At 56.1% G+C, this 140,706-nt stretch overlaps 2 protein-coding genes across 11 annotated transcripts; both read right to left on the bottom strand.

Annotated features, from left to right (window-relative positions):
• Nucleotides 1–32,191: 32,191 nt before the first annotated feature.
• ADORA2A (adenosine A2a receptor) lies at nt 32,192–47,821 on the bottom strand. 5 transcript variants are annotated; one of them, XM_070385757.1, is made up of 4 exons: nt 47,710–47,821; nt 46,341–46,509; nt 39,723–40,290; nt 32,192–33,766 (listed from the first exon to the last, which is right to left on the bottom strand). In XM_070385757.1, exons 3-4 carry the CDS (start codon nt 40,046–40,048, stop codon nt 32,887–32,889), a joined length of 1,206 nt encoding a protein of 401 aa, XP_070241858.1. In that variant the 5' UTR covers nt 40,049–40,290; nt 46,341–46,509; nt 47,710–47,821; the 3' UTR covers nt 32,192–32,886. The 5 variants fall into 5 exon arrangements, with proteins under 5 accessions (XP_070241858.1, XP_070241861.1, XP_070241860.1 ...); XM_070385760.1 differs by having other exon boundaries at nt 46,341–46,400; nt 47,710–47,752; XM_070385759.1 differs by lacking the exon at nt 47,710–47,821 and adding an exon at nt 47,170–47,283.
• A 3,797-nt stretch (nt 47,822–51,618) lies between these two features.
• Nucleotides 51,619–137,366, bottom strand: SPECC1L (sperm antigen with calponin homology and coiled-coil domains 1 like). Of its 6 annotated transcripts, XM_070385753.1 has the most exons (17): nt 137,209–137,366; nt 114,136–114,325; nt 110,221–110,374; nt 106,791–106,826; nt 105,190–106,709; nt 104,024–104,231; nt 93,186–93,259; nt 91,874–92,049; nt 89,119–89,282; nt 87,818–87,909; nt 86,285–86,375; nt 80,094–80,177; nt 77,850–78,006; nt 75,477–75,579; nt 56,235–56,351; nt 54,285–54,344; nt 51,619–53,236 (listed from the first exon to the last, which is right to left on the bottom strand). In XM_070385753.1, the coding sequence occupies exons 2-17, from the start codon at nt 114,286–114,288 to the stop codon at nt 53,147–53,149; spliced, it is 3,279 nt and encodes a 1,092-aa protein (XP_070241854.1). In that variant the 5' UTR covers nt 114,289–114,325; nt 137,209–137,366; the 3' UTR covers nt 51,619–53,146. The 6 variants fall into 6 exon arrangements, with proteins under 6 accessions (XP_070241854.1, XP_070241851.1, XP_070241852.1 ...); XM_070385750.1 differs by having other exon boundaries at nt 105,190–106,826; XM_070385751.1 differs by lacking the exon at nt 137,209–137,366 and adding an exon at nt 136,159–136,392 and having other exon boundaries at nt 105,190–106,826.
• Between the last annotated feature and the right edge of the window lie 3,340 nt (nt 137,367–140,706).

The raw sequence follows: 140,706 nt of genomic DNA, 5'->3' as shown, positions 1-140,706 counted from the left end.
GAGGAGAAGGGGAGGACAGAGGATGAGATGGCTGGATGGCATCACTGACTCGATGGACGTGAGTCTGAGTGAACTCCAGGAGTTGGTGATGGACAGGGAGGCCTGGCGTGCTGCCATTCATGGGGTCGCAAAGAGTCGGACACGAATGAGCGACTAAACTGAACTGAACTGGGGGTGTCAAGCAGGGTGATGTGTAAGTGAAAGTGTATGCGTGCACACGTTGCGTTCACCCAGCCAGTCTGTGTCTTTTCGTTGGTGTGTTTAACCCGTTTGTGTTTAAGGTGATTATGGATATATGTGATCTCATTACTGTTTCATAATTGTTTTGGGTTTATTTTCTGTAGGTTGTTTCCTGGCTAGAGAAGTTCCTTTAGTATTTGTTGTAAGCTGGTTTGGTCGTGCTGAATTCTCTTAGCTTTTGCTCGTCTGGAAAGCTTTTGACGTCTCCATCAAATCTGAAGGAGAGTCCTGCTGGATAGAGTATTCTTGGTTGTAGGTTCTTCCCTTTCATCACTTTAAATATGTTGTGCCATTCGCTTTTGACTTGCAGAGCTTCTGCTGAGAAACCCGCGGATGGCCTGATGGGAGTTCCCTTGTATGTCATCTGCCATTTTCCCTTTGTTTCTTTTAAAACTTTTTATCCCCATCTTTAATCTTCGTCGGTTTGATTACTGACTGTCTCAGTGTGTTCCTCCTTGGGCTCACCCTGCCTGGGCCTCTCTGTGCTTCCTGGGCTTGGTTGACCATTTCCTTTCCCGTGTTAGGAAAGTTTTTCCGCTGTTATCTCTTCAGATATTTTTCAGGGCCTTTCTGTTCTCCTTCTGGGATCCCCGTAGTGCGAATGTTGGCGCGTTTAGTGCTGTCCCAGAGGTCTCTTAGGCTGTCTTCGTTTGTTTTCATTCTTTTCTGTATTCTGCTCTGTGGTGGTAACGTCCACCATTCTGTCTTCCTGGTCACTTATCCCTTTTCTGCCTGTTATTCTGCTGTTGATTCCTTCTAGAGTATTGTTCATCTGTGTTTGTTCTTTAGCTCTTCTCGGTCTTTGGTAAACGTTTCCTGCATCTTCTCCATTGTTTTCCCGAGATCCTGGATCATCTTCACAATCATTATTCTGAATTCTTTTCTGGAAGGTTGCATATCTCCATTTCATTTAGTTGTTTTTCTGGAGTTTTATCTTGTTCCTTCATCTGGGACATAACTTTCTGCTTTTTCATCCTGATTAATTTTCTATACTGGGGTTTTTGTTTTAGCCACTGTGGGACTGTGGTTTTTCTTGCTTCTTCTGTCTGCCCTCTGATGGAGGAGGCTAAGAGGCTTCTGTAAGCTTCCTGATGGGAGGGACTGGCAATGGGAAAAACTGGGTCTTGCTCTGGTGGGCAGGGCCTTGCTCGGTAAAGCTTTAATCCAATTATCTGCTAATGTGCTCCCTCCCTGGTCATTGTTTGGCCTGAGAGACCCAGCCCTGGGGTCTGCAGGGCTCTATGGTAAGGTTAATGGCGACTCCAAGAGGGCTTATGCCAAGAGGGGACCTTCCCAGGCTGCTGCGGCCAGCGCCCTGTCCGCCGGGTGAGCTCCTGTTGGCCTGCGCCTGCACAGGAGGCCCTCCAACGCCAGCAGGTCATTTGGCTCAGCCTCCAGTGAGGTCGCCGCTCCTTTCTGCTGGGGCTCTGTGTGGGCAAGATTTGTCTGTGCCCTCCAAGACTGGAGTCTGTTTCCCCCCGTCCTGTGGACGTCCTGCAGTCAAATCCCGCTGGCCTTCAGGGTCGGATTCCCTGGGGGTCCCCAGTCCCCTTGTTGGATCCCCGGGCTGGGAAGCCTGCTGTGGGGTTCAGAGCTGTCACAGCAGTGGGAGAACTTCTTTGGAATTATTGTTTTCCAGTCTGTGGTCGCCCACTCAGTGGGTGTGGGGTGTGATTTTTATCATGACTGTCCCCTCCCACCATCTCACCACAGCTTCTTCTTTGGACGTGGGGTCTCTTTTTTGGGGGGTTCCAGCATCCTCCTGTCGATGGTTTTGACAGCTAGTTCAGCAACTCTTGCAGGAGGAGATGAGCACACGTCTTTCTCCTCTACCATCTTCCACATGATAACCTTTCTTGATGCATATTTTTGGGTGCATATTACTAATGTACTTTAGAAAGTATATGTATTTGCAGCAAGATACGGTAATTGAAAATGAGGTGCCTTCATTCTAATAGGGAGCTAGGAATATAAATATTCAGGATGTCCCTTGGTCACTGCTATGGAAGTTTTAAGAAAAGATGATTAATATGCTCAGATCTATTAATTAGATAAACCATGGATCTGTGCAGAGGGTGAGCAAGGTGAATAACTAGAAGTAAAGGCTTCCAGTCTGCAGCATAAGCTGAGACATGGCCAGACCCTGATCTAAGGAGGTGGGGAGGTTAAATTCAGAAGATACTGTGGAAATAAAAATCAAAGAGATTTGTGTTCACTCAAATGGCGTATGGAAGATAGGGACATTCGAGATGAGTAGGCTTCTTTCTTGAGCCTTGGCTTAATGATGACACCATTTAGGAAGCAGGAGCCATGAGTGAAAAAGCAAATTTGGAAATTTAGATGCTCATGGGTCTTCCAAAGACAGATCCCTGTGAACAGTTGGAAACTTGGGTCTGGGGCCTACCCTTTAGAACTGGGACTAGAGAGAGTGAGAGTCGGAGGTCTAATAAGCATGTAGTGATTGCTGAATCCATGGGCATAGAAGAGACCACCCAGAGACAGGGCGCAGGGAGATGAGAGGTGGAGAGCGGTGAGAGAAAGTTCAGGGGAACTGGAGGAGATGCAGAAAGGAGCAGGTCATCCGAGGTCAGAGTGCCGGGCGGCGGTTAATGGTGCAGTGGCGTCAGCTCTCAAGCGTGTATCGAACTGGGGAAAGTATTAAAATGGGCTGAGCTGGTCCCTGGTAGGAGTTCAGTGCATAGTGGCCAAAGTGAATTGAGTAGGGGAACAGAAGGGCCCAAAGTGAGGATAAAGTGTGAATCTGCTTGGAGCGACAGGAAGGAGAGAGAACAGGTTATTGTTTGAGGGTGAGACACGGCTTTTTTTTAATGAAGGTGTTTTGAACATCTTTTGTGAAGGGAGGAAAGGGACCTGGGAGAGAGGGGACAGTGGCAGCTGTGTGCGGCTGCTAGGTTGCTTCAGTCATGTCCGACTCTTTTGCAACCCCCCGGACTAGCCTGCCGGGCTCCTCTGTCCATGCGGTTCCAGCAAGAATACTGGATTGGGTTGCCTTTCCTTCTCTAAAAGCTCTTCCCCACCCCGGGGTTGAACCCACGGTTCTTAGGTCTCCTGCGTTGACGGGGTTCTTGACCACGAGCGCCACCTGGCAGGCCCATCCGTTGTGTGCTGGGGGGCCCTTTACACACTCCTTCCACCCATTCTCATGTCACCTTGAAGTGGGGCCCCCATCCACATGATGTGTGAGGCTCGGCTCAGTCAACGAACTTGACCAGAGGGGTGAAGGTTTGTCTGACTGCAAAGACCAGACTCCACCAGCACGTGTTGCTCCTTCCACACGCTCACTCCCCTCGGTATAATCTGTTGGTCTGGGCGAAGAAGAGAGTGGGAAGGAATGGGGCCACGGTCATTGTGTCGCGATGACCTGTGAGCAGTGGGGACACTGTCTCCATGACAGGAGGCAGGGCGAGGCCTGAGCACGACCTGCAGAAGCTGAGCGACACGGCGAGCCTTGGTGGTCTCCTCTTGAGAGGGAGGGGCAGGGAAGGACACTGAGGTCAGAAACACTTGCTGGACGATTGACAATTAGAAATTATAAATGGCAACCCACTCCAGTATTCTTGCCTGGAAAATCCCATGGACAGAGGAGCCTCTTAGGCTGTAATCCATGGGGTTGCAAAGAGTTGGACAAGACTGAGTGACTTCACTTTCACTTTCAGCTGTGTTTAAGGTACTTTGGTTAAAAAAAAGGTAAACTTAGTTAAAAGATATCAAAGATTCTTACAAAAACACCTGTCGGAAGTTGCTTTCACTTTCTTGGGATTTCAAGGAGAAGGCAGAAGAGAGGCAAGTTAATACTAGAAAAAAGAAGTCCCTTTAAAAGGGCGGGAAGAATTGAGAGGCCAGTGTATTATGAAGAAAGCCTAGGAAAGTATTTTTATGTTTATATAAAGCTCCAATCCCTAAAGAATACAGAGTAAGATGTGAACGAGCTCCAGACCCTTAAGATGAATCAGAGAACCCACGGCCTCTGATACAGCAGAGAGAGGGCATTGGACCTTGGAGTGGAGAGCCCTGCCTCAGCGCCCGGCTCTGTTACCAGGCATGCCCCATCCCCTCATCAGGCCTGTTTTCTCAGCTGCAAAAGCTGCGGGTCGGTCTGCGATCTCTAAAGTGCCTTTGAGCTCGGAGAGTCTGTACTGGCGCTGGACACAGTCCGGCACGGTGGAGAGGAGCACAGGCTCGGCACAGTGCTTACGTTAAAATCTCCCTGCCTCACGCCCAGGCTGTGGGACTGGAGGCGAGGTATCAGCCGCCCTGGGCCTCGGTTTTCTCATTTGTAAATGAGGAATATTCCTAGTAACACCCCCACTGGGTCGTTGTGAAGATTCAGTGATAAACAGTCTATACACAGAGCCTGACAGCAGGAAGTACTAGATAAACATAAGTTGGTGCAACCGCAGATGCTGTTACCCTGGTACCCTTTTGCCAGCAGAGAGCACACACCACTTTGCACCTACATCTTGAGGAGAAGAAGGCAAACGGAATTAACCAATCGGAGTTTGCCAGATTCCCCTTTGGGAAAGGAATGAAAGGAATCTTCAAAGATTTGAGTTGTCAGGACCTCTGGGTTATGATCCAGCCACAGTCGGCTGTCAGAATTTTCCCACAGCTCAGTGGAAAGTCACTGAAGGCTTCCTGAAAGCCGTGCCGCGGCCTCCTGTTTCTCTGCTAGGAGGCACCGCTGACCGTGGAGTCTGAGTCTGCTGGTATCCAGTAGGGGCAAGATCTGAGCAGCCTGCTGGGCTCGGCGTCCACAGCCCTGAGTGTCCGCCGCGCTGCAGACTGCAGCCTGTGAGTTTGTTGTCAACCCAGAGGTAGGGCGTATAGAAGAGAAGTCAGGGCCCAGATTATTTTTCTAGGCAGGAGCAGTGACGTAGTAACTCAGGTTACTTTGGAATTCAGAATCTCGCCTCTCCGTTGTGCACGCTCTTCTCTGCCCCTCTCTGTGCGTAGACTTGAGATTATGGATGTGACCTCAGAAGATGGCGTACATTACTGACAGTCACGAAGATTTTCATGTTTTCTCAAATTACCCCAGCAGAGCCTTCACCTGTTTGTGACTGGCCGTAGTTTAAACAGAAATGGAAACATCTATACATTTGCTTTTAGTCCTGACATCTTTTGAAATCTTTCTAGATCACTTTCCCAAATTTGAATTCAGTGTCTCTCTAACGGACTGAGTGTTTCTCAAGCTTCCTGTTCTTAGCCTTGCAGAGGAAACTAGTTTCTTGATCACCATGATGTTAAAGTAAAAGCTGCTGATCTGGGCCAGTGCTCACTTTCTTTCTCATGGTTCCCTTTCCAAGAGCAGCCAGCGTAGGTCCAGATCTGGCCTGGATATTCCCGCGCATTGAAGCTTACTTTGTATACGAATAAAATTTGAAACTGAGGCCTCTTGTCTAGGTATGAACTCCCTTTATGGCTAACCCCAGACTTGATACTGGATGCCATTCACACGCTGACATTGGTTGTCATCACACCTCTTGACAGGATTTAGCGGTTCTGGTGCCTCCAAGCTGAAAAATTCTGCCTTTGGCCTCATTACCTGTCTGTGTATTCTTTTGCTTTAAGTAGATCACTGGGGTCCCTCCCTGCCCTTTGCAGAATAATTAACTTCGTGGTACTTGAAATGCCATATAATATACAGCATTTTTACATAAAGAAAATGAGGCCCAGAGGCTTCCCTAGTGGCTCAGTGGTAAGGAATCCGCCTGCCAACGCAGGAGACATGGGTTTGATCCGTGATCCGGAAAGATCCCGCATACCGCGGAGCAGCTAAGCCCGTGGGCCACAACCACTGAGCCTGTCCACAGAGCCCAGACCCGCAACCACTGAGCCTGGGCCCCACATCGCGAGAGTAGCCCCCGCTCTCTGCAACTAGAGAAAAGCCCACACAGGAGCAGAGACCCAGCACAACCAATAAATAAATAAGCAAAATTACTTTTTAAAAATGGAGGCCCAGAAAAGGTAATGACTTGTCCAGGTTCATATAAGCACTTCTCCACAGGGGTCAAGCCCAGAATGCTGACTTTTCTAGATCCTGCACCATACTGATGGTGTTAACTAGCAAGCATCTTCTTTTAAAGGAGTGGTTAAGCTGAGTGGAGGGAAGGAGACCTTCGTGAAGAAAGGACAGGGCTGAAGGAGGTTGGAACCCAGGCAGGGGTCGGGCACTGTGTAGGCAGAAGGCCCGGGGAAGCAGTGAGTGCCTGACTGCGGGTGGAGCAGGGGGCCCCCGGGCGAGCACGCACGCAGAGTGAGCTGGGAGACCACCACAGCGCACTTGGCCGGCTTGGGAACGCTCACCCGGCCAAACAGATACAGCTGCCCATCCGGATCTTATTATTTCCACAGCTGTGATTTAACTGCTGCTTATCTCTCCTCTAGGAGATTCCTTGGAATGAAACCAATGGGAGATGAGGGTTTGGAGGAGTCTCATCAGAGCAGATGGGCCAGCAGCAGCCAGAAAGCTTGTTGCCTTTGGCCGAGAGCACCGTCCTGGATCTGAACGTCTTGTGAGTAAACCCCAGCAGGCTCAGCCTCGAGCCCCAGTGAAGCTGTCCTGCTTCTCCTTGAAGAAGGACCTCATGTGCTCTCACATCTTCCCTCCCTTCACGCTGATGCAGAAAATCACGTTCTCAGAGAACTCTTCTGTTTGAACTGTGGTGCCGGGAGCAGCCCCAGCTGGATTGCTTCTTAGTTCTGTTGGCCCTTGGGTATATTTAGAAGTTGGCTGCAGGGAAGGTCAGGAGACTGGGTTCTGGTTCTGACTGAGCCACCCATTTTCCTTGGGACCTTAGGCAAATTGCTCCTCCTTAGGCGACGGTTTTCTCACCTGAAACGTTGTTTATAGTAACATTATCTCTGTTTGTGAAATGGTCACTGTTATCTACCAGACTTAATCTCATAAGTACTGTTATTGTCCCTGTTACAGATAGGAAACTGAGGCTTGGAATTCTCCTACCCTGACCATCTTATTTCAATTGCCAACCCCTACCCTGGCCAAGATATTCCCTGTAGCTCAGATAGTAAAGAATCTGCCTGCAATGAAGGATACCTGGGTTCGATCCCTGGGTCAGGAAGATCCTCTGGAGAAGGGACTGACAGTCCACTCCAGTATTCTTGCCTGGGGAATCCCACGGATAGAGGAGCCTGACTGGCTACAGTTCATGGGGTCATAAAGAGTTGGACACGACTAAGCGACTAATCCACACCCACACACCCTGGCCGAAAAATCGATGCTTTTGAACTGTGGTGTTGGAGAAAACTCTTGAGAGTCCCTTGGACTACAAGGAGATCCAGTCAATCCTAAAGGAAATCGCTTCTGAATATTCATTGGAAGGACTGATGCTGAAGCTGAAACTCCTATACTTTGGCCTTCTGATGTGAAGAGCTGACTCATTTGAAAAGACCCTGATGCTGGGAAAGATGGAAAGCAGGAGAAGCGGGTGACAGAGGATGAGATGGCCGGATGGCATCCCAACTCAATGGACATGTGTTTGGGTGGACTCCGGGAGTGGGTGATGGACAGGGAGGCCTGGCGGGCCGCAGGCCACGGGGTCACAGAGAGTCGGACACGACTGAGCAACTGGACTGGGCTGAGCCCTGACCAGTGCTCCTTTCTCTGCCTTACTTTAGCCACAGCATTTCCTACCACCTGAAATACGATATATTTTACTTTTTGGTTTCCCCCTGCCTCTGCAAGCTCTCTTAGGGAATGGATTTTGTTTTGTTATTGTTGTCACGCATTGCTATGTTCCCAGAGCCTAAAAAAATGCCTGGCACACAGTAGCCACTCAAATACTGGTTGAATGGAAAAAAATGAATGAATGAATTCTTGGTAGCAGTATAAATTGGTAGACTCCATAGAAAAATCGATTTCGCAATGTTAATATTTAACATGCATTAACCTTTTGAACCTGTAATACCAGAGCTAGGAATTTATCCTGTTGATGACATATTCATGCCTGTGTCTAAAGCTGTAAGTGCAAGGATGCTTCCTGCAACTGTTTGCCATAGGAAAAGGCTAGAAACCGTCAAACTGTGAACATGGAGGGAACTCGTTAAACAAATCGTGATAATCCTCTGCAGTGGGAGTTCTATGCAGAAGTGGAAGAGAATGAAGTAGATCTGTGTGTGCTGATACGCAGCAATCTGAGATATGTCAGTAAGTGAAAGAAAGCAGAGTCCTGAACAGAGTGTCACTTTCTTTTAATCTGCATTAAAAAGAAAAAGACATGATTTAAAAATATACTTGTTTATGTCTGGACTGTTTCTAGAAGGAGAAACACAAAATAGCTGCCCCTGGGGAGAAATAGTTGCCCCAATCAGTTGGATTGAATACTTTTCTCTTTTAAGATCTATTTGTTTCTCGGCTGCGGTGAGTCTCCGTTGCTGTCAGCAGGCTTTCTCTAGCCGTGCCTAGCGGTGGCAGGTGGGGGCTGCTCCTCGTTGCGGTGTGCGGGCTTCTCCTGCGGTGGCTTCTCTTGTCGAGGAGCACTGGCTCGAAGGGCACGACGGCATCAGCAGCAGGGGCGCGCGGGTGCAGTGGCTCCGTGGCATGGGGGATCTTCCCCGACCAGGGATTGTCCCTTGTGTTGCAAGGCAGATTCCTTAACCACTGGGCCACCAGGGAAGCCATTAGAATTCACATTCTTAGAGTATACTCCTTTTTAAAGTTTTTAAGCAGTTTCATTGAAATACAATTCACTTATCATAGATCCATCCATTTAAAGTGTATAATTCGGTGAGTTTTGCAGTATGACATTCGTAATTTTTAATAATTGTGGTAAACATATATGACATAAAAGTTGCCATCTTAACCATCTTAAGCTATCCAGTTGAGTGGCACTGAGTACATTCCCAGCGCTGTGCAGCGTCCCCGCTGTCTCTTTCTGAAGCTCTGTTAGCCTCAAACAGAAACTCTGTAAGGGTCCTGGTACAGTCGTTTGTAGTATTTGACTTTTTAAATTGCAGTGTGGTTGATTTATAACGTTAGTTTTGGAGAAGGCAGTGGCACCCCACTCCAGTGCTCTTGCCTGGAAAATCCCACGGGCAGAGGAGCCTGGTAGGCTGCAGTCCATGGGGTTGAGAAGAGTCGGACACGACTGAGCGACTTCACTTTCAGGTATACGACATGGTGATTCAGTATTCTTGTACATCACACTCCGTTTACAGTTATTACAAGATAACGAATGTGTTTCTTGGTGCTGTATGGCACGCCTTTGTTCCTCACGTTGTATGCGTAGCGTAGTATTCTGCGTCTCTTAGTTCGAGACCCTGTCTCCCCCGCTCCCCTTCCCTCCTCCCGTTGGTAGCCACAGCTTGTTCTCCACACCTGGGAGTCTGCTTCTGGTTCATTATATACATTTCTTTGTTTTTTAGACTTTACCTGTAAGTGACAACATAGCCTAGTTGTTTTTTTTCTGCCTGAGCCATTTCACTAAGCATATATTGAGTGCATATTGTATATTGCATATTGAGTGCATATTGCACTTTCCACAGCATCATCTTTCAGGATCTGGAATAGCTCAACTAGAATTCTATCACTGCTGGAGCCAGTGAGAACTCCACCCATGACAAAGGTCATGAGGAAGGAGGCTTGGCATACGCAAAGGCGGGATCAAGCCTCAGGAGTCTCCTGAAATTCTCGAGCAATCTACCCCAAAACCAGAGTCTGCCTACTTTCTGCTTTGTGCTTTCACCTACACCTCTGACTTTACGGGGGCTGTCCCCACTACCTCTCTGAAAATAATTCTTGGGTGTGACAGTGTTTCAACCTACAAACTCCTTTGGAAATCCTCTAGCCTGCCTGAATAGGTTTTTCTGTGACTGTTCAGAGCCTCCCAACTGTGAGAGGCAGGAGATGTTCTAAACTGTCTAAATACAGATTCCTTTGAGCAGTCAAAAGATTGATTAGAAATTGTGTTGGTGAAGGGTTTTTCATTTGTTGAGCCAATGTTTGTTGCTACGTCTCCACATCCCCTGCCCTTACACACATTAATGAATATATAGAAGGAATAAGTATTAACCTTTGATATTAATCACGTTAGACCTTAGGCTAAGTAAATTCTTTCCTTAACTAAAACCCACTACACCCTCACCCTGTAGGAATGTAACTTTATTTGGGTGGCGTCTGTTTTAAGAATAACCACCCCAGGAGAAATAAGTGTCCTGGTTGACTGACTGCTGTCACAAGGAGAGGGTCATAAATTGTCAGCAGGCCCCCTGGCCAGAAGATGATGTAACACCCCTAAGACCTCTGTATACATTTGTATGAAGCACCTGACTTTGATAAAAGTCAGGACTGCTGACCCCGTGTGACTTTTGCATAACATCTCAGTGTATAAAAGTAGACCATGGAAAATAAAGAATGGGGATCAGTTTCTCGAAATACTGGTCTCCCCATGTCGCTCTCTCTTTCACTCTGGCTGAGTCTCCATCTGGAGCACGGAACCCACCATGCTTACTAATTATGCCTGGGCTTCTAAGATCTGACCGGGGAGGCCTCAGTGTCTCCTCTCCTTCCGGAGAACGGAAGGACGCCTGTGGCCTACGTAAGTGGTGCAAACTTCTTGTCTTGAAGTTTTATTGGTCTCCCGCGTAAACCAAGCCACTCAGCCTCTTTTCTCCACTGAATTTCCTCACTGAGCTATCCTCATCCTATTACTCTTTATATCCTTAATTAACATTTAATTAAGCAGTTGTTTCCTGATCTTCGCCTACGCCGTCTCTCCTTCGAATACCCTGGATCAGCCAGGGCTGGTCCCTGGCAGTCAGCGGTGCTGAGCATCTTTTCCCGTTGACCATCTGTATGGCCTCTTTGGAACAGTGTCTGTTCAGGTCTTCTGCCCATTTCTTAATAGTGTTGTTTGTTTTTTAAAAGCAATATTTATTTATTTGGTTGCATTGGGTCTTAACTGTGCATGTGGGCTCTAGTTCCCTGACAAACGGTCAAACCTGAGTCCCCTGTATTGGGAGCAGGGAGTCTAAGCAGTTGGACCCACAGGGAAGTCCCTGGTGTTTGTTTTGATTTGTTTTTAATACTGTATGAAGTGTTCGTGTGTTTCGGCTATTAACCGCACTTGGTCATATAATTATAACTTGCAAACATTCTCTCACGTTTAGTAAGCCCTCTTTTCATTTGTTAGAGCTCTCCTGTGTTGTGTAAAAGTTCTTAAGTTTAACTAGGTGTCATTTATTTATTTTCAATTTTATTTCTTTTGCCTTAGGGGGCAGGTCCAAAGGAATGTTGCTATGATTTATGTCAGAGTGCTCTGCCTGTGCTCCTTTAGGAGTTTTATGGTTCAGATCTTACATTTAGGTCTTTAATCCATTTTGAGTTTATATTTGTAAATGATCTAAGGAAATGTTCCAACCTCATTTTGTTACATGTAGCTGTCCCGTCTTCCAAGCAGCACTTACTAAGAGACTGTCTTTTCCTTGTTGTATGTTTCTGCCCCCTCTGCTGCAGGCTGATTGGCTGTAGCTGTGTGGGTTTGTCTCTGGGCTCGCGATTCTGCTCTGTTGATCTGCGTGTCTGCTTTGATGACTGTAGCTTGGTAGTATAATCTGAAGTCGGGGCTGTGATACCTCCAGTTTGTTCTTTTTTTCTCTCACTAGCAGTGAAATTTACTTTGTTATTAAAAAACAAAAAAAATCCTAGCAAACAAAAGTGCAGGACTGTATGGCTTTACCAGGGGAATTCTACCAAACATGTAAAGAAGAGTTAATATCTATTCTTCTCAAACTGTTCCAAAAAATTGGAGAGGCTAGAATACTGCCAAATTCATTCTACAAGCTCTCCATTACTAAAACCAGAGAAAGACAATACAAAAAAGGAAAACCACAGGCCAAAATCTCTGATGAACATAGATGCAAAACCCTCAATAAAACATCAACACAGTGAATTTAATCGTATACACAAGAATCAAATTTTAGCCATCTTTCTGGGTAAGGGATGTTGGATGCCGTCTAACCCCTTCATTTTACGGATGAGAGAACAGACTCACAGAGCTAAGGCGGTGGCCCCAAGTCAGGAGGCTCCTCGGTAGCAGTCCTCCCAGTCCAAGGGACAGTGTTCAGGGAAGGTCACACAAGAGGACTCTTGCTCCCTGACAAGAAGTGGGGCTTGTGTCTCTCCTGGCCCAAAGGGGTTTAGGAGTCTCCCACGGGAGTCTCTCTTGTGTGCCCCAGGTAGCCGTCTGTCTAGTGTGGGGAACGGGGCCTCTGCACCCTGGTACCGTGTGTCTGTTTATCTCAAACTGTGCAGCAAGCCTTCAGTTCGGTTCAGTCGCTCAGTCGTGTCTGACTCTTTGCGACCCCATGAATAGCAGCACGCCAGGCCTCCCTGTCCATCACCAACTCCCGGAGCTCTTCAGGGCCCATCCAAATCCCCACTTGATTCTTAACTCTTGGAAACATTGTCACTTAAAGCATATAATTAGCGGTCAGAGAATGGTGAGGAACATGCAGTAGCTGCGGCAGTTTCTGAGTTCTTTCTGCCCCCGAGCACAAGCTCCAGGGAGGCGGGAGCTGGTGGGTGGCTCACTGTAGAATGTGCCCAATCGGTGGGTCATGGCTGATTGGGTTAATTGAGCTGTGCTGTTCTGGGGGGGAAAAAAGCTATGGTGTGAGATGTGAGTTCCTCACAGAGCTTCTCTGTGCTGCCCAGCAGAGACGCCTGTTGGGTCTCAGGACACTGGACGCGACAGAGGTTGTGACCGCCCCCCGTCACCAAGAACCACGAATGACTCCTGCTCTGCGGTGCGCACCTGGTGTCAGTGACACCCTCGTTCACGTGGCTGCTTACAGTTCATCTTCTCTCTCCTCTCTCTGCTGCCTCACCACCTGTCAGCACCAAGCCTGGTGAACAGCCGGTGCTCAGAAAGCACTTGCTGAAGGAGTGGATGAAGGAATAGATCAACTTGTTTTATAGACGAAGAAGCAGAGGCCCAGGGAGGTCGGGCTTCTCGGTGACAAAGCTGGGACCAGCAGCCAGGCCTCCTGGGTCTCAGGCGGGTCTGCGACCGCTCCGCCCTCCTTTGCGTTCGGTCAGTGTTGGGGTCTAGTCCAGCCTGCTTGTTTCCAGAAGGGAAACTGAGGCCCAGAGAGGGGAAGGACTCGCCCACAGTCACGGAAGACCACGACAGAGCCAGGCCTAGAGCCGAAAGCTCTTGACTCCCAAGCCAGTGCTCTTTCCTTGTAAAGGCGCAGAGAAAACAAAGCTGGATCGGGCTGATTGCCAAGCCCCTGTGGGAGGTCACATAGCCGAGCGGCTCTCAGAGCTCCTCGTCTATTCTTAGCCTGAACTTTCAGTGACTTTGGTCTGCAGCGGCTTTCCCCCCCTTTTCCTCTGCACTTGTTTTTTTGTGTATATGTGGAGCGGGTTTTATAAGGGGTGCTACGTGGAGGAAGTGGGCTTTGGCACCGTCCTGCCACAGGGGCCCTGAAAAGAATAAATCTGAGAGGGGCCCTGAGAAAACAATTAGCTTCGCTCCTCTGAAGTGACCCCAGAGCTGCCCTCCCTGCTGCCTCTCACAATGGTCAACGCAAGGCTGAACTCCTCACACAATGAGGAGGAAATGGCCAGAAAGCATTTACAGAGAGGGTTGACTGTTAGCATTGGCTGCTGCTGCCTCGCTTTGATGAAGACTGAACACGAGCTCTTGCGAAGCCAGAGCCCCTTCTGTAACTTCCACGTCGGCTTCCCGCTGCCGCGTCATTTATGTCAGCCATCAGGTGTGAACTGAGAGCCCCTCTCTGCACAAGTTCTCAAAACCCCCTTCTCTACTTTGCCAAATGCTTGCTCTGGACAGGGAGACACAAGAAATTCAAGCAGCTACTGACTTTGGGTTACTTGGAAAGGACCAGAAACCCAGAGGATAGAAGGCGATCAGTGCTGAAGTTCAGAGGAGGCAGAAGCCGCTCTGCGCTGGCCTAGGTGAGAGAAGTCGCGGGCGGGCAGTTTGAACCAGGGCTGGCGTGTTGGCTGTCTGTCGCTGTGTAACAAATGACCTCAAAACTTAGGAGCTAAGAGCACAAGTATTTATTATCTCACAGCTTCTGTGGGTGAAGAATCGGATCCAGCTTAGCAGGATGACCCTGGCTCAAGGTGTTCTGGGAGGCTGCGGTCAAGCTCCTGGCCTAAAGGCTCGCCGGGACGTAGAGGGGAACCCAGTCTCAGGCTCACCGAACTGGTCGTTGGCAGGCCCATCCCCTGTGACACAGGCTTCTCTACACGACGGCTTCCGCCTTGGAGCTGGCTCCCCCCGGGTGGACAGCAAGAGTGACCTGAGAGGCGCACCACGCCCTTGGTAACCTGATCTTAGACGCGCTCCCCGTCACTTCCGCTGACGCTTCACTGGAAGCAGCACGAGGCTCGGCCCACCGAGAGGCAGAGGCCGTGGGCGCCGTTCGGGGGCTGCCCCCCCAACCTTGCCGGATGGGCAGGATTTAACGAAGGCGCAGACAGCGTTTCAGGTGGAAATGAGAGCGAAAGCACAGAGGCCTCAGAGGTTTGAGTGCAGCGACTTGGTTGGAGCAAAGCACTTAAGCAGGAGTGTGGGCAGTAACTGGAGAAGTTGTCTGGGCCCAGATTGAACTGGGTTTAAACAACATAACGCGCTGCAGAGTTTTACTTCTGCCCTTAGGCTCTTGTCTCCGCCGCCCCACTCCGCGGCGAGCTCTAAGTCTGGGAACCACTTCTGCTTCACGCTCAGTACGTCTCTGCGATCTACAGCAGAGGTGATCAGGGAGACGTAAGGAATAACCCTGTGAAGTCAGGTGTCAGGAGAACGCGCAGTGCCAGACGCCTTCCTCCTTTAAGGATTCAACGGAATTACTTGTGGAGCTCCTGATCAAGATTTAAACAGTGTCCCTTATTTCTGAGGCACCGCTACGGAAATTCATAGCACACAACCCAGAGGGGGGTTGGGCTTTGGACCACAGTCCGTGCGGTTGCAAAGAGTCGGACACAGCTCAGCGACCAGTCAGCAAAAGCTCTTTCATCATCTCATCATTCTGTTGAGCCTCAGAATCTTGGTGCCTTGGCAAGAGAGGACCAGCTTGGTGTCTAAGGCAGACAGAGCTGGTATCCCTCAGCAGCGCAGGAGCTAGACCGGACCAGCGCAGCCGGGCTGGGCAGGCTCCTCACTCGGGTGCTGACCGCTTGCCGCGCCGCCTGCTCCCGTGGCCGGCCGGAGCGCCTCTCCGAGCTGCTGTCTTCATTGCCCTTTGGTGTGAAGGGAGGGAGAGCCTGTTCTGGGGAAGGAGTAGAGGAATAAAACTGTCAGGTGGCGGGTGTGTCTGGGGCCGCCCGCCCCCGGTCTGGGAACTTAACCGGTAGCAACTCCTTTCTGCCAGTTCTGGCGGCTTCAAGTCCAGGGTCGCGTGTCGGCAGGCGGGTCTCTCCTGAGGCCCTCCTCCGTGCCTCATGATGGTGTCCTCCCGTCTGGAGGCCTTTCTTCTCTGCCCACACCCCTGTGTCTTTTCCTCATCTTACGAGGTCACCAGTCCTGCTGGATCAGGGCCCCACAGTCATAACCTCCTTTAACCGTAAGGGCCTTGTTAAAGGCTTGTCTGCACACCCAGTCACGCCGGGGTTAGGGCTTCCTCATGCGAGGGAGAGGGGCCCAGTTCGCTCCATAACGGGGACCAAGGTTTATTGCACACGCACCTTACGTCCTGTCATCTGGGTTCTTCTAAGGGAATGATAACCTCCCGTTGGCAGAGATGGTGATCGATTATCCTTCTTGTTTTCCAAGGCTTTCCTTTTATTTATTTTTAAATGTGTGTCTTTGGCTGTGCTGGGTCTGTGTCGTCGTGCACGGGCTTTCTCTAAGCGTGGTGGGCGAGGGCCACCCCCTGGTTTGTGGCGTGCCGGCTTCTCTCTGTGCTGGCTCCGCTTGCTGCTGAACACAGGCTCTCGGGCGCGGGCCCCAGTGGTGCGCTGAGTGGGCTCGGTATTGCGACTCGCAGGCTCTAGAGCACAGGCTCGAGGTTGTGACCCACGGGCTCAGTTGCTCTGTGGCATCGGGATCTTCCTGGATCAGGAATCGAACCTGGGTCCCCTGCCTTGGCAGGCGGATTCTTATCCATTGTACCACCAGGGAAGTCCTGATCCGTGGCTGTTAGAGACGCTTCACAGCCACCATCCCCCATGACGTTACAGGAATCTCCCGGTTAGCAGAGATGATGTTATCTCTCGTCTACAGAAGGGGAAGCCAAACCGGGAGGGTTCCCGGGTTCCCGCCCAGTTACAAAGTGTCTGGACTCTGGTTTCCGGATCCTGGGCCTCTCTCTATCCCCCGCCTTGGTGTAATCTGCCCTTGACCACTCGGGACCAGCCCCTTAGCACCCTGACCTGGATTCTGACTGCCCGCTTCTTCCTCCCGCCCACTCCGTCGGAACATACGCACCCCTTCAAATCCTTCCATTTGATTATCAAAGCGACAAGTAGCTGGCTGAAGAAAACTGTCATTAATAATCCATGTTGACTCGTTGGTGCAAGATTCCCCAGGGGGGATCCTAGCCACGGGTAACAACCTGCGATACTTTATAGCTTGTGAAACACTTTCTTCATATCCGTGTCTAACTTGCTTTCACGCCCACAAGGGTTCTCTGCAGTGGATGCTACTATTATCCACGCTGCTTAGACTCAGAGATGGGAAGTTAGCCCCGAATCAGTCAGGTGAGGTGCAGAGGTTGGCCTTGAACCAAACACTGGTGCTCTCTTTACTCCGTCCTCCTGCACCTCCGAAGTCCACTAGACAGCTCAGAACAGTGTTCTGGGCACGGATGCTCTCCTCTAAACATCCCAGCCTGTGGCCCGCACGCCTCCCTGTGCATTCCTTCCTGACCGCCCTGTCGAGCTCCCACAGCGCTGGGACTTGAGACTCTGCTCCGGCCCTGCTTAGCTGAGGTGACCGCAAACACGTGTTCCCTCCTCACTAGGCCTTTGTTTCTTCATCTGGGATTAATTTCATCGACGAGGGTCCTTTTCCAGCTTTAAGAGTCTTAACAAACCGATTGTCTCTATCCTCTGTTTCGTCCATCCTGTAAACAGTTATTGAGTATCTGCTATGCGTCAGGCCCTGTGCTATGCACTTTCCCCCCCTTTTCTCATTTCTTTTTAAAGTAAACTTGGACCTTTGACTTTCTTACCAACAGAAAACAATAGCAACAGAAGAGAAAACCCAAGAATGAAAAAGAAGAAAAGCTTCCTCTGCAGGTTCTCGCACTGGCGCCCCACCACAGGAATGCATAGGCCTGGACAGTAGGTCAAGCCCTGCAGGGACCCTGCCCTCTCTTACCTGCCAGGATTGCCCCTGGAAAGCATCTGGTTGGGTGCTTTTAGAGAAAAGCTCAGACATGCAGATGAATGACTGAGGAAGCAAAGAAAGGGCCTGGAGTAAGACGTGGCAAAGAGGGGGCCTGGGAAGCTGGGTCTTTCCTTCCGGAGTTTGGGGTGCTTTTCTCCCTCACTGTGCCTGGCATTGTGAGCTCTCCCTTCTCGCCTGCTGCTGAGCCTGCGGCCTTTCTGCTGGGTGTTCCTGCCGAGATCTGGCCTGTGCTGCTGTGACAGGCCTCATGGGTCACCGTGTCAACATGCAGATGTCCAGTCGCCACTGAAACTTAAGACACAAGAGTGTAAGGAACAAAGCCTGATGCCCGGGGGTGAGCCCGCTCACAAGCAGGGCTTCCTTCTGGCCCTTTCCATGCTGCTGGGGCCAGAGTCAGCCCTCTCTAGGAAACGGCACGCTTTTCTGTCCCCCTCACTACACTTCTGCCCCCTGCTGCTGCTGCTGCTAAGTCGCTTCAGTCGTGTCCGACTCTGTGCGACCCCATAGATGGCAGCCCACCAGGCCCCACCGTCCCTGGGATTCTCCAGGCAAGAACACTGGAGTGGGTTGCCATTTCCTCTGCTGTCTGCTTTTCTCCAAATTAGGACCGGAGGTAGTGGCCTGTAGATATAGGCTCTGCTCACTCTGCATCCCACAGTCATTTGCTGAAAAAACCTTCCCCACTGCTTGTGTCTGGTCTCTCGAGGAGACATTCCGAGATTTAGGCCACCGAGGAGACAGTCAGCCGCGGCGTGGGATGAGCCCCGTGCTCCTTTCCGTGTGGGAGCACCCTCATCCGTGCGTCTTCATAGAAACAGCAGCCTGGTGCCTATGTGTACACAAACAGCTGTTTGCACTGTCGGCCCTCAATTAGGTGAACGTCACCACGCTCATTTTAAAAATTGTATTTGATCAAAAGCAAACCGGCATGTGATTTAAAAAGGCAACTTCTACAGCCCTACAAGGTTTGTTAAGACCGAGAGTGCTCCTTGGCCTCCCTGCACGCACCCCATCCCCACTTTGCCTTCCCTAGAGGGACCATTTTCAACTTCTGGCTCGTTCTTTTACTAACACCTGTCTATACGTGTTAGCAGCAGGTTTGTACTGCTGCTTCCTGGCTATTCAGTTCAGGGGTTATCTGTTGACGCCCCGCCAGGATGTGAGGACTCGGCCCCCTTTTCTCCCCTACATGCGTGTGCGCTCCCCACGCTCCCTTGTTCCCACTACAGGCAGAGTGTAGTTTCGGGTAGACCGATAGCTGTGCTCTTGTCCTTATGTCAGAGCTAAGCCGTGGGGTCAGCTAGGATGGCTTTTCCTTTCCAGCGTCTCTCTCTGGTTTGATTCTTGTTTTTTTCGTACATTTAGGTTTCTAAGATGTAGCACTAATTACCTCTCAACCCTGCCAAGTGTCCAGATCTCTCAGCGTGCCCTTGGAGGCTTCCTTCCCTCCCGCTCTGGGGGCAGTGGTGCGTGGCTGCCGTCTCAGGAACCCCCACCCCTTACCGTCAGCCTGAAATTCCCTTGCCTCTTTCTTGTCTTGGATCACCTGTTTCTGGATCTCATGTCTTCTCATTTTTTGCTTCCTTCCCTCTTTTTGATGACTTATATTTTTGGAGACTTCTGAGAGTGCATGAAAGGGAAATTTTTTTGAACCATGCATGTCTGAAACGTCCAACTCCTGCTTGATTAAGTGTGGGATCCTAGATAAGAAGTCATTTTTGCCTCAAAACTTCGACAGCATGGCTCCATTGTCTTCTAGCTTTCAGGGCCACGCCTTCTTTGCCTGTGGCCTGGTAGGAATTCTTTGTCTTCAGCATCAAGAATGTCACCAGGTCACACCTATCGTGTTGGCCACTTGGTGGCCCTTTCAGTGTGAAAGCTCACGTTCTGTGATTCTGGAGTATTCTCTTGAGCTATTTTACACCCTTCATTGCCGCTCTAGAACTCCTGTGACCCAGCTGCTGGGATGAAAGCTCACGTTCTGTGATTCTGGAGTACTCTCTTGAGCTATTTTACACCCTTCATTGCCGCTCTAGAACTCCTGTGGCCCAGCTGCTGGGATGAAAGCTCACGTTCTGTGATTCTGGAGTACTCTCTTGAGCTATTTTACACCCTTCATTGCCGCTCTAGAACTCCTGTGGCCCAGCTGCTGGGATGAAAGCTCACGTTCTGTGATTCTGGAGTACTCTCTTGAGCTATTTTACACCCTTCATTGCCGCTCTAGAACTCCTGTGGCCCAGCTGCTGGGATGAAAGCTCACGTTCTGTGATTCTGGAGTACTCTCTTGAGCTATTTTACACCCTTCATTGCCGCTCTAGAACTCCTGTGGCCCAGCTGCTGGGATGAAAGCTCACGTTCTGTGATTCTGGAGTACTCTCTTGAGCTATTTTACACCCTTCATTGCCTCTAGAACTCCTGTGGCCCAGCTGCTGGGATGAACTCTCACGTTCTGTGATTCTGTCTCTTGAGCTATTTTACACCCTTCATTGCTGCTGGGAACTCCTGTGGCCTCAGCTGCTGGGATGATTCACGTTCTGTGATTCTGGAGTACTCTGAGCTATTTTACACCCTTCATTGCCGCTCTAGAACTCCTGTGGCCCAGCTGCTGGGATGAAAGCTCACGTTCTGTGATTCTGGAGTACTCTCTTGAGCTATTTTACACCCTTCGTTGCCGCTGGAGAACTCCTGTGGCCCAGCTGAAAGCTATTCTGTGATTCTGGGAGTACTCTCCCTTCATTTACACCCTTCATTGCCGCCTAGAACTCCTGTGACCCAGCTGCTGGGATGAAAGCTCACGTTCTGTGATTCTGGAGTACTCTCTTGAGCTATTTTACACCCTTCATTGCCGCTCTAGAACTCCTGTGACCCAGCTGCTGGGATGAAAGCTCACGTTCTGTGATTCTGGAGTACTCTCTTGAGCTATTTTACACCCTTCATTGCCGCTCTAGAACTCCTGTGACCCAGCTGCTGGGATGAGCTTCTCATCTGTTCTCCCCTTGTTTCCTTGTCTTTTTCATCCTACTCTCTGGGAAATTTCCTCAATTTATCTTCTAATGCTTCTATTACATTTTTAAATTTCTGATGTCTTTTTTTTTTCCTTTCCAAGAGCTTAGAGACTTTTCCCTAAAAAAAAAACCAAAAAACTGTTTTCAGTGGAGTTTTCGATATAGTGAGATTCGATGCATGTGGTTAGCCCTCTATTTTTACCCAGTGTCTCTAAACGCATTGGTTCTCCAACAATTCCTACCTTCTGTTTGTATCGAGTCCATTAGGCATTTACAATGGTGTCCCACTAGTTAATGTATTTGCCCTCAAGCCTGGAATGTGGTGTCTGTACAGAACCTTGGGGTCGTCAGGTTCCTCCCCATCCCTGATAGAGAGAACACCCAGGTCTCCGAGACAGGAAGGGTCCTCTTGGAAAACACTTGTTTCCGCCAGAACTCACCAGGGCGGGTGAGAGGAATGATTTCACTATACTCCGTACCTCGTTTGTTTGGGCTTCCCAGGAGGCTCTAGTGGTAAAGAAGCCACCTACCAATGCAGGGGACACAAGAGATGTGAGTTTGATTCCTGGGTCGGGAAGATCCCCTGGAGGCGGGCATGGCAACCCACTCCAGTACTTTTGCCTGGAGAATCCCATGGACGGAGGAGCCTGGCGGGCTGCAGTCCACGGGGTCGCAAAGAGTAGGACACTAAATGTTTACTCTTTCCCGAAAAGTGTTACTGATTTGTAATTGACATATAATAAATAAACTGCACATATTTAAAGTGTGTGCTTTGATCAATTTGACCCACACACATATGGCCCACACACATATATGCGCACATACTTAGGAAACCATCATCACAGTCGAAATACCGATCACCCCCCAGAGCCCCCATCCCCGCTGTCACCCCCGCCTCCGCCTCCCGCGGCCTGCCCAGGCAGCCGGGGGCCTGCTTTCTGTCACTGTGGGTTAGTCTGCATTTGCTCAGTATAAATGGAATCACAGAGTGCGGTCTGTCTTTCTGTCCGGCTTTTTCTGCACTGGTTTTGCTGGGTCCTTTGGCGGCCACGCCTGGCTGTCCAGGTGAGACGGCTTCCCCAGCTCCACCCCTTCCACAGCCTTCCTCTTGCACACGCCCCTCATCTCGCGTCCCACAGGGGCTCCCACTGCAGTGTCCCGGCCTTCCCTTCTGCACCCAAGCCTGTAGGCAGGAAAGGACAGAATTAACACCCACAGTGAGGTGACTGATACGATTCTATATGTATGATTTGGGTGATTGTACAGAAGACAAAACCTCACGTGTGGCTTGTGCCCAAGCAGTAAAGCTCTACTGATGGACTTCTGAGCATGAGCACGTAAGTTCGGGAGAGATTTTTGGACAAAGGCCTCCCCTGAACCTCTGGACTTGCACCCTGGTAGCAGAATCCCCGCGAATTGAAATCCTTTCTGGTTCCATTCAGAATTTTGGTTTCCTGAAACGTCAGCCATTGAGAAGCTAAAAAAAGGACTAATGTCTTGCTGGCCTTCCTTCCTTTCGGTCTGTTTGGCAGAGAAAGAAACCCTGTGGCGATAAGAGGTCACTTGTGAAGGCAGGTTCCGTGTTTTGTCCCCGTGTCTCTGGTCTGGCCACCGAAAGTGGTCCCGGGCCGCCAGACCAAAGTCTGAAGCCGGCAGACCAGCCTGGCTCTGGAGGTGCCCCGGTTCTGCCCTTCCTTCTTTGCACGTTTAATCTTTAATTCTTCATCAGTTAATACACATTTCATTCTTGACAGTGCTGTGAAGGAGGAGAATTGGAAATATTTCTACATGTTAAACACGAGAAAAGAGGGGTAGCACAATCTTAACTTCAACGCACTGCTCAGCGGTGGCCCCGTCCGAGGGGAACCCCAGGCCGCTGCCCTCGCCGGGGACACGCTGGTAGGAAATCGTGGGCGGAAGCGGGGGAGCCAGGCTTACTTTGACATGCGGCCTATGCACTTACGGTTTGTAACAATTGCCAACGCAGCGATATTTATCACGTTACATGGTTGTATTTGTTAAGGCAAACTATCTCTGTGTTCTTCAGGCCGTGTGTTAGAACTCCACGACTTATTCACTAAAGACGAGTTTGTCCTCTTCAACACCAGCAGCGTTGCCACAGACACACGCCCCCCATCTCCTAGCACCGTCATCTATTCTGCTTTTCACAGTTTAACTTTTCTAGGTTCCACCTGCGAGGGGTCTGTAGTGCTCCTCTTGCTCTGTGTGACCTGCCTCAAGGTCCGCGATGGGGGTCCTTCACTCAAGGCCCCGTGCTCGAGCGGCAGGGTGCCCTCACGTTCCGGGGTTTGTTTGTGCTGCGTCTTTTGTGCCCATTCATCCATCGATGGGCATTTGAGTTGTTTCCATCTCTTGGCTGTTGTGACTAGCGCTGAGATGAGCGTGGGAGTGCAGATGTCTTGCTGAAATCCTGTTTTCGTTTCCTTTGACTGTGTGCCCAAGAATGGGTTGCTGGGCCACAGGGTGAATCTGTGTTTTTGAGGACCCTCCATAATGTTTTCCATAGAGGTTGGGCCAGTTTACATTCGGAATCACCAATAATGTACAAAGGGATGGAATGTGTTTTCACATGCTTATCGATCAGCTGGACTTCCTCGTCTAAGCTGTCTGGTTGTAACCCCGCCCACTTAGCTAACAGGTGATTTTCACAGGAGCTGCGTCCTATGGACCCTCAGCCTTTACGGATTGTTGGCTACCTGCACTGTGTTACTTTCTCCAAGTCTGTGGCTTTCCTTCGTACTTTTTGAATGTTTCTTGTGGAAAAAAAAGTTGAAAATTTTAAATAAGTAGATTTCGCAGTATTTTCTCTTACAGCTTTTGTGTTTTAAGAAATCCGTCTTTCCCCAGAGATCATAAAGTTATCTTTGTTTTTTTGTTTGTTTCGTGTTTGTTCAGAGTTAAAGCTTTTTTAGCCACCTTTATTTGGTTTGCAGTCTTACTTTTCCATTAAGAAGCTCTGTTGTCTCCGAGCCATTGAATGAGCACCTGTCCTCTTTCTGTGATCTGTAATGTCACGGCTGCCCATGCAGGACACCTCTGTCTCTGACCTTCAGATCCCACCCACTTTGTCTGTCTGCCTGTCTGCCTATTGTACTGTCTGCCTTGAGCTTTATACTTTATATATCTGCTAAGGAACATTTTCACCTTCAAAAGGAGGGAAGTTTTTTTGGCTCTTTTTGGTCCTTTTTTTTTCCTCACATGATTTTTTGTTTTAATCCATATTGTCAAATGTCATGAAAACCCTCTTGGGCTTTTTTAGAGGTTTGTATTTCATTTCAAATTAATTTGGGAATGATTGCCAGTTTTATAATATCGACTCTTCCCGCTCTCGAGCACGGCACGTCTCTGCCTCGGTTAGAGTCTTCTCTTCCTGTGCATATTTGTTAGATTTATTCTTAGGTACCCTCTAGTTTTTGTTGCTATTGTAAATGATGTATTTGTAAATCGTTTCTTAGAATGGCTTTTAATTTTATCGTTATTTTGAATTTATTTCTTTTATTATCATTTTCGGCTGCACCTCATCTTCGTTGCTGCGCGAGGGCCTTCTCTGGTTCGGCAAGTGGAAGCTGCTCTCCAGTTGCCGTGCGCGGGCTCCTCGTTGCGCGGCTTCTCTCGAGGCGTGCGGGCTCACGGGCTGTGGTTGCGGCTCGCTGGCTCTGGGGCCCGTGGGTTTCGGTAGCTGCAGCACAGCTGCGCGTTAGCTGTGGCTTGCTGGCTTAGTTGCTCTGTGGCACATGGAATCTTTCTGGGCCAGGGATCGAACCCGTTTCCCTGCATTGGCGGGCAGATTCTTATCCACCGCGCCACCAGGGAAGTCCTTTTATAGTAGTTTTTGATGGTATATAGGAAGGCTGTATTTTTTAAATATTGGCCATCTATCCAGCAGCCTTGATGCACTCTTGTTAGTACAGTCATCTCCAAAGAAACTTTTTGAATTTTTCAATATAGAAAGTTAATGCAACTAGTATCACTTTATTTCCTTTTGCAGTCTTGCATCAGTTTCGTGCTTACTGTGATCTCTCAGACCTTTATTACAATATTGAATAGTCTTCACTAGAAAGAGAAGGCTTCTAATATTTCAGCACTGAATATGGTGTTTGCCGTAGGGTTTCACAAACTACTGTTTATTGGGCTAAGAAATGCTTTCATATTTCTGGTTTACAAAGAGTTTTCACTACGAATAGATGTTGAATTTTTAACATCATAATAATTTGCTGTGTCTATTGAGATATGTCTCTTTAATTTACTAATGTGAATAATATTGATTGATTGTCTAATGTTAAGCCAGCCTTGCATTCCTGGGATAAACTCTAATGGGTCATGATTTATTTTTGTACATTGCTAATACTGAATATTTTGTGTCTAAATTTGTGGATAATATTGGTCTCAAGTTTTCCTTTTCCATACTTATAGTGTTTAGAGGTGTAAACTATTTTTAAAAGGATTAGAGCCATTAGAATTGGAAGGGAATTTAAAGAGCATCCCATTTGATCATATCACTATAGAAGGAAAAACTGGAACCCAGAGAAAGGAAATGCCTTTCCAAAATTATATAGAGTTACAAACAGAGTTGGGACTAAAGTACTTGGCAGAGCACTTACAAACTTCCAGTTCTCTCCCATTCATGGTCTCTTTCTGCCTTTATAGCAGCCTCGCAGGAAGAGTGTTGGTTATTGCCCCTCGGTCAGAAAAGTACCCGCCTGCAATGCAGGAGACCTGGGTTCAATCCCTGGGTCACGAAGATCCCCTGGAGGAGGGCACGGTGACCCACTCTGGTATTCTTGCCTGGGAAATCCTGTGGACAGAGGAGCCTGGCGGGCTACAGTCCATGGGGTCACAAGGTCAGACACGACTGAGCGACTGAACCACTGCATTTAAGGTCGGGCTGAGGACCAGGGAAGTCCCATCGTGAATCGTGTAACTGGAAGCCAGGCATCTGACTCCTAGACCTGAGCCCCCTCCAAGTCGCTTTTGTTCTCTGCCCAAGCCCCTGACAGACCCACTGCAATGAGGGGAACCCTGAGACCCACATCCAGGAGGATTGCTGTTCAGGAGTCCCGCAGTGTCTTCACAGGCTCGTCAGACAAGCGGCCCGTCCGCCTGAGCGTCTGTCTGAGCGGCCACTCCAGCGGGCAGGGGTGAGGGCTTCGTGGTCCCCAAGGGTTGTCGGGTGAAGGGACACCCTCAAGGCCAGAGTAAGTCCGGGGTCTCAGGCTATGCCTCATGGGGTCTCTGTTATAGAGTCAGCGCACGGGTCCCTGAGGGCCTGTCCTCGCTAACCCCCAGGACCTCTCTGCAGGTTCCCTCCCAGCCCCCCAGCCACGCCGCCCCTCCCCCAGGACCTCTCCGCACCAGCTTCCTGCACCGGTGCCTGGTTTCGCTCGTGCTATTTGTGTCTGCTGCTAACAGCTGGCCCAGCCCGGCAGCCCCTTGCTCGGAGGATTATCCAATTATCCCATTAGCCCAGCGTGTCCTTCCTTCCTCCAGAGCCATTAGCTCCCGTCCCTCCCGCTCCCTCGCTCCCTCCGAGGGCCGGTCTGCAGCCTCTGTCGCTCCTTCCCAGCCAGGCTGAGGGCCGGGTCAGCCCCCAGTCACACAGACTCGGGGAGCCCCAGAACTGGAAGGGGCACTCTGCATGGCGGAAGGAAGCTGGCCGCCGAATTTCAAGTCACGTGAACCCATTGGGCCCCACGCAGGCCTCAGGCGCCACGTTCACGGCTGTGCTCGTCCCTACGGCACCCGGGCACCATGCTGTATCAGGCGCTCACCGTGCTCGACCCTGGGCTGGAGGGGAAACTATTCCCACTACATTGTCTGGAAATCTGTGGTTGGGATGAGAAGTTACGGTCTGAGAGAGCACGCGCCGGGGGAAACCAGCACATTTCCCAGGAGCTAAGTCACCTTAGCAGAAGAGATGTCAGCGGGAGTAGATGTCCCGTGCACGCTGGGGAGGGCGAAGAGGCTCCCAGCAGGGGTCAGGAAGGCCTCCTGGAGGAGGTCGTGGTGGAGCATGGGCTGTGTTGAAAGTAGGGGGATTCAGAAGGTCCGCGTTCGTTCCGGCAGAGGCCTCCCTGAAAGGGAGAGACGGGGAGTGGGTTAGGATGGGGAGAGCGGTTCAGCTGGCTCATTCGGGGCGGCTGGGGGACAAGTATGCCGGCAAAAACAGAGGTCCGTCTGGAGCTCATCTGTGTGGGTGAGAGGATGAGGGAGGCCTTGCTAACGCCATGACTGTGGGGGGATCCCTGGAGGTAGGATGGATGGAACAGATTCAGAAGACGTCTGGAAAGAGGAATTGGCACAATACCATAGACTGGGTCTGGGGAGACAAGGATCCCAGCAGTGGGAAGAACTGGGCAGAGAGGAGGTGGGGTGGGTGAGGACCCTCCCCTCTGCACCCTCGGGCACACGTTAGGTGGAGTATGTCATAAACTGGCAAAGTCTGCTTAACCTGCGCTGCGTGATGCCTTCCCTACCCCACATCCGAGCTCCTCGGGCTTCTCCAGACGTCCACGTGCTGACCTCAGCAGACGGCAGTGCATTTCAGAGAAGCCTTCACTCCCCCGGCCCCAGCCTTTAACTGTGCGGGACAGGATGGGGCTGGAGACAATAGAGGATCCTTGTCTGTGTCCCTTGCAGGCCAGCAAGGCAGGGGTGTCCTCGAAGTGCCCGCCCACCCCGGAGGTCTTGAGCACCTTCCTGCGGTCACTCGTTGATTGCGCCGGGTGTCGCTGAGACTCCCTTCTCCAGGCGGGCGCGTGCTCACTGGGGACTTGAGTTTGCTGACGGTCGGCTGTGATGTTGAGACTGGACCACCCTCCTGCCTTGAGCTGGGACCCAGACCCCGTGGGGCTCCTTCTCCTCCCTGGGGCTCCCGTCAGCCGAAACGTGAGGCCGCTGGAGGCTGCAGCCGTTTCCTTGTGGGGCACCCTGCACAGAGTTCGCCACTGCTGACCTTAGCGGTGGCGACGTCCATCGTCACGGCGGGCACTGACGCTGCTGGCTGGGCTCCGTCTTCCCACTCGCCCTTGCACGCTTGCCTTTTCGGACTGGCTACAGGACTGTCCTTCGTTTCCACTGATCTTTGCTCAGTTTTTCTGCCTGGCCCCTGAGGTCGTTTTGAACCCCAATTTGGCAGCCCAGACACGTATAGCATCCCTTCTGTGCTCCCTCTGTGATAAGCTGTGGCTCCCCTGGACTTGAGACGTTTGCTGGATGGGACGGGAGGGGGCCCAGGCCCAGATGACCGCTGTTCGTGCTCCTCGCCGAGGCGGTCAGCCGGTGTCTGCTCCCAGCCCCACAGGAACCAGAGGCTTCCGGGCGCCCGGGTTAAAGCCATGCTTGCCGCCTCCCTGAGTTGTGTTTGCGGCGGGTCTCTGTTCGTGCACACAGGCTTGTGTCTAGTCGTGAGAGCGGGGGCTCTTCCTTACTGCGTGGCACAGGCTTCTCGCTGCAGTGACTTCTCTTGTTTAGAGCACAGGCTCTGGGCGCACGGGCTTCCAGCCGCAGCACGTGGACTCGGTGGTTCTGACTCACGAGCTGGGGGGCACGGGCTTAGCTGCTGTGCGGCACGTGGGATCTTCTGGACCAGGGATCACACCTGTGTCTCCTGCATCAGCGGGCGGATTCCTGCCCACTGCACCACCAGAGAAGTTTGCCACGTTTCTTTATCTCACAGTTGGGCATTTGTGGAGCATCCCTTCCAAAGCACTTTCACAGCTATTATGTTTTATCTAAATGCAGGCATGGCAGGTCAAAGGGGGACTCGCCCGCAGTCAAAGAAGTCAGCGGCAAGGCTGTTTGAACCTGGTACTGACCCCCACGCAGAGCTGCGTGAGGCAGGGTGGTGGTTCCAGGAGTGAACCGGGGGGTTTTTTGGCATCTCTGGATGAGGCAGAAAAGACAGTCAAGCTGAAACCCCAACGGGTAGGCTAGGGATGACCACAGAAGGCCTGGCCTGGTCTCTCCAGTCCCCTAAAGATTCTGCAGCTGCCAACAGTTGTAACGGGCTCTGGGCATGAGTTTTCCCAAGAGAAAACTACATAATTTTTATAATTTTATAAAACTTTATAATTTTTACCTGATATTTCAAAAAAAAAAAATCTCTGAATCTAAACCAGTTTCTGTCACCCTCATTCTCCCTTCCAACCCAACTAGAGAGCGTGGGTGGATTGAGAAAGAGCAGAAAAGAAAGATCAAAACTGTGACAAGCCTCTGACAACATTTTAACTTGAAAATTGCCTGCAAACGGGAGGCGTAATCCCACGTGGGCAGATGCAAGTCAGGCGTGTGTCTGCTCAGCCTCCTCCGCAGCTCTTGACAAACACCCGGAAGGCACGTCCCTGGACGCGACCAAGGGTCTTGGAAAGATGAACCCACGTCGGCTGGCCTGGTGCCCAGTGTCCCCAGCACACTCCCGGGGCCTGTGTCCTTCTGCTGCCCCGGTTGGCAGCACCTCTGCCTGCCCACCCCCGACTGCCCCTCCCCATCATCGCCAGCAGGTGCCCAGGAAGTGCTTGAGAGGAAGAGAGGCAGGAGATGGGGCTCCAGGCGAGCGTGCTCCTTCCCACCCCAGCAGGCTCTGCACACTTCCTGGCCATTAGACGCCGGTCCAGATGGCAAGTCTCTGTGTGGCTCTTAACACACACACACACTTCCCTGGGCAAGGCAGAGGTGCATGGATGGTTCTGCATCCAGCCTTTCCTACTGGCGGGGAAAAAAATCCTTCCCCCAGAGGAGACGGATACCTCATACCCGTCACCTGTCACCCCTGCCCCGAGCCTCTCTCCAAGCCCGACTCACAGGAGGGCACAGGCTTGTCGGGGAGCTCTGCCAACTTGCCCTTTCCCCTCTGGCAGAAGACGGGGTGTAGCCAGAGCCCCTCAGAAGGTGCCTGCACACCCAGGCTCCATGCTCTGCGTGTCCAGCCCTCTCCTCAGAGTCTGTAAGTCATCCGACGTTCTCCCGCCCCTCCCAGCCCTGCAGCCCGACGGGGGCTGTCCCAGCCGTGACAGCTGCTGCTCCTGATGAGTTTCGGTGCAGTGAGGGATGCCTTAGGCCGGGGGTGAGGTGGGTGAAGGGAGGAGGGGGCCGTGGTAATCCGACCTCCGGATTACCACGTTTTCCACTTTCCAGAGGACACGGGGCCCTGAGGGGGCGGCCTGCCTCACCGCAGATCTCAGGCCTCCCCAAGTTCCTGCTCCCCTAACACAGCCTCCGCCATGTGCACAGGTTGTCCCAGAGCTCAGGCAGCATGTGGGTCCGGCAGGGGGCTTGGGGAAAGCGCTCACCATGGCGACAGCCCACGGGACCAGCCACACTGGGGGCGTGCATGCAAGAAGGGCCAGGAGTCTGTTCTTGGCCCAGAGCGCCTTCCCTTAGGGACCGGCATTGAGGCAGGCCATGCTGGGCCGCTCCTCCTGCCCAAGCCACTGGCTTCCACGAGCCCCCCGAGTCCCTGTTTCTCCATCACAGTTGAGAAGAAGGCCCGCTTCCAGCTCTGGGGTCCCCAGCCCAGCCCAGTAGATCGCGGGCTGCACTTCCTCTCACTTCCCAGGCTGCCCTCATCCCTGAGCCCAGGGTCTGTCTCCGGAGCTTGCCCCGGTGGTATGTGCAGAACTGGGGCTGGCCCACTCGACCCCCCACAGCAGGCTCTGGGGAACCCAGCTGTTTTAGGTAAGAGGAAGGGGCCTTAATAAAATGGGTAGCGTTGCAGAGGTAGGTTTTCAAGGGGAAAGCGGGCCCGCCTCTCTTGGATCAAGTGATGAGCCAGGACCCAGCCTGAGCCGGGCCTCTGCTCACAGGCTTCCCGGGGAACCCTGGTGACACCACAGAGAGGGCTGGTCTCTGATAGAACCCCGTGCCTGGGACAGGCTTGCAGAAGTCTGCTGCCCACCCCCGGGCCCCGGGAAAGGCCAGGAGAGGCCAGAGTGGCCCCGGGCCGGAGTCTCAGGGCTTCAAGCAGCCCCGACGTGGCCCCCAGCCGCCGGTGCAGGGCCGGAACGCCTCTGCAGCCCCAGGGCTGGGCCGGCCTCACATCTCGCTGGGGCTGCTGTTGGGATGACTTTGCCCAGATGTGCGTTTGTGTGCACACACGTGTGTGTGTTCTTGTACGGCCAGGGCATGACACACACATCTGTTTGTGTCTGTGTACACGCACGCACAAGCCTGGCTCCCAGTGGGAGCCTGCACAGGCGCGTCGCGTGTGGTGAAAGGGCACGGGCCCTCTGGGGGCCCGGGGGAGAGTGGTCCCGTCGCCTGGGACTGACCCCGCGAAGGCCCGGGGCTCAGTGGTACCTGAAACGTCTCCTGAGGCCCAGCTCTGTTCCTCCCCAGCCCAAACCTCTGTTCCCCCGAGGCCTCAGCAAACGCTGGAGAGACAGGCTTTCTCTTTCCCGGCCTTTGTGGGTCTCTCGGTGGCCTCTCCTACCAGCTGGCCAGGAGGACTCAGAGCCTTTGCGCTCTTGGCTGCTTCAGGCCCCAAGCTGGCCACCGTTCCGCCCTCTGCCCGCAGCCAGCACATGCCAGGGTGTGCGGGGTGGACGGGCCAGCGTGGGTAGGGGTAGGGTGGGCCGTGCATTGGTCTCTGCGGTTCTGGTCCTGGCTGTCTGTGAGAGCCCCTGGGAACCGCCACTGCCTGCGTCCACCACATCTCTGCGGCAGGGGCTCGGGGGTCATCCTGTGTCTCCTCTGTGTAGCCAGCCAGGAGGACCTCTGATGGATGGGGCCATGGGGTCCTCACACATACATCTGTTTAGTAGGAGTAGGAAGGTGTGCAGTGCAACGCCGCGAAACCCGGGGAGCAGGGTGAAAACACGAGGAGCAGGCAGCTGTCTCTTGTGTCTTCAGCAGCGTGGTGGGAGCACGGCATGATTGCGTAGTTTTCGGTTTGGCTGAGACAGCTCGAGGCCTTGGACTTTCGGTCAGATAAGCCTGGGTTTTAGCTCCCTTCTGCTGTTTGCAAGCTGGGGACGGGGATGGGTGCTGAGCCTCCCTCTGCTGTTCAGCCTCCTGCACAGGGAGCTCTTGGGGCTGTGTGAGCACCGCCTGTGGCTTCTCCTGTTCCATCTCTGCCCCGAGTGTGCCTCTGCGACTCGACACCAGGCCTGGCTCTCTCTGGGGCACCCCCCACTTCAGACTTCTCCAGAAGGGGGGCACCTGCTCCTTGGTGGAGGGGGCAGGGCCCAGAGACAGTTGTCGGAGCAGGAAACCCCCCTGGTGGGAGCAGGGGTGGGGAATGACTCCAGGGGAAGGCAGTGTGGCCTCTATCTGCAACCCCCCATCGATTCCAGATTCCTCTGTGGCCTCGGGGAGGCGGGAGTCTGCTCCCCATGCTGAGGGGACCCGGGAGGGCGCCTCCTTCCTTTGGGACTGCACATGGACCTGTGGATTTCGCTGCAAGCAGACAGCCCGCTCCGGAGGAAGAGGGGCGCCCCAGAGCCCACCCACCCACCGCGGCCCCAGGCAGGCTGTCTATCCCACACCTGCAACACAGACCCACAGGTGTGTGGTAGGCCGGACTGTGGGCAGGGAAAGGAACTCAGACACCGTTCTCATGGGACGAGCTTGAAACACGACGTGGCTCATTTTTATTTTGTCTCAGAAAAAAACAACAAAATAATATTCCCTTCAGAAGGCAAGGCAGTTAGAGAGGGCCTCTGCCCGGGAAGCTCTGAGCCACCTAGACTCACCCCTGCTGGCCGGCCGTGGCCCCCTCGGCTCCAACCCCCGTCCTCGAAGGGGACGCGCGGCCGCTCAGGGCAGTGGGGGCGCCTGCGGCCAGGTTAGCAGCAGGACCGAAACGGAGCCAGCAGCCAGGGAGGGAAGGTAAAATAAAAAGGGTCTCCTCAGGCCTTCGTTTTCTACTGGAAAAACAAAACAGTCCAACGCCGCCAGCAAGCACAGCAGCTCTGAACCCTTGGAAAGCCCGAGGAGCGGGTGAGTGTGCAGGGGGCCCTGTGAGGCCATTCCCCAGCCTCGGGCCAGCCAGCCTGCTCTGCAGAGACGCGGCGGCACTTGGCGGTGCTTCAGCGGCTGGGGACCGGCCCTGGCCGGTGCAGGGCCGCCTCCGCGGACGCCAGACCCTCCCTGCCGGGCCTCACGCCGCTCCAGCCGGTGGGGGGCGCCCTCCTCGGTCCAAAGTGGGAACCGACCGCGAGAAAGGGGGTCTCCGCACATGCACTCTGCTCCCAGCACGACGGGTCCTCCCACGCGGGAGGAGAAAGTCCCTTCCCTTCCGAAGGGGCGCACTCGGCGGGCCCTCAGGACACTCCTGCTCTGCCCCGGGGACCCCCGAGGCCCGGGGACTCTGGGCGCCGGCCCTGGAGCTGCACGTCCGGGAGGCGCGCCTCCCGCTGGGACCCGCGGGCGCCGCCCGCGCTGGGCAGCGCCAGGGCGGGGCCGTCGGGCCGGGGGGCGCTGCCGTTGGCCCAGACGCCCCCGGGCGGGTGGCCGTTGAGGCGGAGGCCCACGCGCTCCGGGTCGTGAGCCGCCAGGGCGCGGGTGCCGGGGTCCCCCGCCTTGAAGGGCTCGCGCCGCCGCCGCCGCCGCAGCACGTGGCTGCGCACGATCCTGCGGAAGGTGTGGCGGAACTCGCGGATGCGGTAGGCGTAGATGAAGGGGTTCACCACCGAGTTGCCGTGCGAGAGGACGATGGTCAGGTACATGAGCCAGGGCGGGGCGTGGCCGCACGAGGGGCAGAAGAAGGTGAAGCAGTTGATGACGTGCAGCGGCAGCCAGCACAGGGCGAACAGCCCCACGATGATGGCCAGCGACTTGGCGGCGTGCACCTCCTTCTGCAGCGTGGACCGCGGGCGCTCCCCCGGGGGCGGCGGCTGGCTCTCCGTCTGCTTCAGCTGCCGCCGCGCCGCCAGGAAGATGCGCAGGTAGACGCCCAGCATGAGCAGCAGCGGCAGCAGCACGCAGGCGAAGAAGTTGTAGTAGACCATGTAGCCCATGGGCACCACGTCCTCGAAGAGACAGGCCACCTGGCCCTCCCCGCAGACCTGGGAGCTGTTCCGGCTCTCCTGCTGACTGCAGTTGTTCCAGCCCAGCATGGGGGTCAGGCCGATGGCGAAGGACAGCACCCAGCAGACGGCGATGATGCCCTTGGCACGCGTGCCCGTCACCAAGCCGTTGTACCTGGGGAGAGGGGACCCGCATCAGAGAGGAGCCTGGGCACCTGCCGCCCGACCCGTCCACTGGCCCCGAGGTCTTGGGCCAGGCGGTTCCTGCCGCCTGGCCTCAGTGTCCTCTGATGGCTGTACTGCTTGACTTGGTTTGGTTTGAAGGGGCTAATGTGACTTGGGAAGGGGGAGGGGAGAAGTTATAACCTCCATGCTGATCTTGGGCGCTGCGAGAATGCATTTGCTTGCAGTGCGGGAATGCCCGGGAGGGTGGTCACCGGCTGGAGCCAGCACCAGCCAGATCCAGCCTGTCAGGGCTCACACGTCCTGTGCTCCATGCTGTTCCTCTCCTACTTTACCTGGGGTCCCCAGAAGCCCCCCAGGGAGAGGCGGCACAGGAGGGAGGGGAAGCGTGGAGGTCCCAGGCCAGGTGAGATGCTCATCTCTTCCAAATCTGCCCAGAGCCCTCTGGAGAGGGGTCTGGATGTCTTAACGTTTGCACAGCAGCCTTCACATTCAAGAGGACGCATTGCCCAAGATCCTAAGGTCCAGAGAGAAGTAATCTGGCCCGAATGACTCCATACTCTGGAGGGCTCCACACTTGGGGAGAGGCTGGACCCGCCCGCCCAGAAGGTGACACCAACGAAAAGAGATGGCAGGGACTTCCCTAGTGGCCCCATGGGTAAGACACCAAGCTCCCAATGCAGGGGACCTGGGTTCTATCTCCGGTCAGGGAACTAGATCCCACGTGCCACAAGAGACCCGGAGCAGCCAAATAAATCAGTTTGAAAAAAAGACGGCAGAGATTTTAAAGAACAGGCAGAAAAAACTCATCTGCCAGACTGAGGAGGGCGGCCTCAGGGTTCCGAGGGATGAGCTGCGTTCCAGGGTTTTGGTTCCCCAACACCTCTACCAGTAAACCCGACCCATCCCTTTAAAGTTCAGGTCAGCTGTCTTCCCAGAGGAGTATCAAGTGCAACGAATCCCACCCAAGCTGGGCTCCCAAGGCTGGGGGCCCCGTGGATCCTGCGTGCATCTCTGCATCACCATCACTGAGAGAGCTGTAACAGGTGTCGAGGGGAAGCTCGCTTCCCTTAATTCCAGGATTGGAAGTATCTGCAGAAACTAGCTCAAGGTGGAGCAGACCCGGGGGCCTGCAGTGCAGGCCACACAGGCGCGAGGCCGGCGGGCTGCTGCGCGTCACCGAGTGCGCAGGAGGCTCCAGACACCGCTCCGCGCCCCCCCCCTCCCCCCGTGGCCTCACCACCACACACGCCTGCCCGGCGCTGCAGGATCTCAGGGGCCGGAGCCCACTGTTCTGGGTAAAATCGCCCACGGGTTAAATTTTGTCAGCTGATTCACATTAAGGGAAAAAGAAAAGCTGGTACCTCTGATCTCTCATCGAACCCCTCATTCTCCTCTCCTGAGACCCCAGGAGAGGCGTGGCCTTGCCGTGGACACGCCAGGAGCCCGGAGGCTACTCGGGCCAAGGTGAGTTTGTCAGTTCTGAGCCCACACAGTGCCCGAGCAGGACCCCACTCTCCCGAGCTCTGCGGCCCCAGTCAGCGCGGGCTTGGGTGCCTCTGGCAGGAAGAGGGTCACGGGCTTGCCCAGTTCGCCCACGCCACAGAAAGCCTACACTGCCCTATTTCCGGTTCTGGAGCTTCAAATGTGAGGCCAGAGGTTATTATTTTTTTTCCCCACTTAATTCTTAGGTAGCACTTGCTGTGTGCTAGGCACTGTTTCTAGTACTCCGCAAACAGTGATTTAAATAGTCTCACTGAATAGGAGGCTGTTTTAATGCTGACATTTTTCGGAAGCAAAGCATACCCCTCTCTGGGGCCTAGTGCTGGTGCGTTCTTGCTTAGCCATGTTCTGTTACTCTGAGCCCCAGTTTCCTCGTCTTAAAATGGGGCTAAGACCGCGGGGCCTGGAGCACTGTCCCATGAGGGCAGGACAGAGGGTCAGTGGGTGGACACCACAGGCAGGTGGGTTGTGGTTCAGGGTAAGGGAGCTGTTCACAGGAGACATGGGCTGCCTCGGGCAGGGGTGACCCTCCTGCCACTGGAGGCAATCAGCAGAAGTAAACCTCAGCTGCAGTCCCAGCGCGCAGCTGCTGAGGGAGAGGAGGCTGACTGGTATTCCCTGAGTAAATGAACTTGGGGGGTGCCGGGGAAGCCGGGGCTCAGCGTGAAGGCTGCTGGGGACACGGTTTAAAAAGCCCACGCTGTCCAGCTGTCTCCATGCAGACGAGGAGACCCAGGAGAGGAAGTCTGCCGCTGCATCCTGTAAGGGAAGCCCCTCCTGGGGGCAGGAGCAGACGCTGATGGCACCCGTCTGTGGGCAGAGGATGTCTGGGGGAGCCCCGGCCCTGCCTTCCCGGAAGGCGGGGGGGGCGCAGCCCCTCACCGTGCTTGCTGCTCTTCCTTTTGATGTTTTCAATACGTGCAGTTCTTTATTCAAGGAGCGCCCGGACAGATTAATCTTGTTACTCAAAAGAAAGCCTCTTAGGCTCCCAGGGGACCGGGTCAATGTTTGGGCTCAAACGGGGAGCCACGGCCACGCCCCAGCCTGGCCCAGCGGCAGCCCCTGGGCTGTGTCTGTGACTGAGGTGGTCGCGTCCTGCCCCACGGGGCCTCAGACAGCCTGCCTGCCTGCCGGACGGGGGTGTGCCCAGGCCAGCCAGCGCTGCGTGGTCCTGGGGGCCCGGAGGCGTCACAGGGCGCTGGCACCCCCCCACACTTTGTGTGCTGACCCTGCTGGGGGCCCCCGTCTCTCCCACTGGGGGCTGCCCTCTGATCCAGTCATGCCCCCCAGTTCTCGGTGGGACTCACTGCACACCTGCCCTTTGGCCGGGAGAAAGCAGAGCCTTCCCAGTAGCCCAAAGGCGCCCGCGGCTCATGGCTGGAACCCACCCTCCCTCTCAGGCTCTGGCAGGCCTGAGCCGCCGCACAAGCCCCGTGGGCCCGTGCACCTGTCCCCTCTCCCTGCCCAGGGCCTGCCCGCAGGCTCCTTCCTTCCCCGGGGCGTCCGTCCAGGCGGGGCCCCCCGTGACACCTGCCCCCCAGCACCGGTACGCCCCCGCAGGCTTGGTGTCATGCCCTGCAGGGAGCGCCCTCTCCAGCACCCACTCAGAAGCCAGGGTGCTCGGGTCTGACCTCTGGGGCGATCCAGCACCCGGGCCCGGGACTCTGCTGCCCCACGAGGAGGCTGCTCCCCAGGGTCTGTGGGGGTTAACGAGAGAGGAGGGAGGCGGCCCTGGAGTTCCCCTGGGAGTCTGTCCGTGGGGGATATGGAGAGCGCCTGTCCCCACCCCTGGGCAGGCCCTGCACTCAGGAGGCACATGGAGATCTTTCTGAAGCTGCATTCTTCGTTTTTAAAGAGAAATTAACGGTGAATGGTGCGGGCTTGGGGACGGGCACCTTAGAGCATCGTCAGCGGCTGGACTTCAGAGCAGCCAGTGGGCCTCCTGAGCGGAGCAAGAAATGGCACACGGGCCGGGCTGGCTTCCCACGGGAGGGGGCAGGGACAGGTGTCCCGAGCCGGGCAGCCCCCGGAACTGCCCGGAGCTCCGGGCTCCCGCCTGCCTCTGTCTCGTCCCCTCACGCCCGGCCTGTCCTCAGGCGCCCCAGCAGACACCGTTCCACGCCTTGTCCCCTGGCCCTCACATCCCAGGGCCCTTGAGTCCCAGGGTCAGGAGACACTTTTCCTTCGGAGCGGCCGCTGGCATCCTCCTGCGCAACAGGAGGGTCACAGCCGCCGCTGGCCGGGATGAGCGGAGACGTGAGCTCACATCCTGGCGGCGCTAGCGCCCGGCCCGGAGGGACGCATATCACCTCCTCCAGCCCGCGGCCGCCTGACCCGGCAGCCAGGCCGGCCCCTCCAGAGCCCTGCCTCGCGCAGCTCAGACGGCCGGGGTCGGGGTGGGACTAGGCCCCGCTCTTGAAGGGCGTGGGGCTGTGGAGGTGTGGCCAGGCCCATGGCTCTGAGCCTCCGGCAGCTTCAGAAAGGCCTGAATCCCCATCCACCCTCCTGCCATCCTCCCGCAGGGCCCCACCACTCCAGTCCACTCACTGGGCCCTCATACCCTCGGCCCCTGGGACGGATGGAAAACGGGCCCAGAGAGGGGCAGCGGACCCCCCACTGTCACAGCACGGGCCACCCGCCTGCGCCGGGGAGGAGGCTGGGATTTGTGACTCTCAGAGAACCGACAAGAAGCCACAGGCCTCTCTCGTGATCAGCGGCTAACCCTGATCGCCCCCAGACCTGCCGTCCCTTGCATGCATCAGGCCCACACTGGCCCTGGCCTGGAAAGGGACGTCAGTCAGACCAGCCTCTGTGTCCTGGACCAGCCTGGACTCCAGCCCGCCATTCAGGCTGGTCCTCGGTTAGGGCCGGGGTCGCCTTTCCTTCTGACGAGGGTCCTAGGCTCTCCCGGGACACGGCATCCCTGGATGGCCACGCAGGCCCGGGTCCTCCTTTGTTTGAGCAGCAGGATGTGGGCGTGTGCTGGCCCCCGAGAGCCCGGGGCAGTGACGGCCGCCTGACCTGGGGGCCTGGGGCCGCCCTGTGAGCAATCCCGCAAAGGACCGCAGTCACGGGGCGGCAGGCGCACTCCTTCCCAGACCCAGCCTGGCTGTGCTGCCAGCTTGCTGCGCGGCCCTGGGGGCTGGTGCTTCTCAGTCTTGTTTTCCCACCCAGATGATGGGAAGAAATGACCTCTGAGCGTGCCCTCGGGTTCCACACTTGACATTTCCACTTGCTCATCAAGCCTCTTCCCCGGCCCGGCCAGGCACCCTCAGCCCAGCGTGGGGCTGCTCCGTAAGCAGGCGCCACCTGCTAGTATTCACCACCTCCCTCGGGCCTGCCACCATCAAGGTTGTGGGGCTCAGTCCCAGAACGGAGGGGCAGGGAGGCAGGCCCGAAGCCCCCCGACCCCCTCTGGGTCGGTGGTGGTGTAGGTGGAGGCTGCTTTTAAGTGAACTCAGCCTCGGGGAGAGTCTTTGTTTCCACAACACTCGCCTGAAGTCATTTCACAAGAGTTTCACCAGGAAAACCCCACCAGCCCCAACCAGGCCGTGAGGGAGAAGCATGATTTGCATAGAGGTCCAGATGACTCACCCGAGGCATCTGGCCGAGTCACTTCCCCTCAGGGTCATTTTCCTAACCTGCAAAGTGCAGGCTGGCCCGGAGGGGCTGGAAGAAGGCGGCTTCTAGCCGAGGCCCGTGGTTTCCCGTGGGGCCCACCCCACCCCAGCATCACGCTTTGTGACCGGAGGCCCAGACGCAGCCACCCCCAGGCCTGGACACACGGCTCACCAAGAGCTGCAGCACGACAGCCTCTCCCGGGCGCCCTGGGGAGGACCAGCCCGGCCCACACCCGCGGCTATCAGCCAGCACGCCACGACTGCCGGCCGTGCCAGGCCCTGGGCAGCCCCACGGCCCCGGCTGAACACAATGACACCATGCCAAACCCTGACCCCCGGTTCACACTGACCCCCGGGTTCACCCTGACCCCCGGTTCACCCTGACCTCTGGTTCACCCTGACCTCTGGTTCACCCTGACCCCCGAGTTCACACTGACCCCCGGTTCACCCTGACCTGAGTTCACCCTGACCTCTGGTTCACCCTGACCCCCAAGTTCACACTGACCCCCGGTTCACCCTGACCTGAGTTCACCCTGACCTCTGGTTCACCCTGACCCAAGTTCACCCTGACCCCCGAGTTCACCCTGACACCTGTTCACCCTGACCCCGGTTCACCCTGACCCCCAGGTTCACCCTGACCCCCGGGTTCACCCTGATCCGAGTTCACCCTGACCCCCGAGTTCACCCTGACTCCCTGTTCACCGTGACCCCCGAGTTCACCCTGACCCCCAAGTTCACCCTGATCCCTGGTTCACCCTGACCCCCGGCACAGCCCCTCACGGGTGCAGCCCCCGGCACGAGGCACCCCCGGGGAGCAGGACTCACCGGAGCGGGATTCGGATGGCAATGTAGCGGTCAATGGCGATGGCCAGCAGGCTGAAGATGGAGCTCTGCGTGAGCACCAGGACAAAGCAGGCGAAGAAGAGGCAGCTGTGGCAAGCCGCGCAGAAGCCGGTGCTCAGGGTCACGGCGAAGGGGATGGCGAGCACCCCCACGGCGATGTCGGCTGCCGCCAGCGACGCCACGAAGTAGTTGGTGACGTTCTGCAGGTTGCTGTTGATCCACACCGCCCAGCACACCAGCACGTTGCCCAGGATGGCCAGCACGGCGATGGCCAGCTCCACCGCGATGTACACTGAGAAGCCGGACATGGCGCGCGCGGCGGCCGGCGGGCGGGCTCAGCGAGGACGCGGGCCGCGCCAGCGCTCCGTCCATAGCTGCGGCACGGCCGGCCCCCCAGGCCCCGAGCCCCTTCTTCGCAGGAGCGGGGCGACCCTGCCGTCGGTCGGGGGGCTCCCCCAGCACGCTTCACCGCCCACGGCGCGGCTCCAGAACGCAGACGCCCTGCAGGCGCTCCGGTGGCATCTCAGCTCTGCTTCAGGTCCTGAGACACCTGCCAAGGGAGAAGCCTCGTGAGGAGCTGGACCTCCGGGCACGGCCAGAGATACCCGGCAGCCCCCCACAGGCAGGCACCGGCCGGAGGACGACCCACCCTGCCCGGCCCTCGGGGAAGGCGGGGGTCAGCCCGAGTGCTTTTCTCCCAGAGGAGCAAAACCTCGCAGAGGTGAATCGCTGCTGTCGCCCCCGGGGCTCAGCTCGCTTCCCGAGCCTTCTGTGGCAGCCCCCCCCACCCCCCCTCCTGGAAACCCCTGGGTCTGCCGGGACCACCCTCCTTGCCCAGCGTCCCTGAGCCGGGAGCTGCCCAGAGGCCCCGGCGCTCGCACTGCGGGGCGCCCCACTGGGAGTGCAGCGGGGTGCCGGAGCGCTCGGAGGGGGCCCGCCCCCAGCAGCCCCCGCCCGCGGAGGCGCGTCTGGGCGGGGCGCTCCTCAGCCCCGCCCGCGGCCTCCTCCCACGCCCGCTGCCAGCCGGCTCCTCCACCCACCCGCGGGGGTGCTCAGCCAGGACTCGGCGGGCACCGGCCTCGGTTTCCCCACTGACACAGTGGGAAGGCTGGACCCCTGTCGCCTCTGGGGGCCATTTAGGCTCTCACCCGTGATTCTACGAGCAGGAAATGAGCACGCGTGAAACAGCTGCCCCCGTCCCAACCCGGTCAAAATATCCTGGTGTCAAGAATCCGCGACAGCTCTGGAGAAGCAGCCTGCCTCCCAGGGGCCCCTGAGTTCCCCCGACACTCAGAGGCCTCTCCCCACCGCCTTGGCTTCCCTGCCACACTCCGTCGTGCTGCCCGGCAGGGTCCCCTGTGCCAAGTCCACCCTCCTCCTGCCCCAAGCTCCCCCTGCTGGGGGCCCAGGTGCACACGGGCAGTGGTGGCCGCCGGCCGCGGGGACAGGTGTCTGCATGAGGGCTGGGGGCTGCCCGGCCCGTCTGTCCTCCAGGATGCGAGGCATCGGCTGGACAGGCCACCTTGGGAGAAGGCTCCTCGTGGCCCCTAGCTGCATTCAGAGGGCCGGGTCCCCTCACCGGTCCAGGAGGTGCTGTGGTGCTGAGACAGAGGACCCCGCAGCTCCCTTCTGACAGCTCCACCCCTGCCTCCGGCAGCTGCAGCCAGTGGTGGGCACCCCGTGACACAGCAGCAGGGAGCAGGAGAGACGAGGCGGAGCCCCTGACAAACCGAGGGGTCCTTGCAGCCTGTGGGTTCTCCCAGGCCTGCCAGCTGCCACAAACAAGTCCCACCGAGCCCCTGTTGAACACAGGGCACGTGCCAGCCAGCGGCTTACAGAGCTGGCCAGCAGCAAAGGTGGGCGGACCGAGCCTCCTGGTGCCACCTCTGGCCACGTGGTGTCCCTTGGCGCCTCTGGCCGGCAGCCCAAAGCAGCAGTCCCCCGGGGCACCTGACTGCTGAAGCTCTGCGTCCAGGTCTCGCCATCCTCCCACTGGAGCGAAGGGGCAGGCTTCTCTCTGGGGGGCCTCTCGGGTCCAGCGCCAGGTCCCGGGGACCTGTGTCCCCCACCAGTGAGCCGCCGGCCTCCTGCCGACCCCCTGCCATCCTTCTTGCCCTGCCTTGGCCTCTCCCGGGGAAGCTGCGTTGGCGGCGCACGGCCCACGCTGGAAGCCTGACTCGGGCCCAGCCCGTCTCCCAGACCGAGGGCCCCGGGGCCGGCTGACCCAGATTGGTACCGTGTTTCTGGGGAGCTGAAGCTGGACTGTCTGGGCCTCGTTTGGAGCCCCAGTGATGGGGGAATACCACCAGCTCATGCCCCAGATGTTGGCTGACCCCACAAGAGCCAGGATGCTTGGCACGGAAGGGCCTTGGGGCCCCTAAGCCAAGCCCTCCATGAGCGCCTCCCGGGACCTCTAATCCTCAGGGCGTCCCCATCACCTTCTGCACCCAGGGTGCCCAGGCCTCTAAACTGGAGCCACCCTCCTGCCGTCCACCAGGGGCCGGGGGCGCCCTCCCACCCAGGTCGGCCCTCGAGGAGCCAGCGCGCCCCTGCACCCCGTCTGCCTCCCGCAGCTGCAAGCACAGCCCTGGCCACACAGACCACCCGGGCGTCGGCCAGACCCGGCCCCCCAGCGCCGAGCGGAGCGCGTGAGGGGCGCCCGGGGCAGGCGGGCTGGAGGCGGCCAGAGCGTCCCTGCCGTCAGACCCAAGTCAGCCTGGGCCCTTTGCCGGACTTTACTGCTTATCAATGCTCCTGTGACGGCCTGTTTCAAGCCAGTCACACGTCACTGACGGGAACCGGGAATCAATGCGCACAGCTGGGGAGAACCAGGCTCCAGCCCCCCGCTGACCACCCAGACCTGAGCTGTCCCAGGGCTCCCCCTGGACTCCACCTCAGAGCCCAGGCTCGAGCGGCCTGCTGGGGAGCTCAGGAAAGGAGGCTGCAGGGGCCTAAGAGCCCCCATGAACCTTGCTGGGGAAATGCCCATGGAAAACGGCAGCAAGGAGGCTTCCTGGGGCCTCTGGGTGCCTCCCTGCCGCCCCGCCTTCGGAGGCGTCCCAGAGCCACAGGAAGGTCGGAGGCCCAGGGCCCAGGGTTGGGGCTGGGGCTGGGACCGGATCTGGCAATTTCCTATCCCTTTCTGTTGGCCCTCGTTAATCCTTGAGTCATCTGTCGCTAGCCAAGAGGGGCAATTAAGTATTAATGATGCAGTATTTCCTTGTGATTGTCGCCGGCCGGGGACAGGGCAGAGGGCAGAAGCCATCCCATGGCAGGCCAGAGTCACGTGCCAGGGAAGCAGCATGCTAAGCCTGGGGAGGGCAGCCCCACAGGATTCCCCAGCAGACAGGCTCCGTCCCGCCTTCGTCCTCACCCTCACCGGCCTGGCCGCTCTGATTAAAACCTCTGTGTAATCAGAACGCACACGCTTCCTGGCTCCTCGTCCGTCCCACTGGCGAGGCTTTCTGTGCTGCGCATGGCCAGGTAGCGGGTGGGCCCCCAGGGCCTGCTGGACGGAGGTGCCTGGCAGCTAGCACACAGCTCCCTGCACACCTGCTCCTGAGTATCGCGAAGGGTGGGGTACCGCCTGGGCCTGTCACAGCCACGCTGGGCCTCTTCCTGGGCTCCAGAGCCCCAGCCTGAGACCCCTCCACTAGCTTCTCAGCAAGTGTTTCTGAGAACTTGACCCTGTGCCCAGCAGCACCCTGCCTGCTGGAGCCCAGGGAGCCTGCTGCCAGCCGCTGCCTGGCCCGAGCCCACGGCCGGGGTCTTAAGGCGCTGTCGTCCCGGGAGGCCGACCCGAGAGCTGCCGCCCAGGCTGGTGTGCGGGTCACGCTCCACCTCCAAGACCTCAGCTCCACTCCGAGAGCCTGCGAAGCACAGTTTCAAAGCACGGGAGGAAAACTAAGGGCAAGACAGATAAGCAACCAGTGGCTAAAATACAGAGACTTGTTCCAGAAGAGACGAAGGCAATGCAATAACTGAAAACGACGATCAAAGGTACTTAAGGTCTTCAGAGAGGGAAAGGAAAGGCGTCCGTAAAGAAGAACGAGAATTCCCGGCAGCACCGAAAAGAACAGGCAGACACAACAGAAATGAAAACCCTGGGAGGGAACCACAGAGGGACCGACAGGCACACGGCTTGCTGTGCGACGCGCACACGAGCCGAGAACGTCAGGGTGTGAGGACCGCCGAGGACCGTCACGCAGGCCTCACAGAGCAGGAGGGCGAGAGCCTGAGGTGGCCTGGGCAACGCCGACCTCCGTCTCACGGAGGGGGCTTGGTGGGCAGCTGCACTCCTCTCCAACCGTGGGCCCCTCGCTGGCCGTCGGGGGGCCCCGAGTCTGGGCACGCGCCTCCCCCAAACCCCCAGGGCCTTGGGACCCGCCCGGCCCCCCTCCAAAAGCATCAGCGGGGGCAGAGCAGTGACTCCAGCGCTGCCTGGAGGAGCCAGGGGGCCTCCTCCCTCCGGCCCTGCAGGGCTGCCAGCCCGAGGAACTCAGCAAGGGCAGCCCCCAGGTGGGCACCGGCCGGCGATCCCTCCCCTAGGGCCCCTGGGGTGCAGCTGCTGCTCTCGGAGCCTGAGGGCAGGATGTGGTGAGGGGCAGGGCTGAGGGCAGTCCCTGCACTGGGCCCCACCCCCCGGGGCTTCCGCACAGCAGGCCCTGGGGCCACGCACAGGGCCCCTCTCCATCCCCTCGGGTCCAGGCCTACGCTGGACAGGCTGCAGGCCCGGCCCCTCAGCCTCAGATGGCGCCCCCTGGCCACCTCCCCAACACCCCCTCCAAGGGGCCGCTCCTCACACAAGGCCCTGGGTGCCCGTTCCTCCAGCTCATGCTCCGAGACCCTGAGTAAGGGGTGTCCCCCAGGCTCTGCACATCCCTGGGGGGTCTTGGCTCCCAGAGCCCTCCCAGGCGAATCTTCAACTGGCAGGACCGGCTCCTGTGCTTAAAGAGGGCAAGGTGGGGGGTGCTTTCCAAATGGGGACAGACCATAGCGGGCCCGGCTGGGGGCTGGCCTGCTCAAGGGGCGGTGCCCGGGGCTTGCAGAGGTGTCCACATGGGGGGTGGGGGAGGCAGACCCACCTCTGGGCCTGGAGGCGTGGAGACGTGCTGACACAGCTCCGGGGGCGGATGGGGGTGGGTGGGCCAGAGCGGCTGGCTCCCTGACCCCTCAGTGGCCCCCGGCCCCGCCTGCAGTTTGCAGAGGCTACTGAGGAGCCAGAGGCGAACCCTCCTGTGAAGATGGGTAGAAACCACCGCCCTGCCAGCAGGGGAGGCACCCAGGTGGCCCTTGCCTGCCTCTGCCTGGCACACCCCAAGGCCCACCCTCTCTTCCAGGGGACAGACGGCTGGACCCACGAGGGCAGCATCCGAGGTCGGAGCCGCAGAAGGACCCTGCCCAGCAACTTCTCACTCAGGCCTGTCCTGCAGGAGCGGGTGCGGGCCAGAACCATCTAGCAGAGCCCTCCGGGGACGTGTGAGGCTCAGAGACGCGTCAGGGAAGGCTTGGGGTGGTGGGGGGCTGGACAGCTGGAGCGCCCTGCCTCCCCTACCCCCACCCTCTCTGCCCCTAGAGCAAGGGCAGCCCCCCTCCACTCAGCCCCTCCCGCCCCTGTCAGGATCCCATGGCTTCCACGCCCGGGGGGTCCTCCCACGAGTGTGGGAGGCGATGGGGGGACCCGGCCTCCTCCCAGCCCCGCCTGGGAGGCCACGGGTCTCCCGGCAGGGTGTCTCCCGGCATTGCAGCTCCAAGCTCCTGCCGTCCCTCCGCTTCCAGGGCAAACCCTCCTGTGGCCGCCCACACTCCCCAGGCCTGAGGGCTGGAGCTCATCCTTCAGAAGCTCAGCACCTGAGGCCCGCGGTCTCCTCGGGGCCGCCGGACACACACACCGCCCAGAATGTCTTTTCAAGCCAGCCTTCAAGCCCTCGCCTGCTCTCTGGCCCTGCTGCCCTGGACTCTCACGGGTGCACAGATTTCAGCAGACAGGCAGAGCCCACAAGACCAGTCCCAGCTCACAGAGGCAGGGGGCTTGGGAGTCAGGCAGGTTAGGTGGAACGAGAGCTTCTCGCAGCTTTCACATCAGCGCTGCGAGCCCCCGGGGCCACGGCCCTGCACGGTGGACGCCGCCCAAGGCCACCCCAGGGCCCCGCAGTTTGCAGGGTACAATGCCCGGGAGCCAAGCGCCTGCTCCCCACCCGGCGCTAGTCACTTGGCCCTCTGCTGACAGCGGTCTCTTGTGATGGCCCCCTAGCCCTGCAAGCCTAACAGCTTCTCTCCGGGGTTTCCCAGTTCAAGCACAGGCCCCAGTCTGCCCCCCTGCACCACCCAACATACACAGCCCCGAACATGAATCCAGCACGCACCATCCCACGTTTCACAGGATGAGAAGGCAGGTTGGCCGGGGCAGGAAGCCCAGTGAGGGATCCAGACCAGAATGTCTGGATGTCTGGGCCTCTCAATCCCGGCTGCTCCTGAAGCCGCCCACGGCCCTCGCGAGCTGTGGGCTCCTAGGGAGCAGACTGGGGCGGGGGCTGGCTGGGGGCCTGCACATCCCAGGACCCCGGGAGAAAGGAAATGCGCAAGCCCACACAGACTCACCTGGCCAAAGTCTTGTCTCCCACCGGCCGTGTGTGGGCAGTCCTCCGCTTTCCTGAAGCACTGGAGAGGGAGACCGTGTCAGCCCAGAACACGGTCTGCTCTAAGGGGACGGGCCAGCGGCCCAAGTGACATCCGGGACCTGGGAGAGCCCGGGGACCTCCAGAAGACGCTGGCGGAGCGAGGAGGAGCGGACACCTCAGGATGGGGCCCGGCCCCAGGGGCAGAGCCTCTCCAGCCCACCCCAGGAGGAGGAGCCCCCGACAGCACCCCACCTGCCCGGCCCGCTGTGCGCCCAAGAACCGTCCATCGCGGGCCCTGGGCCGGACACACGGGGCAGCCCTGCTGGGCTTGGCAGTGACATGGAGGATCTAACAGCGGGTGCAGGGGGAGGGGAGCAGTCTGGACTCCCCGCAGAAAAGGGGCACAGGTCCCGCGGGTGGAAGCAGGCTCGGGGCCTCCTGAAATGGGGGAAAGGAGCCGTCCCCCGGGGGTCAGCTGCGGTACAGAGAAAAGGGGGTGGGGACACGCCCTCCGCTCCCAGCTTCTCTCCTCTCCCCCGCGGAGCCCTTGGCCCCCGCCTTCCTCCCATTGTACAGTCGGGGAAACTGAAGTCTACATCGCGGTGGCCGCGCCCCAGCGCAGACATCTCCGCTCGCTGGCCCGGGCCCCCCCATCCCCTGGGCACCCGGAGCCAAGCCCCTCGAGGGCCACCACCGTTCCCGCCAGTTCCGCCTTGGCTCAGGGCGGCCCCAGCGGGCCGCCAGGACTGTCCCCACCCCGGCCTCCCCCGGGGCGGGTCCCCGAGGCCGTTCCCGCCACCAGCGCCCACCGGACGCGCCCGCGCTCGGCCAGCGCTCAGCTCCGTCCCTCGCCGCGCCCCAGGCGCTCGGACGCCGTCCGCTCAGCCTGCCTACCCGGGACGTCGGGACGCTCGGGCGCTCCGCCTGTGGAAGTCCCGGCCCGCGGGGGCCGCCCGCTCCGCTCCGGCCGGCCTCTGCGGCCCCCGCAGGCTCGACGAGGGCCCGGGGCCCCGGGCGCACCGGGGCCGCCCCCGCCCCTGCGCGGGGCCGCGCGCTCTCGCCCCTTCCCCTCGCCGCCTGCCCCGCGCGCCTTCCGGTCCAGTCGGGGGGCGGCCCGGAGGGGTCCGCGCAGCGCCCCCCGACCGGGCTGGGGAGCCGGCGGCGCGCCCGAGCTGCCCCCGCGCCCGCCGCCGGCGGGGCGCGGACCACAGCCCTCGAACCGGCTGTCGGAGCGGCGGGAAGAGACACAGCGGCTGCGCGCCTGAAGGAGGGGGTCCGCGCCGCCCGCGCTCCCGGCCCCACGACCCTGGCCGCCCGCCTGCGACCCCAGACCCGCGGCCCCCACTGACCTGCTGCTCGAGCGCCGGCACCCGCGGTCTCGGCGTCGCTGGGGCTCCGGCTCCGCCCGCGGGCGCCCCCCGCCGGCGGCTTCCAGCCCCGCGCGGCCCGCGCCCCGCCCCGCCGCCCGCCCGCCCCGCCGCCCCGCCGCGCGCGGAGCCGGGCGCCCGTGCCGCGGCTCGCGCCCCCCGCGCGCCCTCCACGCTCCCGGCTCCCGCGTCCGCTCAGGCCACCTGCCCCGTCCCCTCCGACGATTCTCTCGTCCCGGGCCGCAGGCCCGCACTCGCTCCCCTCCGCCGCGAAGTCCCAGGCGCGCCAGCCCCGTGTCACCGTGTCGCCAACGGGAAGTGCCCTGTGCCTGGCGCCCCTCGGTCCTTTCCGCGGCGCCCGTTCCGGAAGGAGAAAGCTCAGCCTCAAACCAGGGTCCTGGGGGCTGGTCCCCAGCCTTGCCCGCCCTCCCTGAGTCCCGCCGGCCCCGCGCTGGTCCAAGATGCCACCCGCTGAGCCCTCCCCAGGTCAGGTCCTTCCCCCTCCCCAACTTCTCTGAGCAGAAGGAGGAGGAATCACCTTCGGCCTTCTCGACCCCCTGGAATCCCGCCTCAAGGAGGGTTATGTCGATTCAGAATGGGAACGCCCCACGTCCATCCGTCTCCAGCTCAGCCACTCAAGGGGAGCCCCCTTCCACCCTGACTCTGGACAGACACAGGGCCACCCCAGTCCTGAGCACAGCAGGACAAGCTGCTCTGAGGCTAGGGTGTCACTGCCAAGGGTTCACAGGAACCCCGGGGTGGGGGCGCTGTTTGCTGGCCCCTGGGGTGGAGGCTGGGTTGGGGGCGGGCAGCTGTCTCTGCAGCAGGCCCACGGGCTGGGGGAAGCGCGGGATGAAGCGGGAGCTCCTCCGTCCGGGAGTGCAGCCTCCCCAGCTCGTCCCCCGCCCCATTCAGCCAGAGGGGACCCTGCTCCCTGTCTCCGCTGATGTCCAGGGGCCCCCTCCCCAGGCACAGGGAGGCAGAGGAGGAGGGCTGGGGGAGCCAGGATGGAACCCTGAGGCCTCAGGGGAGAGGCGAGGGAGCGTGCCCCCATGACCCCCGGCTCAGCCCCCTGGCCCACCCCCAGCCCGGGCCCTGGTCCCGCCCAGCTGGCTCTGTCTCCCCCTCCCCGGCAGTCACCATGGACCCCGGTGCTGTGGCTTTCCCGCCGGCCCCGGGGGGCCCCTTGTCTCCCCTGTAGAGTACAGCTGTTGTCTTTCTGTCCTGCCGCCCACGGAGCTGTACCACTCAGACCACGGAGGAGGCGCTCGGCTTCCCTCCCTGGCTTCTAGGCCCTCCGGTGGGACAAACTCCTACAGCGGGACAAAACCCTCCTGGCCACACCCATCGGCCCAAATTCACTCAAGTCCTCACTCAACAGACACACAGGGAGTTGCCTGAGAGTCACCTGGGGCCCAGACGGGTTGGCGGGGGTTCATAAGGCGGGGACGAACACTCAGCCGACCCCAGGTCACGCTCGCCCCCGAGTCCCCCAGCGTGGGTCCCCAGTTCCCTTCCAGGGCCCAGTGGCCTTCCTGCCGACCTCCACAGGTGTGGCCTGGCACCAGCCAGCGCCCAGGGGCTGAAGCCGGCGTGGGCCAGAGGACCAAAGCCCTCGGATTTCACCCGCGGGGCCCAGTGGGAAGCCCCTCCTCTGCGTGGGTTCCCCAGGCCTGGGGTAGCTGTGTCCTGAAGACAGGGGTGGTGGGCTGGGCCAGGTGGGACTCCAGCCCTAGAGCCAGCTCCCCAGGCACCGGAACCCACCTGCCCTGCAAACAGCAGGGTCGGCAGCCTTCCGGCAGAGGCGGGGGCGGGGGTGAGGGGGTCTGCTCCTGTGGTCCCGTGTTATTTGCCACCAGCCTCTGCCCAGAGTGGACGACAGGAGGCAGGCACAGAGAGGGGCCCTTCAGCAGGTCTTGTGTCCCCCACGGCGATCCTCTGCTGCCCGCCACCTGGAGGCCTTGAGCGCGCTCCTCCAGGGCCGGGCCGGGCCAGGGGAGCCCGGGGAGCCCTGCAAGCCCATGGCCGCACCAAGGTGATGGGGGCAGGGTGCCCAGCAGGCCCCTCATGGGCCGTGGCGTTCCTGCCCAGCCCCACACCAGCCTGTGTAAGCTGTGGGCACCCACTCTTCCGTCCGGGCCCACCTGCTCGGGCCAGGCGGGGGGCCAGCTGGGATGTCCCCCAGCCCACTCCCATGGGCTGTGTGTTTCTGTCCACGATGCACCTGTGTGGCCTCTGGCCCCCAGCTGGGCTGGCTCTGGGGCGGCACAGCTGCACCAGGAGCAGAAGGCCAGACGTGGGGTGAAGCACCCCGAGGGTGCTAGGGCCAGGGTCCCTGAGAGCTGCCAGGCCGTCGCGAGTGCCCACCAAGCCCTCCTCTGCGAGGGGGAGGCTCTGGAACTGTGGAGGCGGGGGCCTCGTGGGCCTCCAGCTTGGGCTCCTAGGCCCTGGAGAGCAGACATGGGAGGTGACTGTAGACCCCGGCTCCGGCCAGGCCCAGGAGGTGAGCGCTCCAGGAACCCCATGCCTCTGATGGATCTGGGCGCGTCCCTGTGGGTGGGGAACCTGAGGCTCAGGTGGAAGCGGGGCCTCGTCCTGAACAACGGCAGCCCCGGCACTGCCCGCAGCAGCAGCCAGGTTATCGAAGCTGCCCCACCCCAGCAGGCAGCTCCCCACTGCGCTTCACGGGGAGCAGGGTGCACGGGGGCCTTTCCTGGGCTTACCCTGCTGCAGAGGCGGTCCCTCCCGCGAGTTGGAGGCAGACCTGGGGGCGACCGGGCGTCCCTGCGTCCTGCTTGATGGGTGCTGGTGACCTGTGGCTCCAGGCCCCTCCCCGGCCCTCCTGGTCTGCCAGCTGACGCTCCAGACCTCATGGTGGCTCCCTCCTTGAAACCCTGACCACCCTGGACACACACAGGACGCAGACGCCGCCATCTGGGGGCCCCAGTGCCCTGGGCCTGGCACAGCCTGCAGGCAGAGCCCCCACACCTCCCCCACAGTCCCCTAGCTCCTGGCCCTTCCTCCAGACGCCAAGGGCTCCCAACCACGGGGCAGGTCTCAGAACCAGGAAGCCTAGAGCTCCGTCCTGACCTTATCGGTGCTTTCCTAGAGACCTGGGCCCCGGTGAGAACCCCGCTCACCCTCCTCGCCCCCGACAGAATCCGGGGCCTGCAGGCTCGGAGCCCCCACCGAGGGGCCACCTCGGACAGCCAGGCCTCCCCGAGCCCGGGGCGCCCGCACCCCCCAGCCCCGCGACAGCCAGGCCTCCCCGAGCCCGGGGCGCCCACACCTCCCAGCCCCATGGAGGAGGCTGGCACAGCAGCAGGAGGGGTGTCTGCCCCATGCCGCCTGGGACCCAGGGTGGTGCCTCCCCTCCTGCTGCCTCAAGCAGGGCCTGCAGTGCAGTCTCTGGCTGCTGTGGGATGGTCCCCGGCAGGGCAGCAGCAGAGGGGGCTCCGGGCCTCCCCGGATGAGGCTCTGACGTGGGGAAGGGGCCGCGGGCCCGGGAGGGACGCCCACGGTGCCCCGCACCAACAGGCGTGGTGTGGCTGTGCCGTGGGCTCAGCTCCTCCACATGAGGAAGAAAGGCTGACTGCTTGGGCACTGTGATGGTAGAGCTGGCTTTGTTTCTTTATAATTTTATACATTCTCAAGATATCCCCAAGAAGATACACTTCTGAAAACACCCAGCAAGCCTCAAGGCACCCTCCCCCAGCAGAGCAGCGCCTGCCCAGGCCGTGCCCCCCACCACGCAGGCAGACAGCCGGGCCCCCCACGGGCCCCGGGACACCTCCTCGCCCATGGGCTCCGGGTCACCTGTCCTCCTGGCACAGCCAGACCCTGGAAGCAGTGAGCGTCCTGTCCTGTTCAAGGAGACCCAGAAAAGCCCAAGCCGATGTGTTACAACACTTTTAATACATTCAAGAGTATTTAATACAACAAAATTTAGGGTATCATCAGTCAGCAGAATCCTGTTGTCAAGAGAAAGCCCACGGGTCCTTTTGCAGGAAGCTTGTGCTTGGTGGGAGGAGGCAGGCGGCCCCTGGCACCCTGGCTGCAGGCAGGCTGGGCCTGGCGGCACATCCGGGACCAGGCCATCCAGACCGCCCCTTAGAGCCCGCAGTCCCAACGGGCCTCCTGCAGTCTCCTCATGGGACCCCCGTGCGGACCGAGGGCCTGGCTACATGGGCTGTCGTCAGAGGCAGCAGGGCCCCCGGGAGACCCCTTGTAGCCCCACCAGCCCTGGGCCGAAGCCGGGCCCTCCCCTAGGGGACATGGGGCTCCCACCCCAGGCCCTGCAGCGGGCGCCACCAGGGACAACAAGCAAGCAGCCTGCAGACCCTGGGAGGTCTCCACTGGACAGGAAAGCGGTCCCCACTTGAGAGGCTCCATCGCAGCCACAGGCCAGGCACGCAGGCCGCCGTGAGCGTGGGGGAGAGAGGAGCCGAGGGGAGAGACGTGCAGGGCGGCCCTTCTCCCCGACGGCCACGGGCGGGCCCAGTGGCGCCCGCAGAGCAGACGCAAGGGCAGGCCTGGCAGGGCGGCCGGCAAGCGTCCTCGGGGGCCCCTGGGCTCTGGCCGGGCGCTGCCCACGACTGACAGCGGCGCTTCACCCAAAGCCTCCCCAGGCGGAGCTGCCGAGCGGGGCCAGTGGCCCATCCCGGCCACGTCTGCCTGGCTGGCGGCCCGTCCGTGCCCTGGTCCAGAGCCTCCTGCCTCATGGAGCCGCAGCGTGTGCCACCCGGCTGCTTCCTCACTCTGAGCCCCTGGGATGCGGGCCCGTGTCAGTCTGGGTTCTGGACGTGGGTCACCCCAGCGGCTCCTGGGCCCCAGGACGGGCTGAAGCTGGTCACCGGCCCGGCCCGCAGAGCTAAGGCACTTCCGTCCGCCCGCCGGAGGCAGGCCATGTCCAAGCGCCGCAGGGGCCAAAGTCGCAGTGTCTGGGCCTCGGCTCGCTCAGCTTTTCCTCCTGTTTCTCGTGACGCTGGTCCTGGCTTTCACCACCTCATGTCCGGACGCTGTTTCATCGCTATGCTTAGTAAAACGATTTAACTTTGGTACTGAGAGAACAGGTGCTCTTCCCCCCAATATTGCTCATAAGAAAAACACTTTTTAACTCAAGAACTGCTTGTGGAGGACTCCTCTGTCAGGACCCTGAAGCCGGCACCGCATTTCCAGGCCCCTGGAGCTGGAGGGCAGCCGACATGTCTGCGAGTGGGAGCCTGGGGGCGGGAGGCGGGCGGGTCCTGGCAGGCTCCCGACCCCAGGTCTCAGGTGGGCGGCTGAGATGCTCCCCGGAGCTGCGGGCGCAGGAAGCTGCGTGCCCCGGGCCGAGTCCCCACGGGGCGGGCGGCCGGGTGCAGGAAGCTCGCCGGGCACGGAGCGGCGGGTGCTGGCCCCGGTGATGGGCCGCGGGCGCTCAGGTCTCGAAGTATTTGTAGATGGCGGTCACATAGAGCATCACGTTCTGCCAGTCGGGCCGCTCGGTCCGCACCATCTCGTTGATGTCCTGACGGGAAGGACACGCTGTTAGAGCCTGGTTGGCCCGCAGGCTCTAGGCCCCACCCCGCCTGTCACACACGCCAGAGGGCAGGATGCGGCTCCATCCCCGCCGGGTGCCCGGGGCCGCCCAGGCCCAATGGGGCTCATCCCCACGCATGTGCACCCCACAGCCCCCAGCCGTGGTCCGGAGGCCCCGGGGCCTGCAGGTGCGGGCGATGCTGCCAGGAAGCGGGCGGGGACCTGGGCTGTGAGCCGGCCCCGGGAGGCCCCCACCGGGGAGCGCAGGCCAGCCGGATGGGGAGAAGGAGCACGCGTGAGCTCAGCGGAAGAGCCGCAACGGGAAGCTGTCAGGGTGAGGGACTGCGCGCTTCTTAGACATCAGAACTTTACACGTGGCGTGAACCTTCCAGATAAGGGAACCCCTGCATAACCACAACTCCTGTCTCTACGTTTACAATCGAACAGAAGCCACTCACAGCCACGTGCTTCTGTGAGCTCGCAAGACGTTTACGGACTCTGCGCAGGCACTCCTGCAGGGTAATCACGAGCGCAAACACTTGCTCAAAGCCACCGGTTGCTACCAGGCAGGTGGCAGGCACCCTCGGACTGGGAGGCAGCCCTGCGGGCTCCTGACCTGGCCCCGGGGGGTCCCTCACTCTGCGGACACACTAAGCTGTGTGTCTCTGGGTGCGGGGGGGGGCGGGCTTTGTACTCGGATGCAGCGTTTTCTCCCTTGAAGTCAGACTTGCCGACGAGGCAGCAGCCCCCACAGGAACAGTCTGCCCTGAGCAGGGCAGCCCCGCCCCGCCCTGACCTCGCCCCCGGGCGCCCTGCGCTCTGGGCCTCCGCCCTCCACCGTGGCACAGGCCGGGCTGCTGGGCTGCGCCTCCGATGGTGACCCTGACCACCCAGCTCAGGGTCCGTCCTCGGGTGCTCAGTGTGAGGCAGAGGGTGCACAGCGCGGGGGGGGGGGGGCATCCGCACCCTCCGGAGGGAGTCCCCGCAGCTTGCGCAGGGCCCTGCCCGGCAGCCACCCCCTCAGGGTGAGGGCTCACCAGTGTGGACTTGATGCCGACGCTTTCGGCCGCCTGGAAGGCCAGCGTGAAGTTCCTCCGCTGGAAGAGAAGCCATGGGAGGGGTGCGTGAGCGGGCCAGGCAGGGCCGCCAGCCCGCCCGCACCTGCTGCGCTGACTGCCACCCCGGGCCCTCCCGCCCTTCTCCTGCCCTCATAGCTGTGCAGTGACCCCCAAACAAGGGTTGGCCTGAGCTGCCTGGACACCCCCAAAGCTAGTAAGAAACGCTTATAGTTTTCCCCTTTTGGGGTCTTCAAAGTCATCTGAAGGTCAGGAGGGGCCCTGAGGCGGGGCACTGGGGGCAGCAGCAGGCTTCAGCTGCACTGAGCCCGTTCTTTTCTGGGGGGTGGTCTTGATCCCTGCCTCCTGTACAATGTCATGAACCTCCATCCACAGTTCTTCAGGTGCTCTATCAGATCGAATCCCTTTCCACAGGAGTGGAAAAGGTCAGTTTCCATTCCAATCCCAAAGAACCTTCAAACTACCGCACAATTGCACTCATCTCACACGCTAGTAAGGTAATGCTCAAAATTCTCCAAGTCAGGCTTCAGCAGTACATGAACTGTGAACTTCCAGATGTTCAAGCTGGATTTAGAAAAGGCAGAGGAGCCAGAGATCAAATTGCCAACATCTGCTGGATCTTCAAAAAAGCAAGAGAGTTCCAGAAAAACATCTATTTCTGCTTTATTGACTATGCCAAAGCCTTTCACTGTGTGGATCACAACAAACTGAAAATTCTTAAAGAGATGGGAATACCAGACCACCTGACCTACCTCCTGAGAAACCTGTATGCAGGTCAAGAAGAACAGTTAGAACCGGACATGGAACAACAGACTGGTTCCAAATTGGGAAAGAAGTACGTCAAGGCTATATATCGTCACTCTGCTTATTTAACTTATGTGCAGAGTACATCATGAGAAATGCTGGGATGGATGAAACACAAGCTGGAATCAAGATTGCCGGGAGAAACATCAATAACCTCAGATATGCAGATAACACCACCCTTATGGCAGAAAGTGAAGAAGAACTAAAAAGCCTCTTGATGAAAGTGAAAAAGGAGAGTGAAAAAGTTGGCTTAAAGCTCAACATTTAGAAAACGAAGATCACGGCATCCGGTCCCATCACTTCATGGCAAATAGATGGGGAAACAGTGGAAACAGTGGCTGACTTTCTTTTTCTGGGCTCCAAAATCACTGCAGATGGTGACTGCAGCCGTGAAATTAAAAGATGCTTACTTCTTGGAAGGAAAGTTATGACCAACCTAGACAGCATATTAAAAAGCAGAGACATTACTTTGCCAACAAAGGTCCGCTAGTCAAGGCTATGGTTTTTCCAGTGGTCATGTATGGATGTGAGAGTTGGACTGTGAAGAAGGCTGAGCGCCGAAGAATTGATGCTTTTGAACTACGGTGTTGGAGAAGACTCTTGAGAGTCCCTTGGACTGCAAGGAGATCCAACCAGTCCTTCCTAGGGGAAATTAGTCCTGAATATTCACTGGAAGGACTGATGCTGAAGCTGAAACTCCAATACTTTGGCCACCTGATGTGAAGAACTGACTCACTGGAAAAGGCCCTGATGCTGGGAAAGATTGAAGGCGGGAGGAGAAGGGCACGACAGAGCATGAGATGGCTGGATGGCATCACCGACTCAATGGGCATGAGTGTGAGTAAACTCCACGAGTTGGTGATGGACAGGGAGGCCTGGCATGCTGCAGTCCATGGGGTCATACAGTTGGACATGACTGAGTGAGTGAACTGAACTGCACTGAGCTGGCCCCGGCTGGATGGGGAGGAGCCTGGCCTGGCGTGGGTGGTGCTGCCCAGACCACTCTCCTCGCCAAGCCCTGAGCCTGCGTCGTCAGCCATAGGGTGAGCCGGCAGCCCGCCCCCCGCACCCCCAGAAGCGCCGCCCTCCTCGGCCACGTGCTGGCACCTTGTCCTGGCTGTTGAGCTCCTGGTAGGGGATGTGTGCGGGGAGGTAGGTGTGCAGGAGGGCGCAGAAGGCCAGCCCATCGTTCCAGCTGCTGCTGAAGTTGGTGATGTCAATGTTCTGCAGGAAAAGAAAGAAAGCACATAAATGACACCGCCCCCCCGGGCTCCTCAGGTCATGGTGGAGGGGGTGGAGGCCCTCAAGTCCCGGCAAGCCGAGCCCCTGCTGTGGGCTGGGGGCCTGGGCCCGGGCCAGCTGGTGTCAGGGGCCATGGGAGCAGCAGCTCTGTGTTAGGAAGAGCTGTGTCCAGCTGCCCCTCACCCCACGACTCACAGGACACCCCACCTCAAAGCGAGGGCATGGACCCGTCTGCAGTGGGGACACCCAGAGCCGACGACACGGGCGGCAGGCCCCCGCAGCGCGTGTCCAAGGGTCAGCTTGGCTCCGACAAGTACCCAACTCCATCTCCAGGTTGCACTGTTTCCAACTACAGACGCAACACGTCCCTCAGAATATCTTATCACATGACAGAGCAGGTCAGCCAGAAAGTAGCCTTTACCCTTATTGGCAAGAATGCTTTTGAAGCAGAAACTCACGATTACATTTAGAAATTCACACGCTTTATGAGAATGCCATGAACTAAAGAGAGAGTGCCCCCAGCCTGGTATGTCCTGGGTGCTGTCTCAGGGCCGCCCTCCTAGGGGCCGCCTGGGGCACCGCGCCCGTCTCCCAGAGCAGTGGTCACGGAGCTTGTCCTGTGTCTGCAGGGAGCTCCACCAAGGCTGCCCACCGACCCCTGTGCAGACGGTTAGCTCCTGACCCCACACGGGGCCGGGGCCCAGGGCGGGGCTCCTGACAAGCCGCAGGGCGTGGACACCAGCTCTGTTGCCAAAAGGAACGCCTGGGCCCTGACCACAGGCACCGGAAACTGCCCGCTGGAGTGACGAGCCGGAGGTCACTCCCCCAGCGGCTGCCAATCCAGCCTGGAGGCCTTGTTCGAGGCGCCATGGGGGCACAGCCCTGCCGAGAGTTCCTGGGCAAGTGCGGTAGCCTGTGGTGGGCCTGCCACGGCCAGCGGAGGGCAGAGCCAGGCCCCACGCTGAGGCCCGGGAGCCCCGTGTCCCTGGTCCCCACCGTGACCACGCAACAGTCCTGGCGGGCTGGCCGCCTCACGGCCTCTGCTCTGCAACGCCCGCAGTCACCACCATGGCCAACCTGCCCCTGTGACCTCCCGGGGATCTCAGGACACAGCCAGTGGGAGAAACCAGGATGGGAAGGAGGCTACCTGTCCACGGCCCCTGGGGGGCAGGGCCCCCACAGCAGGGTCCCCGCACTCCCACACACCGACGCACGCTCCCCACAGAGGCCCGGGTCACAGGACCCCCACAGGACCCCTCCGCCCAGTCCTGGGGGTGCGGTGCCCCGACCAGGAGCCAGGACACGGGTGGCCTGTGGGCAGCAGAGACGGAGCACCTGACGACGTGTCCAGCTCTGCATGGGCGAGGCCACGCCCCGGCCACTCATGCAGGCCTGGAGGAAGCACGCCCCACTTCCTGCCCAGCGACCGGCCGGCCTAGCAGAGCCGCCTACGTGCCTGGCCTCAGCGGCGCGGCAGACCCCAGCTCCGCAGGAAGTGGCTGGGCCCGCGGTCAGGCAGCACCGGGTATGAGGCCCACCAGAGCCTTCAAAGCCCATGGACACACAGGTCCCAGGGCGCCGACCACCAACTTCCATATCGAAACGACCGAAGCCCAGACCCCCACTGCGGCCCCTACGAGCCGGAGGCCCAACCAGCAACCCTGGGGAGGCAGCCCGGCCCTGAGACGGGGCGGGAGGCCACACCTGTGCTCCGTCTCACCGTCCGCCTCTTCACATTTGGGCGGAAAAGTCACAGTACATGGACTGACAGAGCACGGACAGCAGGGAGATGACACTGTCCCCAAAGCTGAGGAACAGGTGGGGCACGCCGGCCCCTGTCTCCGGGGCTCGGGGCTCCTGGGCGTACGGGCCACGTGGACCTTCTCTGAGTGGACACGGGGAAGGGCCCATGGGCGGACAAACCAGGAGCCCAAGGGAGAGGGCGTGGGGCAGCAGACAGGGACCCCCGACGCAGCAGGACTGGGGCAGCACCTGCGCGGCCACACGGCCTGCACCGACGTCCTCAAGCCGTCTGACGGGGACTCGTCGTCTCAGGAAGCGGTTCGTCCAGGGCAGAGGAGGGCCACCTGCACAGCCCGGCTCCTCCTCCCAGCGGGTCCTGACCCCCCACCGCAGCTGACCCCCCCAGAAACACCGCAGCCCAAAGCCACGCCTTCTGAGGGGAGCCCGCCGCGATGGAGCAGCTCTGCCTGCTCACTAGTCTGCCCTCCGAGAAGGAACGGTTCTCTCCTAAGACAGACTCACAGGTAATCACAAGCTGTAATGAACGACTGCAGCTCCTGCGGGGCTCTCTTCAGGGCTTTCCCGCCGTGTGAGATGAGTCTAAGTCTGGACAAGCACGAGGGGTCACTGGACGAGCCGGAGGGAAAGCTCACAGAGCCCCGAGCACAGGCTCACACAGGGCGCTCTGCCCACCCTGGGAGTGTCGCCGGGCCCCGCGGGCAGCCAGCCTGCCTGTGCCCGGGCCCTCGCTGCCGTCTCAGCTCCCGCAGACTCACCCGTGGTGCCGCCCTGCCCGCGGCCCTCCTGACCTCAGACGCAGCCCGTCCCCCTGCAGCGGGCGGGACCCACCTCCGTGCACTGACGCTGGGGGCGGGGGTGGGGGGGGGTTCTGAGGGTCAACAAGCTGCACCAGCAGTGTGTCAGGAACATCGTAACATGTCGTCACTTGTCTGACTTTTAATTAAGGGCCACAAAACGCACCCCAGATACCTCGCGTGCAGGAGACACGGGCTTGACCGCTGGGTTGGGAAGACCCCCCAGAGAAGGGCATGGCAACCACTCCAGCACCTGGCAGGCTGCATACCATCCAGGGGGTTGCAGAGAGCTGGACACGCCTTGGCGACAGACACTTTCATGTTTAAGGCAGTAGGCAAAGGGCCTGAGCGCGGGGTTGGCCTCTGCAGCACACAGCCTCCTCCATCAGCTCAGCCATCACGGCGGGCTCTCCCGCCAACCACACTGCCTGGTGACAAGAGGCAGGACAGAGCCACAGACAAGCCCCTGCCCAGGGGCCTCCAGGCCTCAGCCCAGGCCAGGGGCAGCGTTTGGGGATGTTAGAGCCTGGGTGCGGACGGGGGAGGCAGGGCCCAAAGAGGGAGAGCGGCAGGAGGCGGTTTCTGTGGCTCCCCAGTGACCCCCAAGTGACGAGTGACCCCCGAGTGATGGTCAGCAGAGGCCCCGCTGGCCCTGGAGGAGCAGCCCGTGGTGCTGTGTGCACGTCTGCCCGGGCCCTTGGCCAGGCTCTGCTCCGGGTCAGGGGAGGGAAGGGAGGGAGGGAGGCCTGCTCGTCACACCGTCCATGTCGGGACTTGTGCATGAAGCGGAGGCGGGAAGGAGACGCGGGGCGGGCGCTGGCCCGAGGATGAACAGCCTCCTGCGCCCTGTGGGGGCGGGGCAGCCAGGCCCCAGGCCCCTCACCGAGCCTCAGCACGGCCGGCCAGGCCCGTCCAGGTGCCCCCAGCCTGCCCTCCCCCAGGGAGCCGGTCGTCAGTCGGGCACAGCTCTCCAAGATCTGGAGGCCCCAGTGTGCGGCCCGGAGGCAGGCCCACTGCCCCGGAGACCAGAGTGGCTGCAGGCACGTGCGGCGGGACGCCACAGCACGAGGGCGTCGGCCGCCGGACCCCACCCGGGACGCCGCCCGCCGGGGAGCCAGGCCAGGGTCGAGCGTGGGACAGAAGGCCATCAAGGAGCCCATCTGGGAAAAGGGCTCCCCGGGCCAGGCGGCTGGAGTGGCTCCATCTGGCGACCATGCTCCACGCCGGCCCCACCCCGCCGCCTGGACGGACGGACAGACTCAACCCCACAGCTCAGGGGCTTCTGTCCAACACCTGAGCCAGGGGCAGATCCGGCCAATTCAACCCCGGACAGCGTTGCAGGGCTAGCCTCCCCAAGCCCAAACACAGACGCTCCACCAGACACTCTGTGCAGTTCCTTCCAGACAGACACTGAAAGGAAAAAAGGCGACCTGCGAACCTTGTGTGGATCTTAATTCAAGCAAATCAACCGAAAGGCTGACCGGGATTCAGCTGGGAACTCTGAACTCTGTCCAGACGTGTGAGCGCATGCGTGTGTGTGCGTGCTCAGCCGTGTCCAGCTCGCGTGGCCCACCAGGCTCCTCTGTGTACGGGATTCTCCAGGCTCAAATGCTGGAGTGGGTCGCCGTACCCTTCTCCAGGGGATCTTCCCAACCCAGGGATGGAACCCAGGTCTCCCGCACTGTGGGCGGATTCTTTACACTTGAGCCACCAGGGATGGTGTTCAAACGAGTGGTGATGTTACATGGAATCCCGGGGTGGGGGAGTAACCAGGACACCTGGGCCTGGGGTGTGTCCCCGAGGGTCATTTTACTGTTCCCACTGCTTTAGCGCATCATATCTGAAAATTTCCTTGAGAAACAAACCTACAACTCAGCAGCAAACAACCCAATGGTGCAAATACGGAAAGGGGCAGAGGCCCTGAACGGACATGTCTCCAAGGCCGACGGATGACCAGCAGCACAAGAAGCTGGATGCCGCTGGTAACCAGGGAACTGCAGGCCGGAACTGTCCCACACCACCGCCTCCCGTGCTGTGCCGGGCTGCACAGCACCCCGAGAGCTGGAACCCCAGAAGCTGGGGACAGCGAGGAGAAGCCAGAGCCCCGTTCTGGCTGCTGCGGGGCAGGGAGATGACCCCTGGCCACCTACACAGAGCGTCACCACGGGCCCGGGGAAGGCCACCCCCCGACAGCACGGACACGAGTCCCCACGGGAGCGTTCACAGCAGCACGGGAGCCGGAAGCGGAAGCAACACAAACGTCTTCCGAGCGGAACACGGACACGTGACGGGCACGCCCACAGGGTGGGGGAAGGGTACGCAGGGCAAGCTGGAGGCGCCTGGAAATGCCATGCCCGACCCCGACCCCGGGCCAGGCTCTGCAGAGTCTGCTCCAGGGCTGGCTTAGGAGCACCCTGAAGGGAAGGAGGGAGAATCCAGGGGAAAAGGCCAGAGGATCCAGAGGCTTCAGCACCAAATGGGCTTTACAACACAAGTTTCAGCTTCTGAACATGAAGGCTGGTGGAAATAAGACACCACTTTACAAGGACAAGTAGTAGGGAAGTGAAGGAAGTTAAAAAACCTCACTTTCTTGAGGTAGCCATCACTGATACTTTGATGGGTATTTTTACTGAGAAGAAGTTATACTGTTAAGTATCCTTGAATTACTATATTGTAGTTATTTTCATGGTGATACACAGATTAATGTTATATTTCAAATGGCTCTATAAAATATCACTACCCAGATAACTCCTAATTTCTATAGCCAACAATCTGTTGATGAACTCTTAGGTTAATTTGGAGAAGGCGATGGCACCCACTCCAGTACTCTTGCCTGGAAAATTCCATGGATGGAGGAGCCTGATGGGCTGTAGTCCATGGGGTCGCTAAGAGTCGGACACGAATGAGCGACTTCCCTTTCACTTTCACTTTACAGAGAATGGACACCTGGGCTCATTCAAACACCTTACGTCTGAGAAACAGTCCGCGCAAGGCGGTGGCCCAGGGCTCAGCCGCCAGAGAAGAGCAGAGGCTCCGACCACAGCCCTGGGCCCGGCGGGGAGGCCAGCCCATGCTCAGAACCGTGCGAGGAGGAGGGGGCCTGGAAGCAGCGGGGTCTTCTCTGTCTGACCAGGCCGCCCTCAGGGCCCCAAGGGAAGCGGCGACGCGGGGACACAACCGCTCAGCACACGCACCTGGTCAGGAGCCCACTTCACGGCCTCCAGCAGCAACCGCTGCCCTTTCCCGGCTGTCGGCGGTTCGTTCCACAGGTTCGTTCCACACACCGACCAAGGGCACCCGTCCAGAGGGGCGTGGCTCCCGGGACCCTCGGCGGGGCGGGGCGGGGCAGCCTGCCACGCCTGCGCCCTCCCGGGGCTCTGGCCCCCCGCCCCCACCCTGGTTTCAGTTTGCACACAGGTTGGTTTCTGAGGTAACAGGGCTCAGGACGCAGCCAGAGAGGCTGAGGGCCGCGAGGAGGAGCTGGTGTGTGCAGGAGTCTGAACGCCAGGCCCACAAGTCTCAGTCATCCCAAGGGGGCCTACCGCCCAGGAAAAGGCACCGCTGTAACAGGCCTGGAAATACTGTTTCAAAACAAATGTTGGAAGTTCCTTGAGGGCAGGGCTCACGCTCCAGACGGCATGACATCTCCCCTGGAGTGAGTGACCTCGCGATGGACACTTCACCGAGAAGGGTCCTGGACGTGTCACGAGGGAGCATGTGCAAAGACCCCCAACATCACGGGCTCAGAGGCGCCTGCAGAACTGAAGCCAAACCACACACGCAGGACAGGACTGCGGCTGCCCGTGCCCAGCCCCGGCCAGGGAGGACGGGGCCCGGCCCTCTGACCACCACTTTCGTAGGCCTCCACACACGCCCACACAGACAGTCCACGGGGCCTCTCCTCACAGCAAGCGACGGCGGGAAACAGCCCATGTCCACCGACAGCCAAATGGGTAACGAATGGGGACACAGCCGTAAACGCTGAGTCTCCGGGAAAGGAGGTGAATTGCTGACACCCAACAACACAAACCCATGCCAGAACAGTCACGCCGGATGAGAGAAGCCAGACCCTCCCCAAGCTGCACACGTGGTTCCGTTTGCACAAAACCATGAAGGTGCGAGCCCTGCAGCGAGAGCAGGCCAGGGGCAGACGCTCCTCAGGAGACAGAGACGTCCGTCCACGTGCGGACAGTTCCCCGGGCGTGTACGTGGACCCAAAGTCAGCAAGCTGTAAAACCTACGCCCGGGCAGCAGCGGCGGCCACTACTGCACAGTAACACCGAGCCACTGAGCTACGCCCCTCGCTGTGCTGGGGCTGCTATACGTCAAAAACGAACAAATAGACTTGGAGAAAAAGATCAGATCTGTGGTCACCAGAGGTGGGGTGGGGGAGGGGAACCGGAAGGCAGAGACCTGCGGTTTGGAGATAAACAGGTCCTGGGGATGTAACTGGAGAAGGCGATGGCACCCTGCTCCAGTGCTCTTGCCTGGAGAGTCCCAGGGACGGGGAGCCTGGTGGGCTGCCGTCCCTGGGTGGCACGGAGTCAGGCACGGCTGAGCAGCGGCGGGGACCTAACACCACTGTGTCACGCGTGAACGTGGAGAGGCCCTCACAGCTCTCATCACGGAACACCTTTCTGCTCCGCACATATGTGAGACGAGGCTCGCTCAGCTTCCTGTGGTCACACTCCGTGTGTGTGTAGTCGGACCATCTTGCCCCACACCTGATGTTTATCTGTGCCGCGGTCAACCCCACCTCACCACATCTGCTTAAAGGACACGAGGGGAGCCCAGACCACACTCACAGTCAGATCCAGGCTCTACACGAGCTCTTGCAGCTTCCCACCTTTGCAGCTCATCCCCAGTGTCTTGCATTTTGTGACTGAACACAGCACAGTTAAACTACAGCAGAGCCAGCCCCAGCCTGTGGGCTGACAGGGGTGCCACCTGCTGGCTGCTCGTGGGCGGGGTCCCCAGGGAGCCCGCAGGCACCCTGCGTGCGCGGCAGGAGCCCCTCCCCTCTTCCCTGACCCAGGCTCTGCCCAGGTCCCTCTCACCTGGGGTCTGCGTTGCATGAGTAGTGTCTCCATTTCTTTAAGAGACAGCCTGGACTCCTGAGAAGTGGCCTGGTGGTATTTCTGCCCTGAGTCCCCCTCAGAGCCTTGCTGCCCATCAGCGTGGGCTCCATGTCCCTCCCCTGTGCCAGGTCATGAGAAGCAAGGGGCCATTACCCGTCCTCCTCTCAGGATGCCCGCCCTGGGGCCGTGGCCAGCATGCTGTGAGGAAGCCCTGGCCACAGGGAGGTGTCCACTGATAGCCCTGGTCAGGGTCCACCCAGACATGTGTTGGCAGGAGCCTCCGACGGAGCAGAGAACCGTGCCTCCTGCGCGCTACCGACGGGCACGCGTGACCCACGTCAGTGCCGGCGAGCCTGTGTTGCCCCCTCTTGGCTGGGTGGCAGCCAGCCTGCTGTGTCCTGCACTGAAGAGCCCGCTGGCGAGAGACCCAGCTCCCCTCCCAACGGCGCCTGGAGGTCAGCCACCCTTCCCACGGCCGTGAAGCACCTCCACACATAACCAGCTTCCACCAACGGGGCGCTCACCCCAAACTTCCCGACGGACCTCAGGCTAAACTCACGCGTGCGATGAAATTAACCTGTCAGACCTCGACTCCTCTGTGGCCTTCACACAGTTCGGCTAGCCTCCCGTGCAAAGTCACTGAAGCACAAGAGAATAAAGGCTTCTCACGATGGAAGGAACTGAGGACTGTGCGAGCTGCTGGAGATGATACATAGAGATTATGTGACCCAGACAATTTAATGGTTCTGCTTTTAGCAAAAAAATTACACAGCTCTTGAAAACATTGCTTATCTGATTTCTCTCTTATTTCTCAGCATTCCTCATAGAATAAAAAGGCCTGCTTACTGGAAACCTCCTGGAGCCCAGGGCACTGTCTGGCGGGAAGAGCCTGGGTCTGGGTGTTGAGAGACCCCAGGGCAAGCGCAGGGGCTGCAAGCACCTCTGGCTGGCGGAGCGGGAGCCCCGCATCACGATTCCCAGGGCCGTCTCAGGGGTGACCTTCGAGGTGCGGCTTCCGATGAACACACTCATTCCTGAGACGTTGAGCTGACCAAGCGCTGGTGGCCAGGCTGTTAGCCACACCCAGCGGCTGCTCTGTTTTTGCAGAGTTCATGGGAAGAGAGGAGGAAGGCCAAGGGGAGGGACCCTGAGTCCTGGAGTTGACGACCCCATGGACCCCTCCTGCCGGAGGAGCCTCAGCAGGCGCGTCTGAGAGGCTCTGCCTGGCCGGGGGCAGCCACCCCTCCTGAGCGCCTTCCCGAGTGCACGGGCCCTGGAGAACATGCCCGGTTAGGAAAGCGGGAACTGGGGCTCAACCGGGGTTGCTGGGGCTCTCCGACCCGCTCAGCGGTGTGGGAAACCCTGAGTGCGTCATGGGGAGTCTGGCTGGGCAGTGTCACCTGAAAGGGAAAGCCAAGTCGCTCAGTTGAGTCCGACTCTGCGACCGCACGGACTGTAGCCTACCAGGCGCCTCCGTCCATGGGATTTTCCAGGCAAGAGTGCTGGAGTGGGGTGCCATTGCCTTCTCCTACCTCACACTAAAACGATGATCAAGCTAATTTATCGAAATGCTAACTAAGCAATTAATTTAAAAATTAGAGCCCTGACATTTCTGGAAACGCATGTTAGCAGCTGCTGTCAAAGCATGGTTAAACCACAGAGCACCAGAAGTACATCGTGGTTCAGGGAAAACTTGGTCTCCAGCTGCTGTGCTCGGCGTGCAGAGGGCCCCTGAACACAGGAGGCAGCCCACGCACCCACTGTGGCTGCCACGCGGAGCCGAGCCCGGGCCGCAGAGCCCGCTGGCACCCGGCGGACGTGTGAGCCCCAGGCCCAGCCGCCGCTCCGGACGAAGACGGCGTTGTCACCAGGTCAGGACGGTCAGACCAGCAGTTTCCATCGCTTCACTGGCGGGAACTTGTGAGTGTGTGAGTCCACATAAAGACCAGGTGGGACCACAAATCTGGCCACTTGTTTCCCTTTGTTCAAGTATTTTAAACCCTGGGACACGGTGATATTTACAAACAATGAGAGCTTTCTGTATGGGAACTCAGTTTCCGTGCAAACTGACAATGTACAATAAAAAAGTTCAGACTTCCAACCTCGATTTGATTCAGATCAAACCCTTATCTGCTGCCTGCACCTGTTGGATTTTCACCTCTGGGAAGCCATTCCTGTGACATAAGCCTCCAGATATAGCAGAGGAAAGTGAAGCAACGCTGAGCCTGGCTCAGGAGCCTCGACTGCAGGAGCCCCAGCCTTCCCAGCCTCCCACCCTGAGTCACTGAAAATGAGGGTAGGAGGGAGAGGAGAGGATGGCGCAGGGATGCTCGCAGCGCCTCCCAGGGACCCAGGGCCTCCTACGGAAGGCGGACAGGCGTGGGAAGGGGCGCGGCTCTCCCTCCCCGCCCGCCCCCGCCCCTCCCCCATCACACCCCCCGCCCCCCTGCATGTGGTGACCATCAGGCACCACAGGGAACCTGGGCCTCTGGGGCCAGCCTGTCGGGCAGGAAAGCTGTCTTTGCAGCTCCCAGGTGTGGAGCAGAGCCTGGGGGGGGTCTCTCTGTGCAGAATCAGGGGGGCATGAACAGGGCCGGGGTGGGGGGCACCAGCAGAGGCTGGGGGCAGCTCCATGCAGGGCCCAGGGGCCATTGGGCTGACGCCAGCTCGCTCCGTGAACACACGCAGCTGCGAAGGGAACTTCCTTTTCCTACTTTGCCTACTGACTGTACCCTGCTTCAAAGGAAGCCAGGAAGGCCTGGCTATTTTTATCTGTCCATTCGTTCTCACTCTGCAGACTCTCCTCAATCCACAGGGACATACAATTCTGGGAGAATCTGCTGGTTCTTAGTGAAAAACAGTTGGGAATAAAAGAAGAACCCAGAAGGAAGCACGCTGGGAGACTTTCCCTGTGGTGGGGCAGGGGCCGACAAAGCCTCTCCTAAAAACATCACGGGACTGGACAAGCTGGTCAAAAACAACCGCTTCAGGGCTCTGCAGAGCTGACTGATCTCCAGGAAATACATTAAGGCAATTATTCAGGAAAAGGGACTAAAATGTCAGGGAAGAACAGAAAGCAGGCAGCCACCCCGCCAGAAGTCGCACTCATTACTCTCTCCTCTCAGGCTTTTTAAAACAGCACACTGTATATAGGAGTTAATTGCAACGCCACACGGCTGGGCTGACAACACAAATCCAACACCCAGGACAAGGGCAGGACAGAGGGCGGACAGGGGCCGCACGGCTGGGCTGACAACACAAATCCAACACCCAGGACAAGGGCAGGACAGAGCGGGGACAGGGGCCGCATGCAGCAAGCCTGCAGCAGTTTACCAAGCTGAGTCAGAAAAACCTCAGGGAAACGGTGGCAAGGTGCGTTCTGTAATCTCTAGAGCAACTGTTAGGAAAACGACTTAAAACAGTGATATGGCAATACTGGCTCTACGCTACCCACCCACCAGAAACACTAGAAAGATACACTCCGTGCTGAACGCAATCCACAGAGAGCCGGGTGGGGTGTCGGCCAGAGGGCACTGCAGAGCACAGAGGGGTAGCACGGACGAAGGCCGTTTCAGGATGGAGGGCAGTTCCTCCATCCTCGACATTTATGCACCAAGTCACAGCTGCAACACACACAAAGCACACACCCTCAGCCCCGCACGGAGACACGGAGAGCCCGCCCCTCACTCAGCAGCCGACAGAGCCAGAGGATGTGGACGGCAGGCAACCCACGGCTCTGACCGACCTCCCACAGCAGCAGAACAGCCTTTAAAAACTACACACCATGTCCTGGGCCACAGAACGAGTCTCGAAAAATCTGAGAGCGACTCAGGTTACAGAGAGTGCGTTCTCTGACCACAATGCAATTAAGTTAGAAATCGATAACAGAAAGCTCTCTGGAAAATCCTTAAGTGCTTGGAAACGAACTGGCACACATTTGTATTGAATGTATATTTAAATGACACTTGTACACAAAATCGAAGTTCTTGGCAGAGTCTGATCTGAGAATCTGTCAGTCACACACAAGTCCACCCAGAACTTTAATTACTGACTTGTAGCTCACGAGCTTCCTGAGATAGGACCGCCTTTCTCTTTCTAGACTCCTGTTTCAACACCCAGCACACGACTTGGCACAGGGCTTAGTGTGTATGTGATAACCTAATTTTATATTGGGAAACATCGCTAGAAGGCAAGGAGAGCACAGCACACATCCCTGTGAAACCATTCGTGTCCGTCGATTCTGATTCCGCTCACCTCCACTCAGAAACGCAGCGTCTTTCCTTCTTCGGTCCATGCGCTAATGAGCAAATCCTTCAATAAAACTGTATTCTTACTGCTTGAGATTAAGTCACCTCGGGCAGTACTAAAAGCTTCTGCTCATTTATTAAAACCATTCTGTAGTAGATTAAGTGTTTTCATCATTTTTGGATTAACTAATCCATCTCCAGGCCTGGCATTTTATCAGAGAACAATGAGATTTCAAAGGAAAGCTCTTAAATTTACCTTTAGCGGCTCCTTGATTGTATTCAATTAGGTTTTCCAAGAACAAGAAAACAATGGTACAACAGAAGCCGTTAAATACGAAACTTAGAACCGAAGGAAAGCACGCTGAGAGGGTGAGCTACCCCGCTGCCCGTCCCTCTGCTGCGGTCAGCTCACACTGCCAGGCCCTGGAGGGGCAGTCAGAGACCTGGGCCGCCGACTCCAGCGACTCCAGCAGCAGCGTGCACGGGCGACGGCGGAGGGCGGTGGGTCACCACCTCTCTCCGTGAGCGCTAAGAAATTAACCGTGTACTTAAATCGGCTTTAAAACACGACTGTCTACAAGCTGAGGCGCTGATTAGAACTGAAAAAGAAAAGCCTCCATCTGTAGAGCAATGTTCAGAAGCACCACACGGCCTTCAGGGAGCCATCTGTCCCAGTCCCTGGGGGTGGGGGTGGGGGGCTCAGGCCCGCGTCTGCAAGCCTGACAGCAAGCCCCCTCCGATGGGGATATTCCCGTATTTAAAACTTCAGTGAACAGCTGCTGGCGGGGTGCGATTTAAGGGAGGAAAACGTGTTAGATAAAAGGAAGGTCACAAGGCCGTGCAGTGTAATGGACAGTTACTCAGATTACAGCGGCGAGCACGGCCGCGGCAGGGCGCCTCTCAGGAGGCTGAGCGGAAGGCGAGCCAGGTGTCGGCTGGGGAGGCTGCCCCCGCTCACTGGCCGCGCCCACGACGGGCAGCAGGCCCGCTCACAGGGCGGTCGGGACCTGAGGGGGCGGCGTGCTGCCGGTCACGTATCAGCCCCGCTCCTGCCGGCTGCGGGACCGCCACTGCAGGGTGGGTCCCACGCGGCGGGCTTCAGGGAGGGGACGCTCATCAGTACCTAAGGCCAGATGAGGAAAGGGCTCTGGCACGTCCGACACAGCTCTCGACGAATTAGGAGCTCTATCAGATCCATCTCTCAGCTTAAAAAGATTATGCATATAAAATTATATCCAATTTTAACTCACAGACCTTGAAAATACAACAGCCAGCATCCTACCTGACTTTTAAACAGCAAAACAGATGTTAGTTTCACAGGAAACGAAAGCCAGACAAAGAGAAAAGCCCTCTGCAGACACCACTGCAGAAGTCTGCACAAGGAGCAAGGGGAAGCGTGCCTGCAGCAGACTCTCCAGTGTAGGGAAGAGCCTTTCTTTACGTACAGCGGCCCGTTTCGCTGTGCATTGTATTTCCTCTTCATTTTAAGTATGCAGGAAATGAAAAAAAAATTTAAATTATTAATGGAGGATTTTAAAGAATTGGTTTGCGCTTTTTTTTTAACCTAAGGCAATGTACCTTAAAATCACAGAATCAGAGAATTTAAGTGGGAAGGAAGCAAGAGACATTAGTTAACTCATTGATTTAATGTTTGAATGATCTCAATCAACTTGGTTACTTAAATTTTTAAACAACTTGATATATGGCAAAGTTCCATAATCTAGGGGGAAGTACTTTCTAATTATCTCAAATTAGTCAATTTATGTAATGGCCTAGAAAAATTTAAAGCTCATGTTACAAGATGACAGAAAGTAACAGAAAAATAATAGTTTAAATCTATTAAACATGCAGCAAATGCTAGAATGTGTACGACTTCCTCACTTAAGCCTCCATTTTACAGGAATGGAGTTTAGGAGGCAAAGGGAGGCCCAGAGAGACTAAGTGATTTGCTAAAGGTCGCACAGAAACAGGCAGAGCTAACACGCAGGCCTCATGGACCCTCAAGTCCAAGGTCTTAATCACTGCTCTACGTGCGGCTCTCACAACGTGGTCCATGGATCGAGCGCGACGCCTACAGAAACGCAGATTCCAGTCTCACTAAGCACCTCTCGAGGTGTAAATGTTGAGGCTTGGTTCTCAGGCATCTGCGCCTTCCCCACAGTCTTCACAGGGTTGTACAGACAAGCTTGAGAACTGCTGTTCTGAACACGAACCTCCAACGTGTCCCATGATATTTGATATACAAGTTCAGACAGCCACTGAGCTCTGCCGTGTGCAGGGCCTTCTGCGGGGCGCTGGGAGGCACAGATAGGCCCTTCTAAGGCGCTCACAGTCTGGACAAGGAGACACACACGCTGGCACGTCAGTACCCTCAGGATTGGCAGGCAGGGCTCTGTGACATGGGAAAATGAACTGCAGATACAGAGAGCCCCCCACACATGCCCTGAAATGCAGAAAAGCACCCATTCTGGACTGGGGTTCGGGGTGAACGAGGCCAGGAAGCATGAGCTCCAAGGTTGCGGGGGGGGGGCCCTGAGGGATGACCCCTCGTGGGGCGGGGCAGGGCAGAAGCAGGTCGCACAGATGCTGCCTTTGAAGCTGCAGGGGCGGATGCTCCCTGGACGGAGGGAGTGCAGTGAGAGGGTGGGGGGTTCAGGGGCCGAGGTGAGGCGGTGGAGGAGCCGACCAGACTACACAGAGGCCAGGTCAACCACCAGAGGCCTTGCTCTCCACACCAAGGATTTGGGGCTTTAACCAAATGGCAGAGGGGAAGTAGCTGACAGAGAAATAACCAGATGGCAATTTCAAACCGTTCCAGCAGCCAAGAAGCTGGACAGGAGGATGAGAAAATGACTTATGTCCACGCAAAGCCTCAGCGTCATATGTAAGGCCCACAACAACCGAACACCATCAGCAGGAGACGGGACGACCACAGGGGGTCACAGGGCGGAGCTCAGCGCAGCCACGGGAGCGACCCACGGAGGCTCACACGCCACGGGCGAGCCAAGCAAGCACGGCCCTGGATGAGAGCAGCAGTCAGAGGGCCACGCGCCGTCACCCGCCCGGAACAGGCTCGCGACAGAGGCAGCAAGCAGACCCACGGGGCCCACGTCAAACGGGGAGCGGCTGCTGGCGGGCTCGAGGCCTCCCTTCAGATTGATGAAAACCCTGTGAGACCGACCGTGGTGAGGGCCGCACACCTCTGGGAACACACCAGAAGGTACGCCTGTAAGTGGGTGCTGGGTGCTCATGTGAATACAGCCCAGTAAAAACGACGTAAAGGAAGAACGTAAGAGGCCGGGCAGTACGGACTTACGCTCCAGGTCTCAGCGCTGGTGTTCTCGCGGCTCGGCCACTGTCAGGGTGCAGGACTGACATCGCTTTCACTCAGCACGTTTCCAGGATTCATCCCTGTTGTATCGTGGATCGTGCAATCCATCGAAAAAAGGATCTTTCCGTTTACTTAGGTTTCAATTTCCTTCACAATGTTCTGTAGTTTCCAGCAAACAAGCCTTGTGCCCCCTTGGTTAAATTTACTTATAATATTTTACTGTTTTTTAAACTTTTTACTTCATCCATGTTGTGTTACTTTCAGGTGTGCAGCACAGTGATCCGATTATACAGGCAGGCGCACGTGTCCTTTTTCAGATTCTCTTCTGTTAGAGCACAGAGTATGGAGCGGAGTCTCTGCTACCTGGGAAGGTCTCCGTTGCTCATCCACCGTGAGCACTGCAGTGGGCACTGCTCCGAACGCCTGACCCCCACCCTCCCCGCCCCCCTGGGGACCATCAGCTCTTTCTCTAAGTCTGTGAGTCCATTTCTGTTTTGTAGTAAGTTCACTTGTGTTTTTTTTTAGATTCTGCATATAAGCGATACCGTATCTGTCTTTTTCTGACTTGCTAAGTATGATAATCTCCAGGCCCATCCAAGTTGCTGCAAATGGCATTATTTCATTGGTTTTAATGGCTGAGTAACACTCCGTTGTATACACATGCTACATCTTCTTCACCCACTCATCTGTTGATGGACATCTAGGTGGCCTCCGTGTCTCGGTGATTATTCACAGCGTTGCAGTGAACACCGGGGTATGTGTGTCCTGCTGAACCGTGTTTTTTTCTCTAGAGGCATGTGGGGTCTTAGTTCCCTGGACAGTGATCAAACCTGTGTCCCCTGCAGTGGAAGTGCGGAGTCAACCACTGGACCCCTAGGGAAGTCCCCCAGATCTATTACGCTCTATGACGCTACTATAAATGGAAATTCTGAAGTTCATTTTCAGTTTTCATTGCTAGTATAGAGAAACGCAGGTAATTTTTATAGGACCGCAAGGTTGTCAAACCAGTCATTCCTAAAGGAAATCAGTCTTCAACACTCACTGGAAGGACTGATGCTGAAGCTGAAACTCCAATACTTTGGCCACCTGATGTGAAGAACTGACTCATTTGAAAAGACCCTGACGCTGGGAAAGATTGAAGGCGGGAGGAGAAGGGGACGAAAGAGGATGAGATGGCTGGATGGCATCACCGACTCAATGGACATGAGTTTGAGTGAACTCCAGGAGTTGGTGATGGACCGGGAGGCCTGGCATGCTGCAGTCCATGGGGTCACAGAGAGTCGGACACGACTGAGCAACTGCACTGAAGTGTATCCTGTAACTGCGGGATTTGTTCACTAGCTCCACCGGTTTTTCTGTGAATCCTAGCGGTTTGCCAGGTGGCATTCAGGTCCTCTGCACACACACAGTTTTGCCTCTTCCTTTCCAATGCCTTTTTCTCCCTTCCTCACACACCGCTGCCCCAGGGGGAACGTGCAGTAAAGGTCGAGTAGACGGCGAGGAGCCGTCCTTCCTGCTCATGCTCACCAGTGAGCGTGACGGCAGCGCCGGGTTCCCAGCCCACGGGCAGCTGGTTTGCTGAGCGTTTCCATTGTGAACGGGTTTTCCCTTTTACTCCGTGGCAGGGTGTGTTGCTTTTCCTTTCTGTTCGTTGGACCAGCTTTGCATTCCTGGGACAAGCCAGGCTCGGTCATGGTGCACAAGTCCTGTTATTTGCTGCTGGATTCTGTCAGTACTTCATTAAGGATTTCTGCATAAGAAATATCGGTCTGTAGTTTTCTCTTCTTGTGATGTCTTTTTCTGGCTTTGTTAATCAGAGTAATACTGGCCTCACAGAATGAACGAGGACATGTTCTCTGTTCTATTTTTGGAAGAGTCTGAGAAAGTCGGTTGTTAATTCTTTGTAAACGTTTGGTAAAATTTACCAGGGAAGCCATCTGGCCCTGGGCTTTTCGTTGTTGAAATTGTTTTGATTACGAATTCTGTTCCTTTAGTTGCAATAGGTCTATTCAGAATTTCTTTCTTCTTGAGTCAGTTTTTTATAGCTTGTATATTGCAAGGAATCAAAATCGTCGAGGTTAAGTAATTCGTTGGTGTACTGTTCACAGTATTCCCTTTAATCCTTTCCGTTTCTATAAGGTCATTTAGTAAAGTCCTTGCTTTTATTCCAGATTCTAGTAATTTCAGCCTCCTCTTTTTCTTTTTTGTCCATCTAGGCAAAGGTCTGTACACGTGCTCATCTTGTCAAAGAACCAACTGCTGGTGTCAGTTATCTCCTCTGCTGATTCTGTACCTGTCACTCCTGCTCTATCTTCATCATTTCCTTGCTCTGACTGCTCTGGGCTGAGTTTCTTCTTCCTTTTCTACTCTCGTCAGGTAGATGGTTAGGCCACTGATCTGGGATTTTTCTCCTTTCTAAAGGCCGGTGCTCGCAGCTAGCCGTTCCCTGGGAGCTCCTTTCCAGCATCTCCCCAGTCTCCTTATATCGTGCTGTGAGTATTTCTTTCGCTATTACTTTCTAACTTCCTTCCACTGTGATCAGAAAAGATACTTTGTATAGTCTCAACGTTTTACAATTTATCGACATTTGTTCCAGGGGTGCCTGCGAAGAATGTGTATTCTGCTACTGATGGACAGCCTGTGAGAGACGCACAGGTCTGATTAGCAGTTTATGAATACTGTCTACGGTTTGGGTCTTGTGTCCTTGGCTAGGTGTTTCTATTAGGCTGTATCCCAATCATTTACTGCTCTGCTTATTCCGCTGAACGGTTGTTTTATAAGTGGACAGTTCAGTGGCATCAAGTATATTCATTCACACTGTTGCACAACCATCACCAGCATCCATTTCTAGAACTTTCTTCATGCATGACGGCAACTCTACTCTTTACACAATGACTGCCCGTGACACAGACCCCTGGCAACCGCCATTCTACTCTCAGTCACCATGAATCTATTTCAGGGACTTCATATAAGTGGAATCACCTAAGATTTGTACTTCTGAGTTCAGCATAATGTCTCGGAAGAAACCTCAACGCCCACCGACAGATGCATGGATGAAGACGCAGGGTATAAATACACGATGGAGTACTACTCAGCCACAAAAAAGAGTGAAATGATGCTATCTGCAGCAACGGGGACGGACACAGAGATTGTCGTACTAAGTGGAGAAAGCCAGAGAGAAACACACACGTGCCATCACTTACGTGCAATCCACAAAAACGATACGGGGGAACTCACTCACGAGACACAAGCAGACAGAACACGCTTGTGGTCAGCAGAGGACAGTGGTGGAGGGGGTAAACCAGGAGCGGGGTTAGCAGGCACAAGCTACTGTGCGTAAGCCAGGTGGACAGTAAGGCCTTGCTGCACAGCAAGGGGAGCCACGCACGGGCCGAGCAGGGGCCTGCGATGGAGAAGGGTCGCACGGATCACTGGATCACTCTGCTGTCCACCTGCAACTAACACATTACAAACTAGTCATACTTCAATTTCTACAGTCAGGCTAATAATACCAAAAGAGGGAGAGAGAGGCTGACAGAGGGCCAGGAGCGCAGGCTACAGAAGAGCCCGGCTGAGAGGCGACACGGGCACAGCCCGCACAGGGGAAGCGGAAACGCTGAGATAGAACTCAGCGGAACGAAAACTTTAAACATGATAAGTGACATCTTCATTTAAAGAAAGATAGATTTTCACTCTTAGTCTAGTGAGGCCTCACAGAGCACTCAACCAGGACTTAGACGAGAAATGCTACAGCAGCTCAACAGGAGCAGCGTGACGGTCTGCTGCTCTGGACGGGAAGGCAGTTTCTCCCGGGACACCCCCCACGTCTGGGGCTCGTGTTGCTCAGCGGGCTGCGCCGGCAGCGGCTCCTCTGGACGGAAGGACGCAGTTACCTGATAGCCCTCGGTTTTCTTCTGACACCACTTCAGCAAGGCGTTCCTCTTGGAACCCCCATATTCTCTCGCCAAGGCCGACAGAGGATCCTTCCTTTCTTCCCTGGGAAGTGGAGAGAAGAAACATTTCAACTCGTGTTCCTTATCAGAGCACCCTTCCAAGCCAGAAATCCAACAGAACACATGCACCCTCGGAGGCGGACAACAGCCAGAGGCATCTGCACGGGTCTGATTCCTCTGTCAACTTTTATGGGTCCCACAGACCCCCTGCTGTCGGGGGCTCAGCCGCCTGAAGGGAGGCCCTGTCACCACCCACAGGGAAGCCGTGTGCAGGGCCAGCGCAACGCGGCCCGGGACACTCGGGGTGCAGTGGCCGCGCCGGCAGCGTGCAAGAGCCGCCATGGCTCCTTCCCCTTGGGCTTCGGCCTTCCTTGTGGCTACGTTTCATCTCACGCAACGTCTATGTCCTTGGTCACTTCACCTTCTTTTTAAAGCACTGACTATAATCACAAAGGATGGAGCTAACCCAGGTGAAGGATCACTGCTGCCTTCAGAGAGCACACAACTGGGGAGGCAGATACGACAAAAGAGCAGCAAGCAGGACACCACCCGCAGCATGTCTCCAAGTCTTTACTGCTAAGCTGCACACTCTTTATTGACTGCAAGTAATTAGCATTTTCCCTTGCATAAAAAATTGAGTTTTCTGTACACTCACTCACTCGGCACCTCCTTGCGAGGCTCGACCGGGCGGCGGCGACACGGGGCCTGCCCTCAGGGAACATCCCCATGCACACGGGGCGGACAGCTCACTGAAGCTCAGGAGGAGCCAACAGCCACACGGGTCAGCCCCGAAGATTCCACGTGGGCACTTCAGGGCACTGTCCGCTGCGTGGGTGCAGAAGAACATCCTGCCCCAGACCGGACACCGAGTCTAAAGAGACTGTGGCCAGCGTGGCAATGGAGCAAGGCAGACCCGAACCCAACCCCTCCAGCACCAATGCTTCCCTCCAGGGACCACTCCAGGGGCAGGACAGAACACAGGGGCCTGTGGACAGCAAGCTCTGCAGAACAAGCCATCCCTGACCAGCAGAGCCCTCTGCACAGCTGGTTTGATTTCCAGCCATGACTGCAAGTAAAGCAGATTCCAGCCTCACAACGTCCAGCCCGTGTCCTAGATGTCACAGGCGGCACAGTACCCTTCCGTCTGCATTCACCCTACAAAGGATGACAGGACACCAGAGCTCGCGTGAAGAACGAAGCTTTTCCAGTGCAGAGGTGCGCTGAAATAGCACCAATTTTTATTTTAGAACCAAAAGTAAAATACAAAAATATTCCAACCTGCAGTCAGACCCCTGTCTCGAAGAACGACACTGTTATGCGTGTGCTGGCTCACCGTGTTCCTGTTCTAGCTAAAGGGCTCAAAGAGGTTTGTCATAACACCACCGAACACAGGAAATGAGAATGAAGATAAAGGTGAGAAGTGAACAAAACAAAAGAGCACGCCAAGAGAAAAACAAAAGCAACTGTCACAATCACCGTGAAAGGTTTACTCTACTCACACAGCCATCCTGCCAGAGACAGCCTAGAACAGCACCAAGCCCAGTGCAGCCCACGGGCACGGCGAGAAGCTGCAGGAGGGAGCCTCCAAGGGGGAGGGGTCGTCTCCTGTAACTTTACTGTCAGGAAAGGAAGCCGAGGCCAGGAGCGGTCCTGGGCAGGCGCACGGCTTCTCGCAGAGGGGCCAGGAGAGTGGGCGCCCCCGCCTGGGGCACGAGACACAGCCCACGTGGACAGTGCTCCCCTTGCTCGGCCAGAGAGGCGGGTGCCCCCGCTGCTCACTGCGCCCGGGGCCGCTCTTCTAAGAGGTTGGTCGCCGAGAGGAAGGGCGTTAAACCTGAGAGCATAATCTGAGTTTGAGAGCCCAAAGAGTCCACTCTTATTCAGACCTGTAGGTCAACAACCAGGAGGAGTCCGGCCCGCGCGCTCACTGAGGCTCGGGGCCTGCCAGCGCCCGCCCTCCTCCCCACCCTGCGCTCCACACACAGCTGGAGTTCCAGTGTCACCAAAGTCACTTTTGTACTCAGCTGTTTGCTACTTTAAAAAAGCAAAACTGGGAAAAAAAGAGAAAACCCCACAAAAACAAGAATAAAAACACCCGCTGCTTGGGGGAAATAATTATCTCTGTAACTTTGTTTTATTTTTGTACTTTTTATCATCTTTCTCCACTCTGGGCATAGCAGAGTGGATCAGAAAACACTTAACTCACAAAGAGAGAACACACACCAGGGCTCGAAACTTTCACAACCCCATCATTCACTCTCAAAAGGCCCGGGATGGCCCGAGGGCAGTGCCCCCGCAGGAAGCACCCTCTACCTGATGCGGCTCCGGGCGGTGGGGGTCACGGAGGCCGTGGGCGAGGAGGAGAGCGACAGCTGCGGCGAGGTGGCCCCCATGGCCATGAGCGCGGCGGGCGACGTGCCCTCGGGAGCAGACACGTCGCGCTTCATCTCCTCGCTGCTTCGTCTGGACACTACAGGTTAGAGCAGAAGCAGTTTAAACTGAGCTCTTGAGACATCTCGTTCAGCAGGTCCTCCACAGAGCAGAGACCACCCTGTGTGTGTTCCTCGCTCAGTCGTGTCCTGCTGTGACCCCAGGGACTGCAGCCCGCCAGGCTCCTCTGTCCATGGCATTCTCCAGGCAAGAATACTGGAGCAGGCTGCCATTCCCTTCTCCAGGGGATGTTCCTGATGCAGGACCAGATCGGGTCTCACCCACATCACAGGCTGAGTCTTTACCTTCTGAGCCACAAGGGGAGGCCAGACACTCCCACACAGGAGAAGAACCGATGTTGTCTCTATCTGACTGATAATGGGAAAGGGTCTTTATCTGACTGATAACGTGAATGGATCTTATTTTTTCACTTGAAAAACACTGTAAAAAAGGTATAGCTGTTGAAGTGTGCACAGAAGCCCAGCCCACACTCTAGCACACACCTGGCCCAGAGTGAGTCCCACCCAACCTGGTTCAATCACAAACACGACCAAGACCACAGTAACACTTGCTCTCAACTGCAATCAACAAAACCCTCCTGAACTTGGCCAAAAACTGAGGAGACAGAAAGGAAAGACAGGGGCCACGCGTGATTTGCGGTCAAGCCAAATTTTACAAAAACAGGAATCAATGAGACTGAAAAGCAAAAGATGTCAACTACTGAGAAGTGTCAGGAAAGTCCTACTTGAAGAGTCCGACAGAGCCAGGCGTGCGCCGGGTTGGACTCACAAAGCCCTGAGAACCAGAGGTGGAGCAGCCCGACAGTGGGGCCACAGGGGAGGCAGCTTTCTGTCCACGAGGCGCAGGGGACCAGCGGGTGCTCACAGCGCTGGGCTGAGCACGAGAGCCGTGAGGCACGAGGCCAGGCCCTGGTCCCAGACGGGCCTCCTCAGAGGCGCTGGAGTGGGAGCGCGGCGGTGCCAGCCCTGTGGGCACCAGTCACCTCCCCAGCCGGCCGGCTGGCACCTCCTGGCGGTGGAGGGCCTGCAGCTCTGCATCCGCACAGTCACGTGCTCCAAGGCCTGAGGAGACGCGCTTTCTCTGATGACAAGGTCTTAGGAGAAGGAAGCGCTTGTGCGTCCAACACAGTTTTGTAATCATTCTGCCTTTTTCTTCCACTGTCAAATCTCTGTATAAACCTGCAGTTTCTTTCAAGCGCTGTGCTAGGACTAGATGAGAAGCCTTCGTAATTTTATATAAAGCACAAGATGTAGACTAAGGAAGAATGGGAAGAATCTGTTACAGGAAAACGCTCTGGACCCTGGCTTTGCAGGAGAGGTTTTGCTTGCACTTTCCACTCAGCTAAGGTGTCCAAAAACTGTACCAACTGAAATTCACATCCAAGTGGGACGGTGCCCACAGGAGGCAGGTTAAAAAACCTCTCCTTTGCTGGTCCAACTTCTCATTGAGATACTGAGGATTAAAAAAGCCACAAAGGGAAATTAACAAGGATGCTCACAAACTGGAATGTCAGTTCAAGGAAACCAGCGTGTGCCCACCAGACACACCACTGTAACCCGGCCCGCCACACTGCAGGCTCCGGCTGCAGGGCATTTCTGCTGTGCTCAGAAACAACCTCCAGAACAGTCACAACACATCCTGCGATAAATATCCCGACTGTCCGTGACTACAGTCTTCTCTGACAGCTCAGCTGGTGAAGAATCTGCCTGCAATGCAGGAGACCCCGGTTCATTTCCTGGAGGGGGAAGATCCTCCGGAGTAGGGATAGGCTCCCCATGCCAGTATTCTTGGGCTTCCCTGGTGGCTCAGCTGGTAAAGAATCCGCCTGCAATGCAGGAGACCTGGGTTTGATCACTGGCTTGGGAAGATCCCACATTTGTTATGTGAATGGAACTATCTAGCTCTTTTTATTTTTGAAATCAGGGCCATGAAATATGATTTCTATGAAATCTGTAAGATACAATGGGGAAATTCAGAGTGAAAAATGATCAATTAAAGAGGCAGAGAGACAGGTAAGGTTAAAGGAGCCTAAAGAGAAGGAACTCAGCTCCATCAGCGGACCTTCCAGACGCACCTCTAAAGGCAGGCTCAGATGAAGGGCAGTACCTGAGAGGGTCTTTGCGCTCTCCATGGCAGGCACTCTCGGCAGAGAAGCAGGTCGGCTGGTCGAAGACGTTCTCAGCAGATGCTCTGCACAGGGTGGGAAGTGCCACAGTGAGGAGACCTGACCCCGGACTTCAAGGGCACAGGGAGCAGGACGCTTTCCTCTTGCCCCTGACCCCGGACTTCAAGGGCACAGGGAGCAGGACGCTTTCCTCTCGCCCCGAGGCTAGTCCCTCCTCCCGGCCCAGGCCCCTCGACGGCTCCCAAACAAACTGCCCAATACAAACACCTCCAGCCGACAAGGGCCACTTCATTCACTTGTATTTCCAGGGATGAGACATCAGTGCGAACGCTTCCAAACCACCGGGAGCTACTTCCGTCTGGTGCAATTCATCCAGGAGTCAGGACGCTCTGCCGCACCAGGGCCTGGAGGCGCTAAGCCCACACCTTCTGGGAGCCCACAGTGCGTGTCTGCGTGTCGGGGGCACACAGCCCGCAGCCAGAGGCGGGTCAGGACAGACACGGGAGTACAGGATGATTCAGGGTCATCAGCCAGAGGGAGAGCCCACCCACCACGACGTGGGGCGACCGGAAGCCTTCAGCAGCGTCCTGACGAGACCCTGTCTGGCCGGTTGTGCTGCTGGAGAACAGGCTGGGGAGCAGCACTCAGCCCAGGACACACCGCAAAGGTCGGGGCCACAGTCCCAGCCGCCGAACCTCGGGGCTGGTGGAGAGCAGAGATAGCCGCGGGGGACGGACGACAGCCTCCCTGGCCACTGTGTGAACTTCAGTCTGGGGGCAGCAAGGACCCCCAGGGAGGACAGAAGCAGTCCCCCCACCGCCGCCTGTCCCCTGCTCTGCCACACCAGGCCGGGTCGGGGGACTCTGGAGTCCCCAGCCCTGGGGCAGCAGCTCCCCTGTCCCCTGGCCCAGCCATCTCACCACACTGGGGCCTAGCTCCAACACCCCCTCCCTGGCACCTGCTTTCCACAGTGGGCGCCCCAGACCCAGGCCAGCTCGCCTCTGTGCCCGGCGCCACTGCAGTCAGGCCGGGAGGACTGGCACAGGAGGGCCGGACGTGCTGCATGTGCCCAGGACACGTGTCAGGTGGGGCCAGTGAAGACTGCTCACCTCTTCTGAGAGCAACACCCTCGGATGGGAAAGGAGAGAGCGACCGACACAGACAGCCCCGTGCGCACTGCCCGCTTAAAACACACTCGCTCTCAGCCAGCAGGATGTCAGCTGTCTCTCCAGGACAGAGCATCTCTCACTCTGACACGTACTTCCCGAGTGTGTAAGGCACGTACGTGAGGCCATGCCCACACAGCGCCCTGGAGGGGAGGCAGGGCAGCTGGACTCACGCCCCGTGAAGACAGGTCCACCCAGCCCAGAGCCACCACCCCTTCCTCGTGCTGAACCAACGCACCCTGAGCCCCGAGCGGCTGCGCGTGCCCTCAGAGAAGCACCCATCGTGCACGCAGATGGACTCAGCAGAGCTGGGGGAACACGGAAGCCGCAGGGAACAGGAGTCGACATTTTAGACGGAGCCCAAGTGCCCACTTCACAGACACAAGACGGGTCCTGTCCCAGAGGCTTCATCGCCCAGGAGACGACAGTGAGACCAGGTGACAGAAACACATGGATGCAGGGCGAGGGCCACCGGGCACGTGACGGGCGCAGCGCACTGAAGCCCACCCGCCCGCTGCAGCCGGCTCACGCACGTCCAAGGACCCACGTCGTCTCAGCTCAGCGCAGGCTGACACCTCCCTTCTGAGGAGGCACCTTCCCGAGGGCCAGGGGGGCGGCTGCACCCCCCACACGCACACACCCTCCGCTCTGCTGTGTGGGTCAGAGCCACACGTGAACTGCCAGCGCGCCCCTCTGAAAGGCAAGCCAGCGCGTCACGGCAGAGGCGGCAGGCAGGAGACAGCAGACGCTGCGGTGACCGGGTCTGTTCTCGGAAACCCTCTCGTCTTTAACCCACGTGAGGGACACAGGGAAGCAGCAGCCCCGGGCCGAGAGCTGCCCGAAGGGTCTGGAGAGGCCTCCCCAGGGAGAGACGCTGCAGCGAGCACGAGAGTGACTGACAGCCTTTACGCAGGCAAAGGAGAGGGGCTTCCTCAGTGCTCAGCAGACGCCAGGAAATGCCCAGGAAACGCCAGGACCGGCAGTGCTGGGAGGGCAGGGCTGAGGAGCGCAGCCCCACCCCTGGGGCGGGGCGCCAGGGACTGTCCCAGGCGGACACCCTTCCGTCCCGGGGGGTGGGGTGTGGGGGGCGGGTGTGAGCGGACTGCAGGGCAGAGAGCAGGCTGCCTGGACGTGGGCCGTGTCAGGGGAGACATAAACGGGCTCAAGGCTCCTCAGGAGCAGACTCGCACACTGCTGACCACGTGGACAAGCAGGTGAGAGAAAGGAGGGTCCCCGTGCGCAGATGCGCGAGGAAGAGGGCTGTGGGAGGGAAGCGAGGGGCACACGCCGCACTGAAAGCCGGGGAGATGCCCAAGGCCGCCGGAGCTGGCAGTCAGCGCGTTCTGGGGACAGCGGTGAACACACCCAGCTCAGCACCCAGCGGACGAGAGGGGGACGACCTGGTGGCAGGAGGCCACGGTGGCCGGGGTCGGAGCCACTGCAGACGTTGGGGACAGGGAGAGGTGCAAGCGTGCTGAGGAGAGTGGAGCCGGGAAGCGGTGGGTGTGCGAGGTGAAGAGGCGGCAGGAACCGTGGGGCCGGCCACGCAGCAGCCGCAGGAGCGCTCTAGTGACGCCCGAGGGGTGAGCTGGGGCCCAGGCGGAGGGAGAAAGCCGCACAGAGACCCCCGCCCACCCTCGACGCACAGGCACACGGGCCCCCTCCTCAGTCCTCCCGCCTGAGACTGGCAGCTGTCCCTGCTTCCCTCATCAAACTTACAGGCAGCAGGGAGCCGAGGGCTTCCCTGGAGGTCCAAGGGCAGGACTCTGTGCTTCCCCCAAGAACACCCATTAGATTCCTGACCCAGGAACTAAGATCCTGCATGCCGCAGGGCAGGGCCGAAAGAAAAGAAACACCTGTGACAAAACAGAAATACGTGATTTCTTTCCACTTTTCTGACAATATGCTGGAGAAAACATGAGCACCTGGACAGTCTGGTTTATCAAGACGGACAGCAAGAAGCACCTTCAGAAGTGAACGGATGCACGCTAGGCTGCAAACACAGCAGGGCACGGTTTCTCTCTCAGCCTCTCCTGGGAAGCTCCCCGCTCGCCCCAGAATCGGGCTTGGGTCCACCCTCTGAAGAAGGCAAACTGCTGGGAAACTTTTCAATAAAAGGTTCTCTTCCTTCTGACTTAAGAGACTTGGCTTTCTTTCTAGAGAAACCTCTGAACTTCATATGACACTTGTCACACGTACCCTTTATCATAAATCAGTTTTTCCAAAATACTGAATTTTTTAAAAGGTTTACATCTCTGTCCACAAATAACACAACTCAGTGGGACGATCACAGCACGTCTCCTTGCAGAAGGTGACTATCCGTGGACCGGTCCGCTTTCTTGGACGTCTGATCTGATGACACCAACACGACCCTCAGGCCACGCTGACCCTGGGCAACCCCAGCTCCCCAACCATCTGCAGGACCAACCAAGGTCTCCGCCTGACCATGGGCCTTAAAGATCACTGTGCGAGGGGGCAGTAAAGACCCTCCCAATTACCTGGACCCACGTGCCTGCTCAGGCTACAAACACGAGCTCACACGCGGTCTACAAAGGCCCAGCTGTTACGACCCAGACCACCGAATTCAACTGCCAACCATACCAACAGAAGTCCACTTACACCAAGGTCTCTGGTGTGAAACACCTTCCTGTGCCTGACATACAAGCATGACGAAGAAAAGACCAAAAAAGCTACATCTTTTATAACACACTCACTGGAGAAACCAGCAAATTACCCACTATCGCGCAGGAGACGGAGGCAGCGCCTCCGAGTTTCTGGGCTCTTCACCCTGTAAGTGCAGACTGTGCCGCCTGGGCCACGCCGGGACAGGGGACGCGGCGCAGCGGCGCTCAGGCCTCCCGCTCAGGCGGCCTGGAGGGCCACGATGGCTTCTGAGGACCGAGACTCAGCTGCTGGCTCTTGGTTTTGTAAGTGGTTGCTTTCCCTACTGAGTGTTTAAGATAAAAGGCTACACTATCAACAAAGTCTCCGGTAAGAAGTCACCCAGAGGCGTTTCCTGCTCTCTGTATTTGCAGTTTCAAGCAAGCCCAGTAAAGGCGTCAGAGCAGGCAGACGTGGAGGGTGAGGCGGCTCTCGCAGCGGGACCGCAGACCCGCGTGCGCGGTGGCGTCGTCACCCGACCGTTACCAGGAGACAAACAGAGGCGGCCAGAAAAAGCCCCGAGACACTCACCACACTAGTCTGTGTCTCAGTAGCCCACAGACCTGATACTCCCATTTTCCCCCAACAGAACCAGGGTCACAGGGACACTCAACGGCAATCTCTGCCCAGTTCCCCAAGCTGCTCCGTTCCTAGGAGCCACTGGCGGTGCTCGTGAAAAGAGTGTCCACGCCCCTTCCCTTTCCACGCCACACACCCGACGTGAGGCCCAGGGGTCCACATTCTATCGAGGGATCCGGGTAAAGCGCATCAACAGGTAAGTTTGATAAACGCTGCTGGTGCCAGCACGGCTTCCCCATAAACCTCGTGCTGCTGTGAGCCCATCAAGGTGAGTCGGTATGGCAGCCTCGAAGGGGACAGGCCCCTCGGACGCACTTACAGAGCAACCACACACAGGAGCGGGGCCCTAAGCACCCCGCACGGGCCCCGGAGAAGGGCCCTCGGACGCAGTTACAGAGTGATCACACACAGGAGCGGGGCCCTAAGCACCCCTCACAGGCCCTGGAGGAGGCCCCTCGGACGCACTTACAGAGCGACCACACACAGGAGCGGGGCCCTAAGCACCCCTCACAGGCCCTGGAGAAGGCCCCTCGGACGCAGTTACAGAGCGACCACACACAGGAGCGGGGCCCTAAGCACCCCGCACAGGCCCTGGAGAAGGCCCCTCGGACGCAGTTACAGAGCGACCACACACAGGAGCGGGGCCCTAAGCACCCCGCACAGGCCCTGGAGAAGGCCCCTCGGACGCAGTTACAGAGTGATCACACACAGGAGACGGGCCCTAAGCACCCCACACGGGCCCCGGAGAAGGGCCAAGCGAGGAGCCGGGCACACGCGGAATCAGCGTGAAGGAACCAGGCAGTGTCCGGGGCGGCGCTCAGCACTACCGAGTGCGCTCGCAGCCACCGCCACGTGGAGCACGGCTGCTCAGGGACGGGGAGGGGCGAGGCTGACCGCAGGGGCGTGAGCCTGAGGAAGAGGAGGCCCTGAGCGAGGTGTGCCCATGACCCCGACTCTCACCAGGAAGCAGCATCAAGAGTCAGCCCGGGACCTGTGAGCACACGCACGATCCCGGACCCCCCCGCGGGGCCAGGAGGGGGCCCTTTAAACCGCCACGTGCCTTCCCTGGGCGGGAGGCCCTTCCGGGCGGAGGGGAGACCCCAGGTCCCCCCGGCGGGTGAAGTGGAGGCGGCAGCAGCCTGCCCTGGGCCCCACTGCCCCCGCCCCACAGCTGTGCGGGCCCAGGAGGTCGGGGGCCGGCGGGGCCCGCCAAGTGTCTCCACGGCCGCCCCGCCCCGCACGCCCCCACAGCACTTTAGCCCCACCCGACGGAGGCAGCGGGGAGGAGAGGGACCCGACCCCCGACGCGGGCGCCATGAAGAGCCCGTGCTGATGGCACTGCCCGGGGCCCGGCTCTCAGTCCCCTCTCTCACAAGTGCCCTGGAGCACAGGGGCCAGGGGAGCGGGCTCTGGAGCCAGGCTGCCCGGCTCCACCGCTCAGTGGCTACGTGAACCTGTGTTCCTGAGACATTCAGCTGCTTGAAGCCTCATTGTAGGTACTTATAGAGTGGGGCTAACGGCACACGCCCCACGGAGTGCTGAGAACAGGGCCTGGCAGTGAGCGGACTGCTGCTGCCCACGGTGACACCAGGAGCGTCGCATTCCAACGTCCGCTAGTAACTACTCCCTGGTCTGTAACCAGGGCACGTTCTTAGTAAACCCGTGACACAGACGTATAACAGGGTGGCGGAAACAGCGCCAAGAACAAATGAAGAGAGTCAGATGAAAGTCAACAACAGAAGTGAAGCGCAGTGCGCGAGCCGTACCTTGCACAGGGATCTCCCCGTAGTTTGGTCTCTTATCTGAGAGGGCTGTCAGGGGTTTGGACGTGGAGATCGGTCCACTGATGGAATGTCTCTGAAACCACAGGACAAAGGGTGTCAGACGGCCCTGTCGTGGTCACTCAAGTGCTGGCATCACGGAGGGGACGCCCCCCAAACTTGCCTCCTCCCCCACCAGCCCCCTCCCAGAGGCCTGGGATATTCAAAGTCTTTCAAGTTTCCACACAAACCGCATGAAACCATCCATTTCCACAGGACCACGGAGGAGACAGAGAGAGGAGTCCCCCAGACAGGACCGGGTTCTCTCCCTGCTTATCACCCTGCCTCACTCTGCTCATCAGAAGCGAAGTCACTGAGCCCAGCCCCCCCGGGAGGGGCAGACGACACGCGAGCGGGGCAGAGCGGCCAGGATCGCGGGGGCAGCTCACAGCCCGCTGCCCCGTGACTGAGGGATCTCCTTGGCCCTTTGCTTCTAAGGTCGTTTAGGGCAGGGCTGTTTAGCTCCACTTCGTGGTGCGGCCCTTGAGGGCCCTAATGAACACTCCAAGGATTCAGAGAGGACTTCCCACAGTGGGCAGAGGACCAGAGGCAGACAAACCCTGCCCCGCGCAAACCCTGAGGAGCCCCGGGAGCTGCTCTTCCCTGCAGAGCAGCCCCCACCCGGCCGGCTGGGCCCACCCTGTGCCGCGCGAGTGGACGCCCTCGGCCGGGGCCTGGGGGAGCCCTGCGGGCTGCGGCCTGTCCATGAGGCTCTCGGCCCTGGGCAACCCCACCCTAGCCCTCGTGCTCCCTCCTGGCCTCCCCAGAGGCAGCCTCCCTGCTCCGTGTGGGTGCCTCCTCCCTGGTCGCCACGGAGAGCAGCCTGGCCCGCAGCAGGGCTCAGCCCGTGTCCCAACCACAGATCTCAGCCCCACGCCACCTGTCCAATGACGTCTGAACAGAACGGCCTCCAACCCCTGGTCCGGCCTCCCAGCTGCCCATGGCGCAGGGCCACCAAGCCCAGACCCCTCACGGCCTTAGCGAGGCCTGAAGAACCACCACTGCTCATCTCGGGCCCCATTCCCGGACACCTGTTCAGTGGGAGGAGGCCTGGGGTCTACGTGTGTAAAACTCCACACGACCTTCGTGCACAATCAGGCTTGAGGAGTGTGTGCTGGGACATTATACAAGTGCTGAAATGCTACTGACTGGGGCTTCAATTAATAATTACTGGTTTGTTTTCCAAGGTGGAGAGATGAGATTTTTTAACTTATCTTTACAGAAGTTTACAAGCTGACATCGTGAACGTTAGGCCTCAGCTGACAGCCACTTAGAGCAAGTCCACCGGATTTGACGCCTATCACGTCTTAATGCCTTTACTTGCTTTCGTTTATATCTTCACGCCTTTAAAAAACCTGATGAATAGAGGGCAAGAAAAAGCTCCCTACAGATAGAACACGGTGCTTCTGCTGCCCTCCTTCCAAACGGAGAGCGTGGCGCTTCCTACGCAGGCGCAAACACAAAGCCACAGGCACGCACCTGCATGGGGGAGACGGCGGCCGCAGGGGGCGTCTTCATAGGGCTTGGGCTCAGAGGCGTCCGGGGCATCGCTGCCGCGGCAGGGCTGGGCACTGGAAGACAGCAAACGCACGGTGAGCGAGGCCATGACGGGGCGGAAGCTTCAAACACCCCCCAGGAGCGCCGCCCAGCCAGCACGAGGGCTCCCCGGGAACAGCTGCCGCCCCACCGCCTCAGCCCCAGCAGCCCTGCCGCCAGGGGGACAGTCTGCTCCCTAGACAAGCGGTGCTGACTTCCAGGCCCAGCTGTGCCGGTCACATCACTCTTGCCGTTTAATTACATGGTTAAGTACTCCACAAACCGAGGACTCCACATGAAAAACCTCAGCAGAGCCTCTGTGGCTGCATCAGGTGAGAGGCTGGGCATGTGGTGGACATTCTGGGCATGTTACATGAAGGGGAGCCGGGCTCAAAGCAGCTTTCCTCCCCGCCCCTGTGGGGCTCAGCACGTCCCCTCACGTGGACTTCCACAGGCGGTGCGTTTGACGCACAGTGTATAATAGCCGCTCGCATGTCAACCTCCCTCTCTGGAATGAACTGCTCAGAAGGAGGCTTCCGGAAGCCCCTGGGGCCGGCGGCTAGGGCTCTGTGCTTCCACTGCCGGGACCCAGGTTCAGTGTCTAGTTGGGGAACTAAGATCCTGTGTGCCGTGTGGCCAAAAACAGGAAAAAATCTGTATTACAAAAAAAAAGGGGCCACCGAACGGCAGTGGATGGTGGCCTGAGCTAGCCGCCAACTGCGCTCCCAGAGACGAGAGGGCAGAGCAGGTGTGTGCGAGGGGCTGGGTAAGAGGGCTTGATGACGGACTGACGCCGGGTGAGCAGGAGGGAGGCTCCGAAACTCCTGGCCTGGTAACTGGGCGGCATGGCGCTGCCTTCACAGGGAGAGACGGCAGCTGAGGGGCCAGGTCTGCTTCTGGACGAGAGACGACATCTGGAGATGCCGGGTGTCGGGGTCAGGCAGCACCTGAGCACACGCGCCCGAGGGGCTCGGAGGACGAGCGGGCCCCAAGTCCACACCTGGAGGCTGCCCGGCTCAGAGGAGACAGCTGACCCCCACGTGGGGTCAGCCCGAGCCTGACACCGAGATCTCTGTGGCCGAACAGACCCCAAACCTCCTGTTAAAACTCTCCTTACAGGAAGACTGATGCCCTGACATTGCCTGGAGTGCGATGAGACTCAGAGCAGGACGGTGCGGCACGCCAGCCAGCCCAGAGAGCACGTGTGCGTGAGTGCGCCATCGCCGGCACGGCACGTGAGCTACCTTGAGATGCGCTGTCGAAGGACTTGATGAGGGTCTTCACGGTGGGCGTCGGCTCCGAGGACGTGGAGGACCTTCTGCTCAGCCCCATGCCCTGCCTCAGGGCCGCCAGGTCTCTCTCCACAGCATTCATGTAGTTATACACCCGGCCACGCTCCTCCTCCTGCCTGAAAACAACATCCGAGTCAGGGCATTTCTGAACATGCTCTAGAAAACACACATTTCCCTTTCCCAGCTGAGAAGCATTAGAAAGTATAAGCTAAAAAACAATCGTATCACTTGAGCTGAGTAAATCACCTGGTCTGATAATCTTATTAGATTTGATATTAAAATTTTTACATCAGCTTATTCTAACTAGATTAAGTAACCATCGGTTTCCATTCCCATCTGTGTTAAGTGTAGGTGAGGACACTGGTAATCAATTAGCAGTGAGAGGGGAGGTGGCCTGGCTGAAGACCCTGACTCAGAACAGGGGGGCCGGCGTCTGGGCTGCTGGGAAGGCCTGTCCTGCCCCAGGAGGGCAAGTCTGGCTCTATCCAATGTGCCGTTCAGGCTTCCCCGGTGGCTCAGGAGTAAGAATCTGCATGCAATGCAGGAGATGCAAGAGACCCCGGGTCCGAAAGATCCTTTGGAGGAGGAAACAGCAACCATTCCAGTACTTGAGGAGCCTGGGGGCTACAGTCCACGGGTCACAAAGACCGACACAGCTTATCACTTAACAGCACAAACAGAAGAAGAGCAGGGTCCCCACATTCCTGCACCTCCTCAAGGCCTCGGCTGAGACGACGGCCGGACTCTCATTCCTCCTGTATTCAGTCTACTGTGATATGAGAAAAAAAAAGCAGCCTCGTGGGTATGTAGTTGGAAAAGGGAAAAGTATTTTAGTGATACTGCACTGGTCATACAGAAATAACAGCTCACAGAGTTACACGTATTCCCCAAACGCTGATGCCTGTCACTAAACAATTTATCTTTAAAGTCTCTTGTTAGTATCACTAGTGATCTCATTGGGAAACCCGTTATGGGGAGCTGCTGAGCTTGCAGTGGCAGATACGAGTTTCCCAAAATCCTCACATTTACTTAGAAGCCCACGTCTCATCACTGGTGCCACACACTGTCAGCTGTTTCCTTGAAGTGACCGGCTCCTTTAATCATTTTCAAGAAATACCCACCAAGCACCAGAGTCTGAATACCAACCGCTCGAGTCAGTCATTCTCAAGTAAGCATTTTCACGCCATGAAGACACGCGGGGCTCTCCGCCAGCCCCCCCAACACCGGTGCGTGGCAACACGGCTCGCACCTGGACCTCAAGGACGGAGACGCGGGATGGGGAACTCGCTGTCGCACCAAGGACTGGAAGGGAAACCGCACTGTGCAGACGCGAGTGGCTGGGACGCAGCATAGCCGGGAGCCACGGTCCGGGTCCCCCAGCACTCACGCCCGTCTCCTCCTCGACGGCAAGAGGCAGCACAGTGCGGGGGGCACGCCGCGCGTCCGCGCTCCTATACAAAGCCCGAGCCTCAAGGAGGAGGGTGTGTACGAGTAAAGCAGCAGGGACCGCCCCACTCACTGCATGTTCTGCTTAGCAAAGATGCCAAAGAAAGACAGTTCACCGTGACTTTCCACCAGGCCATCTGCTGGACCTGGGCAACGATGAAAGTCCACAGCTTTATCAAGTTGGCCTGTTAAATATCTTTCTAAATTTTTTCCCTACGGCTATTTAAGAATTGTTCAACGTAATGAACAATCACATTATTAATAATAACCTCCAACTCTGATACTTAGAGAGAGATACTTGGGGATTCCCTGGTGAATCAGCTGGTAAAGAATCCTCCTGCAATGCAGGAGACCTCAGTTGGATTCCTGGGTTGGGAAGATCCCCTGGAAAAGGGAAAGGTTACCCACTCCAATATTCTGGCTTGGGGAATTCCAAGGACTGTATAGTTCATGGGGTCGCAAAGAGTCGGAAATGACTCAGCAACTTTCACTTCACTTCACTTATACTTAATTAAAAAAAAAACCCTCAAAAACCAGTCTCTCCCCTCACAGACAGTCTCCCTAGGAACTTGGGGTGCATCATCTAAGACTTTTCACAGGATTCCAAAAATGTCTATGTTACATGGGAGAAACTCCAGGGTTATGAGCACAAGACACTCTTCAAGTGAGCAGCAGAGAGAAATCGGCCTGCGTTCTTCACTCGAGTCTCTGAGACACCCGCTGACGGACACCGGCCATGGCCGTGAGCGGCATCCGGGCATCTCATTTCAGCCCCACGACTCTGTGACGGAAGCAGCACTGTGTCCACTGCAGAGACGGGCAAACTGAGGTCTGACCGAGACCCCCAAGACCAGCAGCAGCAGAGCTGCACGGGGCCAAGTCTGTCTGTCTCCAGGGTCTGCACCCTCCGTGACGACGACAGCCCAGGGAAGAGCAAGGGGGTGGGACGGGGGCAGAGGACAGGCGGGAACCGCAATGGACCAGGTGCGGTGGCCACTCCAGCCCCTCCAGAGTCGGGGACTGTGGACGCTGACGACAGCTCGGGAAGGCCACGGAGCCCGTGCTACCTCACAGGGCTACTCAAAGACTGACGGGCTCCTGGGAGCCCGGGAACAAGCCCGGACTTGGGTCACGTCCACTGGAGCCACACTCAGTCACAGCAGCGTCAGGACACAGTCTCCCCGAAAAGCCGCATCACAGAACCAGGACTCATGAGTTCCCTGTGGAAACTGAGGGGCACAGCTGGCTTCCCGACTCTTACTTGCGTGACTTTATTTCCTCCAATTCTTTCGTGAGCTTCTCGTTTTTCTCTTGAGCTTCATGTAAGCGGCGCTTCAGGTCACCAATCTCCTCTTGGGCTTCAGACTTGATGTCATTAGCGATGACCACCGCGGTCTGCAGATCAGCCTGGAACTGCCGCCATTCTGCTGATTCCTCCTGCGTTAAAAAACTACGTTTTTATTTCCAAAAGAGAGCAATGAAGACGTACTTTAAAACAATAAAATGTGCTTATGATTAGACTGCTGTAATGCACTATCTCAAGTGATGACTGATTTCCTTTAAATCCCAGAGAACTGCTGTTACCTATTTCTAACAGGTTACGTAACTACTTTTAGTGAGCGGTGTTCCTGGTGAGGAAAAGCGGCCAGCTGACCTGCTTCCTGAGGCAGCAAGCACATGGACTGCTCAGTAAGCATGATCAGGTCAGGCCGCCCTTCCCTGTGGCAAGCTTCAAAGTTAGTCTTGTGAAAATAAACATATCATCCAAAATATGCCTGTGAAGAGCTCAAGCAGGTAGATACATGGTCTGTAAACTACACTAAAAGATCTTACAGTGAAAATCTATATACATCCTGACATCAAAAACCAACAGGAAAAAAAATCAGAAGGAAGAGGAAGCAGAAGGAAAACACTAAATTCAATCTCAGCAGACAAAACACACAGGAGGAGGAGCTCAGGACTGTCCGCTGGGTGGCCTCCCACAGCGGGGAGGACGCAGGCGCCCCCGGAGCCACGGCCACCAACCCCAGGGGCAGCGCCCAGCACCCCTCACAGCCCGAGCAACGGAGAGAAAGAAAGAAAGAAGGCGCCAAGTCACGTCCGACTCGTGTGGCCCGCCAGGCTCCTCTGTCCGTGGGCTTCTCCAGGCAAGGGCACTGGAGTGGGTTGCCATTCCCTTCTCCAGGGGAACTTCCCGACCCAGGAATTGAACCCAGGTCTTCCGCACCGCAGGGTCAACCCAAACCTCGAGACCAGCTTCCCCCGCCGTCTGCGTCAGAGCGTAACTGCCGCCGCAGACAGATCACATCCACAGAAGACAGAAAGCCCACAGAAGGCAGCTTAGCTTGGGACCCTTCCTCATCAAGGGCTCATGACGTTTCTTCCCGGGATATAACCCCTGCTCCCCAAGTGCCGCTCGTCAAACCCGGCGCCAGCCCCTCTCTGAGGGGCGCCCCGCCCCGCCCGCAGCCCGGCGGCTCTGGGTCACGGCCCCTCCGTGGCTGCGCGCAGGCGGCGGGCGCAGCTTTCGGGGCGCCGCGCTTCCCGACGGGACGGTGTGCGCGCGTTCCTACCCGCAGTCGCCTGTGCAGGGTCTTGATTTCTCTTTCCATGTCATGTTTTTGGTCCTGGAGTTTTTTAACCGTATCTGAAAAGACCACAAAAGTTTAACTATTTATTCTTAAACCACGTTTAAAAGGAAAAATAGAAAGGGAGGGGATACTTAAATATGCTATTCAAAAAGTCATCCTACCTAAAGACATTCTATTTTTAATACAAAACTTGAAAAGGAATTCCAATCCAAGTATAAACCAGCATGACTCTGTAAGGAAAAAATCAAATTTAAACTGCGACTTCTGGATGACTTCCTTCCGCAGCGTCCTAATTCTGAAACAAAAAGCTAAGTTAAATCAATTGTTGGAAACGCACACGCTGCTGGCTCAGAACCAATCAAAACAACGCTGACTGCAATTAAAACGGGGGCTGTAATCAAAAGGGTTATTAACCCGTTTTCACAAGCGTAACCTAACTCTGCACACTGGAACAAATTCCAGAAAAGTCGTGACTTTACTAAAGTTTTTACAAACCTAATTATTTAATAACTTGGGGACCTGCTATTTAATTCTATAGAAAAGTCTTTTCACAAAGGATTAAGTAAACCAATACTCCTCAAATTATTTCCTGCATAACGTGAATTTCCCTCAAACAGTGTCCTGCACCATGAGCACCTGACGAGTGCCGCGAACGTGCAAAGGCCGCTCTGGACAGAGCAGAAGAGCGCACAGGCGCACCACGGCCCAGGGCCAGGCGGGACAGAGCAGGGCCGCAGAGGACCACGCAGGGACGCCACGGCCCAGGCAGGACAGAGCAGGGCCGCAGAGGAGCATGCAGGCACGCCACGGCCCAGGGCCACGCGGGACAGAGCAGGGCCGCAGAGGAGCGCGCAGGCACGCCACGGCCCAGGGCCAGGCAGGACAGAGCAGGGCTGCAGAGGAGCACGCAGGCACGCCACGGCCCAGGGCCACGCGGGACAGAGCAGGGCCGCAGAGGAGCATGCAGGCACGCCACGGCCCAGAGAGGACAGAGCAGGGCTGCAGAGGAGCACGCAGGCACGCCACGGCCCAGGGCCACGCGGGACAGAGCAGGGCCGCAGAGGAGCATGCAGGCACGCCACGGCCCAGAGAGGACAGAGCAGGGCTGCAGAGGAGCACGCAGGCACGCCAAGGCCCAGGGCCAGGCAGGCACAGGGACATCATTGTCTACTATTCCAAAAAGTCAGCTTTTTATAAAATAAAAAGTTAATTACTTTCACTCAGTAATTCAAGAAACTGCCCATAAGTACCTGCTTTTGTGTTAAATTTTTGCACAAGGTGCCTGAGATATAAGGAAAGGAAAAATGGGTGTAGTTCCTACCCTTTCAGAGACAGAAAAGAGGGTGTTTTCATTGCAAAGGATTAAATTTTAACAGTCTGGCTCTACACAGCTGCTTCGGACCTCACTTCACCTGGAACTTAGGGGCCACACGGGCCATCCCATTTGGTCAGGGCAAAGAGGGGACACAGGCGAGCGGGCAAGTCCAGCACCACAGGCGAGGATGACTCTGGAACCAGAGGGAACTGGGCTCTGTCTGACCTACGTGTGGATGAAATCGGGGTCTTGGTGGTTATCAGCAGACACGGGCAAGGAACAAGGACAGACGCTGTAACATGCCTAGCGTGGAAAACACTAGAGGTCACACACCTATCCTTTATACTACACTTATGCGCAAAAGATGTTTTACAGTTAAAACAAGCAAGACAAAAGTGTGTATCTCTCCTCTGCTGAAAACTGCTTTCCCTCCCTGCTGGCGGCAGGCGGCCTGTCGTGTAAGGGGACACACACGAGGCGCGCGACTGCCGGTCTTACTGCCCTGACCCTCAGGCGACACGTAAGCCACGTGGCCGTCTCAGGCTCACCGTAAGACCCCAGGCGCCCTTCTTCTGCTCTCACCCTCTCCTCTGTAGCAGCCTCGACGTTCACGGCCACAGGACTCACGGGACCGTGGCTCTCAGAGGACACCCCTTACCCTCAGCACCGCGAGCCCGCTGTGGTCGCGTCCCCACTTAAACAGAAGGGCGCTGACGGCCAGTGGACATATTCAGGCGGAATAAAGGACCTCAGGAGTCTCCAGGGAACTCTATTATTTACGCTTCACAGAAGCAGGAAAAGTGACAACCGGCTTTCCTCCCTGGAAACACGGGCGCCGGCGGCCCAGCCCGCGCGGTGAGGAGGCTGGGCAGCGGCCTGTCACACGGGGCAGCGTGGGCCTCGGTCACCCGGGCCTTGACACAGCTTCCGCCTCACAGCCTGAGTGGGAGAGACGCTGCCATCTACTGCCTCCATCTCGCACGCACCACCACCGTCTCTCAAAGAGCAGAAGCGCGCCGCCCTCCCTCTCCAAGGCTTCCGCTCTGGGAACCGGCGCGTCTCTCTCCTGTCGCTGCCACTGGGCCCACCTTGCTCTGAGCAATCCCGGGCACCAGCCTGCCCATCTAACAGTGGGCTTCACAACCTTCCCACCACCGACAAACCAGAACCATCAGCTGGGCCTCTGCGCCACTTCCGGCCACGAGCCTGTCCCCCTGCGGGCGCTGTGGTCAGCAGCCTCGCTATGGGACCCCCCACGACCCCTGTGGTGTGAAGGGAGCAAAGTCCCCGCAAGCTCCCCTTCCCTCTGATGCCAGAAGATGCCCAGTGCTCAGCCGGCCCTGTACCTGGCTGGTGTTGCCAACGGCCGTCAGGCACCGTTTTCAGAGGCAGGAAGGACCCGGGAACCTGTCAGCTAAAGCTGCACCCCTCAGGGTGGGCGGGGCGGCGGGCAGCCAGCCACCAGGCCACAGCTGTACCCCCAAAACAGAGCCCCGATGCAGGAGGAGGATACGCGTGAGTTTAGAATAAACCATTCACTACTTTTGTCTTCGTTTTCTATGTGTGGCCACGCCTCACAGCATGCAGGATTCTAACCCCCCACCCAGGGGCTGAACCCGCGTCCCCTGCCTTGAAGTGTGCAGGTTTAATCCAGCGGGCTGCCAGGGAAGTCCCTACTGCTTTTTATTTTACTCATTTTTATCCCTCCCCCCAAAATGTGGCTATAACTTTTACCCCTTGATTCTAAAAGTAATACATGTTTACAAGAAAAAAAAATTATACTATTTCTACTGCTTTATAAGCTCTCCCACTAGTCAGTAGATACTGGACACCTTTACCAATAAGTATGGACCCGCAGCAGCGTTCTGATGGCCAGAATCATACTCCATCAACTGGAAATATCGTGATTCGCCTCAGCAACCTCCCATTAACAAAGAGTCAGCACGGCTCCAGCATGTCTCATAAGCACCACGAGCGCCTCCGGGTCTCAGGCGTTACCTGAGGACTCATCCCCAGAGAGAGGACAGGCACTGAAGGACCACCTGAAACTCAGCAGGGACAGGCCAACCACTCGCTCTAGAGTACAGAATTCTTTCTGAGAAGTCACCAAGTTACAGACTCCACGGGATGGGATACACGGAGATTGGTGTTTCTTCAGGAACGCCACTACGGCTGGCTACAGTCCGAGTGTGACGCTGTAGTGAAACCGCCGTGGTCTTCATCGCAGGTAACACCCCCGGCTCATCCTCTGGCGCGTGCTTTCTTTCACGCACACGCTTCTCTGGCCTGCGCACGCCGACCGGGCGTGCCCACCCCGGCTGGTGAAAGAGCAGCGAGGCAGGGACGCACCGAGCCCACGGGCTTCTAACTGGACCTCGACTGTTGAAAATATAGGTCGTTTCCTGGTCTCTGGTGACCTGCAACTCGGGAGCGTCCACATCTGTGCGTACAGCTGCAAGCCTTAAGGGTTCTCTGAAGAGCAGGTTTCTGCAAGCAGGTTGCTGTGGCACTGTTATCCTCCTAAGAATTCTGATCAGTGCTCCAGAAGGGACCCTTTGCTCCTCCCTTACATGTTAGCTCTTAAATTCCTCAAACCCCCATCTTGTCTTGTTTCACTGCCTTTTTCAGAAGTCAAGCATCTTCCTGTATCTTTTTCGGACTTACTTATTCACACGCATCATTTAGCTAACGGGTTAGTCTAGTCTTACTGAACCTCTCTACATATTTGATATATGTTACAAATACTTCTCCCAATGCCATTTATTAATAATTCTGATACTTCACTGAAAGTTTTAATCATTCACAGTCAACATGAGTCTTCTCCACGAAGGCTCCCCAGCACCGTGCCTTCCAGGTCGTCTCATCACAGCAGGACACAGCTTTCCTCCTCTTGCTCCTGCCCGTTCTCTCGTCTCGAGCCGCCCATGATCACCACGGTCATCAACTTCCATGTATCAGGATGCCAGGCCCTAGCTGGCCTGAACCTCAGGAACTGCAGAGGGCAGAACGCAGCTGTAAGTGTGCAGGGCTCAGGGCTACGCAGACAGGGAGTGGGAGGTGAGGTCGCGGTCAAGCTGGACCTGAGGTCTGGCTGGCACCACTGTTCTTGATACCAGTCAGCTGTGTTTCGCTCGGCACGTTAGCAGCTTTGTTTTGGAGGCTCTGTTGAGCTGTTTCTTTCTGCTATTCTCCTCTAAGCTCTTCTAAGATGTTAAAAGGTGCTTTCCTGGTGGCTCAGCAGTAAAGAATCTGCCTGTCAATGCAGGAAACAGAGGTTCGATCCCTGGATCGGGAAGATCCCCTGGAGAAGCAAATGGCAACCTGCTCGAGCACTCTTGCTGGGAAATCCCGTGGATGGAGGAGCCTGGCGGGCTACAGTCTATGGGGTCGCAGAGAGTCGGACTTGACAAAGCAACAAGAAAGGTATTAAAACGTCTAGTAAGTCCTGGCTGGTCTCTCTTACTTACAAAGAATGATTCGCATCAGAGACTCCTGCACGCTTCTGGACGGACCACTGGCTAAAGAAGGCTCTGCTGACGACAGGAGCCTCTGCTGGGGGTGGGGGGACACACTCTGGATGAACAGGAGGGAAAAGGTGGTTTCTGCGGAGGCGACAGGCGCGCGCCCATTTCACTGTGGGGCCGAGCTGCCCTGCCCTCTGTGTGGTCTCCTTTTCAAGACAACACAGCAGCCGGCAGTTATCCTGGCACAGTACGGAGGGTGTGGTGCTGGGGGCCCCCGGGCCCAGAGTCCCACCTTCCTTAGACAGAGACGAGCCCAGGGGCAGCGTCGGGCCAGCAGCAGAGCCGGTGCCCAGCAGAGGAGGGCGTGTAAGGACCCCAGCGCCTGATCCCTCGGCCTCAGACCCCACAGGGAGGATGGTGCCCTCAGCCCCAGGGCACGGTGGGGACATCACTACTGAGAGGTGCAAAGCTCTCTAGGCCGCAGACCTCTCTATTCCCGCTGATACCCACGGCCAACTCCATCGGCTTTATAGATACATGAAGTCTTCCAGAGACTGCTTAGAACTCTTGGCCTGCGGACAGGACCCTTCCCGTTTTCTCTTTGCTCTACTGTTCAGAGTATTTTTATAATGTCTCTCCCGCCGTGTCCCTAGGACTGTGGGAGGGAAAAGAGGTGCCATCGTCCTGAGCTGGAAGTCTTAAAGAGTATTTACTGGGAGAGCTGCTACTCAGACCTTCCCGGCTCAGATGTGATGTCCCGGTGCGGCCAGGACACCGCAGGCCAGGCCAGGCCGGCACGCCCTCCAGGTCTGCACGGCGCCGGCGCCAAGCTCTGGGGGCCGTGCAGACCCTGGGTGATGTCTGCGGATTGACGCCCGAGGCCAGTGGGTCTTCCACGTCTCTGACGTGCAGTTTAAATGGCTCAGTAACTTCCTGTATTTGCTGTCTTAATGTTTCGGTTCCAGAACACCTACTAGGTTCCTTTTTAACAGTTTTTACCTCTGGGGATTTACTATTTGTTCATCATGACGAGTACGCTTTCCTCCACGTCCTGAGTACATTCACAAAAGCTGTTTTGAAATCTTGTCTATTAATACCAAAGTCAGAACCACGCTGGGGTGAATGATCAGCGACTCCTAATGGGTGCAGGATTTCCTTGGAGGAGGGTGATTAAACAGGCTCTAACACTGACCACGGGGATGCTTTCATTCCACAGGAAAAACCCCTCATCTCCCAGTTAGCAGCATTCCCTTTCCTGGACGCCCCTAAATCAAGTGCTGACTTAGCATGCATCCCAAAGGCTAGAATTCTTGAGGAAAAAACTAACTCCTATCAGATTATGTAGCTATAACAGAAATTACATGAAATGTGTCTGGATCCTGGATCCTATCAAACAATTATAAAGGAATTCTAGGGTCAGCTAGGAAAATCTGCACGTGGGGTGTTCGACGATGCTAAGAGCTCACGCCTAGCTTTGCTAACTGTGACCCTGCACTGTGGTTACAGGAGATGTGCTGACACATTCCGGAGGTCAGTGTCCACAGCTCACTGCCAACCGGTCCAGCTAAACACACACTCAGAAGGCAAACGCTGCGCAATGCCACTGACCGCCACACCCAGGCAGGAGCTGCCAACGGCCACCCAGCTCTCCAGAAATGCCACTGACCGCCACACCCAGGCAGGAGCTGCCAACGGCCACCCAGCTCTCCAGGTACGGCTGCCTATTTCAACTTTTATTTCAAAAAACTGGACATGTACACACTGCTGTACTTAAAACGGATAACCAACAAGGACCTCCTATGCGGTGCAGGGAGCTCTGCTCACGTAGCGTGGCAGTCTGCGCGGCCAGGAAGAAACACATGCATGCGTGTGGCCGAGTCCCCTGCTGTCCGCCTGGGACCCTCAGAGTGTTGTTGATCAGCCGCTGTCTCTGTGCTCGCACTCAGTCGTGCTCACCTCCCCGAGACACCGTGGACTGCAGCCCACCAGGCTCTTCTGCCCGTGGGATTTCCCAGGCGAGAATACTGAAGCAGGTTGCCATTCCCTATTTCCACTGGATCTTCCTGTCCCAGGGATTGAACCTGTGTCTCCTGCATTGAAGGCGGATTCTTCACCCGCTGAGCCATCAGGGAAGCCCATTAATCAGCTATCAGTTCACTTCAGTTGCTTAGTCATGCCCCACTCTTTGCGACCCCATGGACTGCAGCACACCAGGCTTCCTGTCCATCACCAACTCCCGGAGCTTGCTCGAACTCATGCCCATCGAGTCAGTGATGCCATCCAACCGTCTCATCCTCTGTCGTCCCCTTCTCCTCCTGCCTTCAATCTTTCTCAGCATCAGGGTCTTTTCCAATGAGTCAGTTCTTCGAATCAGGTGGCCAAAGTACTGGAGCTTTAGTTTCAGCATCAGTCCTTCCAGTGACTATTCAGGGTTGATTTCCTTTAGGATTCACTGGTTGGATCTCCTTGCAGTCCAAGGGATTCTCAAGAGTCTTCTCCAACACCACAGTTCAAAAGCATCAATTCTTCAGCACTCAGCTTTCTTTATGGTCCAACTCTCACATCCATAAATGACCACTGGAAAAAATCACAGCCTTGACTAGATGGACCTCTGTCAGCAAAGTAATGTCTCTGCTTTTTAATATGCTGTCCAGGTTGGTCATACCTTTCCTCCCAAGAAGCAAGGGTCTTTTAATTTCATGGCTGCAGTCACCATCTGCAGTGATTTTGGAGCCCAAGAAAATAAAGCCTGTTACTGTTTCCATAATTGGCAATACCCAAATACAAAATAAAAAATTATTTTAAAATTGGGGAGAGAAACTACATGGCCAAAAAGATTTTATTAAGGATTTTCAGCCATTTTATACTTAAAATCCATACCCTGTTTATGTCATGTTTATTTTGGCATTGATATGGAAAATTTTGTCCCTGGAAACCTCTAACATTTTTCTAGCTATCACCCCAATTACCACAAGGTGTCACTCTTTCCACATTCAAAGCAAAAGGTTTGCAAGGCAAAAGGCTATTATCTGTACTAAAAGAAGACACTGAACTCCCAAGTTAATCTGAAACTTTAGAACCATCTGTATTTAGGAAGTAAATGCAGTTAACTCTCTCAGTTCAGACAATGAAATACAAACTGGACATAAATGTTAAACTAAAAGTTTTCTAAAATTTTAGATGAAAAAGTGCATCACCACGTCCCTCAGGAATGCAGTCCCACAAGCCACTCCAGTACCCTCACACTCTGGAATAGTCTGAATAGCCCTGAGGTCATCCTACAAATGCCAGGTCAACCAGCCAGAGCTCAGAATCGCCACCAGACACCTTGAGGGCTGATGCAAACAACCCCCGCTCTCCTGGGAGTAGATCAACCCCCTCCAACCCCTGCACCCACGGGCACAGGTGCTCCAGCTCCACGTTGCATCTGCCTGTCGGTCCGCAAAGAAGCATGACCCGAAATTTCAACAGCTCTAGCCAAGGCTGGAAAAGGTCCATTTTCATTCCAATCCCAAAGAAAGGCCAAAGAATGTTCAAACTGCCACACAGTTGAGCTCATTTCACATGCTAGCAAGGTAATGCTCAAAATCCTTCGAGCTAGTCTTCATTAGTACTTGAACCGAGAACTTTCAGATGTACAAGCTGGATTTACAAGATGTACAGACATACGAGAGGAACCAGAGATCAAACTGCTAACATCCGTTGTATCACAGATAAACATCTACTTCTGCTTCCTTGACTACACTAAAGCTTTTGACTGTGGATCACAACACACTGTGGAAAATTCTTAAAGAGATGGGAATTCCAGACCACCTTACCTGCCTCCTGAGAAACCTGTATGCAGGTCAAGAAGCAACAGTTAGAACCGGACATGGAACAACAGACTGGTTCAAAATTGGGAAAGGAGTATGTCGTGAAGACTGCGTATCGTCACCCTGCTTATTTAAGTTCTATGCAGAATACATCATGTGAAATGCCAGGTTGGATGAATCACAAGCTGGAATCAAGATTGCTGGGAGAAATTCCAATAAATTCAGACATGCAGATGACACCACCCTTATGGCAGAAAGTGAAGAAGGACTAAAGAGGCTTTTAATGAAGGTGAAAGAGGAGAACGAAAAAGCTGACTTAGAACTCAACATTCAAAAAAACTAAGATCATGGCATCTGGTCCCATCACTTCATGGTAAATAGATGGAGAAAAAAATGAAACCATGACAGACTTATGACACTTTATTTTCTTGGGCTCCAAAACTACTGTGGGCGGTGACTGCAGCCATGAATTAAAAGATGCTTGCTCCTCGGATGAAAAGCCAGACAGAGCATTAAAACCAGAGACGGCGCTTTGCCCATGAATGCCCATCCAGTCACAGCTGTGGCTTTTCCAGTAGTCGTCTATGCATGTGAGAGTTGGACCACGAGGAAGGCTGAACGCGAAAGAATTAAGGCTTTGAACTGTGGTGCTGGAGAAGACTCTTGAGAGTTGCTTGGACAGCGAGGCGATCACACCAGTGAATTCTAAAGGAAATCAACCCTGGATAGTCACTGGCAGGACTGAAGCTGAAGCGCCAATATTTTGGCCACCTGATGTGAAGAGCCAACTTACTGGAAAAGACCCTGATGCTGGGAAAGTTTGAGGGCAGGAGGAGAAGGGGGCGACAGAGGATGAGACGGTTGGATGGCATCACGGACTCAATGGACATGAGTTTTGGCAAACTCTGGGAGATGGTGAAGGACAAGGAAGCCTGGCATGCTGCAGTCCATGGGGTCACAAAGAGTCAGACACGAATGGGCGACTGAAAAACCACCAAGGCATCCAGAAAGGTTACCTCCATCCTCCCCATCCCCACCAGGCCATCCTTAGCAGCCATTACTACTTAAAATTTGCTGATATTCAAGGAATCCAGGTAAAGAGTACAGAAGAACTTTTAAAACCTATCATTTGGAAATAGCTTGAAAGTTACAAAAGACACAGGATGTGACACAAGGACCAGGACCTGGCTCCCACGCGCCTCTTACTCAGCCCTGCCCACCTAACAGAGCGCCGTGTTCCGGCTTCTGCTGCCTCCGCTCTCTGCCCATCCGCCTGCATTCATCCTTCCTTAGGGACACGAGCCACGCCCCTCACCCCGGCACGATGCGGTGTGTGGTCCCTACCAGCACTCAGACCCGGGGCTGTCCACCTCACGCGTTTGTGCCGACGCCCGTCCCCACAGCCTGAGGGCAGCCCGGGGCCGGCAGGCAAGGGGGCAGGGGCTGGCCCTCCCCACTCCTGCAGCCTGGGACTCCCGCTCGGCCTCGGCGCTTCACGACAGCGGCGTCTTCGGGGAAACACCACTCAGTCCTGCCAGCACGACGTTCCTCACCTTCTGCCTACACGTGTCTCTGTGACTAGATGAGTCGCGGCACAGCCGCGTGCCTGTCACAGTGCTGCCCAACTGCTCCACCGTGTACCTTTTCCTCGCTTCCAGCGTAGCACAGTCTGTGAGAGGCTCATGCGAACTGCCACTCTTCAGCAAATTTTCACACAGAAATGCTTGTACTATTTTTGCAACTTTTTTATAAGTCTGAAATAACTACAAAATAGTTTTAAAAAATCTTTTAAAAAAGCAAACAGAGCAACTCAAAATCCGAATTCCAAATCTACCTGACCATAAAATCTTCATGGAAAGGAGGAAAATTAAACAGATAAACAAAAACCTGTGCTGCAGGCCTAAATATCAGTAGCTTTGGTCTCCCTACACTTGCAACCACTAGATGCTGGTGATAAACGGCTTTTCCTGAGATCTAGAAAGGTAACAGCCCCACTAACGTCTCACTGAAATGACTTTGTTCACAGTTACGCAGTTTTAAAGAGATGCTTCTGTGTAACAGTCCTTCAGGAGCAAAACAGCGGCCGGGAGACGGGCGGTGCCATGAGGCCCCAGCCCACACGTGCCTGCCCAGCCACAGCACGGCTGCCCCAGCACCCTGCCCAGGCAGAGCCACCCGCCCCGTCTGTCCCGAGCGTGCACGGTCCCACGGGTCGGGGGCGTCACTTACTCTCCAAGTCCGAGATGATGAGGTTGTCGTGCAGCTTCACTGCCCGGTGCTGCTCCACTTCATCCTCAAGCTCAAAGATCGTTTCCTTCATGTCACTCCTCTCTGTGTCTCTTTCTTCCAGCTCTGAGCGTAGCTTCTCTACGGCCACGTTCAGGTCCTCTATCTGCTTCTTAGCTTCCCCTTGGAAGGCTCGGTACTCGTCTTCCACCTGCGTGAAACCGATGGTGCAGGTCAGGAAGGGAGCGCCGTTCTGAGCTAAGTCCCAGGACGGACGCACAGGCCACCTGGGCTGGGCGCGAAGTGGGCACTGCTCTGCGAGAGTGAGGAGGGCCGTGTGACCACTGTGGGCGCCCAGCGCCTCGGACATCACACAACATGCCTCAGCACGGCGCGCTGCCACACCACTGACCTCGCGCTGACATCACAGCACGAGTACTGAATCTCGCTACAGTACTTACGAAGAGGTTTTGGAAGTCTCCCCTTCTCCAAAGTTTAGACTGAAGGCATGCATCTCATCAACAATTAACATGCTTTCCCACAAAAATGATGTCTGCTTTCTGACGGTTTCAGTATCAAATTAAAAACAGAAACCAAAAATCCTCAAACACTGTCAAACTATTAGTTCACGGGGGCCCCCAACATGTACGCACCAACAAATATATCTCCTAAACTGCATCTCTGAAAGTCATCCCTTAAAAAATTAAGATTTACATATTAAGAACAGACTCTCATACAAACTGCACAGCAGCTTAACCCAAACTCCTAGAACCCTACTTGAAAAACCACACCACAGAAGAGGAGGCAGACGCTGCTGGCCCCACAGACCGCAATTCTGGCTCTCCATTTTCCTTGTGTCAATACAGCCGCGAGGGTGCTGTGACACTGCGTGACACGCTCCCCCGGGCACCCCCAGAACTGGGGACAACTTCCGTCAGGCGTGACCCCAGCTTTAGCCTTTCACAGGCAGGACCACGGTGGAGAAGTGAGAGTGGAAGTGACGTCGTTACAAGAACACTTTTCACTCCCGCCCAAGACAAGCAGCTCAGAAAAAGATCCCCTCAGGAGGAGCTAGTGGCACACCACCCGGCTGCCGGCTCTCGGGAAGCGTGCCGTGTGCCACAGCCACTCCATGCGGCTCCAGAGCCCTCTATCTACTGAAACGGTACCTTTGCGATGGCGTCCTGCAGCCGGTTGGCATCATTCCGGGTGTGGGCCAGGTCTTCCTGCAGGCTACTGGCCAGAGTCTCTGCTTTCTCCTTGTCCAGCCTGACGCTCTCTAGGAGGTCCTGAATGTCAGACTTGTCTCCAGAGTTATGGATAGAGTACAGCTCCGCCACCTTCTGCTTCTCGTTCTCCAGCTGGGCCTTCAGGCGATTCATCTCGATCTGGTCACTGGCCAGGGTGGCTCTGAGCTCCTCCAGGGTGGCGGCCAAGGCCGCCTTGCCCTTCTGCTCGGACTCGACGGCCCGCTCCATGTGGTGGCTGCGCTCCTTGAGCGCCCCGATCAGCTCCTGGGCCTCCTTGTTGTCCTGCTCGGCCATCTTCAGGGTGTTGCTTAGGTGCTGCTGGACGCCAAGGAGCTGCTCCCGTTCAAAGCGGCTGTTCTCAGCGAGGTCCATGTAGCGCTGCTCCAGCTCCATGTAGCGCCCGCTTTTCACGTCTTCGTCGATGACATAGGAAATGTGATGCTCGTCCAGGAGGGAGCGGAAATACTCAATCTGCCGGCTGAAGTGCTCCAGCTTGTCGCTCTGCTGACACAGGGACTCCATGAGAATCACCTTCTCCTCGCCGAGCCGCTCGTTCTCGCTGTTCAGCTCCTGGGTGATCTGCTGCAGGTCAGCCAGCTCCTGCAGAGTGGCCTGCAGCTCCTCGCTCGTGCTGTGCTGGTTCTCCTCCATCTGGTGTATCCGCTCCGTCAGGCACGCGACAGACACTTCGCTGGCATTCCCGCTGCTGCCCTTGCGAGAGCGCTCTACGCTCGGAAGGCCTTCTGACTCCGAGGACGAGGGCGCGTCCAGGGCGTCGTCGCTGGACGTGAGGGGCTGGTACACCTCACTGCACTCACTGTCCAGGTTGTCCAGGGAGTTGCTGTGCTGATGGTCCATGAGCGTGTTTTCATCCTGGCTCAGCAGATCCTCCACCGAGCCAGGGGCCGAGCCCTCCACCGAGGAGGTGAGCGTCCCGCCGCCGTCGCTCTGGTTACCAGGGGTGATCTCTGGGCTCAGGGACTGATAGCCAAACAGCTTTTCGGAATGGTCCAGCCTCTGCTCCAGGGAGAAGCCCAGAGCGTTCAGCCGGTCCTTCAGCATCCGGTTCTCGTTCTTCAGCTGGTTGAGCTCTTCGCGGATGGCGGCGTTCTGCTCCTGCAGCTGCAGCAAGGTGGACTCCACGTCGGTTGGCTGGTGCACGATGCTGGCTTCCTTCTCCTCAGACCTCTCGGCGCCCTCGGTGAGGGGGTCCTCGCTGATACCCAGCTGAGCACGCATGTCCCGGAGCTCGCTCCGCAGATGTAAAATCTCCACGTCCTTGGTTTTGGCCAAGGTGAGAAGATCCTTCACTCTGGCCTCCAGAGCAGCTTTGTCACTGATCTGATTGTCCGACTTGGACTTGCTCATGCGGACGTCGCATTCCGCAGCCGTGCGACTGCGGGAGCGTTTGGCCGACGCCACGTCATTAGCCCCCTGACCTGCAGAAGGTAGTTTTTTGCTCTGGTTTAGTCGGGTACGTTCACGTAATCTTTCTCTAGTAGAACTGGACTCTTTATTACCTGTGGAAGTGCTCCGCTTGGTTGAAGAACTCGTGCCTACATGATTAAGACAGAGAGTTTAAGGCAGAACATTAGCAAGAGACAGGCACAGAGCTATGCCCCAAGGGAACGAGGAATGATCTAAGGATTTGCACAGGGACTGTCACGCTGGCCCTGCCTGAGAGTCTGGTTACTGTCAAGTTCAGCTCCCTCCAAACAGGAAGATCAATCACCCTTTATTTATCAATGAAAAAAGACGTTTCACACTGGGCTTCATGCTGTGAAGGGACAGTTTTAAGGACTGTGAGTCGCATCTCAGTACACGTGGACTTGAATCCCAAGCCGTGGGTTTCCACAGGTGGCCGGAGCCCAGCGTCCGGGGAGGCTGCAGGAAGGTGCTCTGAGGGACAGCCAGCCACACAGCAAACCACCTGCAGAAGCAGGAAGGGAGGAAGACCACGGGCAACCAGAGGGAGGGGCAGCCTCTGGACAAACAAAACCCTAAGCTGCCCACAACAAACACAAGAGCTGTGATCACAGAAAGCGCAAACACGCTCACGTCACGGAGCGTCACGTGTGCGTGCCGTCGCTCGGTCACGGCCGGCCCCGGTGACCCTACGGGTGGCAGGCCAGCCGGCTCCTCTGCCCGAGGAACTGTCCAGGCAGGAACACTGGAGGGGCCGCCACTTCCCCTTCCTCGGGGGGTCTTCCCGACCCAGGGGTGGAAGCTGCGTTTCTGGCAGACAGCTTCTTTGCCGCTGCACCACTTGGAAGTGTCGCGCAAACAGCACCAGTAACAGGAATTATTCAAACAGGCAGCGTGCACGTATCCTCATTACACACACGCATTAGCAGCTCACACACGGTAATTTACACCGGCTTCATTACCGTCATCCTGTTCTACAGATGAAGAAACCCAAGAAGAGATGATACGCCATCTGCCAGTGTCCCACAGGTAATACATGGATGAGCCAAGATTCAAACGCAGGCAGGCCGTGCGGCAGAACCTGCAACTTACCAGGACCCGCTCGGCCTTTATCGGTGTTAGAAAACGACGCAGCATCGCCGCTAAGGCCTGGCGACACTTTCATGCAACAAGCCAGTGTCACCAACTGCTAAAGGCAAACCTGTGCGAACAACTGACATGACGTGTGTTTAATTAACATAAGAAGACCGTGCTCATCCACAAACACTTAAAGAAATCATCAGACTCGTTTTTACTTTGAAAAATAAGTTCTAGACCTGATCAATAACTATTCTTAACGAGCCAACTGGTTCTTCACGTGTCAGCACCAGGCTAACCAGGGGGCAGAGGGCGAAAGCTCTGCCTGACGGGGGACGCTGTGGGAAGCCCCTGCTTCTGCCGCGGCTCGGGGAGCACAGGCAGGGGGTGCTGGAGGCCTCGGCAGACAGGGACGAGGTGCTAGGCGTGGCATCACATGCAGGAAGGAAAAGGAAGGCCACGTGGCAGATGGGGCAGGAGAAGAAGGCTTCCACAGGCCCTGAGCGCCAGCAAATCCAGGGAGTCACAGAGGCAATGTTCAGTGAATCTTCTTGAGCAGGAAAGAAACCCAGGGGAGCACCGTGGCGGAGAGTAAGCCAGAGGGCGCCTCGTGAAGCAGGAGGAGGACGAAGAGCAGCAGGAGGAGCGTGGGCAGACAGAGCAGTGAAGTGGAGGGAGGCTACGCTCACAGAGAAGAGCCCGCTCTCCGCAAGGACAGAGACGGGATTACGAATCTGCACTAGATTTCAAAGGCAGAGGAGTGACTGCAAACGGAGGCTGGGAAGGGGAAAGACAGGGCAAGGGCCCGGGAGGTGACCACTGAAGGCAGCCCGCGAGGGCGGGAGGCAGGCCAGCAGGGAAGCGGGTGTCTGTACACAGGGAAACCCTGAAGGCCAGGGAGGGAGGGGTACGAGGGCTCAGAGTACTCGACCTCCTACAAGCCAAAGAGTTAGATGTGGTGACGACCAGGGCTCCAGGGCAGAGACCTACAGTCCAGGGTGCTCCACCACCAGCTCTGAGGCCTGGCACAGAACGGGCGCCCAGGAAGCATTCGCTGAGCAAATGGGTGCACGGCCTGGGCGGGGCACTGCAGCTTCTGCGTGGGGCTCTCACAACGCTGAGCTGAGAGCCTCTAAATGACACCTCTGAGGGTGGCCTTGACCTCCAGGGCTGCGGTGAGGAGAAGATGGAGTGACACCTGTCACTGAGCCAAGGACGTCCACGCTCCCTCCTGCTGACCGCAGCGCTGCAGTCGGCGTGGGCCGGGGTCTGGGCGGAAGGAAGAGGCCACACGGGGTCAAGGCGGGGGCACAGCTGGCACGCCAGCCGAGGAGGAAGTCCAGTACACAAAGAGGGGACAAGAACCTGAACGACGAGAGCGAGGGAGGGCCTGCTCTAGTTTCTGCCGATCTTCTTTCACACACTTACTACAAGCACAGTATCTTAAGACTACTGAAGTTTCCAGGTTTTTTCTTTCGGTGTAAGAAGCCACATATGAAAGCGTTACTCTCTGGATTACAGAACGAGACCTTAAAAAAAACAACTGCTGCTAATGAAGGAAGAAAGAAAGGCAGGACTGGAATGAATGGATCTAGGCACTGACTATCAGAGGCTGCTGACGTCAGGCAGCGGGAGACAGCCAGACACCATGGGCAGATGGACAGATGGCAGTCCTGCATGAAGGAGCGGGCGAGAGGAGGGGAGGACCCTAAATCTGCCCCATCGAGGCTCTAAATCCAGGGGCACTGACAGTGAGCAGAGAGAACGCAGGAACACGGCCACGGGCATCACAGGAGCGCGATACCAAAATCCAGCTCGCTAGAGGGAGCTCGCTGGAGGCCCTGTGGTCAGGACTCCGTGCCTTCACGCTGGGGCCTGGGTGCAATCCCTGGTGAGCGAACTAGGATCTTGCAAGCCGCATGACATGGCCAAAAAGGAGGAAATAAAATCCAGAAACTCTACAGGTCAAACAACCAGTTTCTACAAAAGCTAAATTGCGAGGGAAAAAAGGGGCGGGGTGAACTCACAGATTTAAAAACGAAGACTTAAGAGACACCAGCAATTACTATATGTGGACCTTAAGTGAATCCTGGTAAATCCTAAGCCAGACAAATAAGTAAGTGTATGTATGTAACACTTATAAGACAGCTGGAAATTTAAATATTTACTGAATAATGATACGAGAAGTGATTATTTTAAGGCCTGGTAATGGCATTGTGAATATATTTTTAAACACGCAGCTATCCTTCAGAGATGATCAGGTGTGTGTGGGTGACGCCTGGAGCTGAGGGTGGGCATCAGGGTGCCGAGAGCGGCCCTCAAGTGACAGGGTGATGAGCATGTGGAGATGAAGTACCAGACCGCCGTGCCCAGGCCAGACACTCCCCAGGACCGAACGGCAGACCCGGTACCCCGCCGCCCCGCCCGCGGGGCCCGCCGCGCGCACACCTGTGCTGGTCCTGGGCCTGTTCTCTGCAGCGCTCACGGCAGGCGCGGGCGCGGCCGGCGCGGCCGAAGAGCAGGCGTTCTTCTTGCCTTTGACACCATTGGTCACGGTCACCCCTCCAGCCATCCCAGCTAAAAGGTCATCACTGCTCTTGGTCTAGAAGCAACAAAAGATTAAAAACAAGCTGGTTAGATAAACCGAGATTAAATAACATTCTGACCCTAACCAAAGTCCTTGACTTTCAGGCTGAGTCCAGGGCCTCTGCAAAGACCTCCTGGCAGCTACCAGGCAGTGCATGCCTTGGTGCTGCAGAAACAGAACCTTCTCGCTGGCTCACAAACAGCTGCAACTTCTTTCTAAAAATATGAAAATCACAATGGACTCAAAGATGTCATGGGAGCCCACCGTATGCCCCCACGTGCCAGATTCAGTGAGGGGTGAGAAGAAGTGAGGACACCCTACTTGCTACCCCTCATCTCGGCTGTGACTCACCAAGCAGGAGCAGCGGAGCCAGCACGCGCGCCAGCTGGCAGCTTCTCGAGAAGCAGCATTAAGAGTGAGGAAGAACCCCCACTGCTCTGAAGTGATCCAGTGATGGAGCCAACATCTAATAGAAGTTTCTCTGAAGTTTATTTTTTTAACGTTTATCTACTTTTTTTTTTTGGTAGCCTAAGCCAAAATTGAAAGAAGGGGATTTTTTAAAAAGCCCACATAACATAGAAATAAAAAACTAGAGACTTTATGGTTACACTGAGGGTTAAATGATCATTCTACTTGAGAAAGACCATTTGATTTACTTATGCTTTATGAAGATGACTGAAAAACATGTGAGCTTTTTAAAAAGGAAACAAGTACTCTAGATAACTGGGTTGGGCATAAAATTATTACTTAAGAAAAAAAAGTGAAGAAATCTGATTTTACTTCTCCTAGAAATGAGAGAGAACACAGAGGAGTTAAAGATCTATGGGAGGAAAAAACACAAAAACGTGCTTTTAAATCAAAGGACCAGGGCTTCCCCGGTGGCTCAGTGGTAAAGAATCCACCTGCCAACGTAGGAAATGGGGCTTTGATCCCTGATCTGGGAAGATCTCACATGGCTTGGAGTAACTAAGTCCGTGCTCTGGAGCCCGGGACCCACACTGCTGAGCCCACGTGCCACAGCTACTGAAGCCCGGTGCCTGGAGCCCACGCTCTGCAACAAGAGGAGCCACCACAGCAGGAGGCTCACGCACCGCAACCAGAGAGCCCAAACCGTATGGAAGATCCACCATAGCCAAAAATAACTGAAATCATTTTTTGAATAAATAAAGATCCAAAAGTTTTGCCCACTAAGGTGAAGTGGCCCTCCCCTGCATCTTACTAGGCCTAGCCACAAACAACAACTGAAATAAGAAGCAGAGACGCGTGCACTCAGGGGCTTCCTGGCGGCCCAGTGGTTAGGAACCGGCACTTCCCATGCTGGAGCTGCGTTCAATCCTTGTTTGCGGCCAAAAGACAAAAGGAAGAAACGGGACCTCCCTGGTACTGCAGTGGACGAGGCTCTGCCTGCCAACGCGGGGGCACGGGCTCCATCTCTGGTCTGGGAAGAGCCCCGGCCACGACGGAACTGGAGCCCTCGTGTCGCAACTTCTGCAGGCCGTGCCCTTGGGAGCCCGCAGCCCGAGCCTGCGGAAGCCGCGCTGCGGCCGCTGGAGCCTGGGGGCCCAGAGCCCCACTCCCAGAGAGAAGCCTGCGCACCGCAACTCGAGAGGGCGCCCACCGCTGCAGCTAGTGCAAGCCTGGACACGGCAGTGAAGGCCCAGGGCGGAAAAACCTAAGACGTTATTTCTTAAGGAAGAAAAAGGCACATCTCCACAGCCCACGACTGCAGGAACAGTGGCACGTGGGTCATGAGTGCTGGGCAGCGACACATCCCGTGGGTGTCCACGGGAGCGGGTGTGTGCACACAGCACCTAAGTGATTACAAGTCGAACACCTCATTCTTGGGGTTAATCACCTAAGCTCATCAGCGACAGGAATGAATCCGGGTCGTGGGAAGTGGGCACCTACTGAAGCAGCACAGGGACACGTGGAAGAAAGACAAAGAAACGCTTAGGGCTGTGGGCTCTCCAAGCCCTTCTGCTTTTTCCAATTTCTCCATTTTCACTACTTTCTTCTTTCCTTCTTACCTTTTCACCCCAACTTCTATTCAACAACCCTTTCTTCTTCTTAAGTGAAAGCACTTGCTGCAGTAAAGGGAACGCGTACCCAAACAGCATCGCCTCTTGCATGCCCCTCCCCAGGGCGCACACACACAAAGCCACTCAGAAGTCAGCCAGCTGAGCGGAGCCCAGGCCACAGACACAGGCACACAGCGAGAACACGGCTCTCTCCGCCTGACGGTGGAGAAGGACTCACTGCTCAAGACCAGGCGCTATCCACGGGGCCCATGCCTCTCGAGACCTGACACGCTCAGGGCGCACTCCAGAATGAACCGCACAGACGCTGCCTGCCAGCGAGGAAGAGGCAACCCAGCTGGCCGTGTGCACGTCCCAAGCCAAAGCTTCAACCTGCTCCTCCAGCCCCGGCTACACAGGCGCTCCGCTGAAAAGACAGCCCAGCAACTGAGCGGCCGGCAGAAAACCCCGGTTCTCCTATAGGAGAGGCAGCTCTGTCGCAGAGGAAATGGCTCAGTGTGCTGATTCAGACTGAGGAAGCGGGGCAGAGGTCAACTCCGGTATCACCCCAGGGTCACAGGGTGACACCCAGCCACTCAGCAGGGCCCCAGCGAGGAGAAACCCGGGGGCATCTCCCAGCCTCTGGAATGAGTCTGTCTTCAGGTTCGACAACCTTGGGGTAGAAAAACTAGATCTAGATCCTGCTAGATCTTTCCACGCACACGAGGAAGTCCCTCATCAGCTGTTCCCGAGAGGCGCCCTGCGAGGCACTCCTTAAAATAGTTAGGTCACAGTCCGTGAAGCCCTGAGTGGACAGAGGCTTCTGGACAGCCTGTGTTTCAGGCACTGCTTGGCTTCTCCCCATCAGACAAGCAGCAACGCGCTCCAAGTTCTCCGCAGAGGCAAAGTCTCCACCCCAAAACAAGCAAGCAGAGAACAGGCAGGATGAATTCTGGCCTGAGAAAGTCTGGAGGAAGACCGTGGGGCCCTCTGCCCACCGAACCAAACACTGGACCAGCAGAAAAAGGCCCGGAGCAGCCTCCCACAGACACCGAGAGCACCTCGGGGAGGCCGGCACTGTCAGGGATGAACCGCGGGCCGAGGATGCTTCCTGGGCTGAGCCGTAGAAGCCCTGCTGCCATTGCTCACAAAGGCCCGGCCCTGCGCGCCGCTGCAATCTGACTGCAGCTCGAGGGCACACACAGCCAGCCTGGCAGGCCTGTCCCCAAAGCCGGGGCTCGAACACCTCACTTCCCGTGACCGACAGGGAGCGAACCAGCCTCCAAACAAAGGGGTGTAAAGAGAACACGAGTCACGCTCTAACTACACCAATACCACCCAGTTCTATGAGGGATTAATACTAATCAGCACAGTCTTCAGGGCAGTGTAATAAAGGGTGGGGTGGGAAGAAGAACCCGTGCGGAGGTTTGGGAACGTCGCACTGGCCGTCCGGCCAGACCTTGCACGCGTGCGCGCCCCATCAGCCTCCTCAGGCAGCAGCAGCGTCTCCCTGCTGGAAAGGGCGCAGTCCCCGCTCCTGCTCTCCCAGACAGCCGACTGTTTCTCGGTACTTGAGCTCTTCCTGCAAATGACTCGCCTCCACGCCACGCTCCAGGGGCTCCCGGAAGGGGGCCCTGCCCCGGAGGCACAGCGCTCTGCTCACAAGTGAGCTGCCACCCCGCATCGCTGGTAGACGGGCCCAACACAGGGAGACACGCTCCTCCTACACCCGCCGTGCGCGCAAACACGTCACACGAATACCTTCGACAACGCTGCTGCGGCCCCAGGCTTCACGGGCCTGCTGCCCGCAGAGGCTGAGGAGCTGCTCTCGGGCCTGGCTTTGTCCGCTGCCTGCACTCTGCTTGTCCCCGACACCTTAGGCGCTGAGCCGACACTCCTGCTTGCTTTCTTCATTCTGGGCTGCCTCTTCGCGATGCATTTACAGGCAAATCTGTGGAGAGAAACGGCATTATCCCGAGAACAAAACTGCAAGAAAGCGCTTTAGAAATTTGTTTTCGAAGGATCTTACCATGAAATAAAAATGTCTGAAAGCTAGATGTCGTTACAGAAAATGAGGAAAAATTCGTAGACTAGTTAATCAGAATGCACTTCATTCTTGAACACTACTGATTGGAAGTTACTCTTTGCATTCCGGTTCTCTCAGTACAAAGAAGACCCCAGACCTCTAACGGAAGCGGCCAACACAACGCACGCGCAGAGAAGCAGTAACCGTCCCGGCAGTGAGCACGAGCCGCTTTACAGGTCTCCACGGGGATCACGCTTTCCAAATTATCCAGCACAGTCCTGGGTTCAAATACGTGTCATGACATTGCACAGAGACCAGCAGAACAGCCCAGAAACTCCAGCGCCAGGATCTAAGTGTTTCCCAGCATCAGCCCAGAAACTGCAGCGCCAGGACCTAAACGTTTCCCAGCATCAGCCCAGAAACTCCAGCATCAGGACCTAAGTGTTTCCCAGCATCTCTCTTTTATCAAGAGGAAGCTCCAAAATGCCCCATCAGAACGTAAGACTTGACGCTTCGTTCAGAAAGTAAGGCGTTCTGTACACCTGTGAGAACCGTGACAGGAAACCTCCCACCTGATTGGAACAGACTGGGTTTCACAGCTCAGAGGACCTGGAGGAACAGAGAGCAGCAGAGCCGTGGCCAGACAGCCGCCCAGCAACCTCTATCAGCAGAGCTGGAACGCAGTCTCTGTAGCAAGATCGTGTCTGGGGAGACACGCTGGCCGGGCCTGGGAAAAGAGTCACACAAGTAACAGAAGTGCAAGTCTGCTGTGAACAGAAGGGCCTCTACACTCGGTGCCGCCGAGCACAAAAAAGAGGCTGGTCTGTTTCAGGAAGGTTTCTACACACTTAGAAATAAAGGAAAGTTACAGAATGACCTTTTGGAAGAGAAAAGCTCCCTTCCAACAGCCTCAACGACCACTTCCCCCAGACTATGCTCAAATGCTCCAGAGTCATCTTGCCCGACCTGACACAAACTGTACCAACTGGTCTGGTGGCAGGAACAGTGAGACAGAAGAGGGGCTCCGCTCCACCTCTCCTCGGTAAGGCCTCAGGGCAAAGAGAACGCTGTGACCGCCACCACACCCCACAAGGGAAGCACAGCGAGACCTCAGGCTCCTCTCTGGTCTCCCCCCGACTTCTCAGTTATTCCTTCCAGAAAACGCCGTATTCGGTGATCAGATCACCGTCTGCCTGCTCCCAAGCTTGAGGCCTTCTTCTTCCGCACCCCATGAGCACTCGGCCCAAGGCCGACGCTCCCTAGACTTCAGACCCAGCAGCTGCTCGCTCCAGGCTCCCTCCAGGCCCCCGGAGGACACTGAAAGTAACCCAGACAGACGCCTCCCAGGACACAGACTCCTCCCAGGACACACACAACACGGCTATGCTGACCCTGCCGACCAGCGACTCCTACCTGTACCAGCAGAGAGCTGGGTTGGACCTGTCACTAAGTCGATTGTGTATAAAAATCAAGATCCTAAGAACCTTTCCTTCAGCCTCTCACCTTCCTTTTGTATCCCCTTCTCTTTTCTAAGTCTCTTGTCTTGTCAATGGTTCCCCGAAGTGTCTCTGCTCCAAATTCCAGGGCAGCCCTCCTTCCCACACCACTCAGCCCCACTCCCAGTCCCTAAACTTTTCCTTGGTCTGCACAACCCAAGGGAACTTACTGCAACAATGAAGCTGCCCTGTGCCCACCTGTGCTGCCCACAGGTGGCTCCTGGGCACCTGAAATCCGCCTAGTGCGACTGTCACTGCCTCTGCCCAGAGGTACAGCCAAGTGAGCAGCCGCTCCCCACTCCGAGGGTGGCTACGAGCGAGCAGACAGCCGCTGACAAACGCTGGCGAGGCCGTGGCGTGACCGGAGCCCTCACAGGCTGCTGGCAGAGACGCACTGCCTGGCAGTTCCTCAAGTGGTAAACACAGGCCCAGCAATTCTACTGCTGGGTCTCCACGGGGATCACGCTTTCCAAATTATCCAGCACAGTCCTGGGTTCAAATACGTATACATACCCAAGAGAAATGAAAACATGTGTCCACACAAAAACTTATGTACAAATGTCCATGGGAATAGTATGCATGATGGTCAAAAAAAAAAAAAGGTTTTTAAAACCCTCAAAAATGACCAATTAAACCACGACAGAATTCTTTGCTAGCATTTAAATAAGTTTCTACTTATTAGCATGTATTTGTTACTTACGGAATATACATTATCATATAGTTCTGTGTTTACATGCTTTCTACATACGAAATAACTTTTTGTTTCAATTTGAAATGTCCATTAATTGGGCAGTGGCACCCCACTCCAGTACTGTTGCCTGGAAACCCCATGGACGGAGGAGCCTGGTGGGCTCCAGTCCACGGGGTCACTAAGAGTCGGACACCACTGAGCGACTTCACTTTCACACATTGGAGAAGGCAATGGCAACCCACTCCAGTATTCTTGTCTGCAGAATCCCAGGGACAGGGGAGCCTGGTGAGCTGCTGTCTATGGGGTTGCACGGAGTCGGACACGACTGAAGCGACTTAGCAGCAGCAGCAACAGAATGTAAGGGCTTCCCAGGCGGCTCAGTGGTAAAGAATCCACCTGGAGAGGTGGGTTTGATCCCTGGGTCAGGAAGATCCCCTGGAGTAGGAAATAGCAACCCACTCTAGTACTCTTGCCTGAGGAATGCCATGGACAGAGGAGCCAGGTGGGCCTCAGCCCACGGGGCCGCAGTCACATGCGACTGAGCGCGCGAGCACATGCACACACACACACTCTCTCTCTCTCTTTCATAACTGGCACAACACGATGAGCCTTGAACACTGTACCCGATAAAAGACCAGATCCAAATGAACATGTGCTCTGTGACCCCCACTTACACAAATTTTCCAGAAAAATCCAACCCAGAGGCAGAAAGCTGCACAGAGGCTGCCTAGGGGAAGGAGACAGAGCACTAACCGCTCACGGGTTATAGGTTTCTCTTCGGGATGAAACATTCTAAACTCGCTTTGTGACGGTGGTAACCCTGTGAATACACTAAAAACCACTGAATTTACATCTTTTTTTTGGCCGCACTGTGAGGCTTCCGGGATCTCAGTTCCCCAGCTCAGGGTTTGACCTCGGCCTCGGCAGTGAAAGCATGCAGCTCTAAACGCTGAATCGCCAGATAATTCCCACATCTTACATTTTAGTGGGTGAGCTGTGTGGCACGTGAATCGCTTCTGAATAGTGCTTCTCTTCAGGGAAACCGACGGCCGCAAACCAGAACCTCTGGAAGGCAGGCCCCAGTGCTGTGCAGAGCCCGGCAAGGTAAAGGGGGGACTGCGGTGCGCAGGCGCCTGAGAGGAGACGAGCACGGCAGCGGCCCTCGGGGCTGAGGCGCAGACAGACCGCCCGGGGCGCGGGCAACGTGGGGTCCGGGCACGCTCTCGGGCCAGCGGCTCTCACCGCCGGACCCGGGTCCCCCTCTCCAACAGATACGTAAGCACACCCTTACTGCTGAGATGAAATCCAGAGACAGCCTATTCATCACACACGTTCTTCCTAAAAACGTCCACACGACGCGCCGACAACGTGAGGATGATTCACAGTAACGCGCACGTGAGTCTCGCCACGAAGCTGCTCCAGCAAGAGCACACTAGGAACTCAACAGTCGGACACCCACGGCTCTGAGCGGAACCCTACGCAGGCGCCAAGGCCCCGGCTCGCGCCCGGGGTCCCGCGGCTCGCGCGCACGCTGTCCCCGCGCATGCGCTCGAGTGTCAGCTCCGAGAGCGGAAGCCACACTCGTGGGATTGGGCTCATCTGTCCACCTAGGCCGCGGGGCACCCAGACATTCTGTCGAGCAGTATTCTGCGTGTAAGGGCATTTCTGAGTGAGATCAATAATTGAATTCACTGGGTGGGTGAAGCTTGCTGTTCTCCTTAGTGTCGGTGGGCCTGACCCAACTAAGTGAAGACGTGCATAGAAAAAGGCTGGAGTCTGATGGAACTCTTCCTCGCTGGCTTGAGGTGGGACGTTGGTGTTTTCTGCTACCAACTCTCTGGGCAGGGGGGCCCGGCCTGCCAACTGCAGGCCTCGGGACAACTCAGCCCCCATCGCTGCGGAAGCCAAGCCCTTTTACCAAGCCTGCTTCTGCCCCACCGGCTCTCTCTCCGGTGGTGGTGGTGCTTTAGTCGCCAAGTTGTGTCCAACTCTTGCGACCGCATGGACAGAGGAGCCTGACAGGCTACAGTCCATGGGATTCTCCAAGCAAAAATGTTGGAGTGGGTTGCCATTTCCTTCTCCATCTCTCTCTCCGGAGAACCCTAACATACTTCAAAAAGCTGAGAACAGAACAATTTCCCCTCAGTGTCTACAGTAATTGCAATCTTGGAAAATTCCACGTATATCAAAAAAATATACTTTAAAAAAGCTTTCTTGGTACAATAAGATTCTAGACTCAGTCATAAGTTTGTTTCTATCCACATAAATAATTTAGGAAGATATTCCCGAGTTTCTCAGGTTTCAGGAGGACTTTTTATACCCGGAACTGTCACCTCATTGCATCTAGAATTCCAGGGCCCCCACCCGTAAAATGTCAACAGTGTCCACCAACTGCTGAGACAGGTCAGTAAAAAAAAAAAAAAAAAAAAAAGGCCACAATTTTCTAAAATGACCCCTATTAAGGGCAAGGATCCCCTGGTGGCTCAGATGGTTAAGCGTCTGCCTACAGTGGTTGGCAGTCGATCCCTGGGTTGAGAAGATCCCCTGGAGAAGGAAATGGCACCCCACTCCAGTACTCTTGCCTGGAAAATCCTATGGACGGAGGAGCCTGGTGGGCTACAGTCCACGGGGTCCCAGAGAGTCGGACACGACTGAGCGACTTCACTTCAACAACCTGAAACTACATCCTCAGTCTCCCCTTCTAGACTTATCTACTTGTCCCAGGGGTCAGTACTGGTACTCTTGACCCATCTTTTTCATTTTGAAGGTGTGATTAATTACTACGTTATTTAATATAAAAGCTACCTTTCGGAGAGATCGTAGAAAACTTAGCACCAGGTCCAAATCAGTACGTTATGTTACAGCTGTGAATGTGAACACCTGTGCCACGATCCTGCTCGTCTGCAGAGGCCTGCGACTGTTTCATTTAAAAGAACTCTTTGCTAGGCCAAGGGCAGAGATACAACTGCTCCCATTTATAGGAGCGCCTGCGCTCAGCCTGGGTGGCCAGACCTCTCACCAGGATGTCCCCAGACAGGACTGACCGCTCCAGGAGCCTGGCCTAAAGCTAATTACACATCCCCAGACACACAGGAAGTGGGCGTGCCCTCTTCAGGTACCAGGAATCCCCGAAGGAAAACAAAGGGCCACCCCACCTCCCACAAGCGGCAGACCAAACACTGCTTACAAGTCAAACCACGGCTCTTAAAAATGCAGAGGATCCTGGAGGCCACTTACAGGAAACCCACAAGCAGCGTGTCCCCCCCCCCACCTCCCCCCCCGCCCCCAGGAAGCGGAGGGTGCTGACCACTAAGTCAGGAGGCAAGGCACTGCTTCCTCAACAGGCACTGAACATGTATTTTGTTCCAAGACGAGCCAAACACCAGTTCTCTGCTAAGTGTCGTGGTCCAGGTGCAGTTTGGAAAAGAATTTCCAGATATGAGACACAATGAGAGGGAATAAAGTTTATTAGAGAGGGAGATGCTGTTAAAACAGCGGGCCAGCTCAAGGGAGAACCGACTGAACAGGGGTCCTTAGTCGACTTTTACACCCAGGGCACAGGGAGTGGGACAGGGGTCTTGCGGTCATTTGATGACTGGACGAGCAGGGCAGACGCCGTCTCCCTGGGGGGCAGGAGGGGAGACAGGTGATGCTGTTCCGTCACCAGTCACACCGTGGGGAAGGGGAGGACAGTCAGAGTCTGGGCTTCCGCTCCTCATTCCCAGGCCCTCCTGGACTCATCTGCTCTCGCCTTGGGTCACCAGAGGAAGCAAGTGCAGCAAGGCACAAATAAATGCATGGACGCCCTAAGCCGATTACGACACAAATACCTACTTTTCCCTGGTGGCTCGGGCAGTAAAGCGTCTGTCTACAATGTGGGAGACCCGGGTTCAATCCCTGGGTCAGGAAGATCTCCTGGAGAAAGAAATGGCAACTCACTCCAGTATTCTGGCCTGGGAAATCCCACGGACGGAGGAGCCTGGCGGGCTACAGCCCATGAGGTCGCAAAGAGGCGGACACGACTTCACTTGCACCTAATTTTCAGGGGCTCACAGTCCGGCGGAAGAATGAGGTGCCTAAGTGAACAGGTGCCACCCTTTACAAATCCCACTGAAACCCGAGGTCTGTACATGTGCAGGCTGAGGCGGGAGCAGGGACGGCGGCGCAGGGCAGAGGCGGCGCCCGCACAGGCCCCCGCAGACCCACGTCTGCTCCGAACAGAGAAGGGGGCTGAAGGCGGCGCCGCCCTGACTGGGGTCCTTCCCACAGAGAAACCTGGGGCCGCGCAGGGCAGGCCGAAGGCCGCACCGAGGCGCTCGGGGAGAGGGGCTGGAAGGGCCCCGCTGCCCCCGGAGCGAGATCCACGCTCAGAAGCGCCCTAGGCCCAGGCTCACCCGGACCTGAGGGCCGCAACCCCGCCTCCCAGACGCTGGAGGACCCAGTCTGCAAGCAGAGCCCGCCTGCTTCCACCTCCCCTTTCCAGACGCGGGGCCTCGCCCTCACCAACACTACAAGGTCCTCTCACACACAGTCCTGCTGAGTTGCTTTCCTTTCTCCCCAATGATAACACTTTAGTATGAATCTCTCCAAACACACAGACACGCTGAAGAAACCGGACAGCAAACACTCCACCACTCTCCTTCCACCGCTGCGCCATTCACATTCTGAGAAAGCCCTACACTTGTATCTGTCAAAACTATCATTTGGTCAAATTCAGCTGCAGGTCCAGCCTTTGGGACGTTCTGAAATTCTGACTTTGACTTGAAACCCACTAGCTCTCCCTGTAAAAAGTGCTATTTTCAATCTAAGAAATTTGTCCAATCAGGATCCTCACCTAAAATAAAAGGAGGCTGAATTTTAAGGAATCTCGACGGTTACCTCCTGACTCCAAAATCCTTCTAATTTAATGCAATTCTCGCACCTGATGACAATGTCACAGGTAGAGAACAAAACAGTGATGAGGGCTCGGGCTGAATCGCAGACCTTACACCCCCACCTCTGGCCTCAGGACAGCAGACAGCGCTGGCGGGGCTCCCACTCGGGCTGCTTCCTTTCCCAGAAAGGAGAGTTGATAAAACCCAATTTACAGAGTTACTATACAAAACAACATGTGCAGACCAAGGAAGAGAACAAAAATCCCACCATCCTTGTTCAGGAAGTTATTCACCAGGGCTCAAAGGTCAGAAAAGTGTAGCAAGAACCCAGGATTGGGGACGGCAATTTTCTCAGTGATTCAGAAACTCCACCCTCCCCAACCATCCACCCATAGAAAACACACTAACCATGTTTCAGAAATAATGCCGAAAGGACCGGAAGATTCACCTTAGCTGTCGTTTCCCTGCACCAGGAAGGCTCCTCCCTGAGAGGACTGTCCTGGGAACCACGAGGGAGCTCTGAGGCCATCCCTGGCGAGAAGCTCCGCCAGGCCCGGCACGGCGCCCACGGAGCCCGCGTGGTGACCACAGGGCCAGCCGGCCTCCCGCGGGGAGCCGCACCAGGATCCCGACCCCTCACCACTTCTTCCTTTGAAGGCCTCTGTGCTCCGCCTAGGCCCCTCCGAATAGAACCACTCTCCCGTTACACTCAGGGCACTGGTATTTACAACTATTTAAATGGACCCGTGGGGCCCTCCCTGTGGTCCAGTGGTTAAGACCCTGTACTTTCACTGCAGGGGGCCTGGCTGGTCCTTGGTTGGGCGAACTAAGATCTCACATGCCGCATGGCTCAGTAAAGAAAAATGGATTTGTTACTTAATTGATAGTTTCTATTGATTTATTTATTTAGGACACACTTCGAGGCTCGCAGCTTCCTAGTTCCCCGACCAGGGATAGAACCCACGCTCCCAGCAGCAGGAGCATGGAGTCCTGACCACTGAACCACCAGGGAGTCCCTAAAAAAGATCATTAATTAAATCCACTGTGTTATTAAAAAAAAAAACAGTATTGGGAGATTTTCCTAATGGTTCAGTTGGTAAAGAATCTGCCTGCAATACAGGACACAGGAGATGTGGGTTCAATCCCTGGGTCGGGAAGACCCCTTGGAGAAGGAAATGGCAACCCACTCCAGTATTCCTGCCTGGAGGGCTACAGTCCATGGGCTCGCAAGAGTCGGACATGCCTTAGTGACCAAGCCACCACCACTGGGAGACTGCCCCACCTGCGGTGTCTGATCAAATCTGTATCCTGAAGCAGGTAAGTCAGGCTCTCTGAAATCTGTTTCCTCATCTATAAAATGGGATGGTAATAATACTACCCACCTGATAAGGATTTGGGGAGGATTAAATGAAATAATGAAGCCCCGGTGCTCAGCAGGGTGGCCCACAGCAAGGATGGCACAAGTGTGAGCTGGCATGATTTATAACAACACACTGCATGCCCCAAGTATGACTAATGCCTTGTTAAAACAAAAGCAGCAACTCAAAGGACTCTCTGTCAGAGAAACCCTTCATCAGGAATGACTAACGAGTATTTTTACTCACTACTGCATTAAATTATACACTGTGGCACGGAGATGTCAACACACAGCACTTGCCTCCGGTTCCTTCCCACTGAAAACCACACACCAGAGGCACTGCCAGTGCGTGGTGGGGGCTCCCTGGAAAGGTGAGCAGGAGACGCGCTGGGGCCCCAGGCCCGCCCGCACAGCCCTCAGAAGTCACGCTGACTCTGCTGGCCTTGTTGGGAAGGCCAGGAGGACGGATTAGGAGCAAAGAAATTCAAACGTTCTATCTCATAATTCATACCCTCAGAACCAGGATCAGAACCATTAAAAAAAAAAAGGAAACTGCTTTGGTGTTTAAATTATGGTGTTTGGTATTAGCTATGGTGTTTTTATGTTATATATTGATAACACTCCACTAAAATTCAAAAAAAGGTTTCAATCCAAGCAATCTAAATCTCTCTCTCTCTCTTCACAAACTCCACATTCAAAATGTAAGAACATTAACATTTTAAATTAAGAAAAGAGACTTAAAACACTAAGAAAGAATCACTGTCAAGGGAAAATGGAAATTTAGCAAACTAAATTGAAGCCTGTGAGCAAATGTTGCTAAATGTATCAAAACAAATAACCAATTGATAAAATCATGAGTACTACAAAATCAAACAAAATGTTGAAAAGAACTTCAATTAGAAATGTTTTGATTAAGTAAATCATAATGCAACAGACTTTCTATTCTGAATTCCTCAACATACACATTTTTTAAATCTTTCTGTGAATTCTAACACACAACCAGAAAGTACATTTAAAGACGTACATTTAAAAAAAAACAGACAGACTTGGAAGGCCTTCCCTGGTAGGCAGTGGGTGCGACTGCAAGGCTTCGGGAGTCAGAGTCACAGGCTCCGCAGTGCTGCAGCTCAGGCTTTAAAGGGCAGGCATGTCGTACAGGCTTAGCTGTCCCACGGCACGTGGCATCTCCTCAGACCAGGGATCAGACCCATGTGCCCTACCCTGGCGGGTGTGTTTTGATCCACTGAGCCACCAGGGAAGTTCCTTCAAGTCCATTGCTAACAGGAGCAAAAGCCGCCACTTACTGTTACGTAAGCGTGGCTTCCCAGGTGGCGCCGGTCATAAAGCACCCGCCTGCCAACGCAGGAGACCTAAGAGAGGTGGGTTTGATCCCTGGGTCAGGAAGATCCTCTGGAGAAGGAAATGGCAACCCACTCCAGTATTCTTGCCTGGAGAATCCCATGGACAGAGGAGCCTGGCAGGCTACAGTCCATGGGGTCACAAAGAGTGGGACACGACTGAAGCGATTTAGCTCGAACATTACACAAACCACAGATGTCTAGTATCATGATCCACAATTTTTAAAGGTTATATTGCTGCCGCTCAGTCGCTTCAGTCGTGTCGGACTCTTTGCAACCCCATGTTATAATAAAAATAAACATTTAAAAGACTCACAGAGAACAAACCATGAGTGGCAGTGGGCAGAGGAAGGGGAAGGGTAGAGAAAATGAAATTTTCTCATGTTAACACAGATGTTACTGCCTGCCTAAAATTAGGGTGTGGCCCATCGACTAATGCGCACATTTAGGAGTCGTTCTCCCTGCTCCCAGAAACCAGTGACGCAGACTCCGGCCCCGCGGAAAGGCGGCCTTCCGGCGGGCCTCTCCTCCACCTCCACCACTAACCCCAAGTGTGCGCCCCCCTCCAAACGCTCTCCTGGCCACAGAGGAAGGGAAAGGAAAAAGCAGCCCCTCTCCCGCTTCCAGCCCCTCAGAGCCACCTCCTCTCTGCCTGGCCACGCTGGCGGCGAGGGGTCTGGGGGGCAAATCCACAGGACCACGTGCCCGAGTGGACGCTGAAGTCGACCAGAAGGGGGCAATGGCAAGCAGGGCCAACAGCGCTCCGCGGGGACGGCTGGAGAGAAGTCAGATGTCACTGGAATGGAATAAAAGGTTGAGTAGGAGACAAGGATGAAGAACATTTCAAAAATGCAGCTCTGTGAAGGGCAGGGAGGCAGACAGTAATGAGGCGGCTGAGACACTTTGCTGGTGTTGCTGTTTAAGCCCAGAGCAGGCTGCCGGGGGAGGGCTGTGCTGCCCAGACCAGCACAGTTGATTAGAAGCCACCCTACGTGCCTGCAGAAGAGGAGACTGAGGCCGGAGTGGCACGTAAGCAGCCTGCCCTGAGTCTGAGCTCGCCACTAAACTCCAACTACTGACCAGACACTAGGAGAAAGGCACCAACCACCAGCAACAAAAACCACAACAAGCGCGAGTCCGCCTCTCTGCTCTGGTCACAGAAAAAGCCACTTACACGCACTCAGCGCTTCTATTGTTCTGCAGGGTTTAACACAAGGGAACACGTGGAAACAACTAGAAGCTCCCTGCATCTTTTCAAACGGAGAACTGTAAGTCTTCTTACTGCTTTGCAAAGAACAACAAAATCAACAAACAAACAAACCCTAATCTTACACGAAGCCCGCTTCAGATCCATCCTGGAGGCCTTCTTTTTAATATAAGCTGCTAAAAGACCGCTTAACTACTGCCAATGCTTACCATTCCAGATGAGTGACAAGGCTGGAAAAAAACAGCCCAGAAGAGTTTCTGGCTGCGGTGCACAAATGACTTCTCCAGACTCAGTCCAGAACAGATCGGTTCCCAAAGTTCAAACTCCCAGAATGCAAGAGAACTTGAGCCTCCTTTCCCTGCTCAGCCAAGGTTTTTGAATATTTACAAAAAGAAAATGTTTATTCATGATCCTTTCAAACCATGGCTTTATGCTCAGATTTTTGGCAGGCAGTTACAAAACGACACAATACTGTATTCACAAAATTAACTGTCGGTCATACTTTTAATTAAAAATACCAATTCGATATATTTGAACATTTTTAACTCTGAAATACAGAAAGAAACATTTTTTGTAATTCGCTAATTATTCAAATGTAACAATAGTACTCTTGCCTGGAAAATCCCATGGATGGAGGACCTGATGGGCTGCAGTTCATGGGGTCACAAAGAGTCGGACACGACTGAGCAACTTCACTTTCACTTTTCACTTTCATGCATTGGAGAAGGAAATGGCAGCCCACTCCAGTGTTCTTGCCTGGGGAATCCCAGGGACGGGGGAGCCTGGTGGGCTGCCATCTACCAGGTCGCACAGAGTTGGACACAACTGAAATGACTTAGCAGCAGGGGCAGCAACAATATAATAAATCCCTTAAAAAAATAAAAGCTAAAAATTTCAGATTTGAGAAATGTTTTACCAATAGCACAAAGAAAGTCTTTCCAAATTAAAATAGATTAGAACTTGAGTTCAGTTTAATAAAAATGAAATCTTTTTTCAGTAGTGTTTTGCTGATTAGATAAAATGAAAACTCATGAAAAACCGAAAGGATCACTTTTTCCTCTGTCCATGGAGGATCAGGCAGTGGTCACCACGTGGGCGGTTCCGGCCTCCAGGGGGCACTCGGCACCGTCAGGAGACATTGTTGGTGTCACAGCTGGGGTGCTGCTGAACATCCTACAATTCAAGGACACTCCTCACTCCAAAAATCAACAGCGTCAAGGCTGACTTTGGCACGAAAAGCCTGGTTTAAACCCAGGAGGGAAGGAAGATGCTCGTCTCTGTGCAGCAGACCATAGATAGGGCCTCATCTGCACAGACATCCTGTTGAGCTGAGAAAGCCAACCCAACAGAACTGGCTGGAAGAACAGGGAACAGTTATGACACGGGCCAGTTACACCCCTGATTTCCAACCACGTTTTCTGGGAAAGGACAACGGCTCGGAGGCGGCTCGGAGCTGCAGGGGCTCACAGGGGCTCGCGCTGACCTGTGCCTCCTGCGGTCTCCTCGCTGGCTGCCGGGCAGACCCACGGCCCCAGACGGACGGTGAAAAGCCACTACGGTCCGGTGCCCCGACAGCACACCGGTGAGAGGGAAGGCGGGGGACTAAACCCTGAGGGTCCACTGCCTGCGGGGCGCTTTGCCCAGGATTCCACGCACAGCAGGTCACCTCCTTACTCTCATCGGAGGCGAGCAGACCTGAGCCTCCCGCGGACGGCCACCAAGGGCAGGGCATGAGCAGTGTCGACCAGGCTCCCCACGACGGGCCGCCCTCCTCAGTCTCAGGCGCGGCCGTGGTGAGACGCTGAACCCCAGTGGAGACGAGTACCAGCCCCCAAGGCAGGCGGTAGCCAACACAACCCTTGTCTCCCTGCCCACCCCTTCTGCAGCCCTCTTCCAGCGTCTACGCCAGGAGGGCAGCACAGCCTGGAGCCCCTGTCTCCGCCCCAGCACTCCACACCACCCGCCTCTCAGGCGGGACAGCCCCTCAGGGCGTGCCCACTCCCCTGCACACCTCAGGCCGGAGCCCGCCTCGGCCACGCTGCGCCCCTGCCCAGCCCCGTCCCCCGGCACTGGGACCACAGCAGGCCTCACTGCACGCTGCCCCGCAACCTTTGCAACGCACCTGGACCTGAAAGTATTCGCTCTTAACCCGCAACGTAAGTGCAGCTGGCGTCCAGGAGCTCACCTGGCAAACGGAGCTGGGCACAGGCTCGGCAGCAGGGAGGCAGGCGCGGTCAGCCAGTCCTCCACAGAGCTCCGGACCCAGAGTCCGAGGCCGTGCGCCGGGGCCCCTCCAAGCCTCGAAAGCTGGCCCAGCGCTGCGCCCGGCGCCCGCTTCACCACAGCGCTCCCCGCTGGCCCATCATCCCCAAGTCCAGGGTCCGCCGGGTGAGAGCCCCCCACCTTGGAAGCAGTCTCAGGACAGGCGTGGCTCAGAGGCCCCGGACGGCAGGAAGGCGCGCCTTCCCGCACAGTGAACACGAGGGCGGCACGGGCAGGCCTCTCCGGGCCCCACACCCGAGGCGAGGCAGGGCCAGTGCCATGCGCATCTTCTAAGGACCACACAGAGAGGGGGAGCCGAATATCCGAGGCGGAATCGAAGCCAGGACCGGAGGGGCCCAATCCGCCGCTGGAGGGACCTGCGTGTCAGGGGAAATCCTGGAAGCGCACTCCAGACCCCTGTGACACAGAGCACGGCCCCTCACCACGTCCTGCAACCGAGTGAAGGACTCTGCTGGGCGCTTATCAGTGGCAGGATGAGGATGCAGGAGGGACAGAGGAAGGCCGAGGCAAGCACTTCCTTCTGAGATCCAAATGTCACGGCGCATGCTTCCGCGTGAGATGCTGAGCCGCACCGTGTACCCAAGCACACCGGCCGCTGCTGCCAACCGAGGGTCACACCATTTGTCTTTACTGCGTGAGTAACGATCTCACACCCGAACTCCAAACTCAATCACGCATCAGAAATTCAGTACGACACAACCAATCGTGTGTCAAGAAAACAGAACACGTGAGATCAATCTTTCTTCCTAGTACTTCATTCTAATTCTTAACAAGTAAAACTTGAAAACAACATTACCTGACTTAGCAGACTCTGGGCTACTAGTAACAAATATCAGGGACAAGAGACATCCCTACAAAGGGCACAGCAGCTCACCCCAAACTCAAGTTGGTGGGAGGGTCTTCGGATTCTATCCCTCCAAAACTATTTCTTAAATTCAAAACATTTCCCCCAAGGACCAAATCCTATCTCTGAGAACCTTGCCTATCTAACCTGATTTACTGTAAATGAGTAATTTAACTATTTCAGCTTTAAAAAAACAATCATCCCTCCTAAGGACTCCAGAACACAAGAGAGACCGTGCACTACAGGAGAGGACGTGGGTCATTCAGGCGGAACCTGGGTCCAAGTGCCAGCTCCACCACACAGTAGCCGCACGACTCTGGACACGCTACTCACGTCCAGGAGTCAGTTCTCACACCTCTGGGTGGAGGCCCGGAGTCCCACCACAGGGTGAGCTGCACACACTTCCTCCCTGCCCCACAGAGGCGAATTCCCTCATCCTGACTTCTTACTTCCTCTTTCCAAACAGCCGTTTTCAAACTTCACAAGGTCCAGGAAAGCAGGAAGAGCAGTAGTGAGTGAAAGTTACCCAGCAACAGATTCCGAGGCAGCTAACAATCAGCGAGGCCCCTACGCCAACCGCACGGCCGGGCCCTCCGCTCAGCAAAGGCTCCCACTCGCGCGGGGCCGGGCCGGGAGGTCAGCAGCAGACACCAGGTAAACGGGGGCTTCCCGCACTAGGCTGGGTCGGCAAGACCCTCGGACAGGCACCGTGATGCAGCTCTCGGGGCCCCAGGAACAGTGGGGGAACGTCACCGGCTTTCACGAGCATCGCAGGGAACTTTTCGCAGGGGAGTCTGCCGGCCTCACTTTCCCACTGGCCTGTTTCCTGAGAGAATCTCCTTTTCAGGGCAGTTGCCCGTCACCCCTTCCAGCCCCAGTCACCTGGAACGCCCCGGTTCCCTCCTGAGACGCAGCAGGGCTAACAGGTCTAAGCTCCAGGCTCCCGACAGCACGGCAGACGAAACAGTAACTGCTGTGCACAAAGCAACCAGCGGCTAGAGGGGGGCAGGCCTCTCCCTGACCTCACCACACTCTGAAGCTTCACCTGCAAGGCAGTTCAGGGACGGGAGCCCTTGTCTGAAGCCACTCTGTGGCCTCGATGCAGACGCGGCCGCGGCTGAGCACCCTCTCCACACCCGGGGACGCCTTGGCCGGACAGACAGAGCGCCCACGCAATGGGCAGCCACGTGCGGCGAGGACTGGGACAGCACAGCGGCCTTGAGGGGTTAGCTCTGAGGATACTAAACCCTGGGGGAGAAAGGAAACCCTCTGTTAGCCGTTCAGCAGAGACTCTCATGCAATAAATCCCCCGCCTTCAATTTTTATTTCCAGCTTAAAAAAAAAAATCTACAGAAACAGCATTGGAGAAAAAAATGACAAATTCCAAATTAATACCTGTCACTGTATTTAAAACATGGAAGGAGTGAAGACGGACTGCATACGTGAGAAAAATGAACCAAAGTCACCAGTAACTGTCAGACGACAGTCCCGTACGCAGAGCTTGGCTCTGAGGGGCTGCAGGGAGGAGAGGCGAGACTCGGGAGAGGAGGGGAAGCAGGGTGGGCCTGCGAGGCCGGGGGCACCGCGGCCAGCCCCGCCCGCCAGCCTTCGTCACCAGGGGCCCCTTCAGTTCTCGGGCAGGTTCTCACATGTGGAGCCGAACGTCAGTGCAACGGTGACTGCCATTTACTAGGGGACCTGCCAAAGCAGCACAAAATCAATCCAGTGCTCTTTCCACGTGAAGGCTCTTCAAACAGTACAACCTCAAGAGGAACAATGCCCAGCCCCACCTTCTGTGCTCCAGGCGGGAGGGCGCTGCGGCTCCTTCAACCGCAGGGCAGAGCATTCCAGCTGAAAAGCAGATCACAGTGGAAAGAACACGGGAAACCTGGGCTCAAAGCCGAGCGTGGCCCCTGGTGAACTCTGCATTCTTAACCTCGTCTCCTCATTTATAAAATAAGGAAAATAACAGTCATGCTAACTACTTTACAATGTGTTGTGAGAGGACCCTATAACGAACGGTACAGGTGGGATGTGTGGTTTTCAACCACGCTGCCGTGGAGGCTCACTAGATTCCACCTACTAATAACCTAAACCTCATAAATCATATGAATTAAACTAGTTTTGTAAATAAAGTGCTAGAACCCAACCCCAGTAAGCACATGTGGTGCTGGGGGTGGGAAGGAGGGCCAGAAGCAGAACCAGGGGAGGAGGAGAGGGAGACCCTGCGCAGCGAGGCAGCACCAGGCTGGCATTTATATATAGTACAGTATATGACATTACACCAGACCTTCGGGAACATTACTGCAACACAAGCCTGCAGGCGTGTTTTGTTTTGTTGCTTTTTCAAAATACGAGGCTCATTAGTAACTGAACTGCCCCCCAAAACTTCTGCAGGATAATATTTTACTCATTAGAGTGACATTCTGATTATTCATGATGACCAGCATCCCCTGATGATGGAGCTGGCCTGTCACCTGGATGGGTAACACGAAGGTGTGCATTTCTAACTTCATTTCAAAGTCAAATAAAAAACCAAAATCAGAACCAAACATTTATTTTACCTGCGTGACCCCCAGGGCCAACACAGAAAGATCAGAGCAGGCCCAGCTAGGCTGCATATCAATACAAAGCTGCCCTCGCTGGAGGGAATGCCCTCCAGGCCTAACCATTTCAGATGATCCAAACTGTTTTCCCTAGGCTTCACCACGAGTAATTTAGGCTTTACTGGAGGGATAACCTCAATAATTCAAAGGGCCACATAGTAAGTACAGAAAGTTCAGGAAGAAAACAAGACTGGGGTGCGAAATTCTGCCACGTCCCCCAAAGTCCTCTCAGCGGCGCCCTTCAGAAAGCACCCCCACGCCCTTCACCTGGCCCCCGCGGAGGGGCATCTATTACTCGGCACCAGGGTAAGAGGCTCAGTCCAGTCACTCAGTCATGTCCGACTCTTTGCGACCCCATGGACTGCAGCCCGCCAGGCCTCCCTGTCCATCACCAACTCCCAGAGTTCACTCAGACTCACGTCCATCGAGTCAGTGATGCCATCCAGCCATCTCATCCTCTGTCGTCCCCTTCTCCTGCCTTCAATCTTTCCCGCATCAGGGTCTTTTCCAGTGAGTCAGCTCTTCACATCAGGCGGCCAAAGCACTGGAGTACGAGGACTTGGATGCAATTCATAAACGTGCTAACTTGCTCACCAAGGACTCCTGCCCTGACCACCCGACCACAGATCAGTGGATCGCCCAGAACTCTTCAGCCACATTAAGCAGTTAGATCTTTTATTTATTTTCTCCTATTTTTTATTTTACTAAAATGTTTCTACCTTCTCCTTAAAGTAACCTGCAACAACATTTAGGGCCGTTTAGCCTTGGTAGCTCATAGGTGCTCCTCAGAAAGCTGCCACAGACTCAGACTGCCCTGGTGAAACCCTAGGCTATGCTACCTGTTTATTTCTTGAGGTCTCACCCCCACCCCTACTAGAAAGTAAACTCTAAGAGCACAGAGCATCATGTTTCATCGCCTCCGAGTCTAAACAGGTGCCTGATACATAGCAGCCTCTTACTATCTGCTGAACTGAATGAATACACAGTATATTTACACTATGGAATATTATCAAGACTATGAAGCTATTCATCATAGTGAGTCAGACTGGTACGAGCTAATTTAATAGAATTTCCAGAAGTATCAAGTGAGTGAGAAAAACAAAAAGCAGAAGGACCAAAAATGTCCCATGTTTTTAAAAGTACCCCCTGAATACCCATACACTGATTAGCAAGTGGAGAACTCAGAACGTGACGTGGCCTGGAGGGGCTGTAAAATGGAGCAGCTGTGGAGAACAGTTGGTGATGACGCTAAAGGCTTAACGTTGCTGCGATGAGACCCAGCGATCCCACTCCTAGGCACACACCTGAGACAAGAGAATACATCTGTCCACACAGAACCCTGTACATGGAGGTCACAGCAGCATCACCCGTAACAGCCGAAAGCGGAATAAACCAGGCACTGCCCTGGTGGTCCAGCGGTTACGGCTCTGAGCTTCCAATCCAGGGGGTGCAGGTTCCACCCTCGGCTGGGGACCTAAGCCTGCAAACCTCGCAGCGCGGCCAAAAAACACAATATAAATGAAGGAACCAGGCTTGAAAAACCCAGCAGATAATGTGTAACAGGAGAGGTGAAGCACAGCTGAGCAAGTGCAATGGAGTGATGGGGTCTGCAGAAAACGCCGACCCCAGGAAGAGAGAAGAACTAGAAGCCGGGACGGAAGATTGAAGACTGACCTGAACCACGGGACTGCCCAGCGTCCAGTGGCTGGGGCTTGGTGCTTTTACTGCTGGGGGCCCAGGTTTAATCTGTGGTTGGGGAACTAAGATCTGGCGAGCTGTGAGGCCAGGGAAAGACTGAGACAAACCCATCAAGGTTTTGTTTTCCGTTTTCCAAAAAAGTATGCAAGGAGAAAACTCTGTATTCTCCTGCTCAAGAACTCTTGGGCCTGGTGAGCACAACAGCTGTGACCGGGAGACGCTTCCAGGGAAAGAAAGGAGTGGGACTCGGGACACTGGTGTCTCCTACGTGGGAGGAAAAGGGTCCCTCATGGGAGAAAGGAGTCCAGTTGTGACTGCTGTGGAAAAAGCAGCTTTAACAAACTGCCTCAAGACTTCCTGGGGGACAAGGTGTCCCGGGAAAATGGCTGAGTTGGGACTTTCTCCAAGAACATGAGAAGGGAGAGAGGAAGAAAGGGACAACTTTCATTTTTAACAAGTATTTCTTGACAAATTTTAACCCTGTTGCCAGTTTCTTTGCCTGTTTTCTAAACTTAATCAGGATCTCTCTCTCTTTTTTCTTTGGTATAAACTCAGTTCTTTTGAAAAGTAGTGCAATATGGGTTTTGGTTTGTTTTTTTTTTAAAAGACAAAGTACTTTTTCCCCTTTAACATTCCTGTTTTCCCTGGGCTATATGCACAAAAGACAAACTTGAAATTTGACATCTTCATTTCTTAAAATTTTACCATTCAGTAACATCAGATTTTTAAAAATCACAAGGCAGAAGGTTCGCAAGGAGGGGAAAAGAGACAATATGCAACAAGTAAAGATGATGCCCGCCTCATTTCTATTGATAAAACAGACATTACCGAGTCTCCTCTACCAAGAAGCCAGATTTGAAGGAGACGCTAAGACACAATTAAATGGACTCCGCAAGTTGGCGTGCGTGGCTGGGAGGTGTCGCAGGGCTGGCAAGGCCAGTGGACCTCTGGAGGGGCCGGGCCCGAGGGTCTCTGCACCCTGCTCTGCGTCAGGCACCAGGGGCCAAACCCTACGGCGAGGGGGCTGGACGGGCCTGCGGGAGACAGGGAGGCCCTGCAGGCAGGGACTCTGAGCCGAGTTTGCAGGACGAGGTGAAAGAAGAGCGTTCCAGCAGGAGATGTGTGAGTACCGGCGGGGCGGGCGGCATTGAAGGGTTTTAAATTATGCCGGAGTGGGGCAGTAACTCAGCAGATTAACATTTTAGAAAGACAGGCAGGAGCAAACCTCAGGATTTAACCAAAAAAATAAAGCCAGGACAATGAGGACGTGAGGAAAGGTCAGGAAAAACACATCTGCCCTCTTTTCTGTGGACAAATGTCTGTTACAGAGTTACCGCGTTCTCCTCCGAAACTGGAGCACTCAGAGGTGAGTGAGAGCAGTCCGTCCTCCAAGGAGAAAATGAGTATTTCAGGAATTAGAGATTATAATATTTTGAGACACCTTAAAAATGCATGTCTGATACACATTATACATTGCAGTTTTATATGTACAAAAAAATTTACGATAACTCTAAATCTGTTAAGAGTTTTAAATCTTTAAAAATGCTTAAGATTTCTTGGACACAAAGGCCATCGGTTACACACGCACTCTAAAACGGATGACGCCGGCCATGTCTCCCAGCAGCACAGCCTGCCTTCTTGATGGTCACGGTGCTTCACAGCCAAAGACTGGGGCCACCGTACTGAAAGATTTCCCAGCTGACTGCGAATCCCCACAGGGGTTCTTTACCTCAGCAGCCAGTCTATTCAATAGAACAATTCCAACCACCGGGAGGAATTCCCCTGCCTGGGCTCACACACACACACCCACGAATATCCTGACATTTTATATCTGGTAGAAAGGGTGATCAGAATAGAAGTATCGTTAATACGTAACAGAGCCTTCTTACCTGCCTGTGGATTGTGACAAACCACAAAGTAAACTCACATTTACTCTTCAAAAGTAATCTTCTTAGCAGCAAAAGCCCCAGGAACTTTTTCCTAAACTCCCTTACTGCAATAGCAAAACAATAGATTCTAGGTTCTCTTTTTTTCTAAAAAAATCTTATTGTGATAAGGAAACGAACCTGGTAGTTGCCATTTACAATCCCATATACCACCGTTTACTATCCCCATCATGCCATAAAAGATGCTTTAACACCCAGAAAATGACATTTTTAGAAAGAACAGCCTTTTAACCGAATAAATTTAGTTTTACAAAGAACTCTCTACACTGTCCTTGTTCTTTAACACACTGAAGCCCACTCAACACTTCGTTTCATGGCCTGACCACGGTCTGTTCACCGCAGCTTTCCAACCCCACCTCTCCAATCTTTAAGGACCACAGTGTCATGGAACTGGTGAGAAGGCCCAGTTCTACCTCTGGCTGGAGAGGACTAAGTAGCCAAGGAGCCACTGAACATTAAAGCCGACACCTCAAGCAGAGCCCTTCCATCTCCACTTCCAAATGCCACCTTTACACGTGGGGAAATGGCACCCAGAAAGGAAAGCTGACTTGCCCGAAGCCACAAAGAGCATTTACTCGCCTAACGCCTTGTCGCCTTTCCTCTACTGCGTAATAACCACGCGTAAGTGAGCCACGTGATTTGAATGTGTATGGCTATACACCAAGTCTGAATGCATTACGAAACCCAACCCTGATAATTACTTTGAACCAAAGCAGTATTACCACCTGAGTCATCTGAAATACGGGCTTCCCAGGCGGCGCTCGTGGTCAAGAATCCTCTTGCCTATGTAGGCGACAGGGGTTCTATCCCTGGGTCGGGAAGATCCCCTGGAGTAGGAAATGGCAACCCGTGCCAGTATTCTTGCCCGGAAAATTCCACGGACAGAGGAGCCTGGCGGGCTACAGTCCACTGGGTCGTGAAGAGTCAGACGTGACTGAGCGCGCACACGTGATCTGAAATACAAGATGCGCTGGGTCGAGTCAGCTATAGAGAGCCTGTGCCTCACAGAAACCCCGTCTCAAGACGACGCAAGGCAGATACGCACCCCCAGAAGCTGAGTTTAAAACAGAAATTCTGATACAGGCCTCACCTCAGCCACAACCACTGTAATCACCTTCCACTCACTACGATGCTGAACTGGACACTCAGGTATCTGGACTGCTGCCTAGGTGCGTGGCGATAAGGCTTTACCACGGCACAATGTTCACTGTCTTACTAAAAATGAACGTCAAGAAAATCCCTACATATCAAGAATGCACACAGGCAATTGAGCAAAGAGCATCCTCCAGCTGTCTCAAGTTGAGTCTTTAAAGGCTGCTTGGAGTGCCATCAAAGGAGAAAAGGAGAGGAAAAAAAATTAGCGGACCAGCTATCTCTTTATAGGAAAAAAAATCTTACCCAGGCCAATACCCCACTTCTCCTCACAGCCTACACCCTTCATCGATGTCTTTATTTGATAAGCTATCCATAGGTACTGATGTCTGCTGTATCTACCAAGCCCCCAGGCTCTGATTTCATCTCAAGATGCAGCTCCCGGGGTGATAGCAAAACATTATCTGTAGTTTCTTGCATCTCTTGCCAATTTACGAAACATTGTCAATGTCTGGAGATGCCTTAAAAAAAAAAAAACATTTCCCTCATAATCGATACAGGAGGACGAATTTATGGTCATTTCCCTCGGGTCCTCGCGTGCTTGCCGGAGAATTACCAAGGGCATCAGCAAACCCAGATTCTCTTGCGTTTGACTGATCACAGGGATTCTTCCTCGGTTTTGTTAAGCAGGCCGAAACTATGTGGTCACTGATTTCTTTTTCCCAAGTCATCTATCTCCAGGGGAGCTGCCCAGAGACCAACTCCGATGCCTTAAGCGTTAACCACTGAAGCCATACAATGACCGGATTGCAGGAAATGCAAAGATGTCCTCGGCAACAAGAGTATTCACGTTCAACCGGAGGCAATGAACCGGGTTTGGAGAATTAAGGACCCTCCGCCCGCCCGGCTGACCCTGCCAGCACAGAGCGGGGCGCAGGTGGGGAGGCGCGCGGCCGACGGAAACGGAGCCCGCAAGAGGCCCGGGCCAGGGAGCCAGCCGGGGGCTGGGGGGCCAGAGCACTGCTGGCCGCGGGCTGTGGAGTGGTGGCCCCGGCCGCTCCTGGGGCGCGAGGGGAGGGCGGCGGCGGGCGCGCGCGCGGAGCCGGCCTGGCCCCGGGCGGCCGGGGTCGGGGGACGAGGCTACCGGCCGCGGCGGCCTCGCGGGCGGCTCCGGGGCCGGGGAGCGGCCGGCGCAGGCGCGCCCGGGCCGGGGGGCCCGGGAGGGGACGGCGCAGGCGCGGGCAGGCGCGGGCCGCCGGGGTCCGCGGGGCCGCCGGGGCCGGGCCGCGCGGGCGGCGCGGAGAAGAGGCGCGCTGGCCGTCGCTCGCGCTGAGGGGGCCCGGAGCAGGCTCTTACCGCGCGCCGCCGCCGCCTCGCTCGCTCGCTGGCTCCGCGGGCTGGGGCCGGGCGGCGAGCTCGCCCGGTGGCGCGGCCCGAATCCGTTGAGTCCGGCCTCAGGGCGGCAGCCAACCCCGCGGCGCCGTCCGCCCGGCCCGGCCCAGCCCAGCCTCCCTCACGGCGCCCCCGCCCCCGGGCCCGCCTCTTGTCCGTCCCCCCACGGCCGCCGAGGACTGCGCAGGCGCAGCGCAAGTCCCGCCCATAAGCACCGCTGCGCAGGCGCCGGCCGCTCGGCCCCGTTCGCGTCCCCCCTCCCCCCGGCCCGGAATCGCGCAGGCGCCGTACCGTCCGACTGGCCTCGGGCAGCAGTGCGCATGCGTAAGGCTTCTCGCGGGCGCTCCGGGTGATGGACGCGCTCGGCGCTGGATTCTCCTGGCGGCTGTTCCGAGCGTGGCCCAGTGATGCGTTAGCGCTCCCCCCAACCTGTCCCAAGGTTCGGCTTAGCCCAAAGGTCCAGCCTTCATGCAGCATGTATCTACAGCGTACCAGGGACAGAGCTGGGCTTGAGGTGGACAGTGGTGAGAAAAACACAGAAGCCCTGCCCTCCCGGTACCCCCCGGAGGTCTTGGAAGAGATGGGGTGCAGGTTTTAAAATAAGCACAACATTAACCGTTCTAAGTCTAGACAATGTCTTCCCATATCATTTTTACAGAGTTATATGTTTGCAGGAAAGTGTTCATGTTTTCAAAACCATTGGCGTAAAGTTGTTCACGTAATTCTCTGGTGGTTTTTATTAATATAAATCTTTGTTCCTTTTTTGCTTCTGAATAAATTTCTAATACATTCACATGTTTAAAAGTTCAGAAAGCGCCTTCTCCACCCCAACTCCCTTGCTGTAGTTGCTCTTCCCAGCTGCAACTAACTGCATTGAGTTTCTTGATACCCTCCTAAAAAAATTTTATGAATATAAGCAAATATCCAAAATAACCAGATTGGTTATTTTGATTCTCTCTTTATATATACCACAAATGGTAGTCTACTATGGGCTTCCCTGATGGCCTACTTTACATGATGATCTGTACCTTTTTAAAAAAAAATCGGAATAGCCACGACGGTTTAATAGCCTGGAGATAATCCAACATGTGGGTAGGACTTGACTCATGGTCCTCATCACCAGACAGCCTGGGTTTAAATCCTGGCTTCCTCACTTTCGAACCATTTGTCTTTGCATTTCAGTTTCTTAATCTACAAAATGGGAGCTGTTACAGGTTTTGGGGATTAAGTGGGATAATGCATGAAGGGAGCTTGGTGTGATGCCCAGCAGCCAGCAAATGCCTGGTGACCATGAAGAGCATTCGCGTTGCATCCGTTTTGGCCTTTACAGTTCAAACAGGTCTCAACATCATTTAGACCTAATGCCAGCCCTGTAAGAACTGCGCAGAGGAGGACAATCTAATATAAAAGACAAATATATTAGACTGTAGTTCACTTCATGGGAAACAGAGGGGGAAACAGTGCGAACAGTGTCAGACTTTATTTTCTTGGGCTCCAAAATCACTGCAGATGGTGACTGCAGCCATGAAATTAAAAGACGCTTACCCCTTGGAAGAAAAGGTATGACCAACCTAGATAGCATATTGAAAAGCAGAGACATTCCTTTGCCAACAAAGGTCCGTCTAGTCAAGGCTATGGTTTTTCCAGTGGTCATGTATGGATGTGAGAGTTGGACTGTGAAGAAAGCTGAGCGCCAAAGAATTGATGCTTTTGAACTGTGGTGTTGGAGAAGACTCTTGAGAGTCCCTTGGACTGCAAGGAGATCCAACCAGTCCATTCTAAAGGAGATCAACCCTGGGTGTTCTTTGGAAGGAATGATGCTAAAGCTGAAACTCCAATACTTTGGCCAACTCATGTGAAGAGTTGACTCACTGGAAAAGACTCTGATGCTGGGAGGGGTTGGGGGCAGGAGGAGAAGGGGACGACAGAGGATGAGATGGCTGGATGGCATCGCCAACTTGATGGATGTGAGTTTGAGTAAACTCTGGGAGATGGTGATGGACAGGGAGGCCTGGCGTGCTGCAATTCATGGGGTCACAAAGAGTCGGGGACACGACTGAGCGACTGAACTGAACTGAATATAAACATATGCAAAATAAGCATACGAATCAATGAAATAGAAAAATCTGAAGGTCAGGAAAAAGAAGTGGAGCTGTTTGCCAAGTCTCCCCTCTCCCTTGCCAACACTGCAACTTCCCCAAGGCTCACCACATTCTGACCTCTAACTTAGGATGAATATGGGCCAATTTTGAACTTTAAACATGCGAAATTCTATCGTATTGATTTCCAAGGGCCGCAGTAACAAGTTACCACAACCTGGGTGGCTTACAACTACAGGAACATATCATCTCACAGTTCTGGAGGCGGCAAGTACCAACCCCTAGGAGTCAGCAGCTCTGAGTCTCCTTGGAAGGTCCTTGTATCCTCTGCCTTCTGCCGGCTGCCTACATTTCTTGATGCTCCTTCGCTTGTCGCTGCTTCGTTCCAACCTCTGCCTTGGGCTGTGGTCTTTGCTGTGTTTGTGTGAGACCTCCCTTTGATTCTTAGGTAAGACACTCATGCTGGTGTTTAGGGCCCAGCCAGATAGTCCGGGATAAACCCCCCATCTCATGATCCTTAATCTAGCACATCTTCAAAGACCCTTCCAAATAAGCTAACATTTACAGGTCCCAGGGAAGCTCTGGGTATCTTCAGGGGACAGTGTTCAGCCTGTAGCAAGTATCCTCCTGTGTCACTCTGATTCAACATTAAGTCTGCAGGACGCATCCGTCTTGTTGCATGCATCTGTGGCATGCGAAATGAGTATCACTGCCCTGTATGGTTTATCTATTCTATCGATGGACATTTGGGTTGTCTCCAGTTGTGAGCTATTTGTGGAATGAACACTGAGCTAAGCAAAAAAACCATTCCTGGTGTCGCCAATGGGAAGCTATATGCATCCTTGGTACACACCCTTAGGTTATCTGGTTCTGATTTCTGGGGTTTCTGGGCCTTATGGCTTCCCTGGTGGCTCAGGTGGTAAAGAATCTGCCTGCAGTGCAGGAGATCTGGGTTCAATCCAGTGCAGGATATCTGGGTTTGATCCCTGAGTCTGGAAGACACTCTGGAGAAGGGAATGGCTACCAAATGCAATATTCTTGCCTGGAGAATTCCACGGACAGAGGAGCCAGGAGGGCTACAGTCCTTGGAATTGCAAAGAGTCAGGCAGGACTGAGCCACTAACATTTTCTCGCTTTTTCACTTCCTGGGCCTTGTATTGTCTTTGAGCTCCTTTGCAATATAGAAGATTGATAGCAATGCAAATAATTCTCGTCCTGGGACAACCCTCCCCCACAGTGGAAAAACCAGTTTTGCCTCCAAGTTCATTTCAACATTTCTATTCCGTAAATGTGTCTGACCTTGTGTCTCCTTTCAACTGATGGTAACATCTTGCCGGTTCCCTCACTTAATGAATGAGTTCAG

The sequence above is a fragment of the Bos mutus genome, chromosome 17, assembly GCF_027580195.1.
Source record: "Bos mutus isolate GX-2022 chromosome 17, NWIPB_WYAK_1.1, whole genome shotgun sequence".
Classification (NCBI taxonomy): domain Eukaryota; kingdom Metazoa; phylum Chordata; class Mammalia; order Artiodactyla; family Bovidae; genus Bos; species Bos mutus.
Note: the sequence above shows the minus strand (reverse complement) of the source record. Positions and strands in the feature narration are given on the sequence as shown.

Bases quoted from the DNA above. Each gene is read 5' to 3' on its own strand.
- ADORA2A (XM_070385757.1), bottom strand. From the start codon at position 40,048: ATGTCCGGCTTCTCAGTGTACATCGCGGTGGAGCTGGCCATCGCCGTG. The intron at 33,767-39,722 runs GTGAGTCCTGCT...CCCTCTCCCCAG, and splicing joins GCCATCCGAATCCCGCTCCG to GTACAACGGCTTGGTGACGG.
- SPECC1L (XM_070385750.1), bottom strand. From the start codon at position 114,288: ATGAAGAAAGCAAGCAGGAGTGTCGGCTCAGCGCCTAAGGTGTCGGGG. The intron at 80,178-86,284 runs GTACGGCTCGCG...CACCCTGTGCAG, and splicing joins CGGGGAGATCCCTGTGCAAG to AGCATCTGCTGAGAACGTCT. The intron at 75,580-77,849 runs GTAGAGGGTGCT...TCCACTTCCCAG, and splicing joins ACCGCCCGGAGCCGCATCAG to GGAAGAAAGGAAGGATCCTC.